This window comes from Lagopus muta, chromosome 3, assembly GCF_023343835.1.
Source record: "Lagopus muta isolate bLagMut1 chromosome 3, bLagMut1 primary, whole genome shotgun sequence".
NCBI classification, from domain to species: domain Eukaryota; kingdom Metazoa; phylum Chordata; class Aves; order Galliformes; family Phasianidae; genus Lagopus; species Lagopus muta.
This window is the reverse complement of record NC_064435.1, coordinates 19515412-19657590: the sequence shown is the minus strand read 5'-3', so window position 1 is coordinate 19657590 and position 142179 is coordinate 19515412. Positions and strand designations below refer to the sequence as shown.

The following is a 142179-nucleotide window of genomic DNA, read 5'->3' as shown; positions in this document are numbered from 1 at the left end:
AAGATCATGTTTATGAGTCTGTAACTCAGTCTGACACTCTCTTTCTTTCTCCATTTTCTTTCTTTCTCCAGTTCCCTTAAGCCCTAATGTATTGCTGTTTTTTTTTTTTGTTTGTTTGATTGATTTTTTATCTATCCTATTATTTATTGACCACATGTTACTATTCATGCAGCTTGAGTTGTTCAAGACGAATTCTTCTCTGCAAAATGCAGTAAAATATATGTATATGCAGTGTTGTTTTGGGTAGAGGCCAAGAAGAAAAAGGCAAATTGGGAGGAAACAGCTCCCAGTTCATGCAGAAAAGAAAATTCAGGGATAAGTGCCTTCCTTGCAAAGCCTCACAATGGGCCATTGTCAAATTAAGCAAAATCCCATACATCATCTCCCCTGGAAATGAACAGAACTGAATGTGTCTTAGGACAAGATATTACCCAAAGCTCTGCAGGGGGAGAAGCAAGCTGGAGGAAGCTTGCAGACATCTCCCACTATGCCTTTGCTGGAACTTTCCTTTATTGGTAGATTTCATCTACAAGAGGCTTACTGGGAATGTGAAAGTCAAGATCTCCACAGATGACAGGCATGGTTCAGTTAGATGGCGATCAGCATGTAGCCAGAGCTGAGTTTGTTATCAGTGTTTTCATGTCTCAGTGAACATTAAAATGAAGACCTCAAAAGTGAATAATGAATTGACAGTGAGGAGGAGCTGGAAGAACTCTTAGGCTCTCAAGTGATATGAAGACACCAGAAGCTGTAGGAAAAGACCTGTCCTCTAATTATTTTCCATCATCACAGCCTATGTTATAGTCAATGCAGCCATTTTGGTGCAGTATCTGAGAAAAGTCCTCTGCCAGATGTTCCACTCCCTCGAAAGAAAGGGACTCCACAGGGGAGAAAATAAGCTACCCATTAGTATCCCACAGATACAGAGGCACATTATACATTGAGATTAGAAGATGAGCACTTCTCCTTCAAAAGACAAGCACTTCTGAGAAGAGTTGGATGGTGGAAGTAAAGTAGTGGTGAATTAACTTTCTAACCTGATTTTATTTTGACGTAAATGTCTGATGTGCTTCCAGTTTGGAAGGAAATATCCTGTGCAATCAATAAACATGGGGACACTTGAAAATGAGGCAAAACTTCAAACCCAGAGAAATGATGAAGAAAAGAATGTCATTGCAGCTAAGATCTTTACTTTTTTAAGTCAGTTCCAGTAATACCTGTAGCATGTCCACGTGTGGAAGGTATGGATACAGGCTAAAAATGGCACATCTGGTGCTAGGGGGATATGGGGTTGTACAGCATACTGTGCTAAAGGAGGTTTGGTTATATAAGAACTGCAGAAATCACTGCTACCCCAACAGGCTGAGACAGTTTGTAACACAAACTCTAGCCTAAAACAGCATGACATCATTTAAGAAAAATGGGAACACATGAGAAAGCTTTCTTGGAGTCCTATGGACACGAAGAGGCCAGCCAAGATCAAAGAAGTCACAACACTACACTACTATGCAGAATAGGTTAGAGAAGGAGCTGTGTCTCCTGAAGTTGCTTCAGAGACATGCAACTGAATAGGCACTGAAAGAAAAAAAGTATGGAACACACTGAAGGTTAAAATTACCTCTGTTTCCAAAACATTTTACATGTTATCCCAACAGGTCCTGGGTTTCCCTTTCAAATTTACAGAGCTGGCCTACTCGGGAACAAAACTTCTGCTTTAGGAAGGTCTCCAGCCCCACAGTCAAGACTTGGCAAGATCAAAGGCAAAAGGCTTTTGACACTTTCTGATGATGAAATTGCACACTTTTTATCTCAAACACTGGCAAATTATCAGTGATGCAACTAACCCACAGACATGGTGCTTTTAATGTCATTGGGAGCCTTTTCAAGTCTGGATGCTGTACAAGAATATATGTTCCAGTGTGAGAGGAGACCTGTGGCTTTGTACAGGAATCTCATATGGGGGTTCTGTGGCCTAGGTACACCCATGCCTTTTCACATTCATTTATTTTCCTTTGTACTCGGAGGAAGAGGAAATGATCATGGCATCCAAGCATGTTTGTGCAGGTATGTTGGTGAGCAACATACTGTTGCCTTGGAGAGTAGATTTGCGCAGGTGTATTTGTACTATTACTTATTCAGCTTAATTTCAGCAGCTTTAGAGACTATACTATTTGATTTCTACGTGTGCTTCTTGTCTGGCCTTCATCTGGCTCTGCTGTTAAACTTCAGTTGAACTATTACTTAACTTGTAACTTATCTTGAACCACAGTTTATAGAAAAGATGTTGCGTAAGGAAGAAACTGGAACTTGCAAGTTAGCCTCCATGGTTTCAGCACAAACACACACACAGAAAACAACAACCCAGGATCTGCACTGTCTATTTGAAAGCAATTTTTTTGTTTCAACCTGAGGAGCCCACCCTGGAGATGACTGTCTTGGGTCTTTATATCATCAAAGTCATCAAAATTCCTGTTGACTGATGCAACTAAAACTTTGCCCTGTGGATTTCTGTTCTTTGACTTTTAAGGACTTGTCACTTATGAATGGAAAAGAAATATGCAGAAGTTTGGAGTGTTTTTTTAATTTAGTGACTGTATATGAACAACAGAAAAAGACAGTTTCTTGAATGCTTTCCCTCTAGAAAAACTCATCTCCATTAAAGCTTATCTTCATGTTTTAACAGAGAAAGGCAAGCAGGGCTCAGCACACAGTCTGGATGAACAGAGGATGCTCCAGACTCAGCAGTGGTGTAACATCCCATTGCTGGCTCCAATCCAGAGTTCAAAGAGCAGCCTTTATTTACTGTTTATTTATTTATGTGCTTTTGGTTAGGGCAAAGCACTGCAAAATACTTCCATAAAAATTTTACTACCTGCTATTAAAGCAGTGTTGACAACAGCTGTTGAGTGTAATATATTATGTATGAGAAAACACTGGATTTCTCTAGAATTTAATGAAGGTAAATAAAATGTTGCATTGAAAGGGGCAGCTGGCTGGAGACGAGGCCACCACAGCAGCAGTCACTGAGGGTGGCAGACATGAAGGATATCTGTGCAACAAGGTGTGAGCTCTAGGTCATCCAGGGACCTCTGGAGCCTGAGAAACAGAAGGGAGATGACAGGTTTGGGTTTGCCACCCTGTGCACCAAAAGGGGGCAAGAAAACAAAAAGTAAAAGGTTATATCTCTTCTAAAGCCCTCCATTGCCTGTGTTAAAAGGTTTGGTTCCTATAATAAATTTACATTTTTATTGCTTACTGAACGTTTTTTGCTTTCCATAGCCCAGGAAAGGGAAAATACAGACTTTTCAGCACAGTTTGTTCCCTGTTAATTAGATCTGAGGGCTCTTCCTTGCCCATGAAGAATTTGTTTAGGTTCTCTTTCTCATCCTTACAGAAACAGGATTAATACCAAAGGATTAATTTTTTCCAATGCAGATCACAACATATTTGGAGGTTTTGTTCAGTGGTTCATCTTGCTAACACAGAAAGCTAAATCCTAAGATGTCTACAAATCACTGATGTTGCTGTCATTTCACAACATTGACCTCTGCTAATTGCAGCAACCAATTTAATTTCTCAATGATGTCTCTGTGAATCTATGAGGCAAGAGTGATTATGTACACATCCAGTGCTGGAGGGGATTTCACCTCTGGTCTTAACTTCCAATAGGTCTAGGGATCAAAAACCTGAGAAATCCAGGGATGGACATTCAGTTCATGACAGTTTAAACATTTTTCAGACTGGTAACAATCTAGGCTACAACATCAGTGGCTGCTTGACCTTAATTGCCTCAAAGCTTTGGTCAGAAGGCAAATGCCAAGTTGTGACTTCCAACACTGAAAATTTCAACAAACAAGTATTTTCTGATTGTGTAGAGTGTTTTGTCCCTTCCTCATCTTGTTTATATGACTAAAATTGATTTCAGAACCTTTTCTTAGCAAGCTCCCTCAGAAAACCGTGAACTGAATTTCCCAGATACAAAATTAGGGCTGGCTCTATTGCCTTGGGCAGTAAAGTCTTCCCTTTATCCACTGAAGCAGTGCTAATGAAAGCATCTCCACACTGCCTCTGGATGCTGCTAGATTGTAAAACCACTTGTGATATTTCCAGAAAACATCTCAGGCAGCTTTGCACTAAAACCTTGGCTCCAGACCTCACAGTGGAAATACAATGGAAATCAGTAGGACTGTTTGTGGGACAAAAAGAAGGAATTTGATGCATTCAAGTATTCATTTAAGGCCAACACGTGAAACATGAGATTTCTGGATGCTGTACAGCAGCCATTTAAAATATTTCCTGCTTGTTTTCTTATTACCATAAATATCTTTTATAATATTAATGAAATTAATAGTAAGTCGGAATGTACAGACATTCAGTGAAGGAACCAAAACACTGTGCCAGGAGGGAGGGATAACAGCTTTCTTTTTCTGTAAATGGGGACCAGCCATGAAAACAAAAAATGCCAGGAGGCGAACTGGAGGAAGATTAGGAAAACAGCTCCTCCAAACCATAGCTCTGAGAAGCCTACAGCCGTGGTTTATCTCCCACATCCACATCTCATGGAACATGAGCCTGGCAGAGGGAAGGCCTGTTAGCAGCCTCCCCAGGGCTGGCTCTGTGATGGTGGCAGATGGCTGCTAGAATCCAGAAGGCTCTGTGAGGTGGCAAGGCCGGGAGCTCTCCATCATGCTGCTGGGGAGGTTTCTGTGTAGCACAGAGCTTGCAATACAGAGTATTATGCATTTACATAACAAAAATAAAGGAATTTAGCAGCTGAATGCATGATATCTTGGTTTTAATAGGAAGGAAAACCACAGTTATGTAGTGTAGCTGAACATGTTCTGCAGGCAGACCAAAAATGTTCAGATTGCCTCTCTGAGCCAGCTATTGTGTTTTAAAGCGAGGAGATCAAGATTTATAATCTCTCCCCAGTCTTTGAAAGCTTCTTGTCCTGCAATGCCAGGGTCAGATGAAATGTAACACTTCCATAACTGGTGTTTCTCCAAAGACCATCTGAAACCAAGTCTCTGTCACTGTAATGTTTCTCATACCCCGTCTTTGACTCACCCTAGACTGATCTGTATCTTCCACCAGAGTAGTCATAGCTATCAGCAGAGACATTTTTTGAGTTCCTCTAATTGTGTTATTTGTCAGACATAACAATTAAGGAATCATTAACAGATAAATGCCACTCAGAGTCGTGCTCTGAACTTACTTCAACTTTTACCGCAGTATTTTTATGTTTACATGAGGAACAATGCTATACAGACCTTACTGAGTTCCCTTTAAGTTAGAGCTAAGTCTGTCTTACAAGTTAAAGAGTGAAAAATAGCTCAGAAGAGGTTTTAATAAGCATCTGAGCTGAGAGTTGAGGAAAGGAATGGCAAAAAGAACTCATATGAACAATTTGCCTATTCCCTTATGTATATTTTGGTATCAGGAAAAGATGAATCTCCATATTCAGACTTCCTCTTCACACACTCATTGTGTGACCCTTTGGAACAATCATTTACATCCACTATACAGTGCTTGACTACAACAGCTCTTACGTGTCTTTTAACAATAGAACCTTGGTGCAGACCCACCCTTAGACTCTGTTAACTGCATCTACAGACATCAAATCCTCCATTTTCTAACCTCTGACTGTTGTCTTGACTGATCACAGGTGGTCAGTCATGTTTCAGTGAGTAAAGTTGCATTGGTATCTGAATATTAGTTAGCTATGCTCACTGCTGCCTAAGCCCTACCTGAATCCACAAAGTAAGTGATGCACTGTACACATTACCAGAAGGGCATGAACCAGGAAGCATTTTCAGAATATACTACCCATTTTGTTGTGTCTCCGTTGTTCTGCATGTAACAATCAGATGCTCATTGGCCGGAGAGAAGCATCAGCTCAGGGCACTGCTACACAGTTGTGGAGATGTGTGCTTGAGGCACTACTTTGACAAATCCTAGAGTTACTGCAGCCTCTCTACTTACTTAATCATTCCCATTCACAGGTTCAGCCTCAAAACATACACAATTGCTTGTTCTGTGTTTTGTAGTAACGTACACACACACATCTGTAGATCCTATGGCTGAGAGCAAAAAGTCTAGAGAGCAAATGGTCCCCACCCACATCACTATGTATTCTGTTTTCATCCATCTCCCTGAACTAAACTGTGCCTGTTCAAGTGGGGTACCTTAGTAGGCAGAGGCTGACAGGGAAACTCTGAGCTGCAGAGTAGGAAAGCAGCACCATCAATGCAGGACATAGCATTTTCTCATCAAGAATCACTGCACCACTGGAAAACAACTCATGTCATCCTGCCTGAGCTTCTGCACAGCTACTGATGTGGTCCCACACGACATTCTTTTCTCTAAATCAAAAAGCTATGGATTTGAAAGGTGGACTATTTGGTGAATAAAGAATTGGTTGGATAGTTGTATCCAGACAGTTGTGGTCAGCAGCTCTATGTCCAGGTGTAAGCTGTTCATGAATAGTATTCCCCAGGGGTCCACCTTGGAACCAGTGCTCTTCAACATCTTTATCAGTGACCTAGGTAGTAGGGTTCAGTGCACTGCTGTGCCTCACACATAAGAAACATGCATCTAAGCACATTAGTGAGCTCTGCTAAAAGTTAGGCCTAACATTAATATCATTGTCTTCTATACTGAGTCCTCATGGGAAATTTGTTGATTACAATAGACTTAGGATTAAGTACTGTGAAAAAGAAATTCACACTGAATTTAGAAATAGTTGTGCAAGATCCACTGATTTTGTTGACATTTGCTCTGAGAGAGAGTGATGTGTTCTGTGCTCGGGGGTCAAAGAAATTAGAAATCCATGACAGTCCTCAGCCAGTATGCATACCATGAATTTTGCCCTCTCTCAGACATGACCTGAAACAGAAACAACACACATCAACTCTGGCTCTGATGTGACATCACAGCAAACGCAAGTTGCTACCCTTGGTGTCTTAGAAGTCACTTTTGGGTCATTTACAACTGGCTGCTGTTATCATCTGCAGTAGTTGCGCATTCCTCAGCCTGTCATTAGTGTTTTGTTTGTGTGTGTGTAAAGAACTGCAGTGGAATGCCACAGCCTTAGCCTGACCATGAGATTTCACAATGCTCAGTGGCTCATACATATTCCAGGCATAAAATCTGCAACTCTCTGCCCTTGGTTTAGTCATTCGTGTATGCACAGCTTCAGCAAAATTAGTGCTGTATCACAGGAACAGTCAGAATTTGAAGGATTTTTTCTCAGTAATAGTACAGAATATGTATATATGGAAGATATGTATATATGTATAGAAAGGCACAGCTTCATTTAGCAAAGCAACGTTTGCAATTTATTTATTAAAAATGCATAGAAAAACTGGAGCTGGTTTGCTTGTTGACATTCCCAGACATCCTAAGTTGGTATTGAAATGAGACAGCAAAGGAAGTGCAAAACATCACAGAAAGTTATAACTTTTCTAAAATAGTGCATTGCAACCTCAGACCTGATATTTGAATTGTAACTTGAAATAAAGTAATTTGAAATATGGAAATAAATGCTTAAGGCATCTGAACATCCTTACGTCTTTCCTGCAGGGATGAAATGCGAGTCATAGGTTGTTATGAAAGAGTGTTGGAGTGAGCACATCGAGCACATCAAGGAAGGGAGGAAAAAGGAGAGATCAAAAAACTGAGGCTATGAAGTAACAGGGTTTTTAAATCTTTCTTTCTTTCCTGGGCACCTGCAGCCCTGTGACTATTCTGTGGGACTGTGTTCCTCCCAGTCATGTCGCTTAGATGGGATTGACTGACTGGCTTACCTCATTTTCTATAAGAAATGAGCAAAAAATAAGCCATTATGAGTTTGTTTTCCTAGTGGCTGAGTAGAAACGTGTTTTGTTTCAGTTCTTGCACTGTCTAAGCAATTTAAAGTACTTCTTCTGCAGAGGATTACTTGGGAAAAGGCTAAGGAGCAGAGGAGAAGCTAGATGCTCTTGTAACCCTGAGGCCTGACCATTACAGCCAAGGCAGAAAGAGACATCCTAACTACAGGATTTGGACACTGTGTTGTTGTTGTGCCAAATAATCACTGTACCCCTAAAATCAGGATGCAAAGGCAGATTTGAAGTGTCCTGCTCCTTTTGCCTCTCATGACCTGAGGTGAGTACTGGAAGGACTTCCAGAACTGCACATATATAATGTCCAACTAATGGCTCCAAGGTGCCATTGCCCTTTTGAATGCTTGCCCTTAATTTTTAGCCCCATAGTAGACGAAAAATATTTCATTCACAAGCGTAGGCTGGGAGCCAACTGGCTGAGGAGCAGCATTGCATAGAATGTCCTGGGAGTATGGACAAGGGTTGAATATGAGCCAGCAATGTGCAGCAAGGAAGCCAATGTATCCTCGGCTGCATTAGGCAGGATATTACCATCAGGTCAAGGTCTTCTCCCTCTCTTCAGCCCTGCTGAGACCCATATGCTTGGATGGTCCAACAGTGGCAGAAATTAAACAGAGGTTGTGGAGTCTCCATCACTGTAAATAATCAAACCCTGACTGAATGTGGCTCTGAGCAACCTGCTGTGGCTGGCTCTACATGAACAAGGGGCTGGACTAGATGTTGTCCAAAGGTATCTGTCAACTTCAAGGTTCGGTGATAAGAAGGAGAGTGCTTCCTTCAGGCTTCACATTGCTGGCTCAGAGTAATACCAACCCTTCCAGGCAGCATTTGTAGAGTTCCTTCAAATCCTAAGCAGGCAGCACAATACATGTTTGAATAGAACCTAAGTCCCTTTGCTCCACTGTAGTATAAGTAGGGAGTAGCCTTCTCAGTGACTTCAAAGACAGCAAGAAATATTGAAAAGTTTTCAAAATGAAGAAACCTCTTCATTAGTGGCAACTAGCAGTGATTTATAAAACATTCTCCATCTGCATTGACAATTATCATAGAATCATAGAATCACAGACTCATAGAATGGCCTGAGTTGAAAAGGACCACAATAATCATTTGGTTTCAACCCCCTGCTATGTGCAGGGTCACCAACCAGCAGACCAGGCTGCCCAGAGCCACATCCAGCCTGGCCTTGAATGCCTCCAGGGATGGGGCATCCACAACCTCCTTGGGCAACCTGTTCTGTGTGTCACCGCCCTCTGTGTGAAAAACTTCCTTGTGATATTTAAACTAAACCTCCCCTGTCTCAGTTTAAAACCATTCCCCCTTGTCCTATCACAATCCACCCTTGTAAACAGCCATTCCCCTCCTGTTCATATGCTCCCTTCAAGTATTGGAAGGCCACAATGAGGTCTCCTTGGAGCCTTCTCCAAGCTAAACAAGCCCAGTTCCCTCAGCCTTTCCTCATATGAGAAGTGCTCCAGCCCTCTGATCAACTCAGTGGCCCTCATCTGGACCCATTCCATGAGCTCCACATCCTTCTTGTACTGGGGGCCCCAGGCCTGGACACAGTAGAATACACTTAAGACAAAACATTCTGTGCAATTGTTTCCTTGGATGGTCATATTTTGTTACCAAGACTTGTAGTCTGTTCTGTTGCTTAACTCTGCTCTGCTTGTGTTAACACAAATGACTACTTTTGTCACCAGTTGGCTAAGCTAAATGCAGAGTAAGGAAAACACATTTCCTGAGCTAATGGCAAGAACAAATAGACACAAAAGTGTATATTTACATGTTTCTCCATTGGGATACAAAGTTCAGAATAATTACCAGAAACACAGAAGATGCTGTTCTGGAGTTTTAATTAAAAACAAAAACAAAATAAAATGCACACAAAAGTTTTGAGTTGTGGAAAGAGAAATAAGTGGCATCCTTTTTGGTCATAAAGGTTAATAACAGCTATTAAACGTGATGCGTTTGTATCACTAAAATAATTTCTCTCAAACATTTTAAAATAATTTCTTAGATTTTAAGGAAAAAAATCCATGGGCCACTTTGTGTAGTCTTCCAAGCTTTGGTTGGCAGTTCAAAAATCTTGAAGTCAGCAGAAGAAGTACTTAACATTTGTATAACTGAAATAATGAGGTTCTGCAAATATTACAACTTTGCAGTATATTGAAAGTCATTATTCAGTGGGGAAGGTAACAACAACTTGACATTGGTTTTGCTCATGGCTTCATCCTCATATACACAGGACAGAGTATTCAGGACAGAAAGTTTGGCTGTTTTAAAAAGGGAGAAAAATCAGCGTGGCCCCATGGCCCCATGACTTGAAGGAAATGCCCTGTGTGTGATAAGGGGTCTCTGAAAAAAGATAAAACCATGAAATGGTTCAGGACTGGAAAAGAGTGAAGGCATGGGGTATATTTTATTGGTTTGTCTGGATATATGATTTGTTTGGAATGCCTCAAGAAAACCATAATTAATTTACTGGAAAGGTTAACATAGCGTGGCTGCGAGACATCATGGGTCTGAGCATATAACTGAAAGCTAGACTTTCTGCTAGGATGAAGGTCTGCAGTTCCAACTGCTATAAAGTTTTCTCAGAATAGGATAGTGTGGCTGAAAACCAAGTTACCTCCCAGGTAAATTCCACTGATGAAAAGATCTTGGCCTTTACTTTCGTTAGGGACATACTATGCTGTGGCACTTAAAGAAACAAAACAAACAGAAAAGTTTCTCAATTAAAAATGTGAAAGGAACTAATTGTCTTAAGAGAATGAACATACAAGCTACAAGAAACAAAGATTTAGTCAACACAGACTTCAGTAGTTACAAGGTTTATTATACTGGAGCCATATTAAGCTCTCCGTGGTGTTGGTATTCTACATAAATGGTAGCAAATCAGTCTGACAAGTTTTTTTCTTTCCTAATCTGATCTTTATCGTCTACCTATTAGTTAAGTAGCTAAGATATAAATCATCATCTTGTGAAAATTAAGTGAAACAAGGAACATATTCACCTACTTTTGCTGAGAAGACTTGGTTGCATTTCCTCTTAGAGACATTTTGTCCAATAATATTCTAATAATATTCTAACAGAATAGATAACAGAAAGGATAAAGAAAGGAGAATGAAAGTTCTCAGTATAATTCCAATGGAGGGGAAAGATCCATCAAGAGCTCGTAGATTAGGGAAAGGAAAAGTAATTATAGTGTATTAAGTACTTTATTATTCCCATCCAATTGACTTGAACATTTACAGCAAGCCAGAAGCAAAGAAAATCTGTAATTGTTTCACAGCATTGATATTTTCTCTGGAATTGTTGAAAAGTACATAATAGTGCATTTGTCAGCTAAGATCAAGTTTTCAAGCAGCAGTTATTCATTTGAATTATAGTAGGACAGAACTTTTAAATTATAATGTAACCCATGAGTGCCCAGCCTCTTGGCTTGCCAGTGCCACATTCAGTGACTAGAAATTGTCTTGGACTGCATATATGTAGGTAAAGCCTCCCACTCCTTTCAATGGAAATGACAGTAGATCCAAAGAGCATAATAACACAATTTGACAGAGCAAATTCTCAGCTACAAAACACAATTTTTCAACATAATCACCACCATAAGTTATGCATTTTTGCCAGTGATGAATAAGAGCCTGTTTGTCGCACTCATAGCAATCTGTTTCACTTCCACCACTGCTGAAACACACCACCCACCATCTGTGCTCTGTGCTCACATTCACTGTTTGGTCTTGATAACAATTAAGAAAGCACAGGTGAGTGTCGATGGAAGAAGTTTTTTCCACATGGAGGAATTCAGGATCACACCTTTGCTTCACAGGCACTTCCAATTCAGATGCCATTTTGTCAGACTCCCCCTTTGTTGCCTTCCGTCACACTGCAACAATATGTAACGGAATATTGGTGGGAAGATTCACCTTCTACTGCCATATCACCAGTATCCACCTCTAGTGTCATGGGCCAACATAATAGAACAGAAGGTATAACTTTCAGAGCAGTCCTTGCAAAATACACAATATTGTTAATGCATAAGTAACAAAACACTTTAATTTTAAATATTTTTCTTAAAACGTTAAAAAAGAAGAGAGAGGAACAAAAATATAAAATGAGTAAGTTAATTGACCTTGTTTTTGTGAATCTGACACAGAAGTCTGGTTTGATGGCAATGGCTGCAATTCTTAGTGAGGTCTCAAGTTATTCATAAGAGAATTTTGATGAAATTTTACTCTTTCTGTACTTTATCCTTGACAATAATTGTTCAAAATATGTGTACTGCCAAAAACCAATGGCGTGATAAGGTCTGATTATGAAGTGAAGGATATTTTTCTCTCCTAAAATAGGGATAATGAAAGTCCAGAAAAGAAACATGATCCAATTCCTGAGTTGAATATCTGATTGCAACTCCATACATTCCATTTGAAAATTTGCAGGTCATTTATTCATATCAACTGCAAATGATCTCATAAATATAAATTGCTGATTTTATTTATCTATTTATTCAATCTTGCAATCCCAAGCTGTGGGGTGCAGCTGACATGCTCAAGGAACAGAATATCATCCAGAGAGATCTAGACAGGTTTGGACAGTGCACCCAGGTAACCATCATGAGTCTCAACAAAGGCAAGTGCAAGGTCTTGCACCTGGCTCAAGGCAACCCCTGCTACCAGTGCAAGCTGGAGGATTAAAAGTCTGAGCACAGCCCTGACAAAAAGGACTTGGGAGTACCAGTGGATGACAAGCTGGATATGAGCCAGCAGTGTGCTCTTGTCAGAAAGCCAACTGTATCCTGGGCTGTACCAAAAAAGCATCACCAGTAGGACAAGGGAGGTGATCCTGCCCCTCTGCTCTGTGCTGGTGAGGCCTCACCTGGAGTACTGCATCCGGATGTGGAGTCCTCAGTACAGGAGAGACATGGACCTGTTGGGCTGAGAGAGCTGTGCCTGTTCAGCGTGGAAAAGAGAAGACTCCAAGGTGACCTGACAGCAGCCTTTCAGTATCTAAAGGAGAGCTACAGGAAAGAAGGGGACAGACTCTTCAGCAGGGTCTGTTGTGATTGGACAAGGTGAAATGGTTTCAAACTTAAAGAAGGGATATTTAGACTTGATACAAGGAAGAAGTTTTTTACAGTGAGGGTGGTGAGGCACTGGAACAAGTTGCCTTGTGATGTAGTTGATGCCCTGTCCCTTGAGACATCCAAGGTCAGGCTGGACCAGGCTCTGAACACCCTGATCTAGCTGTGGAATCCCTATTTGTTGCAGGGGAGTTGAACTAGATGACCTTTAAAGGTCCCTTCCAACTATAAGGATTCTATGATTCTGTCATGCTATTTTCAAATTCCTGTATCAGAATGGAAAGCACAGCTGCGTATTCTTCACTGCTCAGAGCCACATGTTTCGCCAGTGTATCAGCATGCGTACAGTTATGTGCCATCAATGGAGTCAGCACTGCACAGCACTGCCCTCCTCATGCCATGTCTACAGTTGACACAGTGCTGATAGTGCACCAATGGTTTGACTACTGCTGAGCAATGGGTGTGTGCCCTGGGCTGCTCCATGGGGAACTGCCGCTGTCCTCATGGTGTGGGAAGGGGAGGCCGCACTGTGAGCTGTGCTGGACCACATATGGCTTGTGGGCAGCAGGTTGGACATGCCTGATATAACCTATGTTTCAGATTTGGGGCATATCCATGACCAGCTCTCTTTGTGAGGTGCTTCTCTATTGCTGCAGGTCCTCATTGGGCAAAGAACCAGCACTGACCTCTGTGCTGCTTCTAGAAGATGAGGCTGGTGTTTCCAAAAATCCGTATCTGTCACAATTATTACCATGATCTTTCAGCACAGTGTAATTCAACCTATTAGTAATTACTGCTCAAAACAATGCGTCTTCAAGATAACTGACTTATCTATAAATCTGCCTGCTAAGTTCCTTTTTAAACTGCTACTGGTATATGAACTGTACTGCCTGAGCACTTAAAGAAAAACTCAACTTCAGCTGCATAGATTCTTCAAAGACTCATTGTTGGACATTCCTCACACTACTGTTTTATGCCAAATGCTCTATTATATAGAGCATTACATAACTGGGAATGTTTAGTCTGGGGAAGAGGAGGCTGAGGGGAAGACCTTATTGCTCTCTTCCATTACCTGAAAGGTGCTTACAGTGAGAGCGGGGTTGGTCTCTTCTCACTGGTGACAGGTTACAGGATGAGGGGAAATGGCCTCAAGTTGTGCCAGGATAAGTTTAGGTTGGATATCAGGAAAAACTTCTTTACAGGAAGGGTTGTTAAGTACTGGAATAGGCTCCCCAGGGAGGTGGTTGAGTCACCATCCCTGGATGCATTTAAAAACCATGTGGATGTGGTGCTCAGGGATGTGATTTAGCAAAGGATTGCTAGAGTTAAGGTAGTATGGTTAGGTTGTGGTTGGACTCAGTGATCTTTAAGATCTTTTCCAGCCTGAGATTCTATGATTCTATTTCCTGTGAAATCTTTCATGTTGCAACTTGCTGGCTGATAAAAAAATGTATGTTTCCTTCACATTTCCAAAATGCACAGAATGTTTTGTAATTCATCTAATCTTGAATGCTACCTTTGACTGATTGCAGGAAAGTAAACGGTTGATTAGTTGTTTTCTTCCTAATAAAGTACACATGTTGATGAATGCTAGTAGAAGTTGTTGTGATTACTGAAGAAAGGTTAATACACTGGGAATTTGAATGCTTCCTTCAGCAGAAGTGCAGGAGGAAATAAATCTGCTAGAACATAAACTACTTTTATTTGAAATCACATATTTAACATCTAGTGGTGTGATGTGCTTTTGTTTTTTCCTTTATTAGATGTATGTTCAGGATGCCTACCTATAAAATCTTTAAAAATTAATTGCTGCAATTATTCTATTAAACTCGTTCAAAACAGGCAAAGAATGGGTTTATGATACCAAAAATTGCTGTAACTATTGGAAATTTCTTCCATTCTCTCCTCTTTGTATCCAGCTAGCAGCACTGTCCTTTATTTATTGTCATCAATAAGAAAAAAAATTTTCTTCCACACATCAGACATCTGTAAGTGTCACATGGTTATTCCTCTCACTTTAATAATGAATCTGGCATCACAAATTTCTGGGTATGTCAGAAGAGAAGGTGCTGCCATATCTTTGAATGTATGTCACTGGAAGCAGACTTTTTACTGGTATTGTAACGTTATTTATAAATACTCATTTAACTTCTATGTTTTTATCTTCCTCTTTCTGACTAGAAGTGTCATGAGTTGCAACTCATGTATGCAGAATGTGTACCTTCCCTTTTTCTTTGTTTCCTATAATTTAATTGACTCCAGTTAGACAAACCAAATAAACTAAAAAAATCCATTACAGAAACTATAATAGCCCAACACAAATCTATCTCATCTAGCTTTGTCATCATTCTTAGTGCAGTTCCTTCGCAAGATAGCTCTGTTTGCATTCGTATCCTCTCTGTGTCCTTGGATGTCCTGCAAACCAGGGCTCCTGATGAAGCTGAAACAGGAACATCTTTTTAGTGATGTTTCCGTTTGCAAGCCCCCCTTCTTGCAGAAGTTTCTCAGAGCCTACATGCAGAGGAGGATTTTTACGGGAAGGCTGAATTTAGGATGTAATCAATCCCTTTCTTGTTTTCTTACTGAAAATAAAAGGACCGCTACCCTTTTCCACATCTATTAGGCAGCCCTACACTGTAGTTTTTTGCCCTGATTTTCTGGGGGAACTGCTGAGTAATGCTTACTCTCAGTTCCTAAATGCTTTCATCTCATATCTTTGGTTTTGAGAAGCTGAACTATGCTGTATTTTAATGGCTAGAATGTTAATATTTTTGGAGTTGATGGAGGCTTTGAATGCTGGGGAAGATGTCATGTTCTGTACAGATTCAGGATAGAGAAGAACCTGGAACGCTAGATACTAAGATCTAGTGAAATACTACCTATTTCTACAGTTCTGCAAACTTGTGTTTGTTAGGTTTGCTTTGTGGGTTTCATTCTGTACCTTTCCCTTTGATAGCAAAGCAGTTCTTTCTCATCAAAACACTATTTCCATGCTGCTTGTAGTATCATATAATCATCATACACTACAACTAACTTCATTGTATCAACCACTTCACCCCAATACCTTTTTTTTCCCTTAATTTAAAGCCATTCTTTAGCTAAGCTATGTGAGAGTCAGAAAACAACAGACAGAGAATTTGATCTTTAGCCAAAAATAAAGAACACAAGGAAAGACTCTGAGAACAGTGATGAGTATTGTCTTGTAAGCCTTAGGCTGCCTTGGTTTTTCATGTTTAAGAAGGAACTTTCTTATTAGTCACTAACAAAACCCAATCATCCAAGACTGAAAAATAGTACTTTCTTGCAAGTTTGAAGCACGTTAGCAAAGTTATAAAACCCTTCAAAGTAATTGAGGGGTAAGGATGGAAATATCAGACCTATTTTATGACAATGCTGCCAGATGCTTTGATAAATCTACTGTAAATTCTACTTACATTATTCTAAACAAAGATTACTATCCACTTTCTGTTCTTCGGATATTTTATTTCTTTCCTTATCTCACAGGTTCTTTTCATAGCATTCAGTAAGGAATTTATTAGTAATGTATCAGATTTCCTGGTAAGATATGGTCCAACAAATATTTTCATTACATTTTCTTTTTTTTTTTTTTTTTCATATAATCTTTTTCCTTTATCACTTTGGCAGTTTGTTGTGAGGAGGTTTTCACTGGAGCGTTACTAGTTTCATCTATCTGAAATAGTGTATACTAGGTAAAAAATAATATGGAATAGTTTTGTATCTCATTACATGACTGTCTGAGGCAAAACTTTTTTGTGGTGCATCCTATTTGTTCTTCATTTCCTTAGAGTCGTTTAAAAGAGTCAATTATTTTGTTTGGAATACCTTTTGCTTAGGCGAAGAATATAATGAGATATTAAGTGAACAATAAAGGGAAAGCAGAAAACTGAATGAAAAATCAGAAAGATAATGAAGTTATCAATGCACAAATAGGTTGGGGTTGAATTTAAGCTGATGAAAATGATTTGGAATATATACTGGAGAATGTGCTTTGAGTATCCCAGTTGTCTCCCAGCTAAAGCAGGAGTTTGCACTGCACATCTAGCCTGCCACTGAGCTGGGAACTTGCCTAGCTACCCTCAGACCATCCCCAACACTACGGCTCAGTGGAGATTACTTCCCCTCATATTTTCTGGAATAACCTCCTGTGCAATTTTTAGCTAGTAGAAGTGACACAGCTTATTTTAAGGGCTTTTAAATAGCAGGCTTTTTAAAATGTTTTTTTAAATGTTATTTTGAAATGGATTAAAGTGAAAAGTGGTTTTAAGTTGAAGGAAAGATTTAGGTTGGATGTCAGGGGGAATTTCTTTACTATGAGAGTGGTGAGGTGCTGGAACAGGCTGCCCAGAGAGGTTGTGGATGCCCCATCCATCCCTGGAGGTGTTCAAGGCCAGATTGGATGGGGCCCTGGGCAGCCTGGTCTAGTACTACATGTGGAGGTTGGTGGCCCTGCATGTGGCAGGGGGTTGGAGATTCATGCCTTCCAACCCTGGCCATTCTGTGATTCTGTGAAAATACAGTATTTGGGCCAGAGTCTCTGTCCAAAACAAAGTGTGTGAATGCACCAGAGGAATTACCCCAAAAGCCCAAAAGTCAGGCTTTAGTGTAAAGGGCAAAAATCTCACAAGAAGCCACGATCCCTGTAAGAATGTATCTCTCAGTAATATTTTTATCATAGACCATATCATATAATTAACCCAGGATCTCTCACAAACCTTGCATCCTCTTTTTCAGCAGAGCTAGCTAGGCAAGTGCAGATTTTCATTATATCTATGAAATGCTATGTTATTTTAAATATTGATTTTATTATTCATTAAAAATATTTCTTCTGTCTGCAGCTGGAGATACTAGCTATTGCTGTCTGCATAATTTGTTGAGTGGCATCTCTGTCATAGAAGATAATGAAGCATAAAAAATATAAAGTAACTTACAGTAGTAAAAAGAGGTACTTCCAGCTTTCATTAAAAGAAGGATGTGACAAATCTGTGCTGAGGACAGTCACTTCATGATATCTCCTGAACACTCAAGTAGTAACCCATGGGGAGGTATCAGGATTATCCTATGATCAAGCTGGGAGTGTTTCTGTGGAAATCAATAGTGTATATCCAGGTGAAAACTTCCTACTTTGCTACAGACTGTTAAGAACCTTGCCTTTAGCTCTTCCTCAGCTCACTCTACAGGGATGTTTCTTTATAGCAAGCACCAGGTTACTTTTCATAGTAACTCAAAGACATTATATCATACAAAGTCAACTTCAGCTACCAACATCAAATGAAACTTTAATCAAACTCAACAGTATTTGAATCAGTTTTTTCAGTGGGCCCCATCAGAAGTGAGTTTCTGTAATCCCAGTTCACTCTGGGAACCATTTACTCCTGGCCATTACATGGCTGGCTCCAGACATACTGCTCATCCGGCGCAGATCCGCGCAGTGCAAGCAATGATCCACTGTCATTATTTCATTTCCTCTGATGTTTAGAAAAGAAAATGCAATTGCCTTATTTTAATCTAAATTTCTGCCATAGCAGTAAAACAGAAACAATAATTAAAACCAGGAGTAAAAACAAGACCACAAATAGTTACAAATACTGATCTTTGTTTCTTTCCTGGCTCTCTGGAAGCCAGTCACAAGGAAGGACTAGTATTGCTAGCCGGTCTTCCTTAAGGAGAAGCAGGCAGAACAGAATAACAAATGGTTTAAATGTGACACGGTGTTCTCAGTTCCAAACTTGCTTTGTTCTTGCAGCACATGGATATGTCAAGGAAGAAAGTAATGTTCAGAGTCCTAAAGAAAAGCTCAAAGAAATACACATTGTGCTTGCATATTAAAATAGTGAGAAATCCCTGAGTTACCAAAACTGTGTTAATAGCAGCATCATTATCAGCTGACATTCATTCAGGAACTGCTAGAGCAGTAGGATCTTCAGCAATGCCATTTTTAATACTTTTTATGTGGAGGCAAATTTTGTTAGTCTTTGTGCAGAGATTAAGAAAACAAATGAGGAAATTCTTAAACCAACCTCACTTTTTTAAAGCAGGCAGTGAGATTCATACTGCACCAGCAGATCGAGGGGAAGAAAGAAACCACAGCCTTTAGAGTACGGTTATTGAAATTAGCAGAATGTAAGTTCTTCCCATTTCATGGTGCTCAGTACTGGAAAATATTAGCAGGGAAGTCCAGGAATCAGGCAGCCCCAGCAGCTGTTAGCAAGACAAAATGATGCTGCAGCAGAGGCTGCTGCTGTAGTTTGTGACCTTTTGGATGCGGGAATTGTAGGCTGGCAGGTATCCATCTTGGTCCAAGAGGATGTGGTTCACAGCTGTTCCAGTACCACAGTTTTTGAAGGTCAGTGAAATATTCTGCTGCAAAGGAACTCTCTCAAAAGCGGTGACACCAGCACACTCGAGAGGTGTGCTGAGAGTTGCTGCATATTGATTGTGAAAGACCAAGAAAGGCTATGAGCACTTGCATTCTTCATTTCTAGGACTCATTTGAACATGTATTGTGCCCACAGTTCCATGTTCTTGAAACAATAAAGGATGAAGAAATGGACTCGGACAACGATGGGTGTGTGAACATCATGCAGCTCAACAAGGCCACGGTCAAGGTGCTGCAGCTGGATCAGTGTTGCAGAAATTGAACAGACCAGCAAGGCAGAGTTAGAGGCTGAGCAGCAATCAGGGCAATCCCAAACATGGATACAGGTTGGGAGATGAGTAGATTGAGAACAACCCTGTGGAGAAGGACGTTGGGGTAAAACTGGGCAAAATATCTGACTGTGAGCCAGCAATCTACACTTGCAGCCCAGAAAGCCAACCATATCTGGGCTGCATCAAATGAAGTGTGACCAGCAGGTTGAAGGAGGTGGTCCTATCCATTTACTCCGCTTGTGTGAGACCCCCACCATAAGTACTGCTTTTGGCTTTCAGGGCTCTAACATAAGAAGGACAGGGACCTGTCGGAGTGAGTTCAGAGGAGGTCCATGAGGATGGTTGGAGGGCTGGAGCACCTCTCCTAGGAAGACTGGCTGAAAGAGTTGGGGGTTATTTAGTTTGGAGCCTCTGGGAATACCTTATAGCTGTCTTCCTCACTATAGTAAAGGGGGCCTTTATAGGAAAGACAAAGAGGCACTCTTTAACAGTGATGGGATGAGGGAAAACGGTTTTAAACTATCAGAAGATTGAGGTTAGAATCATAAAATAGAATCATATAATGGCTTAAGTTGGAAGGTATCTTAAAGACTATTTAGTTCCAGCCCCATGCCTTGGGCAGGGTTGCCTCCTGGCACAGGCTGCCCAGAGAAATTGTGGATTCCCCAATCCCTGGAATTGCTAAAGGCTAAGCTGGATGAAGCCTTGGGCAGCCTGATCTGGTGGGTGGCTAACCTGACCATGGTAGGGGATTGGAACTAGGTGATCTTTAAGGTCTATTTCAACTCAAACCACTGATTGATTCTATTCTTTGTTGGAAAGATTTTCTGGAGTACATCTGATCCAGTGCTCCCCTCCTCAAGCAGGGTCACCATTCTATGAATCTCTAAACACCTGCTACATGCTGAATTGAAGCTAATAAGTTGGGTTAGATAGAGTCTTTGTCTGCCTTAATATGTCCTTACCTGGATCACTTTACAGAATTTTCTCTTATATGATACTATGAACAATATGCTCTGCTCAAAGGATAATTTAATTAATTCCTTCTATAATGAAACTTTAGAAACTTTCTCAAGTTATGGATGGTCCACTATATCTAATTATATCTCTACATTATGCATAATTTAGATGCTATAAGTATTATTCTATTTTCATCTTGCTGCCTGAGGACTTGATGAACTTGTGCAGTAGCTGCTCTTGAAGTAGCAGGGGTATGGCTGTTCTGTGGAGGGGGAGCTTGGTCATACAGTGAACCAGTGCTCTCAGTGCCTGCTGGAAAGCCAGTTATTTGTAAAATTACACGCAGAGCCATTTCTACCAAGGCCAAATAGATAATGTTCATGCCAACACTTCTGTAGTTGCCAATTGGAATCTACGGTTCACAAATAGACTGAGGACAGGACTAAACCTGAGGTACAACCCTGGATCTCTGAATTCAGAATTTAAATGAAAACTAATATCCAGTTTAGAATTCCTTAGGTCTAGCAAATAACATTTCTGCAATGGACTTAGGAGATTTCTGATAAAACCACCAGGCATATTTTATTCCAAAAATGGTTCTGGAAGTTTAAACAGAAACAATGAAGCTGTAAATGCAAGTAAGTTCTGAAAGTGGCTGTAAAAGACAATCTAAAGAAGATATTATTGGAAAGGTATCATAGGCATTTACTGAGTAGATTGTGGATAAGGATTCTCTTACTACTGTTACTGTTATTATCCATTTCAAAAGGTATAATCAGCCTTTGATTTCCTTTCAATAAGTCTGTAGTCTTCTTTTATCAGGTAGCTCTGATGGAAACTGAAGGAAAGGACTACCCGGTTCAATGGATCCATCTAAGAACTGATAAGACCTGTGTGACTCATTTCAAGAGGAGAGGATGGGTGTCAAAGAATTCCTCCTCCATTACACACAAATATACACACAAAACATAGTGTTCGCAAAAAAACAGTAGTTAGTTTAAAGTAAAGTTTAGGATTGCCAGAGGCTTGATTAAAGCAAAACAAAATTTTTATAGATTTTCCAGAAAGTTTTAAGAAATATAATCTTATTTAGCTACTGAATAAATCCGGAGTTAATAGAAGTCTTTGCTGTGTGTTGTGTTCCCATATCATATCATATCATATCATATCATATCATATCAATCATATCAGATCATAGAATAGCTTAGGTTGTGTCAACGGTTTATGGGCTGGTCCGGCCCAGTTCCGTGACCAGCAGGGCGGAGGGATCTGCGGATCCGCGCCTCTGGGAAAGGGGAAGCAGGGGACCCCAAAATACTTGAAAACAACAGCACTGATCTGAGGTGAAACAAATGATTTTACTAAATATAGTATTAGTAAAATACAATGAGAGAGAGAGAGAGAGAGAGTCTGTTTGAATTGTATAGACCTCACCACAATGCTGGGGTGAGAAGTGCAGTCCAGTTGAGTGACTGAAGTACAGACGGCGAAGCGCAGGCGGCGAAGCGCAGGCGGCGAAGCGCAGATAGCGAAGCGCAGACAGCGAAGAGCAGGCGAAGAAGAAGGATCAGGTGACCTTGCTTGGAGTTATATCCCCTTGCTGACCGCAAAGTCTCCTGGGGAAAAGTAGTTCTTCTCCGACGGACGAACATTCGGCAGATATCAAACCCCACCCCCAATGCATTACATGATGTTATGGTGTGGAATACTGATGACCAAAAATCATAAAACCATGACAGGTTGGGAGGGACCTTAAAGACCATCTGGTTCCAACCCCCTACCATGGGTTGATTGCCACACATTGGATCAAGCTGCCCAGGACCCTGTCCAACCTGGCCTTGAAAGCTTCCAGGGATGGGGCATCCACAGCTTCTCTGGTCAGCCTGTGCTCCCTCTGAGTGCAAAACTCCCCTGTAACATTTAACCTAAATCTCTCCTCTTTTAGTTTAAAACCATTCACTCTTGTCCTGTCAGTTTCAGACCCTGTAAAAAAATCCCTCCTGTTTATTAGCTCTGTTCAAGTACTGGAAAGCCTCAATGAGGTCTCACTGGAGCCTTCTTCAGGGTGAACAACCTCAGCTCCCTCAACTTGTTTTCAGAGGAAAGGTGCTCCAGCCCTATGCTCATCTTCATGGCTGCCTCTGGAGCTGCTGCAACTGCTCCATATCCTTCTTGTGCTGGGGGCACAATATTTATAAAGGTCTCTATAAGAACATTTCTAGAGTAAAAATACTTAGAGCTTCAAAGTTCTCTGGGCACTGAATTGCTGCAAGTTTCAATGGGAAGCACCAAAATAGCCGAGATGTTCCAGACCTAAGGAATTATTTGACATAATTTTAAGACATTGAAATCTGGGACCAGAACTCATTTGCTGCTATCTATTACTCTGCCAGAAAAAAAAGGTGGAAACTGGCACTTGCAAATTATATACTATATTCGTTCTCGTGCATAAGTTACTTCCTTATGAATCTTAGTCAAAAGTAGAGTAGTTTCAAAATTGTGGTATGCTTGACTCATCGAGGGAGGGTATGGAAAAGAAATTACTCATGTTATTTTTTGTTAGAACCCATCCCGGTTCCTCACCAAAAGCAAGAAGCACGGCACTTAGAAGATCCTTCATGCACTTTACAGGAAGGTCTGTAAGTAATACTTTAGGATAGTATCAAGTAATGGTGGATAGTAAAGATGGAGGGGGTTAGTTCTCCTAAGGTAAAAGAACTTGCTTTAAGTTAGTTGTTTCCACCTTACAGATTGGATGGCCTATTCCTAAGGTTTGTAAACAGCATAGAGCTAGGCTCTGCCTATAATATAGAGATGTAAAATACAGGGGAAGGGACTGTGTAGCCCTCCTTGACAGTGGTATTTTCTAGAGTTGTTTTCTTTCAATAGGAAAACTACCGTTTTATTTTCTGAAACTGTGCCCCTATTCCTGCCTTTGCTTTAAGAGAAGCACGTCTGTGGGTCTGCTGCATCAAGTCCTCCAAACTGTCCGCAGCAGCATCCTTGAGAAAGCATGACTTCAAATTTGTTGTTCTTTCTGTAGCTGCCCAGATTCTACAGTTGCTCGCAGTACGTGCTATGTCCTGTTCTGAGCACTCAGCTCAGCCAACAAGTACTCGTGCTTACAAAGGAGAAACATAGAATATTTGATACAGCTGACTTTAAATAGCTGTCTCTGAGCAGTCTGGAGGCCTTTTGTAGTAAACATAGGGAAGAAGCTCTCATAGGATGCAATTCATGTCACAAGCATGGGCTTCTAAATCAGGTCTAAAGTTCAGCTCTGGAAAGCTGTGCTTCTCACTGACATTGACACAGGTAGCTTGGATGTGAATATTGCAGTTTTGACATCTGGTGTTAGATCACATTTAACCAATTTGTAGCATCTTAAAGACCTGATGAACAGGTCTCACAAAGTTCATAATTTTCCTGATCCAGTGTTTAAAAGAAGAAAAAGAGATCTTGATCAGTTATGATTTTTTACTTGTGTTGTTATGCTTTTTGCTGGGGCCCTTTTTTTTGTATGTTATTGTATTTCTGTGGCTGTGTTTTTTACTCTTTCAAATTCCTAAGTGTACACATTTAATATTTAAAATGTATTTAAATCCTCACCTGTGTTTGTTGTGTAAAATATGATTTACTCTCCTTCCTCCTGCAGTTAGAAGCTAAGAATGTGAACACAAGAAATGGCAAGCTACTAAGGAAACCCTGAGGTAGTTCCATCCATCTTGATGGATTTTTGATTGGACTTCTATTTCTTTGCTGAATGCCCTGCATTAACCAAGGGAAGTAATGTGAGACGACCTCTTGTATTTTTGTCTCTTGCTAAGACTAGTTTATCATCGTATTTTTCTGATGGTATCCAAAAAAGGGAAGTAATTCTCTTACATTTCAGTGCAAGAGAATTTCCCAGCCCATCCAGGCTGGGAAAGCAGGCTGCTGACACTGCCAAAAAAGGAAATATTTGTTTTTATGTTCTTATTGTGCGCTTTTTCCTAATTCCTGTGTAAAATCCAAATTGGATTTATGAGGCAAAGAGCGCTGTGTAGCCAACACTTTACCATCAAGGAGGTGTAAGTCTCCCATTCCACCTGATCTCTCCCTTTTGTGGTGACTTGTGCTCTGAGATTGGGGCACGGCACGGCTGTCTGCACAGCCACACTCCTACTGAGCTCTTTCAAATAAAGCTGTCCTGTGGAGAGCAGTGTCTTCACTGCCAACCATAGAATCGTAGAATTGTTTGATTTGGAAGGGACCTTAGAGGTCATCTCATCCAATTCCTGTGCATCAGGGACACCCACAGCTACATCAGTTTGATCAGAGCCCTCTCCAGCCTTACCTTCAGTGTCCTCAGGGATTTGGTCTGCCATAGCCACTTGCTGTGATGACTGCTATAGTTACATGGATGCTCCTTGTATTTGCAAGAGAGTATTTCTGAAACTGTTTCTACCCAGGCTATTGCTTGCTTAGGAATTACAACCAGACCTAAATTTACAATGTATGGGTGAGTCACCCATGCAAACTCTTTTCTTAATACAATGGAAGAAGCTACTGTTTCCTAGAAATTTATAGTGAGAAAAAGAATCACAGAATCACAGAATAGCCTGGGTTGGAAGGGACCTCAAGGATCACGAATCTCCAATCCCCCTGCCACATGCAGGGCCACCAACCTCCCCATTTAATACTAGACCAGGCTGCCCAGGGCCCCATCCAATCTGGCCTTGAACACCTCCAGGGATGGATGGGGCATCCGCAGCCTCTCTGGGCAGCCTGTTCCAGCACCTCACCACTCTCAGTGAATAAATTCCCCCTGACATCCAACCTAAATCTCCCCTCCCTCAACTTAAAACCATTTCCCCTTGTCCTGCTATTATCTACCCTTTCAAAGAGTTGACTCCCCTCCTATTTGTAGGCTCCCTTTAGGTACTGAAAGGCTGCAATGAGGTCACCTCGCAGCCTAATTGTTGCAGTGCAACTTAGCTATTTGTAATGGGACTTAGTAATTTAATAGCTTTCACGAAATATTTTGGGTGGTGGATATAAGTTATAAATGAAGACAGACAGCAGGGACAAACCTTATTTAGCAAAGCTTGACAAACACCATCACATCTTTAAGCCTTCTTCCTGTTTTGGTGCAGATGTAACTCAGACAAACCTGGTGCTAATCCATATAGTGGAAATTGAGCTCTGGTTGCTCATCAGAATAAGGGGCTGGGGCAGGGTCAAATCAGCAGTGAAGACGACCATACTGCTTGGACAGTGACCACAAAATAACCACAGTAGGCAGGGAAACAAATCATACATGGTGTGAATAGGCATATACAACAATGACACAGCTTTAGCTGAAAGCTTGTGGCTGAGCCAGAAAAACATTTTCTAGGGATGCTCGATGCTATGCACTTATTTTTCCACTTATTTCAAATCTGTAGGCAATATCTGAAATACCATAAGCATGAACTTAAATACCTCTTAACTACATTGCCTTAATCTCAGTACATCACAAGCCTTAAGAAGCATGGACCAAATTCCTTGCTGGAAAGAATTTGTTCTCATAATTACTCCTGCCAGCATGCCATATGGTGGATGAACATCATACTTCCAGATTTGAGTAAGAACTTCCCAGAAAGGGAAACTAAGGCATAGAGGGTTTCCCCTTGGGTTCTGCAGGAAACCCAGGTTCAAAGGCAGTTTCCAGCTCCCCTCTGTGGTGCATGCCACAAGAAAACTATGGTGGAAAGACTCTGGCACTTAAAAAGAAGAAACTGCTTTTCCAGACAAATTCTTTCCTTATGCTACATTAATAAAGGTAGCAGTGCCACATCGGTACATGATATGGGACAGAAGAAAAAACTGCTTTGCTTCAGACTGCAATGAAATGACGGTTTTGTTCCTGTCACCCTCCTGGTAGAATTCCTATCTGTGCCCAGCAGCTTTAGGAGAGTTTTTGTGGTTTATGTTTTCAAAAGAAAACAGTTCAGAAAGCTCTCAAGGTTTGTCTTTGAGCACGGGATTAGCCTCTTTCACTGAGGCACTGAGCTCACTGATGTATTTCTAACTCTGAGCCAGGAGGTTATTTTCCCTTCTGAAGCACTCACAGCTGTTTAAGAATTTTTGGTCTCCATAATTTTTTAGGCCTCCACTTTTCATCCTTTGTGTGCTTCTCCTGCACTCAATATTTACTTCTGCTGCTGATGTCCTATGGAGAAAATAGAGCACCCAGCTGAGGTGCTGAGTCACGGCTCAGCCCTGGCACTGCTGAGATCAGGGACAGGCTCTGCAGGAGTCAGGAATGCATGCAAATTTTCCAACCTTCAGCCATCAGGCAGACACCTGAGTGTTTGCCACAGGCTCCAAAAACCGATGGATGGCTCCTATGTCATTTACCTAAAGTCTATTTAACATTGACAAGAATGAACAACAACCATACATACAAACACACAAGACTGATTGAGAACAGCAGTGCTGTAAAAGAAAACTCAGATACTCTCAGTATCTTTGCATAATGTTACATACATGCGAAGAGTTTTTGCAGTTGATTTTTTATGACTTCTAAAATCAAGAACAGAACTCCAGGTCTGTTCACTGCCAAAGGTTACCTCTCTTTGATGTACAAGAATGTGCAGCAGTGCTTACAGATCCTGAAAAGCTGGAGCCTGGTTTCCTGTGTGCTGCCTCCTCTCCCCACTTTGCTTACACCACTTTCCCAAACACATGGGGACTTCTACATACATCTGCTGAACACTTCCTGGACAGTCATTAACTAATTTCTCTCCTGTGAAAGAGCTACTATGTGCTGTTACTCACAGCTGAGACCGTGGAGGGAAGCAGCCTTCCCAAGCCTGTGCCAGGGACTGAGACCACTCTGTTGCTGCCCATCTCCCATCCTTGCTGGGGTTGGGAAGCACCCAGAGTCTTCAGCATTTCTCAGGGTATCCTTCAGCACTGGGGAGGATCTGCCTGCCTTGTTCATCCTCTGCTCCTGTTGCATTCACAGCCAATGGCAACAGAAAAAAAAAACAAAACTGGTAAACAGTAATAAGGAGAGGAAGGGGAAAATGGCACAGTAAATGCTGGCAGAATTCATAAAGTCAAATGCCAGAAAAATACAGCATGTCTATAAAATAATTGTTTGGTTCCTGGCTACCTGCTGTGTTCAAGCTAAACAAAAGACAAAGTAATATCTTCAGGATGTATTTGTGAAGGCAACTGTTCCTTATTACAGGGTAAAATTGAAACAGTTTATTTTATTTAATTAGTATCTTATTTGTTCTAGTATGTTAAAAGGCTAATAAGCATATAAATTAGGAAAGAAAGGCACTAAAAATGTATTACAAGGAAGCAGGAAAGATGTGAATATGGAGCAAATACAGTCTCCCATCAGATTGAATTAATTTACAGTGTGGGCATGCTGTAGGCAGAGAAGAAGGTGAGAAGAATGAGCAATTAGAGTTAACCATATATGTGGGCCAATATGCTGTCCCAGGAGAGACCCAGTGAAGGAATAATGCCTCTGAGACTCGGTCTGTACTGACCTACCTCCAGCGGAAGGAGAAGCCCTCCATCCTCCTTCCTTATCTCTCACTGTTCCCCATCTCACTGCTTCCCATCTCTCTTCTCCCCATCTCACTGCTACCCATAATCATCCCCTACACATTGGTATATGTGGAACATGTTGCCAAGAGAGGAGGTTGGATGTCCATCCCCAGAGACATTCAAGGCCAGGCTGGACAGGGCTCTGAGCATCCTGCTCTAGCTGTAAGTGTCCCTGCTCATTGCAGGGGAGTTGGACTAAATAACCTTTAAGGGTCCCTTCCAACTCTAACTGTTCTATGATTCTATGATTCTACCTATACTGAGATTCAGATTTGGGTCTCATTGGGGCAGTTCAGCTGCCACATGAGTCGGATCTGTATTTCTCATGATGTGAAGCTATCAAATATGCCCTGTTGTCAGTACTGTGACCCCGCATCTAACAGCATTTTTGTTTTCCTTTCTTTTTAGTTTGAGCCTGTTCAGTGTCAGCAACAATCAGAAGAAAATGGGAGCATTTGCCTTGGCAGCCCAGAAAGCCTGGGGAGTGTTTGTGTCAGAAAGGAGGCTTGGCTGGAAGTACCTGATACAGCTTTTTGCCATTTGCTCTGCAGTTGGCTTCCTCTTAAGCGCTCTCCTCTTTCTTAGCATCCATGTCTCCTTGGAACAGCAGTCCACGGGACTCTTGCTGCTTTGTGGCCTTGTCTGGGTCTCACTCTCCATCGCTCTTTGCTTCTCCAAGCACCTGCGCTGCTTCAGTGCCCTATTCCTTCTCTCCTGTGGGCTGCGGGAGGGAAAGAATGCTCTCCTTACTGCTGGTACAGGTGTTGTGGTAGCTGGCAACATCCAAAGCATTTTCCACAACCTAAAGGTTCTGACAGACAGCATAACCTGCCATTTAGAGTATGAGAAATTTGACTTGATAAAATATTACATTGAGGCTGTAAAATGGATTTACGAGATGGCCAATCTTCCTACCAACGCACTTTCTGTGACAATAAAGCATGAGTTTACACCATCTTACTCAATTTCGGATGATACACTGAAACAAGAGCTGAATGACACAAAACAAGAAATCCAGAGAGTTGCTAACCAGATATCTTTTATGCTGAATATATTGCCCTGTATAGGCCAGAAAGTATTGCCCATAGTGGGGATTCTTTTAGTTTGTTTTGGAACTGTGCTTTTTATCAAACATTTTGTGGGCTCTCATAATGCCAAGTTTAAGAATACTTATATCACAAAACGGTTCATCACATTTGATGAGCATCAAAAGCAACAGCAAAGGCCATGTCTTCTGCCACTTAACAAAAAGGAAAGAAAGAATTACGTGACAATCCCATCTTTCAGCTTCACAAGGAAGGAGAGAAAACAGATGCAGCATTTTTTTCTCCCTGTATTTATTCATCTTTGTGTCTGGCTTCTGTTTGCTGCAGTAGATTATTTGTTTTATTGGCTAATCATTTATGTGAATAAACATCTCCAAGAATTACCAGATCTGGAGATTCAACTCAGACTTTCTCAGCAAGTAAGTACTTATCTGTACTTTATATTTCTCATTTTAACTTAGTGTTGAAAACTTTCCCTTCATTTTCAGCAGCTGCAGGAGCAGAAGCAGAGCCAATAAGCTGACAGTTTCTTCATGGCTTTGTAATTCATACGTTTGTTTGAAAGAGGACCATTGCCATTACAGCTACATATATAGGTGGATGCAGAAGCACTGCTCATCAAATACTGAGCCAAGGGGATGGGCATGCTCTGCTCCATGGCGTTACTCACAAAGAATGTCTCCCCAGCAGAGGATCTGAGCAGATTCATGGGGGTGGGAATAAATTAAACCACTGCAGCCAGAGCAGTTAAACATTCTTCTGGCAGAGCTACTAAAAATGTAATTGTAGGACATTGCCCCAGGAGAAATGGGGAAAATGCAGTTTGAAATATTTTTAAAATAGCTAATAAATATATTGTTATTCATAGGCACTGGATGGATTAGACCATTAATGGACCTTAGGAAATGTGAATATCCAATAGGAGAAATATTATAAAGGAGAGAACCAGTACTATCTTCAACTCTCTTTTCCCCTTTTTCTTGTGCAGAAGAATAGTCTTATCATTGTCATGAACGAGCATATTGCAAAGAATGATCTTTTGAAGATCTCTTTGTTTAAGAATAACTGCATCCCTCAGCCAGAATTCCACCTCTCCACGACATGGCTCCAGCTTGGAATAATCATCTTCTTCTTAATCATTTTTGGGTTATCCTCTGGCCTCTTGACCCAGCTTAAAATACTTGTGTCAAATTCATTTTATCCTGACGTGGAGACAAAGCGGATACAATATTTACATGCAAAATTACTCAAGGAAAGAGCAAAGATACAACAGAAAGCTGTCAAGAATGTGTTTGCTAGAACGGTAAGCCATCAGCACAATGGAAACAATCTCCTTCTCTCAGCATCGTAGGCAGACTCCTATCCAGGAAATACCTAAAGGCTTCTTAATTTAAAGTATGTGCTAATAGACTTTAAGCAGCGCTTGCCTACACAAGGGCAGGAGACAACTTGCCTACTGGTAAAATTAGATTACAAAACTGTGTTTTTCTGCCCTTCAATTCTTATGCATCAGCCACAAAATGGATACACCCCAATGGGTATGTGCTGCAAAGACTTTGAGCTCTAACAGAATTGTAGAAGAGACCTCAAGAGATCATAGAGTCCAACTTGAGGAGAAACTTGTTTTCACAAATATCTGATAAGCATCTGCAGTACAAAGCTTATTTCTGGAATGCAGATGGCAAATATCAGGCATTTGTGAGCAGACCCTTCGTGCTGTACAACATGTTGTTATTTGGGAAAACAGAAGGTAATATATTTCTGTTTTAAAAGCACAATGGTATTGGAAATGCAAATACCATTAGGAAATAGAAAATTTCAATTGTAAAAACATTAATTCCATATCTAGACATATATATGTAGAAATGGAAAAATACACATGCAAATATTGAAGGCAAACATTTACATGATGCTGCAGACATGGCCATGCTTTTTCTTTTATTCGTTTTTAGTAGCTTTCAGTTCTGACTATAGTGTCTGAGTGAACTGTAACTCAGAAATACTATGACCTAAAAATCATATTTCTTTATTTTCAGGTCAATTTTTGGCTCCCAATACTTAGGATAAGAGAAACCATAAGGAAGAAAGACAAGGCTGCATTAAAGGACAACATGGTGTGAACAACACCAAGTGAAACTTTGGATAAGACTGGATATATGCTTTTGTTATCTGAATGAATAAATACTTAAAACTTTCCAGTAGCAAATATCAGAAGTTGTTTTCCATCTGAAAAACTGTAAAACATCAAGTATGGGGCAAAAATGACTCTGTCTCTGTGGAAGATGACCACATGAGAGAACACTTCAACAAACTGGATGTGATGGGATGCACCCATGGGTGCTGATGGAGCTGGCTGTGCCATCGTGAAGCCATTCCCAATTGTCTTTGTGAGGTCATGGATGCTGGGAGAGACTCCTGAGCACTGGAAGAGAGCAAATTTCACTTCAGTCTTCAAGGACGGGAAGGAGAACCTGTGAAAAAACTGGTTGTTCAGCTCCACCTCAGACCCTTGGAAGGTGATGGACCCTGGAATCCATTTCTAAGACAAAAATCAGGCAGGTAACTGGGACATAGCCTGAGCATAATAAAAACTTTTTTACTTTGAAAGTGATGGTGAGATTATGGAGCCTTGGAGATGCTCAAAACACAACTGGAACAGTCCTGGGCAGCTCAGAGCAGTGGAATCAGAATGCAACAACCCCAGAGATGGCTGCCAGCCCCAGCCACTCTGTGACTCCCTGCCTGTCACAGAAACCTCTGCAGAAAACCTAAGGCAGAAACTTGTGTTGATTTGCACAAAGCAAATGTGTGCCAACACTAGTGTGCCACTGCACAGATACTGCCACACAGCCATCCTGGTGTCATGCACTCAAGCAGACTAAGGCCCTGCACACACACATACCTGTGTGCTGAAGGGGAGCAGAACCACAGGCAGAGAAACATCTGCTCTTCCCTGCCTCCCTACAGCTAAGAGACTGGGAAAAATGGCACATTCTATGCATTATTTTGAATTCTAAAACAAATTCCTCTTCAGGGCCTCAAATACATTAGGGTTCATCCCAATGGCAGAACAGTACGAGGTCTGCTCCTTCTGGGCCCAGTGGTGGAGAGGTAAACACCCACTAACTGTGGTATGCTGTGCAGCTGTAAGGGTGGGTCTGCCTCTCCTGGCATTGCAGAGACATTCTCTACAGCCTCTACAAGGGCTCCCATTTGTTTCTGTCCTGTGAGCTGGAGAAGTTTGGGGATTTGTTGACCTTCAGCTTTCCCCTCTGCGTGTTGTTCAGTTCCTACCACTGCCTGTTTATCATAGACCTCAAACACGTGGTTACATCTTTTTTCTTCTTCTCCTTAAAAAAAAAAAAAAAAAAAAAGTCTACAAGTTACATTAAAAAGACAGCATTCCATCCACAGTTATTTCTGTTTTTCTTCTTTCCTACCCTCTTATTTCCTGAATTTTATTTTGGCTCTGTTCCCCTGTCCTCATAACTCACAGTCCTCTTTACCCTTTTGCCATGTTCTCTTCTGCTCCAATAGATCATACTTCCCCATGGATAAAAACCATATATTTTTTTTTCTTTCTGCTGAGTAAAAGTGAACTGTGTTTGAAATTAAGGGTTTTATTTATTCATTTATTGGCTCAATGGAAGTTTTAAACCTTTTTCCTCATAGTGGGCATTGTCTCTAGCTGCCTCTCTAGGGGCTGTCAGAAATGCATCACACACTCAGTGCTCAGAAAAGCCTGAGGAGAGCTCTGGATTTGACTTTTGACCCCTTCATCCCTTTCCTTCCCCCAACTCACTGCAGAGCTTAACTTTCTTTTTAAGCACCCTTCACCAGTGTAGGAACTGTCTGATTTACTGTGAAAAATCTCCCAATTGCATCAAATCTGGTTTGCAAAATTAATGAGAGGCTGCCCTGATTGTTTTGTGAATTTAATTCGGAGAGACACATTGGCTCTCCTGACCCTGACACACAGCACGAATAAGGCCATTTCCTACCAACAATTGTGTTTATGGAACTGTCCTCATTAGCACCAGGCCCTGGATTTGGCTTCCTTCATAGCTAAGAGGAAGGGTGTTTTTTGGGTTGCTTTTCCAGTTCTTATTTCATGCGGGCGGCTGGGTGTGCTGAGGCAGAGGGTGCTGGGTTTGGAGCTGCTTACACCCTCCCTGATTCATCCCTGCTCTGTCGGCATAGTGACACAGACTCCTTTGGCTTTTATCACAGTCTAAATGGCTCGGATGTTTTAAAATAAATAACAAAGGAGTAGGCAAAGTCGTTCTTTTAGTTCTGTTTTACATTGCAAATGAAGAAAGTAAGGGTCAAAGGACCACTACTCACTGCTGATGAAATAAGACCTAAGAATAAAGATGTTACTGTCGATTCAGTGAGCACGGGCATCAAAATATGGGACTATGCTGCTCCTGAGCCCGGGAACAGCTTCCAGCCTGTGTGCCATGCCAGCCCTGCCCTCCAGCGGCCCTGCAGAGCTGCACGCCCGGCGATGCAGCTGGACTCAGCTCTGGGTGCTGCAGCAGGAGAGAAGCATTTAATGCCCCTCAGCTCTTCACAGGGAGCTGGGCAATAAATCTGCTGTGGCCACAGATTATAAGGATGAAAGAAACATCAGGTATGCCACATCTCCCAAACTGCTGTTCCTGCTCTCATAATCCTTATTATCAGAGAATGGGATTCTAGAAATCCCAAATTTCTGTCTGGATGGAGAGAGTGACAAAAATATCGTTACTTTTTTTCTTTTCTTATTTAATTGGATCTTAACCTTTCTTTGCAAGAACAGAGGGAACCCAGCAGTGTCCCAGTGAGAAGTGTTAAGCTGTTCCGTGCTTCAGCCCTGGCAAAGCAGATCCTCAACTGCTCCATGCTGAGATCTGCTGCTTCAGAAAAAAATGAAAATAAAAAAGAGTTTAAGGCAGCAATGCCAGCATTCAAAGCAATCAAGATGTAGTCCATTTTGCCCAAGTGGCCAAAGGACAGAAAGAGGAGTCAATGAAATCCAATGTTTTTCTCAGTAGAGGCTGGAGAAAGTGCCTGAATGAGGCAGGAAAGCAATTATTTTACTTCCCTGGGGAAGGCCCAAGGAAACTGTGTGAGCTGCAGAACTCATCTCTAATCCAGCCTTCCGAGGCACTGGGGTGCAACTGTTGACTTAGGAAAGCAGTTATAGCACAGGCCCAGCAACAACTTTGTGCAAATATAAATTGCAGGCTGTAGATAGGATGAGGCTGTAGGACAAACAAGTCTTATAAGGTCTGGAGACCAAGGCAGGGCTGGGAGATCACTCAGTGCTCCTTCCAGTGCTCCAGTTGATGAACTGTGCTAAAGTAAATGTGTTTTAAAATCACTTTTCTTCCTAAATTACATATTAGCAGTTCTACCATATTTGGTTCTGCTATCACTCATTACTTGTGTTCTGGAACAAGGACCTGGGTAGTTCCAAAATTATGTCCCAGGGAAGATCCCACCATTACAGTGCACCCATTATAAGTGGGAAAAGAAAAATAAAAATGTAGGGATTTGGACCATGACAGACTCAACTTCTGGAGCAGTAGTGCCTGGATAATGCAGCTGACAACATTTTGGCATCACACTGATTCTCAGGGTTCATATCCTGGGGCCAGCATGAGCCATGGCAAAATAAATACTCATGAATTTCACAAACCTGATAGGCCTCAAGGATGTAGAGACAAAACAGATGCTTTGATGGAAATTCCAATTCAAAGTATGCAGGTAATTTTTTTCACATCTGCACAATATTTAAATGTCATTGCAATTGGATAGTATGCATTTGTTAAGAACAAAATCTTAAGGCTTCCCCCATAAGGAATATAAGCCATGACAGAGAGCAGAAAACACCATCATAAGGATGAAGAACTATTTGCTAATGGCACCGGGAGAAGCTCCCTCATTTCTAATCTAACAAAAATGTGTAGGAAACAGAAAAAGATACATTTTTCCATGGTTAATATACTTTCATGGCTTAAAAAGCTCAGTTTACATGATGGGTGTTTATATAACTCATAAAACTGCTTGCTGTTATCTTACTGTGAAAGCATCTGGTGTTAGAAAAATGACTAACTTAGTTCCTTCGCGTTGTGTTTTAAACCACTTTGATCTTAGTAAGGGTCCCAAGAGGAAAAAGACATTCGAAAGACCTGGACACCTACCTCCACAGTACCCAAAGGGCTAGTAGCCTTTTTCTCCTGGGTTTCATTTCTGTAATAATTGAGTCACTGTGGCCTTGAGCAGCACATTTAAGCCAACGCTGGATGTTAACGCTGGATCAGTTGGCTACACATACTCAAACACTTCAGAGCTTTGAGAATTCATAGATCTCATGAGTGTACAGTCATTATATTTATTAGTCTCCCAGGTATATCATGTGATTGCAAGGCTCTAATAATTGTTAAACACTCATCTTAAAGGCTCCATGCAAATTCAAGTTATCATTAAAAGTATAAATACATCTCTAGTCCCTGCTTTTTTCCCTTATTCTTCTCAAATTTCTGCTCTTCTTCCAAGGTAGCAAAAGATTAATTTAAAAGAACTGCCACATACTCTTGGTGAAACAAAACATAAGACAGGCATCCATCTTAGCAGAAAGTTGTAGTTATGAAAGGGAAATATGGGCTGGGTGGAAGGTACCTGCAAGGTAGACATCTGCACCCAAATCAGGCATACTGTATGCCTGTAGTAAGTGGGGTGGCACTGCAAGAAAACTATCCATCTCATCCCAAGGGAGAACAGATCTGGACAAGTTTATCTAGCCTGTTTAAGATCCTGCTGTGGAAATGAATAGTGGAGGACCTCATTCTCTTTGTTGTTTACAAAGAGACTAGACATAAACTCACATACAGATCTATACATCTACAGATCTAGAAGTCTACACAGAATGTGAATTCTACTACCTTTTAACAGTGATTGTGATAGTACTGGATACCTGGTTCTGCCATTCTGTCAAAGAGAGCTGGAGAGCTGGGAGCCTGTGCTAGCTCTTCCTAAACACACGCAATTAACCTCCATCACCTTACAAAGAAGAGTCTCCTTTGCTGTTTAGAGACAGAAGAACTACCAATGTATTAGAGTTTGTTTCTGTTACAAGCTCATACATCATCATATGCCTATGAATGTAGCAGGAAATATAAGACTGTCTTCCACTGTCAAATTTAAAAGAACAGTAACTATCACATGCTTTCTGTGTCTGTCTTACAAAGATGAATGTCCCCCATGTGCTTGTTTGGCTTACGGCTTGCACAGAACAGGTTACAGCGCTTCCAAATACAGGACACAAAAATCTCCATACAGGCGGTGTTCTGTTGGCCTCATTTCTCTCTTAAATATTTCTGCTGCTTAAAAATAGAGGGCTAATGCATGTAAAAATTTGAATTTAAACCTAATTCTAGGTTTCTGAAGCAAAATATGCCTATATGGGGAAACAGATTCATGCTTCTTAGAATACAATTACTTCTCAGAGGGGAAATCAAATACATTTAAAAAGTGAGAATATATATTTTTAAATTCAAGAATCCTATCCTAGAAAACAAATGAACAGAAAACTCACAATTTGTATCATTTATATTGAGGGAAACTTCACATTTTCTGTAAAAAGATTTTCAAAAGTTCATGTCCTAATAACCTCGATTCGTAACCCTTTAAGTTAGAAGGTCTATGTCCAGAATCAATACAGTAGATGAGTTCAGCAGCACAATTAGCATAGATTTCCGTAGGTTATAATAGGAAATGCTTGACCATGCCAATAAACACTTGGCTGTGTAACTGGCAGGATTGAAATCCACGTTAAACACAGAACAGGGAGATGTAGCAGCAGCTCTAAAATAGTGACAGTTCCCCCCGAGTCAGTACTTTTCTGTACCTGATCCCTTTCAGAAATAGAGAACAGGAAAATAGAAGAATCAGCTCCAGGATCTGGTATGAGAATTCCTTGTGTCCCTAAATACAGAGATCTTTCTAATACATTAATTAGAGAATTAGGGTTCATAGGCTGTGACTGGATAATGTATGCCATGTGTTTAAAGGCTACTGTTCATTGCTTTTACTGTACAGGTTACCAGACCCCCTTTAAAGATAAATATTAAGAAATTGCCCCCAGATTTACCCACATTTAAGAATCTACAGACCTACTGCCATATTATAATTGCAATTAATATTTAATATTATGTCATTTTCTAAAAAGTGTTTTCAAGCTTTACTAATAAAATTTCTTTTAAAGAGAGATTGCAAGACAACTTTCATGCAGGAAGCGCAGTTTATTGGTTGCAGTTGTTTCACATTGGCACTTGAGAAGCTGGTTTTGAACTAAATGTGCACTTCTTCGGTGGAGACATCAGGGTCATTTTCATCTGCTTTTATCTACAGAGAAGAAAAAGACAATATGATGTAATCTTTCAAAAGAAAATCTCTGCTTTGTAATTTGTCTCTCTGAAAGGCAATAATGGAGAATGAGTGCTAGGAGCTAGAAAAAAAATGATTATTTCTCCCTCACTCTATTGCAGCTTTAGCCTTTACTCATCTCTATCACAAAAGCTTTCTCCCTTATGACAGAGGAAAACAAATAGCATGCATTCTCTTGCCTCTCCTGATCCCCTATACAAACTTCCCTCTGAGGGAAGTTTAAAATAATAATACAATAAAATGTGGAGAAACTAATTTAGCCCTCCCACCACCATGGGTTTGTTCCTGCCCTCACATTAATTAGCACCAAGAACAAACACATTTTATGTGATGTGAGAACTGGGGCTTTACATCCATCTACTGGCAAATCATTTCTCATGGTAGCAACCTCAGTGTTGGTACTTTTATGTACCCAAAAACTCAGCCTGCCTTTTGTCATGCTTACTACCACTCACTATACCCCTGACCCGTATTAAGCAATGCCCTACGGTAGCAGACAAACATTTCAACTGTACTTGGTGTATGGCATCATCATGTTCCAGCTGTGCTGTCTGAAGTTATTTTATTATATTCTGAAGCATTTCTGCAACTTGTAAATGGTTAAAGACTGAGATGCTGTTGCCTAGCCTTTCTTGCTAGCTGCCTTATCCCATCCATATGCTGCATAGCCCTGATCCTTGCTATGTTCTTCTAAGAGACAGTTCAACTCACTAAGCCATCTAAAAACTAGTCCAGAAAAATGAAGCTAATTGTTTTCTATTGGCTTCGCAAGAAAATCAACTCACAAAAAGATATACCAAGCACCAGAGCTTACATAGTTCAAGGAATGTCAATAACCAAGCTGTGCATTGTGGACACTGGTAAAGAAGGAGAGGGCAATGCTGGGCATAACTATATATCCTGTTAGCAGCACTGAGCTTAATAGCAGCTCAGCTGTCCATCAGACCACAGCTGTCTTTGACTTCAGCACTTCTACTGCATGAAGACAGATACTGTCATTTCAATACAGACTTCTCAGCTTCATTCAAACAGCTCAACTGATGGACATTTATTGTGTGTATGAAAGGAACATTAGAAAATCTGATTTTTCACATCAAGCTGCTCCTGTGTTTCCTGTAAAGTTGCAAGCTTAACATTTACACTTTGTACTCCTGGTGCTTGAAAAGGGATGTCCTACCTGAGCTCGACTTTTCTATGAGACTTAAAATTCATATCTCAGTTTAATGATCAAACTCCATTCTCTTCTCTCATAAGAAGTTTTGAAATTATGCTCCAATCAGAAAGGACCTCCATATATGAGTTGCCACTCATTTTCATCAAATTCAAAGATATCACAACAGCTCCCCTTCCAAGAGAGCTAATTTCAGACAAGCCTGTCTCATGCCAGAAGGCCAGCTGCATTTTTCTTGGAATTTCAGGGAAGAATTAAGTAAAACAGTTTTCACTAATGAAGATAGGCAGTTACTTGCAGGAAGCAAACCTGAGGATTGCAGCTATTACCTTGGTGTGACAGGTGTTGCTGAGACCACGCCTGCATATGGTTCTCTCTTAACAGGAATTGGCTGACAGACCTGCAATAAAGCATTTCAAACTTTAAAATATTATTTTTCTTCTCCTTGCAATTGCTAACTCTAAATAATGAGAACAGCAATCCTGAGATAGCCCAGCTTTGTATGTCATGTTACACAATGACTTCATCAAACTTCTCTCTTACAAAGGTTTAAAACTAAACTGTTCAGTTCTCAGCTTTCATCAGGAGGTAGTTCAGTCTGTTCAGGATTCTAACAAAGCAACTCTAAAACCATTTTTCTGACAAGAAGCTGACCATGTTCCTCCTCAATTTATTTATGCTTCTCCCTTCCTTAATCTAAACAGATCTCAGAAAGGAAATATCCCAGAGATTGTGGCATATAAATAATCAAGACACGCTAAAACATGATCATAAATCAGCTATCTGCAGTATTTGGTTGTTTCTGTGTGTACATTTAATATTTTTTTCATCTACTTCAGGATATCTCAGAAGAGAAGATGTACAGCTCTCCAGAAGAGCTGACTCTTTGCCCATTCACAGTGTAAACTTGTTCCTCATTACTGTGTTCACATTTCCCAGTGATGCTCTTAATACAGATACGAGTAAAGCGAACATCAAGGAAACAAAGCCACTCCTGCCCTGTGTGGCTTTCTACCATACACCACCTCAGGTGCTGACTACACAGAATGTTGAGCTGGTAGAAAAATCACTTCTGAAGTAATTTCCTTAACTAAAGCACTGCTATAGTTAAGGAAAAATTCTCCCAAGCTTCGATGGGAAATAGAAACCACAAAAGTCACTGAAGTCTTAGAATTCTGTGATTGCCAAATTTCTCATAAATTTTAATTTAGTTTTGATACTGCCCTTCCTTTCACACAGGATATAAAGCTTTACTAGCAATGCCAGGATCTGGGTTCACTAATAGTTATGCTGGAGGAAGAACTTAATTATCGTTTAGTTCTATTACTGGAAAAGGAATGCCCTAAGTCTTTTTTAGTGTAATGCCAGTACAAATCTGTTTCAGTGGCTAGCTTCTATAACCATTATATGGCATTTATATTGCACTGAAAGCTAAAGGAACTAACACTGCACAACAAAGGAAGTGCAATAATCATAAGCAGCTCTCATTAACAAAATATCAATCTTCAGTGTCTAGTGGATTAAACAGACTCAGAGGCACACAGAAATTTGTGTATCATACATATCCAAAGGGTTTTCAGAAAACCCAAACATGCATCATTTATTTACCATTTCTAGTTTCCATAGAAAAACTGTGTGCTCATGAAAGGGCTGCTCTGCCTATCCCTGGAAGTGTATCACACCTATTAGCTAGCAGACAGACCACCAGCTCCTGGGAGAGTATAATGTTCAAAGGAAAACCTCCATGATTTTCACCCACCTTTCACAGTCCAGCAAGACAACAGTGGGATATAATGTATAGAATCATCTTGGAAGCATTTCTAAGAGTCATATCGTCAGAGACATTGATGTTTTCTAATTTAACTTCTAGATCCTGCAGTGAATTCTAATGATTCAGGTTGTGATTTTCAATTATGCTTAGTCTGGGTGCTTTTGAAAATCCTACCCATGATAAGCAACACTATGGCCTCAGAAAAATTCTTCATGAATGCTTGCATGGCAAATAGACACTGCAAATTCATTCTGCATTTATTTTTAATTTGTTTTTCTTTAAAAAAAGTCAGAAGAAGAGCTTGAACAATAAGTTTGGTCCAGCAGAGTGTTTTGCACATGTTCAGCTTTTAACATATTCTCGCTGGAAGAAAGCTAAGTGTTCAATATTCTACAGGGCTTAACTCTAAATATTCGATCTGTTCCTCCAGTATAGGTTCTATTCCTGTGTAAAATGCCTTTGTGATTTTCAGGGAAAATAGTGGTGAAATCTAGCAAGTAGTCAGACCGCCTATTTGCAAAATATTTTGGCCAATTTTATTGCAGGTGGGATTTATTTTAAAAAGTACCTAGACTTTGTCTACAAGCTCTATAGACTATCCTGAGAGCAGGAACTAATCTATGATATTTCTCTGTAATATGAAGAACAATAAAAATTGATTCCTTAGTTTAATTTCCTCCCACCTCGGTGGATTTTGATTAGTAAGCGAAATTGCCATTGAATCCCCAAACCTCTGTTCCCAAGAGCTTGTTATCCTCATGTTCTAGGAAGCATTACAGAGATTTATTATTTTAATTAACCTCCTCCCGCTGCTTGACTCGTTCATAGACATATGGAGGAAATGGTGGACGAGAGACGTATTTGCCTTGTCCTGCTGTGACATTGAAAACTCCGTCATGATAAACCACTTTGCCTCTTGAAATTGTTGCAACGGGGACTCCATGACAGACCATTCCTTCAAACACATTGAAGTTGTTGGCCTGGTGATGTGTCTTTGCAGATATTGTCCTGGGTTTACAAAACAAAACAACACAAAAATTACTATGACCCTTGCATTATAAAATTGTAAGGAATTGATAGAGGAAGATTTAGTAGCATTATTAAGCTATGACATTGGAGAGTACATCATGGAATAGCTGTAAAAATAGAATAGAGCATTAACATTTCATTGAACAGTAATTGCATTTCAAAAGAATAAAGAGGGAGTCAAAAGGACAGAACTTTGCAGCCCTGAAACACAAAATTTTCCACTGTAAAGAGATTAGCAAAAAAAAAAAAAAAAAAAAAAAAAAAAGACAACCAACAGGTTATAATATTTTATTTGGATAACATGATTGAATTCTGCCTTATCAAGAAAATATCTATGCACAATAAGGTCAGAAAAAGCTCTGACCTCTCAGCTGGAATGACTTGCAATTTAAAGTTTGAAAGGTACGGCTGCAGTGTTTCAAAGATTGAAATGCACAAGTAAGGCAAAGACTGGAAATTCAGTAGATGGTAATGAATTTTGGTAACTCCTAAGGTGAATTGGTTTGATCCAGTGACACACAGCCTAAATATCTCTATGCTGTCAAATAATAATCACACTCCTACATACCTTTTCTCCAAAGGAACTAAGCAAATATAACGTTAGATCTCAACGATATCAATCTGAGCTACAGTATTATTGCTTGGTTAATACATAGACTGTATTCTTTACCTTCAGAATTTTTCTAGCAAATTTCTCTAACCCTAACTGGCTACATGAAAGTCAGACTCAATGCTTGAGATGACATTGTATTTGGAAGTGCAGGCTGTATACACTTCCTTTACTACCTGTTTTATCTACTAAGCTATTTATTATGTACTGTGTCTAAAATGGTCACAAGATTTTGAAATGCAATATCTGCTTCCAATCTTAAAATTCATTTATTCTTTTAATTTAGAAAGCTTATATTTTAGTTGCTATCTGTAATTACTGAAAGGAGGGATGTTTTTTGTTGATCATTCAGAATTTTCCATAATGAGTGTGTATGTAGTAAAAAAGCCCGTTGTGAACATGTAGCACTATTACTATCTCAGACATGAAGTCAGAGGTCCCTTGTATTCACCAATCCTATGAATACCTGTTGAACAAGTTTATCAGTAGGTATCATAACAGCCCTGCAAAGAACTGGTGAACATCTTCCTCTGATTACATTACACATATGGGTCCAACTGATAGAACAGTAAGTAAGAACTACTATAATTATCCTTAGCATTCTCTGGGCATACCTCATATCTATTTGAAGGCAAGTGCTGGGACATAAGAAGAAAAATGGAAAAAGTACTTGAGCAAATGATCAGAAAAATAAGCAAGATCCTTCAGTTCAGCAAACAAGCTGTTTAAACGTTCTAGAGCAGGACCACTGGAGGTAAACATGCCTCAAAGACATGTATGTCCTTCATTAAAATATAGAAAACTAATAGAAGTTAGTGCATTTGAAAGAAACATCCATTCATACACGTAAAACTTGCAACATGAGAAAATAGATTTCCCAGAGCTTCTCTCAATGACAAACTTGCATAGAATTAATTTACAACTCTTCTCTTGAAACAAGACTTTGATCATGCTACCCTTTCTGAAGGTTCAGTGCAGTCTCGCTTATGGAGCTCACCAAAATTCACTTATGTTTCGGTTTTTAATGGAAGTGAAAGTTTCAGGTTGAAAGTCGGCGATGAATTAAAACAAAGACAGTATGCTTGGATCTGGAGCTCACATCTCAAACACCTTATGCAACACACTGTTCAATGCTGTATCAGCCATCTCAGTAACAAGCAGCTTGCTAGAAAGCTTGGTGAAATTCCAGTATTTGCTTGAAACTGAATGCTACTGTTCCTCAGTTAATGGCAAGAGCATCTGAAATAATTAATAATCTGAGAAAGTAGATTGACATCATAGTGAAGTAGAATGTAATGGTTACCTCCAATGTCCCAAGTGATGTCTGAGACAAGATGTCATTCAATGTGAGAAAGCAGATTCTGAGTCTAGGCTTCAAAAATTTGAATGGCAATTTTTTTTTTTATCAATTCCATAAAATTCTCTAGTTCTTGCTATAAATTACAGAGGTTCTTGTTGCAAATAACTTTTCCTCAAATGGAAACAGAGATCAGAATGATTACTTCAGGATTTTAAATAATATTCTTTATGGAGAGGATATTGCAAAGACATCAGGCTCTGTTTTTTCTTCCTACTTATATCAGTGTTTTTATGTAATTCACTTCAGCTGGTTTTGATACATCTGCCTTGCAAACAGATTTCAGGCAATAAATTAAAAAAATGATTTTCCCCAAGAACCAAAGACGAAGACTTACTTCTGAGATTGTCCTTTATTTTCAATCCAGTGCATCTATCCAACCAATTTATAGTCAAAAAGCAATTCTTCTATGGCCAAAGAGCAATTTGCAGACTTTGCAATTCAGCATGTGGTAACCTTGTACTTACTTATGTTCTATGGGAGGAAGGGCTTCTCAGCCATTCTTAGAATATAATATCTAAATCAACCAGAAACAGAAGTTTGAAACTTAGGAAAGAGCATCAGATAAGACTAATGCTCCAGTGTGAAAGGTTGTAAAGCTGTAGTGCAATATTCAAGAAAGTACAGGCAGTCCACCCAAAAGCTATGCACTTCATAAGACCTGAAGCTTTGTAAAAAGTTAGAGTTACTAGATGGCAAGTCGGACACAATCCAGGAGCATCACAAACATGTCTTAGCCCACATCAGCACCTGAAATACTGAACAGTGAGTTACAGCCAAGCAAGGAGACCATCCACATGAAGGGAAGCAAACATGACGTTAGGGTAATCTTCTACACCTCATAATACATAGGAAATGAAGCTACATTGGCTCAGTGAAGGTGGATCCATTAGACTAGAGTGAGCTCTAGGACCTAAACTTTGACTGATGTAAGGATTTTATCTGTGTAGTTTTCAAGAGGGGGGCATAAGAAGCTGAAGAACATAATTAGTTCCAGTGGAAACTGGATGCAGACCTCACATAATTTTCTTTAAATACTCTAGGCACAGGAATACAAAGGGATTCTGTAGCCAACAGCCCTTAGGCAAGAACAGCTGTTGAACACCTCATCAGAGTGGAGGGACACAGATTTTATAATTACTTAAGTGAAAACATAGTCATAAAAGGCAGCTAAAATGATCTGAATCCATTTCTGAAAACTGCTTTGCCAACAACTCCTATAGAAAACCAACTTACGTTAAAGGAAGTACTTGAGATGTAAGCAACTTCTCTGAGTGCTTATAATGAAATGTCTTGAAACTTTTCAGAGCTGAGGCCAGTTTGCTGAGGCTAATATCAACCTCTGCAATTTGCTCCTTCACATTACTTCAGCTGCCTTCACACTGCCATGTCGTTAACTTCCTTTCCTAAAATCTAGTCAAAAATGCATTTCTGGTTCATCTTCCTGTGCTGTCCTGAGGCACTGTTCATTTATAAAGATAAGTAAACTGGACTTTGTCAAAGAGACAGTTTTACTACAAAGAAAAAGAAAGAAGTAAACAGCAGAAAAAGAAGAGATCTATGTGGATTAAAAAGCTGAGAATCTATTTTGTATTACGTAGTTGTTATAACTGCACATACAAATTGCATCCCAAGCTGCTTACAAATATGCCTAAATAAGCAGTCTTTCAGTAGTTGTAGGAAGTGAGAGGATCTGTGGATAAAATAGAGTTGCTAGAAGAAATAGGAAGTAAATGATTAGGAGCTCTTTGTCACAGTGGCATATCTGAGGGACGGGATCTTTATTTTATGCATTCTTTTCTCTTAAGATGCACCACTTTAAGATGGGAAGAGAATGACAACAAAATGATTTTTCTGATTATGGTAAGCAACTAATTTGTCAACAATACCATTAGTCTACTCCTATCAATCACTCCAAGTGAGAACTGTCAAATTGTATGATGGGCACGAGGGAAACAATGATGAGAAATTAAGCTTGCAAGAAAGGATAGAGAGGAGAATAGAAATGAGTCTATACAGTGACTAAAGCAGACCTGGGCATAGTTCCTGGAGAGAAAATGACAAGCTCATATGAGGAAAAAATGAGAAATAATCTTTTGTTTCTTGGTAACATTGCTAAGATTCAGTTCACTAAAGAGAGCAGTTGACATTTGGTGAGACAGCAAGTTACTAGGGAAACATACCTCTTGCTCTCTCATAGAGGTTTATTTTGTTACAGTTCATAGAACCACAGAGTCACTACAGTTGAAAAGATCTCCAGAGATCATCCCACTCCATGCACTGGGCAGGATCAGCTACAGCAGGTTGCTCAGGGCTGTGCCCTGACAGGCTTTGAGTATCACAAAGGATGTGGACTTCAAAATCTCTATTGGCAAACAATCTGATCTGCTTTGTACCTACACATTCTTTCTCCATGCTCCCTAGATTGGAGATCACAGGTTTTGACAGGAAGTCTGGGATTCTAGGGAAGTTGCATACATTCATGTATGTGCAGGCTTGTACTTGTGCAAAAGAATATGGAGCTATTGAAAGTGCTGGAACATGCTTGTCCTATGCGTACGTATTTGTGTGCTACATTAATTCATTTTGCCTAATTCAGTCTAGATGAGATTATCCATTTGCTCAGTATTCAATATTATGATCATTCATCAGAAGAATAAGACACAGCATTATTTATTCTAATCATCAATGAACATTGTTGTTTTTCTTTTCCTCTTGCATTGCATGAACAATTACAGGCAGTAGTTTGGGATAGAGTCCTTAAATGTTGTTTCTTGTCCCCGCTTAACTCTGAGGCTGAAGACTTTGACTACAAATGGGACAGTCATAAGCTGCAGATATTGGTTCTAACAAATGCAAAATATTTATCCATGAACATATCTATATACAAGCAGAGGCAAAGGGGGAAACAAATGCCAGCAGACTGGGCCACTATGATTTCTTGCTGATTTGCAGCCAGTGACTGTTTCCTGCAAAATGCATTAACAAACACTGGAAATGCGGGTTAGAAACCTCTAGTTATGTCATAGCTGGTAGGTTACAAAACTAACAACTTCTTTTCCTCTCTCACTTTCTACTTCAGGACTCCTGCATTCCCTATTACCTGGGCATCCCCTCCAGTGGCTGTGCATCTAGGACTGCAGCTGTCACCGCTGGGCTCGGCATTGAGCCCAGCTTCCTTGGTACATGCTGGGCATGCCAGAGGGCCACTCCAGAGACAAGGAGAAAGAGTTGAGAGACTACTGCCTGCATAACCCTCTATGTCTACATTCAAAAGTGACCCAACTTTTAGGCTGTACTAGCTAAGTGAGAAATCAATGGTGAGGAACGCTTCCTAGACAGCATGCTGTTATAACAAAGTGGCTTGATAATTTAACTGGACTCAATTAAGCCCCATATGATATTTTTTTCTACCTATGCTTTTCAAATTTTGTTCTGATCTTGCCTGCATGGCCTGACCCAGGGTAAGCAATTTGCAAGGCTCTGACAGGCTGCAGTTAGTTTATGGAGCCCTGCTAGCATCCAGGAGCTGAGTATCTCTTCCAAGATTTAGCACCTTCTTTACAGGTGATGCTCAGCTCTTTCCACAGTCTGAATTGGGTACTCAGTATTTAGATTCATTGCGGAGCACTTCTGACACAAGCCCTAGAGATTTTGTATTCTTGCTTCCAAATGGCAAAGGTATCAGCTATAGAAGATACTGGCTTGCTGTCAGGTTTTTCCAGCAGTTCTCACAAAAAAATTCCTGTGTGCACAGGCTGTACTTGGGATGCTGAGGGCGTTGATGCCCACAAGGTGACTGATGTTTGGTAGCACATAGCTGCAGTAAACCAGTTGGTCCCTTCAGAATTTGTTCTAAATATGACATGAGTATAAGAAAGCTAAGAAAGAAGCCTAACCATGCAGAGCTCACAACCCATCTTTTCTAATGCAGTTTCTAATGAATTTGTATATTTCAAGTGTTTCTTTCCAATTCTGCTTGCTTTCATGTTGAACCCCTAAAACCAGTATTTGAAAACCTTGAAATACACCAACAGATTTGGTGATTTTCATACATTTTCTGCAGAAATTACCAGCAAATCCTGCAGAAATAGGCCAGTCACTGTATGATACCTGTAAATAAAGCCTCAGCAAAAGCAGCTGCGTGCTGGAAGTAGAGCCTTGAATTGCAACTGCTTCCAGCTTGCAAAGCTGTCATACTGAATTCACCAGGCTTTTACAGCCTAGAAAAGGAATGTCCTGAATGCCCAGATTGTACCCATCAATTTGCTATTGGGCAATGATGTGGAAGGCAAAAGGCAGCTGATTTTGCAGGAATTTAAGATTTTCTATTTTGAAAAGCTTCACTCATAAAGTGACTTCAGAATTCTCTGCCAGAATACAGTAACACCATACCAGTTCTTCACAGCAATGTTTCAGCAGTTGCCAAACTATCTGAACTACTATCAGCCAGCCAGCATTTTAAGACTACAGCAATACAGCATCGAGCTAGAACTGTAAAATGACATTTTCTTATCTTAAAAGATTTAGATCTACAGATGTGAAAAATAGTTACCATCAAAACAGGAAGGAGTTTGCTAGAAAGAGGAACAAGCCTATTGTGAAATCAAAATCTAATATCCAAATGCAACAAGAGCATATGAGACTGCAGGTTGTGTAATATCTCAGATGGTTTAAGTCCGTTAGCTAGATCCTTTTTTTCTGTCTGGCTGTTTGTGCCCTCTTCAGGATTTATAGAGAAATGAATAGACGAGCTCAAGATTTATTTATACTTACCCATGGAGTTCACACAATGGTACTTGCACAGTGGCTTGTTCTCAGCAAAGCCAAAGGGATAAACAATGGGAAATGTACAGATTGGGAGGATGAATAAAAGCAAACAGGTTGATTCAACTTAAAATCAGCTTGCTCAGTAAAAAAATACAATTTAATTTCTGAAAAGCTATTTGAAGAAAAACTGCACCTTCAAAGCTGCAACGGGCAAAAGTTATAAGAGAACTATCAGGACAGTGAAGGGAGGCAGAAGGAACGGCTGGGAAGCAAAAGATAAGTAATTTTAGGAGCTGACAAAGCACCTTGAGAACAATGTCATAACTCCACTTCTTGTCCCATTTGTCCCCAGGCAGAGCAGAAGTGAACTCTAAAATAAACCTTCAGGTTTTTTTTTTTGTTGTTTTTTGTTTTGTTTTTTTTTTTTAAATCAGAGTTTATAGCACCACTGTCCTGAAAAAGCTCATTACTAGGATCCTAAATATGCTTGCTCAACATGCCAGGAGGCATAATGCACATGAGCTATTTAATACCCAGCAGCAAAATCTCTCTGACCCAGCACAGGGCAGGACTCTGTGTTGACTGACACTCTTGAAACTTCTGCTGGTATTTACAGCTTTTTGTGGGACTTCTGAGTAGTTAGTTCCAAGTCCTCAATCTTTGCAACCTGAAACACAGATTGCTTTTCCGTGTCACTCTGTGTGGTTTTGCTATTCATGAGTATATTGAAATGCCTGAAATTCAGAAACCAGAAGATAAGTCTAAAGAATTGTGTATATGTAAGGTAAATCTAGGCTTAGGGCTTTTTACCTCCATTTGCTTTCTGAGCCTCAGATTTATCTACTTGTGTTTCCGAAGTTTGCTTTACAATCAGAGAAGTCTTCAAGTCTGTTTTTTAAAAACAAAGGCTGAAAATCTATTGCAATTTCTTGGTTAAAACAGCTCAAGTTTTAGGAACACCAAACACTGTGATCTCTTGATGAAAACTGGCAATGCTGTTATCATGTCCAGCACCCCAAGAAGCTCAGCTAGGATTTGTGATTGCTTTCTTATATGGATTTACTCACTGTTTAGACTGACATCAGTGAAGGAATTTCAACTCAGTGAAGGGTCAGTGTGTATGATCATGCTGCTTACTGAAGCTAAGCCTGACACCAGAGCACCTGCCTGATATACATCCGGATCAGCTGCTGGTACGTGCAATGGCTGAATGTGGTCAGACTTTGTACTCAACTGCTTAATGCCTGCAGATTTAAGGTGACCTGCTTGGAGGTCAGACAGCGGAGGTGCACTCACACAGCCCATAGGCATCTCAGCAGATATTAGCAATTTCCAAAGGCAAGCTGCATCTGACAGCTTGCTCCCAAACCGCTTTCATGTAGTTTAGACTGCTCTTATACCCAGGTTGGGCATAAGAGCCAAGTGAAACACTCGAGAGATACCTGAGATACTTACAGTAGCCTGATTATGGATTTGGCTCTTGGTGTGAATAGATCTGAAGACAGGAATCAGCTCTATTGCACAGATTGTACTGTGTGAGTTGAGGCTCTCAGAAAGACAGTGGATGTCTTTTGAAGCATAAATGTACCATGGCATCAGGCCATGCAAGGCAAGAGATTGGCATATCTTTTGTGCTTCTGTTGCTGGTGTAACAAGTTCTACTTAAGCAGACTTACTGGGCACAAAGTCAGAAAACTCCTTAAGTACAAGCACATACAGCTTGAGCTTCAGGACTAGGCTCACTTATGGCTTTACCACTGTATTTGTTCTGCTAGCTAGGAAGGAGATGTTAACAGGTCAGGACCCCATACTATTGATTCTGACCACCTCTGAATATGTTTGAAATAGCTGTAAGCTCAAAACACAAGCTTGTGATGGATCACTCTGCAGGAACACAGGCTTCTCTCCCTGCTTTCTGTGGGGAAAGGGAGCTAAACATAGTCAAGCGCTTAACAGTTACTCTAAGATCCAAAAGTGGTTATTTTTACTCTTAGGATACCATGCCCTGATAGTATAATGTATGGATCTTGTTATTTTCATGCTTGGTCAGCAATTTGGGAGATTTTTTTAAGGCCATCTAGAGATCAAGGATCTCTACTTATAAACACTACCGTAGGAGTCAAATAAATAACTTGTAAATAATTCACACAAAGTACAGTTGAAAAAACACCATAATCTCTCCCCAGAGGTTTATTGCTACACAAATGGATTGAGGTACTTTTTTCCTACAGAGGATCTGGATGGAAGGAAACAACTTCCCCTACATACCTTGTAGCTTCAGGATCCCAAATTACGATATCTGCATCAGAACCCACAGCAATTCTTCCCTTCTTCGGATAAAGGTTAAAGATCTTTGCTGCATTTGTGCTGGTAACAGCTACAAATCTGTTTTCATCCATTTTTCCACTGTACTGAAAGAAAGTACACAAAAGTAAACTCACTGTTTTTTTAAACAAGGAATGTAAAAAATATTTGTGTTGATGAAAAGGTTGATCTCTACCAAAATCACAGCAGCACATCAATTTACTGATGAGTTTAAAAGAAATAAAAATAACTGTTTGTCTCTAGTGCACACATTAAAAGTCACTTTCACCAAATATGGAATATGATGACTTTGTGTCAGTTTACCTCATAATAAAAGGGAAAAAAAGACAAATTTAAAGCTATGGTCATAGTTCATAGTCAACTGGAATCAAATTTCTTAGCTGGCTTCTGAATCTGTAGTTCTGCTGAGCAGTTTCCTCAGGAGACACAACATTTCGCAGGTATCTTGTTTTATGAAAACTGTGTTATCAGATATCCTGTGATAAATACATTTGATAAATCTGAGAAGCTAATTATACTGAGACAGTGTATTTTGTTGGAGACACCAATTACTTCCATGTTCAGACACCTCGATTTACTTACAACGCCTTTTTCCCACACTACTGACATCCTGTCTTCCACTCCATTCAGTCCATTAGGGATTTTGGTGAAATCATCCTTTCCCAGAGCTTTCTGGCATGTGTCGAAAGTGCAGTTGTCAGTCCCTACCACAGACAGGTCATCACTGTGGAGAAACAAAGTTAATTACGAATTGGAGCATGTGTCAGACAGTGTTGCATAGGAAAATCTTTTGCAAGGCTGGGTAGACACATCCAACCATCCTTCCTGCAAAGAGAAACTGAAAACATCCTGTCAGCCTGTCTTTAACCCATCCTCCAAGAGTATCTTCACAGTGACTGCCAGTTTCTCTTCCAAAAGTCCTCAGATAATACCAAGGATAGAAAAAACACTCTTAGTTATGGATATATGGATATTTGAATATGCCACAGGTGTTCCACAAATGGAACGCTATCTTTTTTTGCCCAGAGCAAAATTTCCATCCCCACTTAGAACAATTTTGGACTGTTATTCCACATATCCCATGAATCATAGAGTATCCTGAGTTGGAAAAGACTCAAAAGGATCATCAAGCCCAAATTCTGGTTCCACACATGGCCATTCAAAATTCAATCCCTATATCTAACAGCATTGTCTAAGTGCTTCTTGAACTCTGTCAGGTTTGGTGCCACGACTACTGTTGTGGAGGGCCTGTTCCAGTGTCTGACAACCCTCTTGGTGAAGAACCTTATCCTAATCCTCAGCCTAAACCTCCCCTGACACAGATCCATGTTGTTCCCTCTAAGTTACCCCAGATTTGCACAACCATCAGCCACATTTTGTGGCTCTGAAGGACCACAGAAGCATTTGAGTTGGAAGGCACCTTCAAAGCTCATCTAGTCCAACTCCTCTGCAATAACCAGGGACATCTACAGCTAGATCAGGTTGCTCAGAGCCCCATCCAGCCTGACCTTGAATGTGTTTCGGGATAGAGCATCCACCACCTCTCTAGGCAATACTTCTGTTCCTAATTCCTTCTGAAGCAAATGTTATGAAGTGAAATATATTTATCTGCTTTCAGAAAACAGTGCACTTAATTTTCATGTAGTATCCAAATTTCAAGTGAAACACTGAGTTGATAGCAATGCCCAGAACCTCTAATTGTGACATCTTTTCACAAAATTTCCACCAACGTACAGCCTTGCTGTTCTCCTGTTTTACTTTTTGCTTCAGTACTAGGAAGACAAGGCTTATTGACTAAAATCAAGTGAGGACAGAAGGTCACAACAGTTCCGAGAAACAAAATCTGAGCAGTTTCTAATTTCTGTAACAAATTTTTTTTTTAATCTTTTTTTTTTTTTTTAATCTACGGTTTCACCTTCCATTTCACCTTCCTGATAATTCTGCACCTAAAATATCTCCAGGGAAACAGACAGAATTTGCTGAGTATTTGTGCAACAGCTGTCAGTGTTTGTCCATCTGCTTACTTGGCCAGTAAGTTCATGAGGAAATCCGGAGTAGAAGGATCTGGACTGAGTGGAGGTGACATCACGTGTGCTGCAGCATGAGCCCAGTCTTCATTCCAGTAGTTGGTACCATCGATGCCAAGACCAGCAGCAATAGGCTCCCCGTAAACCACCTTTCCTAAAAGCACGTAAAGCAATTGTATCATCACCAAGTTACACAAAAATGAATTTCTTGTATTTCCTCTGTTTCAGAAATTTTTGGTGGTAATATATTTGAATTTGAATGAATATTTCAAATTAAACATCAATACATGGAAGAGCATAGTAAACTAAGATTAACTAAGCTATAACACAGCATCTCTCTTCTGAATATTCTGCTGGTGATTTCCCAATATATTTTCTCATAAGACCATTGCTTTGGAAAGCTTTTTAATTAAGTTGTTGACAGATATATTATAATGGGTTTTACAGTGTTTTCTAGGCACTTGATTGAGATTTCAAAAGGAACGCAGTCCTGGGTTGCATTAATTATGTTCAAGATCCATATATTTCTTTCTGTTTGATGTTCTGAAATTATTGACTATGTAACAATGTAATTTAACACATACAGCAAACAGACCTTGCAAGATGTTATTTTTAACTTTCAGACTATAAATGCAGGCATGCTGACCAGGAAGAACAACAGAGCATCAGGTATAAATTTTAAAAATATAAAAACATTTCCAAATTAAAAACTATAAATACTTTAATTTTGTAAGTTATTTTCCAAACTTTATTTGTGTGTGACATAGTATTCTAGGTTTCTCATATGAGGACTGCAATCTAAACAAGCTGTTAGCCTTTGGATAGAGCTAATATAATTCAAGTATTTTTTCCTCCTAGGAAACATGGGCTTGAAACCCATTAGAAGAAGGGAGCTGAAACAAGATGTTTTCCTCCTTTAGGAGTTGATTCAGCCATGTTACTGTTCTGTGGGCATAGCAGATAATGCCACTAACCATTATAGTTTCCAAAACATCAGAGCAATCTGGAGCCTTATGCACCCACTCCTAGGCTGCTTGGTGCTTGTTAAAGGCAGCCTTTGCCAGATCCTGGCAAGAGTTTTCTGCTGCCCCTGCTCTTCACAGACAACAGTTACCTTTCTGTGGGCCTTATATTTCACTCTAGTGACTAGGGGCAATTTTTGTTAAAACTATCTCTATACTATCTCAGCAAGAGTTCAGATGGCCACTGTTCTGTTACTAGATAGTATTCTTTTTCTGGTGTTCTGCGTGTAACTGAGGCATTTATCTTTACTACTGGAAAACAACAAAGCAAACCACTGCAATTTTTTCTCCATGCATTAAGTTCGGGTATTTCTGTAAGCTGCTACGCTTGCACAAGTAGCTTCTGAGGAGCTTAGTTCTTGTCAAAATGCTTCCTACTGCAGTAGTGCCATTTCTTGACCTTTCTATGCTAGACTTGTAAAAAACGTCACATACCATTTCTGAAGTATTAAAACCTACAGTTCTACAGTTACTTCTACAAGGTTTCAAGACCTGCACTGGCATTACCATACTGTACATTTATTCCAAGACTACAATAGTATGCCATGACCTACATACTTTCTCTGAGCATAATTAATTTGCTGTATCTAACTCATCATGCTCTGACATGCTGAACTGACGTTCTGATGCCTTGGCTTGGAGCATTCTAAGCTTCCAGTCCCATTTATTTGCACCACCATAAGTTTTTTGGACTAAAAATCATGATTTAAACAGTTGTTTTTGCAAACCTTATTTTCAAAACCAAAAGCACTGAATGTGAGGCTATCCACTTAAGCAATATAGACACCCAGTGAATGAGGAGGTTTGAGCTGGATTTGTGTTTTTCTAATTCAGAGCTGCAGCAGGAGTGAGGGAGATCTTGGGCTTTCTTTGGGCAATTCTGAACACAGTATTTGAGGACAGGGTGTCACAGTACAGATATATACTCAAAAAGTCCAGCATATATACACAATGCAGGATGATGCAACAACGATGTTCACACTTGGATATCAGACAGGCAAAAAAAAGAGTAAAATTAGAATCTTAATTTTAGGAAAGCCAACTTCCAGCTCTTCAAAGAGTTATTTAACAAAACCCTCTGGAAATCTGTCCTGAAGGAAAAGGGAACAGAGCAGAGCTGGTAGATCTTTAAGGAAGCTTTCTTTAGCTCTCCATCCTGAGGCATAGGAAGTCAGGAGAGGAAAGCAAGAGACCTGCTGATCAAACTGGAGACCAAAAAGAAAATGCACAGGCAGTGGGAGCAGGGACAGGTAACCTGGGAGGAGTATAGGAACAGGGTAGGGACAGGTCAGGAAGGCCAAGGCCCAACTGGAACTGGACTTGGCAAGGGGCACAAAGAAGGATAAGAAAGGCTTCTATAGGTACATCACTCAGAAGAAAGGTATTCCTCACCCAGTGAGCAATACAGGCGGGCTAATAACAATTGACAAGGAGAAGGCTGAGATAATAACCTTTTTGCCTCAGTCTTCACTAACGACTGCTCTACATGCAATCCTCTAACAGATGGTTCAAATGGTGGGAACTGAGGCAGCCAGTTCTGCTGTAAGTAAAGAACAGGCTCCTGCTGTAAGCAAAGATCAGGTTTGCAACCACTTGAGTTTGCAACCAACTGAATGTCTATGGGTCTTGATGAGATGCACTCCACAATCCAGAGGGAATTGGCTGATGTAGCTCTCAAGCCACTCACAATGATATTTGAAAAGTCACGGTGGTCAGGTGAAGTCCCTGGTAACTGGAAACAAGGTAACGCCACATACATTTTTAATGGGTACAAGATGAGTAGAAAGGATGACTCAGGGAACTACCGACCTGTCAGTCTTATCTCAGTGCCAGGGAAGATAACGGAGCAGATCCTCCTGGAAGCTGTGATAAGGCATGCAGAAGAGAGGGATGTGATATGAGATAACCAGCATGGCTTCACCAAGTACAGGTTCTGCCTGACCAACCTTGTTACATTTTCTGATGGTGTAACTTTATCAGTGGACAAGGGAAAAACCACAGATGTAATCTATTTGGACTTCAGCAAGGTCTTTTATATGGTCCCCCATAGTTTCTTTCTCTTCAAATTGGAAAGATATGGATTTTATGGGTGGACTGTTCGATGAATGAGAAACTGGTTACAAGATCATAACCAGAGAGTGGTTGTCAATGGCTCTCTGGATGGAGATCTGTGAAGAGTGGTGTCTCCCAGGGGCAGTACTGGGACCAGTGCTCTTTAACATCTTCGTCAATGATAAGAACAGTGGGACTGAGTGCACCCTCAGCAAGTTTGTGGCTGACAGCAAGCTGTGTGGTGCAGTCACGGGATGCCATTCACAGAGACCTAGACAGGCTCAAGCAGCAGGCCCTCTTCTTCCCCTGCTCCAACATCTCCATGTCCTTCTTATGTTGGGGGCTCTGGAGCTGGACACAGTACTCCAGATGGGGTCTCACAAGAGCAGAGTAAAGAGGCAGAATCACCTCCCTCGACCTCCTGGTCACACTTCTCTTGATGCAACCCACGATACAATTGGCCCTCTGGGCTGCAAGAGCACATTGCCAGCACATGCTGAGTCTTTCATCAACTCACACCCCCAAATCCTTGTCCTCAGGGATGCTCTCAAGCCATTCTCTGCCCAACCTGTATCTGTGTGTGGAACTGCCCTGAATCAGGTGCAGGACCTTGCACTTGGCCTTGTGAGGTTGGCATAGGCCCACCACTCAAGCCTGTCCAGGTCCCTCTGGATAGCATCCCTTCCCTCTAGCGTGTCAGTTGCACTACTCAGCTTGGTGTTGTCTGCAAGCTTGCAGAGGGTGCACTGAATCCCACTGTCCACATTGTCTACAAAGATGTTAAATAACATTGGTCCCAACACCAATCCCTTCTCTTTGCAGGAAAGTTGAACTAGATGACCTCTAAGGACCCCTTCCAACCCAAAGGCTACTATGATTCTATAACAATATATTCTATATTAACCTAGTAGACTTTTGACAGAAAAATCAATGGAAAGCAGAATGTGCCTGTGTCTGTGATCTCTCCTAACTGCAACAAGATGAAGAAACTTTCATACAAAGCAAACCTGAACTAAACAACATTAGGTCATAGCTAAAAATGACAAACATAAGAACAGTAGAAAGGGAATATATGCTCACTTCCATAAATAATTTCTTACATTATTTCCATGATATCCAAATGAAATTACATCCTCAAATTCACAGCCATTTATACTGAGTTGATTCAAACTCATGTACCAGAGCTGATAACAATATTTCTGCAGCCAGAATTTGAACATCTCCCCTTGTTGCCATGAGACACAAGGAGTAGAAGCAATTTCTGCAAGTGACTTTTGAGTATGAACACTGCAGCTTCAACAGACTGTATCTGAACATTGACTGACAATTTCTTGCATTTCATTTGGACTATGACTAGTCAGACTGATGGGTGCAATAATGCAAAGATTTTGCTAAAGCAAAACCCAAATAGCAAGGGAATTCCACATTAAGGCTCTTTTAACCCAACTGGCTTCTGCCTATAGACATAAAATTGGAGTAATGCAGTAATACATTGGATCCTTCCTCTTGTTATGTCTTCCTGCATTCAATAAAAATAGCAAGCAGTGTTCTGTTGTTTGGTCTTTCTGATACTCTGAAATAGCTGGGAAATAGCTGTAGTGACTTCTTTGTTAGACATAAAACTGACTGGAAAGAGCTACATTCACATAAATTAGTTTCAAACAAAGAAGAACACACAATTGTAATTTCTTCTAACACCTTTCAGAATTCAAAAAGAGCTATAATCTTCAGAAACAACTACTAACATTTAAAGGCTTGTAAAACTGGTCCTTGTGTGTTTGCTTCAGTAAAATTTTCAGAAGCACTGAAGATAAGGTCACATGGGGCAAAGGTACTCACTTGATCAGCAAGATCTGATAGAGGTGGGAATGCAAAGCAGGGCTTAATGGCGTAGGCACATCATTGCATTAGTTAATCTATCTACAGCCTGGACCTGAGCTGTCCTGCATGAGCTATCTAAAAAGTCTGGATTTTCAACTGCATTCCTGTGCTCTGCATCAGCTTGAGAGTCTGTACACTCACAAACATGTCCTTCCTCTCAGTAAGATCTGACCTAGTCTGTAGCTGATGGTGTGAGGTATGGGATTTTTGTAAGTCTAAGCATGCTTCTTGTAATTTGAATAAGTATATATTCTTGAACAGCCCACTGAGATGACTATGTACAGTTCTCAAAAAGAGATGTGGCTTTTGACCCCCTCAAATTGAGAACCAGTGAATGACTGCTTCTGTAAATAGGTTGGTAGGAACCAAAAAAGAGTAAGATGGTAGTTTGAGCTCTTCCTCTCCAACACAGTCAAAATATGTAGAAATCTTGGATTTTCTGTTGAATTCAGCAGCACTATGGCTATTGCTGGTGTACATGAAAAACATGCTACTATAGTCTGGAGACTTCCCTTGGTAACAGATATGGCTGGAGATGAGAGCGTACAGTGGACTTCAGCATGGAGGGAAGGAGAGAGAAAAACTGCCACTCATAACATTTCCCTGAAGTTTGTTATTCTCATGTATTCGAGTATTCTTAGCATTCCTTTACAACCTGGATGGCTGGTTTTAGCCTTTAAGATTTAAGCCTTAAATCAATGGAATTATGCTTTCTTTCTTCAGAAAATTGGATCAGGCCTTCAGTTTCTAACTCTAAAAACAATGTTCATCTAAAAGATAGACAAAGATGAACTGGGCTCTTCTTATACTTTTGACCAGAAAAATCACCATCCCTTAGAATCTGAAAAGCATCCCAAAGAATCTGAAAACCACACTGATATCATGCCATCACCCAAAATATACATTTTCTCTCTGAATACGTATCTCACTGAAGATAAGTCTACCCCTTTTTCGGTTGTGTGATGGAACAGCAAAGAATGTCAGTATTCCTCCAGTGTAGGCTGAGAGGAATATGCACTCACACACAGTACTTCATGCTAAGTACTTAGTAAGAAACATGAAAAATTTCACAACTGTAAGGAGCAGAAAGCTAGTATCAAAGGATGGAGAAATCATCTTGAAAAGGTGAATAAACTGTGTTAAAGTATCTTCAATGCCTTGGAGTTTCCCTCCCTATGTATAAGAGTTTTCTCAGCTTTCATATTAGAGTGGTTTTAACTTCTCCAGGTTGAATATACTTCAAATATTTGGCTTTTTACAGAATCACAGAGTGGCTGAGGCTGGAATGAACGCTGAGAGTCATCAAGTCCCACCCCTGTTCAACCAGGGACACCCAGAGCAGGAGGCCCAGGTCCATGTCTAGGAGAAGACTCCATAGCCTCCAGGCAACCTGTGCCAGTGCTCCAGCACCCACACATCACAGCAGAGCTGCCTGGTGCACAGAAGGAGCCTCCTGTCTTCCAGTTTGTGCCCACTGCATCTTGTTTTGGTACTGCACGCCACTGAAAGGATCCTAGTTCCACCTTCACACTGCATCCTCTCTTCAGGTATTTCAGGTATTTATAGATATTGAGATCCCCATATGTATAGGTATCGATGAGATCTCAGGGAGGATCAGTTGCTCCAAGTTCAGCAGGCCCAGCTCTCTCAACTCTCTCCCCACAGAGGCGCTCCAGACCCTTCAGCACCTTGGTGGCCCTCTGGTGGACTCTCTCTCCAGTATGTCCAAATGCCTCTTATACTAAGGGGTCCAGAATTGGATTCAGTTCTCCAGATATGGTCTCGTAAGTGCCTAGCAGAGGGGAAGAATCATCACCCTCTACCTTCTGGCAATTCTTTACCAGTTTTATTTACATCATTTATACAGTGCTTCACGAATTTAAGTATTTTTGTCTGGAACTCCTCATTTTGCAAAATCACTTTTAGTTGAGGAATGAAAAATAATACTTACTGAAATTAACAACAACAGTAGATATCTAATTGCCAGAATTTACACAGACCAGTCTCTCTAAAACCTGCAGCTGTTATACCAATCTTTGTAGTACATTAGTGCTCTTCAGTAATTTCTTAATCAATGCTAGATTTCTTTCTCCTAAGATACATACTTCAATGAAAGCAGAAATTAATTATGAAAAAATGTGTTATATTGTGATGCATAAAGACAAGCATTTTGACAATTATGAACACAGGAAGCTACAAAATGCAATTTGCACAACAATAAGCATAAGTAATACCAATTTATTCTTTTTACACTCTGAAGCAGCGTACTGTGATAAAGCCATTTATCATACTGGCACTGCAGTCTATTCCTACAACATATGTCAGACAGTATTTTACAGAATTTACTGACGACATTGATTTGTACTTGATTAGTGTGTTACAAACAACACCTCTTCTCTTAGGTCTTTTACATTCACAGCCAGTGTTTTCTCTTTAATCTGAGTATTTTAACTGTTGTTACAGCTTCTTGTAGTTAACTTTGACATAAATGTCAGTGTTATGCCTATGCCTATGAATGTACAAATAACAGTACACTGATGGATAGAATTCACATCACCAGCAGCACTGTCATCTAGTGGAGAAATTTAATATAGCACAGTACAAAAAACATGCTACTAAAAATATGTTGGTAAGATTTTTTATAAACCTGAATTATAGAAAAGTCTTACTTGAAGTCATAATCAATACATATTCCACATAAACTTTCAAATTTACTTTTGCACACTGATGTCAGGCTGATTTTGGTTGTATTTTTGTCCAAGATCTCAAACTGTGCATTTTGATATTTAATAATACATGCCACTAGTGTAAAGTCTAATTCAAGAAATGAGGAAACAAATCTGTATGCATTTCACATTAGGTGAGATGAAAAGATAACAAGGACAGATAACCCATAATAATTCAGGCCCTTCAAATCATGGGCTTCAGTCTTATCCCTTCCACTGATATAATGTTCCCACAGTGCTGTGCTTCCACAGGCACTTACAGAAGAATACGTGCAATAACCTAATTCCTACGACCTGCAGGCAGCTTTTAGTCTGCCCAACAGATAGCCAAGAGCATCAGTCAGTTCTGGCAGGCCAGAACTGATTATGAACCTTGTAGTGCATGAACTAAGAAACCCTTCTCTGGAGTGAATTTAAACTTTTGGACACTGTCAACATCACCCTGACTTCTAAGTGCCCAGTAAATACATGTCCTCATCATGTAACACCACTGTCTGTACAAATATGGCATTGTCACTGTTGCACAATTTCTCACCTAAATAGCTGATATAGGCTTGAAAATTGTAGAATCCTAGAATCATTAAGTTGGAAAAACCTGCTAAGATCACCTAGCCCAATCCTCAGTCCATCACCACCATGCCCACTAAACCATGTCCCTAAGTGCTGCATCTACCCTTTTCTTGAAAATGCTCCATGGACAGTGACTCAGTGACTCCACCATTGCTCTGGGCAGCCTATTCCAATTTCTTATCACTCTTCTGAGAATAATTTTTTCCTAATGTCCAACCTGAACCTTCCCTGACACAACTTAAGCCCACTATACCTCATCCTATCACTAGTCACCTGTGAGAAGAGGTTGACCCCTGCCTTTCTACAAACTCCTTCAGGTACTCGCAGTGCAATAAAGTCTCCCCTGAGCCTCCTCTTCTCCAGACAAAACAATCCCAGTTTCCTCAGCTGTTCCTCGTAAGATCTGTGCTCCAGATCCTTCATCAGCTTCAGTGACATTCTTTGGACATACCCCATAGTCTCAATGTTTTTCCTGTAGTGATAGGCCCAAAACTGAACACAGTAAGTATTCAAGATGTGGCCTCACTAGGGCTGAGTACAGGCATGATCACCTCTCTGCTACTGCTGACTGAACTATTTCTGATACAAGCCAGGATGCCATTAGCCTTCTTGGTCACCTGGGCACATGGGTGGCTCATGTTCAGCCAGCTGCTGATTGTAACTCAATGAAGGAGAATAGCAACATATCCATTACCTCAGGCTGGTCACAGTACGCTCCCCCAATCCCTGAACCTGACCTCTATTCCCAAAAACTCTGCTCAAGTGATAACTACCAGTGGCAATTGCGATAGTTGTATCCAACTTAAGTAGATGACCAGAAATTGCAGCCATGATGGATGCAACGGTTCCATCATCTAGCTCAAAGTGGTGTCGGAAACATAACACAATATAGCAAAGGGTTGATTTGCACAGTGTACCCCCCCCACCACAGGGCTGGTCAGTGTATTGACTCAAGCCAAATTTGGAAGACACTAATATTGTTGGTATACAAACATGACTGTGAGTTAATCATCTTATCCCATAGATAGTGAGCAGCCTGTTGAGCCCTCTTGCACAGTAGCTGGCTGCAAAACAGTATCTCCCTTTGAGCAGTGACACCTCTTGAGGTTATGCTTGCAGCAGATTCCTTATGCCTGGATACCAAGAGATTCCTTGCCTCAACAGATCTTCAGTGACGTATAGCCTGTAAGCTATGTAAGCTTCACTGAGATGACTGTATCTTAAATTGACTGTGCACATAACATTCTTTAGACATAAATTAGTGACCATGTCTAGGACAATGAGGAGATTCAGTTGCATCTAAGCTCCTTACTTCTTTTTGTAACATCACATTGTTTTTAATGCAGTGCTGTTCTGGCTACCTCTTCAACTGTGAAGATGTAGCATGAAGGAGAAAAAGGCTATTCTGGGGAGAAGGGAAAGTCTCAACCTCAGTAACTGTCCTGTCACAGTTCTTAGCTCCACACACACAGTTTAAAGATCCCATTGCAAGGAGTTTACCTATGCTTTTAGGGTTAAGGCAGCCCTGCAGACTGAGACACTGATGACACTCCCTTTGATGCTATGGCCAAGCATAAAGTAATTAGGACTCTTACCTTCATTTCGTGCATTGGTTATCATCCTTGCTGAAGACTTACTCATCACATGGACTACATAAAGGGGGCAGTTTATGGTATTTGCTATGGTAATTGCTCTATGCGTAGCTTCAGCTTCCACATCTTCACTATGTGACAAAGCATGACCCTCAGGACCAGTTATCCCCATTGCCAGCAACTTCTTCGTGTTCTGGACATAAAAACATTTAAGAGTCAGTTTAAGTGAAACCATGGTATTGTGAACATACAGTCTGCCAAATGGATCCTAAACCAGACAACTGCAGTAAGTTTGCGAAGGAACAAGTTAGTTACAATACCTTCTTTCTCAGGTAATTTATTATTGTGCTACATAGGGTCAGGCATCATACACCTGACATGCAAATATTTGACCAAGAACTTCCCCTTCAACGAAGCTCAGGCTTTGCCTGATGCTTTCTTTATCAGCCAAGTATACATTGCAAGTACATGTGTTATATGGAAAGTATGACTCTAATTGTGACAGAACCATTTGCTTCCTATCTGTATTAAACCCAGTATTCCAGGTTAAAATATTTACGCCCATCACAAACATCCTTTGGGATGCAGTTCTTCAGTTCCTTGGAGTTTAAATAGGGGAAAAAAGCTTTTCTCTAGAGTGTTTAGATAACAGGACAAGTTACATTTCTGACTTCGATGGACAAAATATCAAATGCCCACCTGTGCTATTAGCTCCCCATTCTCCGCATGAACCTGAGCAATTGTTCCAAGTTCCTTACAGCAAGAGAAAGCTCCGTACAATTCATCATCACTAAGCATGTATAAATCTTTATAGGCCATAAACATCTTGAAGGAATTGACACCTTTGTCTTGAACAAGACTTTTCATTTCCTCCTTCACCTGAAAGACAGTTAGCAATTCTCACAAAACAACAATACAAAATTTTACCTGTTAACTTTACAAGGAAATTGGTATGAACCAACACGCAGGCTTTATTCACCCATCAAAAATATGTTCAGTTCAAACAGCCCAAGTTACATATGTGTTGACTCCGTTTAACTCCAGTGCAGATACTGGAAGGGATCTATTTTTTTTTTTAAGACAGTGAAGTAAAATTTTATTCTGCTGAAAACCTTATGTTGAAAATATTCTAATAACAAAATCTATGTATTCAACTTGTAACACCCATTAACTAACTTAGAATCATAGAATGGCCTGGGTTGAAAAGGACCATGAAGATCATCTAGTTTCAACCCCCTGCCATTGGGAGGGTCACCAACCACTGGAACTTGAGCTCTCCCCAGTAAAATGATGGTGACAGTACTTCTTGCATATTTGTGGTGCTATTACAGTTTCCATGGGCTTCTTTAGAAAAATTAAAGAATTATAGTTCATCTTCTCTCTAGTAATCTGCTTGGATCTGCCCAAGAAAAGTGAAAGATTAATAAAAAATCAAAGACTTCTGTGTTGAAGCATTATCTTTACTGGAATTATCAAACAAATAAATGTCTGACACAAGACCCTAATCTGGCACAAATATGGAAGAAAAAAGCTAACCACTATGGGAAGGAACTCTGCAGAATGTATAACTTTAATGAAGACTTTAAATCTTGAGGAGTGGATAGCAAATGAGAAGGGCATGGTTTATGTGTTCTGAAGGATAAAAATTAGAAGAAATACTTCATACTTCATATTTTAAAATGAAATTTGATTAATATATCCAGCTACTGATGAAAATTTTCTAAGGATCCAAAGTGGTCTTATATAATATAGGTCATGTTCAGATAGATGTCAAGCATCTGAAACATTCATTTCCTTGGTAAAGCTTTTAGGCAGTTAGTAAATTTTTATACAACAATGATGATCCTTCCATACTTAGACTCCAAAATGTTTTTCTAGGTAATCTCATGTTTCAGAAATTCTTGGCTCCAACTCTGCTTTTCTTTAAGGTGATATAAGTGCAGTTACTCAGGATCAAAATTCTTCCTTTGCAAATAAAGCTAACTGCCATATTTTTCATTCATGCCCTTATTAATACACCACCACAAATGCTACCCCAAGATTTAACAGGAACACAGATTACTGAGTGTTCAGACAGAAAAGGCAAAATTTATGCAAACACCTCCTGTCCTTCTGGCTGGTCTTGACATTGCACAGCCTGCTTCCCTTTCCCTTTCCATCAAATTCATGCTATATTACCCAAACATGTAGGTTATCTGCAGACTTTTTTTCTTTTCCCAAATACATATAAAGATGTGGACTATTCCAGTTTGTACATACAAAAACATATTAACATTCATTGTCCTCCTGAGGACTAATTCCAGGCAGGTGTGGTACAAATTCATGGAACTGAAAAATGCCTGTTCAGTGTACCTTGTCGCTCCACCAGGTAACAGCCACATGCAGTGCATAATCACAGCAAACCTTAGGGTCTGCCCAGCTTTTCCATTTATTAAAAGCTTCAATAAGAGAGCAGCCTCTCTGAGGAATGGCAAAGTCAATGATCATAGTGGTGCCTCCTGCTACAGCAGCCTGAAAACAAAAAATTAATATTTAGTAATCAGTAAGAAAAACAATACAGTGTCTCCTATGTTCTCCGATTCCTTGTGCAGTGGATGAATTCACAGAGAAAGATGAGCAGCCTCAAACCCCAGCTAACTTGAGATATGCATTCTCAGAATCTATTTGGTTGAAAAAACAAACCTGTATGACACAACACACTAAGGGATAGAGACACAGTGGAATAAATACCACAACATTTCGTTTAAAAGTTCGCTGTAAAAATCACCAAACTCTTGTCTAACTCCAAAAGGATTTTAAAAGTATTTTAAAATTTTTTGTTGTTGTTGTTACTGGAGGGGTATAATTGAGAAAAACTGCATAGCAGATTCCCAAAATTGTTTATAAGCTATCTGCTATTAAATATTTTATATATGCTAAGAAGTGTCAAAGTGCTTTTTAACTGATTCACTGGTAGTCACTGCCAGAAACCAAATCCTAGACTACTGGAAATTGCCAGTAAGGTAATTTATTTGCTGCAATTTCTGGTCTATTCCAAGCTAGCCAGAGAAATTCTCTCTATTGCTCTGAACAACATCCCTCTGCATAACAGCTACAAGCTATTCAGATCAAAGTAAACACAGTTCATGCTGTATTACTCAGTTTCTAAATAAACCCATTTCTTCTTTCTCTAAATGACGCTTGTTTGACTTTGCCTTACTGAAGCTCACAGATCCTTCTAAACAAAGTTCTAATATTTCTTTCAATCAAGAAAAAATATTTGGCTTGACCCCATGCAGGTTAAGAATTTATTATTTTTTTTAATGGGTTGTTGTGTTCTGTTCAAAGGACTGCCTTCATTTAGCAATCAGAACTGAAACTGCAAATAAGTCAGTATATTTTGCAAACAAAAAGAAGTTTGGAGAGTGACACCTTTTTGAATCAGTGATGAACACTAACTAAGGAAAAGTTGTTCAAACTATCAGTTTTTTGGTTTTTTTTTTCCCAACGAAATATCTTAGCTTCTTAATTGTTAATTGAGATTTAAAATTAAAGAATATTTGTAAGTTTGAAGGTAAAGAAATCCCACAGGTTCTACTCCAACCAAAGACTTTTTTTCCCAAAATATTTGTAAATGCCTTCTTTTATTCAACTGAATGGATAAGTCTTAGCTTATTATTACAGCAGTTGGAATGCAATTCTGCCTCTATGATTCTCCTGCCAAGATGCATGTTAGATGATGATCTTGGGTAAAGAGCTCCAAACACTTCCCACACTTTAACCTGGGTCAAGATGGTCCACAATACCTAACTTTGTGACCTCTGATCATTGGACTGCAGCTAAAGCCTCCTGCTGGCCACCAAAGTCACTGACTGGATGTCCTGTTCTGGATATGCAATCTGTGCTATTTGGACATCCTGTTCTCTAGATGCAGTTTGTGTTTTGGAGCTCCTGTGTCCGCTGCCTCCAGTACAAATAATTATTGATAAACTTAAATGCTAATTCAAATAATTCCTTTTTTTTTTTTTTTTTTTTTAACCTTTTCTAATTTGGGATTTCATAGCCTAGGCATCTACATTTGAATTAATCTGAATCTTTGGATCTCCTTAGTGTAACTGGAAACACCTTCAAAAATAAGGTCTTCAGAGAGAAATAAGGGATTGTTGCAAAAGTAGTTTAAAACCCCAAGACATTGAAGTATATATTCAAGTACTGTAAATTATACAAACTAAGTATTCCAGACATCTAATCCTGTAATGCATTCGGAAGAAACCTGCTTTGTGAGATCTGTGTTTCTATCAGTTTATCACAAAAAGTAGCACAATGACCAAAAACTGCTTGTGGAAGCCATTTCGATAACTAAAAAGTGTTTTGAGGCCCATATAATAACAGATTCCCCCATTTCTACCAGAACTTATCTGCTGTGATGGGCAAAATAATTTTCGTCAAGCTTGTGCATAATAATTACAACCTATTAAATAAGGCACCGTAATTTCCAAACACACAGAGAAGAACAGTTATTGTGCTTAAAGCTGCATGTAAAATATTTCCATTCCAAATAACAGCAGCACTGGAAACAAATGTGTCCGGAGTTGGGAGTAGTGACAGTGTTATTGAAAGAAACACAGTAGTAATTTAAAGATAACAGCTCATTTGTAGTTCTCCTGTCAATGGCATCATGGAGCAAGCAAGAAAAGAAATTTTCTGCTAAAGAAGAGGATCAAACTAAACAGGACTGCAAAGCTGAAAGGCTCTTAATAGTTGTGTGCTTACTGCATCCTACCACTTGTTAAAATGAGTTAATTTAACTTATTTCAGCTATCTTAAAGAGGCAAACTAGTATTTTTCACGTTAGAAAACATCAGTGAAATCCACTTCTTTAGAAAGGTTTCACTGTTGCTTTCCCCTTTTTGGCAAACCACAGTTAAGCCATCTCATGGACAGGATGTAGCAGGCTCTTTGAGGATGCTGCCTCACAGCCCAGCCACTTCACAGGGCAATGTCATCTCTTCTGTGGGCAAATAATTTCAACTTGTACAGCAAAGCACTAAGTAGCTTACGAATTTCAGGGAGCTCTGTATGAGTATTTTTCTCTATAAAGATGATGCATTGCTACTACTACTAACTGATAACTGCTAATGCAAGTAATACAACGAGATCAGATGAAAATCTGAAAGAACTCCAAGTACATAAATGGGAGAAAAGAGATAATTTTAAGAAAGTGCATTTGAGCTGGTATTTGAACTCTCACTGAGACAGTCTGGACAGAAGTGAATTACATGAAAAACTTGCATTCATGCTAACAGAGGAGGAAAGATCAGGTTACCACAGAAGTGCTCCCAGCACACTGGGGGAGTTGCACTGTTGCTTTAGTTAACCTTTGTTCTGAAAAGCATGAAGCCCATACTCCAAGGTGAGTTGCACTCGGCATGGCAACAGCCAGGATAGATGACCATTCTTAACACTTGCCACTGGCAGCCAGCGAAGTCTTTGAAGGAACCCAAAGAACATGCTGGCGGAATGCACCTTTGGGTATCCTGACTGCTTATTACAGTGGCTGAACCAAGAAACAGCACAAATTGCCTTTACTTAAGGAATGCTATTTTCTCTCCGTTAGCATTAATATTGCATAATCAGCAGACATGTTTCTTTCTGAGAAAGCTCAGATGCACAGAAAGAAAAGCGTATGTGCACAGTGCTCACATGCACCCACCTTTGTTCCTGTATAGAAGTCATCTTTTGATGTGGTGCCCATGAAAGGGAATTGCAAGTGCGTGTGTGTATCGATGCCCCCAGGGATCACCAGCTTGTTGGTCGCATCCAGCACGGTGAGGCCATTGGGAGGCTTGGGATTTAGGTTTGGTCCCACATCCTGCACCACTCCTTCTTCCACATACACATCAGCCTCCACAGATTGGTCATCATTCACAACTCTTCCGCCCTTGATCAGAAGCCTCTGCTTTGGCATGGGAGGCTGGAAGACAGGGAATGAAGACTTGGCTCAGAAAATTGCTTTTTGCTCAGCCTACCCTTCCTGTATTATCTGCAAATGGCCCTAAACACACACAAAGTGGGGATCTTTAAACAGGAATTGAGCCCGTGGCCTTCGGCAGCTCCACCCACAGTCTTTGGGGAAGCACCAATGACCAAGGGAGTGCAGTGATCCGAAGCACAAAGCCTGCCTCTGGCCAAGAGGCCTGCTTCTGGGCATTTCTGCTGTTTCTTCTTTACCCAGAGATAGGAACCAGGCTTTCAGGGCAGTCCAGCTGTGTTCTCATGGTGCTCACTCCAGCCCTGCCCTTTGCACTGTGCAGTTTATAATATGCTGGGCAGCTTTAGAAATCTGGCTGTTCACAGGTCTGGATGCCCAAAGCTGAGCTGCACTGCTCTGCAGTGGCACTGAGGAAGCCAAGGGTGCCACGAGCTCTCCATGACAGCAGTCGGGGAGCCTGTGGGTGCCTCGAGGGACCAAGCTTTGCACTCGCAGGTCTGCGTGCAGGGGCTGCCCAAATCCCCTCCAGGGGGCACAGGCTATGAGCGGTCTCTCTCAGCCTGCGTCCTGGAAGACACTTTGGGGAAAAGTGTGCTACCTGGGGTCCAGGTCCCTTCCCCCAGATACCACTACTCAGCGGAACAGAGCGGCCGTTGGCTAGGGCAGGGTACCCTGCGGGCTTTTCTGGGCGCTGCCGAGGCCTCCTCTCACCTCAGGCGGCGGAGGCGTCTGGCCATAGTCAAAGGACCACATGAAAACGATCTTCCGGCAGCTGTTGCCCTGCGCCATCATCGTGCCCGCTGCCCCGCCTCCTGCGCTGCGCTGCCCCCGCCCGCTGCCCCGCGCCCCCAACGCGCTCTGTTCCCGCACAACGGCCGGGGCGCCCCACCCTGCCCGGCGCGGCCCCGCGGGCGGCAGCGGCCGAGGGCGGCACCCATCGGCCTGGCCCGGCTGCGGAGAGAGCCGCGGGGACGGGAGGCGGGGGAGCTGGGGGAGGGTTTGGGAGAAGAGCCGTCGGGAGCCCTCTGGGAAGGGCGGACTCGGCTTGGAGAGAGAGATGGGAAGGTAATAGCAAGGGGGCTAGAAAACGATCTGAAAACTTGGACTTAAATAAAAGGGGAGAATCACGGTGTAGTTATTTATAAATACTATTACTACTTTATAATCTGCTTTGCTTTCCAGCTCCTGCTTTGTGCAGACAGGCGCTGCCTACACCACTGGAGCATTCTGTGCCCTTTGGTTCAGCTGGCACCCCTCCTGTCCTCAGCACAGGGTTCTGCTGTATGATTAGCCAGAGGAGGAAGGGGGAAGACAGACCTTGGAGGAGGTTGAATTGTGGTACTTCAAGGCAGGAGCTGTTAATATTAGAATGACAATAGAAAAAAGGCCCAGACAGGCACTGGAATGGGATAGCAGGGATGCACTTTGGATCTCTGCTGCTGCTGAAACAGCAAACCCATTTTTCCTACGCACAGATGGGCAACTAAATACTGACTGCAAGGGGCCTGAGGTGGATGCCTCTCAGTTACAAAAGTCTTGCTTTGTGTAAACAAAGTGACGTTTGTCATGCAAGGAGAGAGGGCTGCAAAGGTTCATTGCTTGCATGCTAGTAGGTTGCAGCGGTCAAACTCCCAGGTACGCCCCAATGAATATTGAATGACTATGTCAACAAGTTAAGTATTTATTGGCATAACTTCATCCTGAGTGTCCCAACTCAGTGCCCAAATCACCAACTGAAAATAGTCACTTTATATTTCTCCTTTGCCAATGAATATTTAGTGATTTCTAGAAAATGAGTTTCCGCATGACAGACCTGGATAGTCATCTTCATTGCTCTGGGGCTAGTGATAGTGGTGCTATCTCTGCTTTGCTCAAATCCTTATTCCAAATGGAGCCAAGGGAGATTTGAAGTCAGGTCCACCACATCACATCACTCTATGGTAAGTTTCAGGACATTCGGTTTCCTTTTTTTGTGTGCCTCGTGCAGGAATTAGCTGACATAAGTTAAGACACCTAAAGGCACGGAGTAGCATGGATCCAAAGCCTACTTTTCCCTTTTTCTGAAAGGCATCAGTTTTGAGCTCCACTTCCCCTCCTGAGATTTCTTCCTGGCTTGTTTAGGCTTTGTGGATCACGCTCTTCAGTACCTAAATCTGTAACTTCGAGCCCAGCTCAGAGCTGCAGATCATCCCACAAACTGGCAAGGTAATTGAGAGTGAAGGCCTTAATGCTGCTGTGCATAAGAAAACTGGATCTATCCCCCAGGTCATTTTAAGCACATTAAATAGATAATGACATTCTGTCTAAGCAGTTCTTTTATTTAGTCCATTTGGACAAACAAGATAATCTCACATCAACGGCATTTATGGAAATTTGGTAAATATTTAATATTTGAGAGCTCATCTGTCCCTGGACAGAATGGTCTCAAATATCACTTGTGAGATAGAAATAATTCCTATAATACTGCAGGAAGACAACTGGCCCCATATTCTTAGTTGATGCTGAGAACTTGATGCTGCAAGGAGGAGGTCCTGATTGACACTGTAACCTTCACTGACCCACAGAACATGTTACTCTTTCTGCCCTTCTCTTTGCATAGTTTAAAACAAATATTTATTCTGTAATCAGTGGATGTCTCTGCACTATACAGAGAGATTTTCCGTTAAGTAATGTTTACTCACCCTGAAATACTACATGGTAGGTTTCTCATATAAGAGACATGGCAGAAAGCCATTAATTGAAACCTTGAACTTGCTTCATATGCTTATGCTTTTGTGATCTGGAGCAAAGTAAATAATGTATATACATGGAAATGTCTCATTTCAGGTGACTACCGTAGAAGTTCTATCAAAGAGCCTTCTAAGTAACTTAGGAATTAAGATAAAGAACTCTGGAGAAAATCCAGTCCATGTCTATTACCTACCAAAAGAAAATAATTCAGCAAATTAAGGAATAGGTTTGCAAGAAACAGATAATTGAGGTTTGGAACTTTCAGAAGACCTTGAAGACATCTTCTACAAGTCATTATGATGACATAATGAATTCAAAGTCTTCTGAGACACACACACTCTTCAGCACTTTCCTAACCCAAAGATTCTTGCTAGCATTGAGCTTTAAAAAAAAAAAAAAAAGAAAAAGAAAAAAAAAGATGGTGATGGAAAGATGTATGTCAAAATGCAGCAGATAGAGTCCCAGGCATCTATGCAAACTGGAAGGCGCGGTCCTTGAGAGCAGCCCTGCAGAGAAGGACCTGGGGGTCCTAATGGATGAAAAGCTTAACATGAGCCAGCAGTGCGCTCTTGCAGCTCAGAAAGCAAATGGTATCCTGGGCTCCATCAGAAGGGTGGCCAGCAGGGACAGGGAGGTGTCCTTCTCTACTTGGCTCTTGTGAGGCCCCAGCTGGAGTACTGTGTCCAGGTCTGGAGCTCTCAGCACAAGAAAGACAGGGAGCTGTTGGAGAGGAGAGCTGTCTAGAGGAGAGCCACAAAGATGATCAGGGGACTGCAGCACCTCCCCTACAAAGACAGGCTGGGCTTGTTCAGCCTGGAGAAAAGAAGGCTGCGGGGTGACCTCATTGCAGCCTTTCAGTATCTAATGGGAGCTTACAAACAGGAGGGGAGTCAACTCTTTGAAAGGGTAGATAACAGCAGGACAAGGGGAAATGGTTTTTAGTTGAGGGAGGGAAGATTTAGGTTGGATGTCAGGGGGAAATTCTTTACAGGAAGAGTGGTGAGGTGCTGGAACAGGCTGCCCAGAGAGGTTGTGGATGCCCCATCCATCCCTGGAGGTGTTCAAGGCCAGATTGGATGGGGCCCTGGGCAGCCTGGTCATGAAATAGGGAGTTTGGTGGCCCTGCCTGTGGCAGGGGGGTTGGAGCATCATGATCCTTGAGGTCCCTTCCAACCCTGGCCATTCTGTGATTTTGTGCTTTGAGAAGGAAACTAGAGACTGACATTGAGCAGTGGAGAAGAAGTACAGCTCGGGTATTATTAACTGATTAACTGTATTTTCCATTTTTAATAGTTTTCCTCCATTGAAGGAAGACTGGATCCTGAACCAGGTTTTCAATGCAAGAAAATTAACAAAAAGGATACCACTGATTTTCAGTGAATTTTACCAACTGTTCTCAATGAATTTTCTATACCTTGAGAAACACCAAAAGATTATTTCTCTATTTGACATATTTTAAGAAACAAAGATAATTGGTTACAAAGGTACAAATGAAATTGTACCACTCGGTGACACTTCAACTGTGATTTGCTGTGACATCTGTGACAAAGTCTGATAATTCTGCTTTGAACTGAGATACCCAACCTTGCTAGGCAACATCTACAACATACCCTTATTTTGTGGATCTTTTCCTCACTTTTTAAAACAAGCTTATTAACTTGTCCTTTGCATTTTGTATAACATCACTTGCTAAGAACCAGAACATTTATTTAGATGTGTTTTGGGCTAGGATTGTCTCCTACCATTGCTAATCTCCAAATACAGATACTTTGCATTATTCCTTTAGATCCTCCAGTCATTCAAAATCAAAATACACTGACTTACCTTCTCATATCTTCTTGCCTCCCCTTCTACCCCTTCCTGTCCATCAGCAGTGCACATGATTGTCACGTAGAATTCAAACATTGCAAGCAACATTCTTTCAGATTGTACCTTTTCTATTGACTTTGACAGTGCAATGCGTCTTGGTCACAGGGAGGAACTAATGCTGAGAGCTAAGTTCTTCTGCTAGATTTCATGGTGGAAAACAGAAACAATGATCTGTGCCAAGGTATTTACAAAGTTCAGCTATGTTTTGTTTGTCTATCCATAAATGCCCTTTCTCAAAGTGTGAACAGCAATCACTAAATTGCTCATAGAGCTTCTTCTCTTGTTAACCCCCATCAGTTGTGGACGATGTTTGTGCATACCTAACTTGTTAGATACTATTTTATCTTAATGAATACATTCTCTTCCCCCACCACTGTGTGACTGGCAGCAATGGAAAGCCTCAACTGGGCAAATATACCAACAAGAAAGGAATGTTGTGCTATAAACTTACGAAGGGAGAAAATGAGTTAGAGCTCAATTTACTTACATATAGAAAAGTTATCAACAGCAGTTAGCCAATCACTAAACAAGAAAAGAAAAAGGAGACGAGTTTTAAGTATCAATCTGCTTACGTATTCCAACTTCCAGTGACTTGGCAAAGTGACAAAATTTCTCCCCCTTTCGTTCAGAACACACCCCCACTTTCAGCAATTAAACTGTAGGTGACACCCTGGAAGTCCTCAGTTACCAACTACTTGGTTTCAGAAACTCACAGGAGAGGAAGAAAAAAAAGAGAGACAGCCAGGTCAAACAAACAGTTTCCAAACCTCACTCATCACAGCTACATGAGATTAATGCTGTTGACTTAAAACAGGTTTATGGAAAATGTACAGCACTTCCAGAAGATGACTGCAGCAGTTTCACAGCACCAGTGGAATTTAAGGCCAGAAAACATCCACATTTTGCAAATGAAGCGAAAACTGATCTTAACAGGAAAACTTGGTATTAACTTTCATCTGCAGCATGTAACATAAAGGCTCATTGAAAAGTACGTGCTCCAAATGTGAACTGTGATTCACCTAGACTGAACACAAGTTCCTGCTTTGGCTTTTGGATGGGTAATAGAACATAGCATAACGACTCATCCCAGTATTTTCTCCTGGGAATTATTTTGAAAGAAGATCTATCAGCAATACTTGTCGCACCGTACTGAAAATGGATTTGGCTTTGGTAACACTGGAGGCTCAGTCAGTCCTCTTAATATTTTAGTGCAAATCACATCACTAAAAAAAAGTGTGATATGTGAAAAGAAACAGTGACAGACTCCTTCCTCACCTAGAAGGCTTCACATGAGGAGAAAAATCACAGTAATTTACATTTTTCAAAGCTTTCAGCTAAAAGTGATTTACTACAGAACATAACTTCGCAGTTAATCATGCTGAATTTTCTTCAACGTCCTAGCATTGCAGATCTAAATCAGAAATCACTTAAACAAAATGATAATTCAAAGCAGCTCCTAAATAAAATTAACACGACTTCAAAAATTCTCAGTTAAAAAGTAAACCCAATCAGAATTATCCCTCCCTTTAAAATCACTAAGAAAAAAAATCACTGCAACAAATGAGCCTCATACAAATATTATTTTTATTTACAAATTTCCAAATTCTCAATCAAATCCAACTTTTCAGTTTAATGTGTAGCATTTATTCTTTAAAACAAATTAAACATTGTATTCTACTTTACATCTGCATTATGGAAACCATAGGTACATGCTAGTTGGGGCATTTCATGGAACCACTGTAGATCACTTTGTGTGTGTATATAACTAAGGTATTCTATGAAGACTTTTTCTTCAAAATGTATCTGCCTCAGTGACAAACATTTCCATAACCACTTTCTAATGATAATTAGGAAGCTTTAAAAACCCAGTATTTTATACCAGGACACACTGTTCACATGTATTTCAGAGTGTGTTATCGCATTCATATGCAAAATTGCCTGCTCTATAAGCAACGCCACTGAAATCATACTAAAGATTACCCACAGATTTAGATATTATTCAATGTGAATAAAAATGGCCATCGATGACTTTTACTCAGGTATGTGTAACTATGGGCCAATCTGTACCTGAACTGGTACCAGTGTGATGTGATCTGTTCTGAAACTTGAAACCGCGTGGGTTCTTATAATAAAATCTTTTACAACTGTATTGCACATAAGTTCCTCAAAAGCACAAATCTACATAACCGTGTCCTGAACTCAGAATTTACTACTACTCTTGTGAATTAAATCCACCAGATGGTAAAACTGTTTATTTTTCTCATCCCTGTATCTGTAAATGAAGAGAAGAGGGAGACGACAGAAATATACACTTTTGAATCCGTTCAATTGGCTTTTTTTTTCTGCATGTGATTTGTACTTCAGAGATGAGACTTTCAGAAAGTAAAACAAAAAGCCAGACATGGATTTATCTTTAAAAGTACCTCAAAAACATAACAAAAATTCAATTTAATTTTGATACATATTAAAACATTTTAGTCAGTTCTGCCCGACAGCATAACACGACAGAAATGCACAAGACTTTAAACATGCTTTAAAATGACATTCAACAAAGTATTTAAAATTTAATAAATAGCATACAATCACACACAAATACATTTCATACTGGATCTTTAAGCCTACTAAAAACAGACTGGCAAAGAATAAATAAAACAGTAGTTGACATTTTTGTTTTTAAAAGGTGTAGATTCTTGTTGTCAAGCCAGTAACCACATATTAACCTGCTTATCACAAAATTGGAAGTTGTGAGCTTTTTTCCACTAATCTGTTTAGCTCCAACATGAAGTATCATTAAAAAAAATACACAGAAAGGGATTTTTTTTGTTTTTTTTTTGTTTTAAACAACCAGTCTGCAACCAAGTAAACCAGTTTTTAAATACAATGAATAAATAGGGAATTAGTAAAGCAAATTCAATTGCAATAAAAATGCAACACCCCAAGAAAAGAGCCATGGAAATATATAGCCATTGCAATATTAGACAATAATAGTACTTAAAGTGATAGTGCCTGTGCACTAAGCTCATTTAGAGACCTTAATATGATTTTAGTGCAAATCCCTTGAGTCCAAACAAGCTTTATACCCTTGTATTAGGGAAAGATCTACTACCAGTTGGAACTTACTCTGTAGTGTATTTGTACATATTGGATATTTTAAAAAACTAACACACAGTAATATCTTCGGCCCTTTTTTACTTCAAATTGGAAAGACTAATGACTGGGGGCTTCACGCACTATTTGGCTGTATCATATTAGATTGCCACTTGGGAAAGTCAGTGCTATAAAAGCTTTTGCTAGTTTATCTATTGTATCTATCTAAAATTCATGAATCACTGCATTTTGTTCTTCTGAAATAAAAAGAATGCTCCTGGAGAAATCTTCTCCTCCCTTTAAATAAGTTCACATTAAAATGAAATCCAAGAATATTTAGACAAAATGTTGTATAAACTCAAAGTACATATTTTGCATTAACAATCCTTACCAGCATTTAGTATATTAAGTTACAAGTATGTTGGCAATAATACAACAGAGTCAATTCCTAAAGGAAAACAATTCTGTACAAATTCACCTGTTAATACGGGGTTAAACAGGCAGCCAAATAAGTCTTGAGCAGCCATGTTTCTGTTCTGAACTACAGTACCAGGAATAGACTAAATTTGAAACTAACCGGGATAACTTCAGTTTAAAGAGTAATCTCAGGTTATACTGGATACACACATTGTGTATTCAGAGCCATTAAAACGTTCTCTCTAATAGTTCCATAAAGTCATCCAGTATAAGAAATGTTTAATCAACCACACAGTCTAAAATAGTTTTAACATAATGTTGTCCTGGACTTTTTAAAACTAAAAACTAGTTTTAACTGTGAAGTACAAAACAATGACAGATATTGCTCCAACTTGTACACAATCTTTCCTAAACAACCCGTACCTAGCAGAGTAATAATGCCTCATCGTCACTAGTTTCATTTTTCACTGTTGCTTCTAAGCAAGTGTCAGGTATCTGGGCAGTGTGTACGATGCCACAGCTCTCACAGGGGCCATCTCGATTGCACGACCTTACACCATGATGTGTTGCACTGTAAGGCTGTCTAAGCCCTGGTTCTTGATCTGAGCTGAGATCAAGCAGAGGTCTTGAACAGTCATTCACGTCAAAGTCTGATGCTACATCAGAGACTGGAATTAACATTTCAACATCATCATCCTCTTCTCTTCCACTTACCCCATTATCAAGCTGTCTCAAAGGACTTTGGTTCTGATTCACTGAGCTCGATCTGCCTAACGTAAAGCGTACCCAGCGTAAGCCTTGAGTCATACGACTTAGCGCACTCGTGAGCTGGTGGCGTGCAGGACTCGTGCCTGGGGGCTCCACGCTCGTCACTTCTCTCCCACTCTCTGTGCTGCCACCACTGCCGCTCTGAGCAGAGGAACTCCCACACGCTCCCACTGTGGCTTCTATTGCTGTTGCAGGTGGGACTTTCTGAGGCAAGGTAGCAGCAATGCCGCCAACTGCTCCTGCTGTGTCTCTTCTCTCATTTTCTGTATCTGTATCATCAGATTCAACTGAAAATAGGCTTCTGTGAGTATTACTCCTTTCAGCTTCTCTACTAGTACTTTGGCTGGCAACATCATCTCCATCTGCTGAGACCAATGCCAGTGATCCTGAATGCCGTGACCTTGCAAAATTAAAAATTCGATTCCAAATGTTACTTGATCTGCCAGCAATAGGAAGTCTGATGGAAGTAAATCCAAGTTGAGATCGCACTGCCAGTCTCAGGTTTTCCAGAACTGAAGCCTAAATGAAAAGACAAACAACAATGAAGTGCTGGCAGTATTCTGGCACTGATCTAACAAAAGAATGAAGACAGCTATTGTGCCAAGCTACATAGTATCAGCAAGGTCAAAGGTAAAGTCTTCAATATTAGAAATTATTGAGTCTTTACTATTAAAGATCTGGTGTGTGTAGCAAAAGGCTATTTGAAACAAAGCAGGTTTGAAAGATGCCTGGACTCTCTTTAGGAAAAAACAGTAGGACCAGGGAAATGAAAAGGAGATACGTTCAGAAGAAAAAAGGGAATAAAAAAAGCAATGAAGTAGATAAGGTTCATTTTCGCCCAAATCGAGGACCTCTAGAATAAAAGAGAAGTGAAAGAAGATACACTGTAACTTTCATATGGAACGCTGATGACAGAAAAGTAGAACCTCAGATTCAGTGCAGAACTTCTATCTGTTACACACAATCTCACAAGAAGGTAAGGTAACCACTGTAGCTTTCAGACCAGAGTTCATTGTAACGTGCCTCAAAAAGTTTGGGATTTAAAGAAGAAATTTCCCCAAAACTCCCTAGGATTTAACAGAGGTGACTATTTGTTACTGTCTAACATAGGACTGCTTAACATAGAGATTAAGTTAAGTGTCACCTCCAACAGAGATCCTTGACATCTATGGCAAAATGTAATGAAATCAGTTCCATTCAAAATAGAAAAAAATCCTCCACTTATGGTGTAGTAATGATTCTTACATGCTCACCAACGTGAGCCAACAGTAAACTTTACTGTATTAAATGCAACACATAACACAAAACCAACTCAAGTAGAGCATTATAGGAGCATTTACAACAGTCTATTTTAACCAAAAGCCAGTTTTTAAAAATATATATATTAAAGGAGTTGTTTCAACAGAAATTTAGAAATGCCTGCAAAGTAAACCATGTGGTGCTGCCATATGATTTTGTCCAATAGCTAATCTTTAATAGAACATATCAGTGTGAAAGGAAAAAAAGGAAATACGAAACAAAACAAAGCACATGGAAGCTAAAATAGCATGATTTTTGTGTTGTTAAATTTTAACCAGTCTGCCTGTTTTTTGAAATCTTACCTGGTTTGGTGAACAGACTGGAAAGTCTTCAACTGGTGGAATTAAACCCTGGGCAATTAACTGTCCATAAGATGGAGGAGCTTCTCTTCTTAACAGTTCAGCTTCAACCCTTGACAAATGAGTTTCAAATGATCTTTCAAAGAGAAAAGAAATTTCTTAATACATAAGATTATGATGAATATTTAATAGTAAAACTACATCTGCCTGTTATAATCCAAAATAATAACCTTCAGCAGATGAAATTTTATTTTTTTATTAGTTTAATTGAGCCTTAATTGACAAAATGTCTATTTAATTTGTTCAAAATACAGCAATTTCTTGTAGTCATTCCTATAGGTCTGTCCAGCTCATAGAAGAACAACAAAAAAAACCCTGCAACAATAAATTCCTCAAAAGCTTTGGTTAAATATAAAAGGCACCATTAGAGATGCTTACATTGCTTTATAAAAAAAAAAAATTGAGGAGTGCATAATTCTGGCATGACAGAATCTACAAAAGAAGAAACATGCTCTTAAACACAAACTGAAACATTAACTTGATTCCAGAAATGCAGCTTCTCCATACTTCCTTTTGGGTATCACCTGAAAGCTTAACTCCAAAATGTTAAGTAATCATAAGAATATTTCTGTCTTCTTTCAAAAAATAAAATATTAAAATATTTCAAGTATAACAATAAAAAGATGGAAAATAATTTAAAAATCTAAGTACTTGAGTCCAGCTGTTCTACTCACCTTCTCTCAAACATCCTGAGTGAATACAATTTACAGGTACACCCCAGTGCAATGACAAGCAGCAGTCCGCAAATAAGGCTCCCGATTACAGCTGCAGTTATTACTCTAGTAGGCACAATGACCGGGCAATTTTCTTCATCACTGCCATCACCACAGTCGTCTTGAGAATCACAAACCCAGCTCTCAAAAACACAGCGATTATTTTTACAATGAAAATTTCCTGGCTGACAGAAAAAACAATTTTTTTCATCTGAACCGTTAGGGCAATGATTCTGGTAGTTGCAGCGATCTGAACGAGGGTAGCAAACACCATTTCGAGAACATGGGAACTCGTCTCTTTGGCACATGGTGCAGTTGGTTTCATCCCTTCCATTTGGACAGTGCCAGTAGCCATCGCAGCGTTGTTGCTCTGTGTAGCAACCCCAATTTCCACCACAAGGAATTTCCCAGGGCAAACAAAAGCCATCTACTTGATAGGTGGCATTGAAACCTCTTGCAGCATTCACTTTGTCAGCACAAAAATGCACTCTTATTTGTCCTGAAGATGAAACAACGGTGAGGGGAGCATGAGAGTCAAATGCTGTTAGCACACGCAACAGCCTCCGTGGATTCTCCTCTAACCCATCATATATTTTGACATAGTCTCCAAAACCCGTACCGTCGAGTTTAAAATCAGTGAATCGCAAAATTACTTTGCGATGATCACCAGTGTCTATCAGCCAGGTGCAGTTGCTTCCAGGTGGATAGAAGTCAGGATAATTGGGAGAACTGAAAGTACCATAAAAATATTTCAACCACTGCCCACACGTTGGCACTTCACAGTCTATTTCATCTCCAAGGTCAAGACAATCGATGTTACCATCACATTTTAAAGATTCTGGAAGGCAAGTGTAAAGCTTGGTGAAGCGAGAAAGACACTGGAAATGATTGCTAGCACAAGGTTGAAAGGAAGAAACTGTTGGAGGATTAGCTTTGGCACAGATTTCTTCATCAGAATTGTCTCCGCATTCATCCATATTATTACACTTCCAAGATTCTGGAATACACTTCCCATTAGCGCAATGAAACTGGTCACAATCACAATTTGGTTCATCAGATTTTCCTGGGGCAAAGAAAGAATAAGTTACAAAAGTATTCTCTCTAGTACTTCCTATTACTCTATGGTTACATCAGGTATTTTGGAATAGCAAAACAACTGCTTTAAACCTCTGTAAATCATTACAACTTTTAATATGCTTTAGGATGAAACATCTTTTAAGTCTGAGTTCAATCAGCATGAGCCTCATTCTTAGCTACTTTCACATTCAAATAGCTTTAACCTGTACAGGAAAACAATGCTCTTTTATACTGACTGAGAAACTTGGCTTCTACAACAGGAGAAAAAAAAAAGTTAAAAGATTGTTTCTCTCCTCCTTCACTCCGAATACACAAACATTTTGTCCTGCAGTATCAATTACCTTCTTGTAACCTTCCCTGTAAAAGCAGATAGTCCTCTCTCCTGTTTTCATAGGCTCCTACTTTGTACCTTGCACAAAAACATCTCGTGCCATAGATCGTAACAGTTGAAGGATCACCTATTATCACCACCCTATCTCTCCAGTTACTCTTCCCTTTCTTGCCTCTCCTCCAGCAATGTGCCTAAGCACAAAACTATGCTTTAAAAGTTAAGGATGCAAGTAATGGTACAACAAACATGCTTCAAAAAAAAAAAATTCAAAAAAAAAAAAAGTCAAGAGACACCTTGATTTATGAAAATATGGTATGCTGGCTACTACCAGACTTAGAAACAAGATTTTTTTCTTCAGGATTCATTTATGAAGGCTCCATCCATATTTGAACACTGAAGCATGCCTCAATTTATTTTAGCTTTGTAGCAACTTACCTGAGTGAAATATCCCTAAATCACTTAAAATCACTTAAAATCACTTCAGTTTCTAAAAATTACTGTACAGTCTGTAAAACTGGCTGTAACACAAACTGTCATTGTCAATCTACCACAAAAACATTGAAAAAACATCTGGCTCTACAAAGCAGTAAGTCTAGAAGTGATTTGGACAAATACATTCTAAATCTAAACAACAGTATACTTAGGGTTTTTTTAACAAAGAATCAGGAAAGGGAGCATTACAAACTTAATGAAAAGCAGACTTCCCCAGGAGAAGCAAGTTCCACATTGCTTTACCACAAAACGGTTCATATTGGAAGGGATTTCTGGATATCACCTGTCTGTAACAAGGTTCACTGAAGTTTGATTGGGTGGTTCAGGGTGCAATCAAGCATTTTCAAAGTTTTAATGCTGAACCATACAAAATGATAAGAATCCTCATGTATCTAGTTCTGATTTTCCTTGCTGCAACTAATATGCTCTGATAACTGAAGTCATGTCACATCTCTGTTCTCTATTTCAGTATCTTGGAAAACATTAAAAACAAATCTGCTACCCTGAAATAGTCAATTGAAAAAAAAACAACAACATGAAACATCAGCATCCAAAAGATCTCACAAGTGCTAAGGGTTTTTTAAATAAAGAATATGGGAAAAAAATGGAATCAATACGATGACAAGTGTCATGACCACTACTCAGTAATGTTCAAGTGAACAAATTCACTGATAATATGAGAGAAGAGCAAAAACAAAAGTATGCGCTGCCAGTGATGAAGTTTTTTAAAATGCTTAACTCATTAAAACACAATAACAGATCTACCATAAACGATGAGGAGTTGGACTCATTGTGATCTCTCGAGGTTTTTTCCAACCCCTGCAATTCTGTGATATGACCATCTTGCCCTGACTCAAGCACACACAACATACACAGTATTAACATGAGAAATACTTAGGATGAACTTGGGTTGTGCATTTGAAACTTGCACATGTCAATTCCTAGATTCATCCTGACAGTCCTGTGACCATGGGGCATGGGTGGAGGGAGATACAGTATCATATGCTTAAGAACTGGTGAACTTAGCACTGATCAGCACTAACTCACTGCTTCTGTCTTGAAGAACCTGGAAAAACATTGAGTAGAAAGATAAAATATGGAAATGTAAATATTCATGGGAATACTGTAGTAATGAAACAGGAGACAAATTCAACCAAAGCTCTTCTTTTTATAGGCTTTCGAACTGCCCAGAAAAGAACTACCTACTTGACTCTGATTTAGCATTTTTAATCAATGATCCTAAAGTCATTCCATCAGAAAAGCATTCATATTAATTAAATACCAAGTATTAATACTTAATACAAAAATAGTATTAATACTTCGTACAAAACCCAAGGCAGTCTGTATCCCATCAGGTTAAGGAACAAAATTGCAAGGCTAGAAGCAAGAATGCAAAGGAAAAGAGTGGATGGAGGCAAATCTGTGGTCAAAACTGTACAGGAAAATCCTCTTTGCCTGCTCCACTGCCCCCAGGTGCCTCTCTACAAGAAGGCCTTAGAGGTGGAAGGCTCATCTGTGGGTGATAACAGCCCACACAAACAACATAAATTAACAAAACCAAACCAGGAAAAGCATTCCCCCAACATCAAGACTACATTGTTAAAGAAGAAATGGGTATTAGTTGTAGGTGATTCCTCCTTACAGGGAACTAAAAGTCCAACATGTCGAGCAGACCCTCTTAGAGAAGGTTGCTGTCTTTCTGGGGCTCAGGTGAAGGATCTCACCAGGAAATTATGTAGCCTGGTATGGCTGACAGACCACAGCCCCTTAGTGCTTTTCCATACAGGGAGAGATGAAGCAGCTTCACACGTGGATCAAGGGCAATCAAGAAGGATTTGGGACAACAGCTGAATGAACTGAATGCACAGACCATCTTTTCTTCTCTGCCTCATGTATTGGGTAAGGATACAGAAACAAATCAAAGAATCTTATCTTTAAATATCTGGTTTCATGGCTGGTGCTGTTGCCAGAATTTTGATGGTTTTTTTACAACCAAATGGGCTACAAGGCACTGAGTTTGTGGGCATGGGATGGGGCTTGCCTTTCTCAAAGTGGAGAAGAATCCTTGGGGAAAAGCTAGAAGGGCTTAAAACTAGGTCTGAAGGGGGCAAGGGAGACAGCAAGCCTTCCCATGGTGAGGTCTGGGATGGCATAGCTGTATTAGAGGGACAGGGTACTAGAAGGGGCCTGGAAGGACCCACTGCCTTGAGAGGTGCTACCAACACTGCAGCATAAAATCCTATGACAATGAGGCAGTAATTACTGGGGCAACGGGAGAAGGCAATGGGGAAAATCAACAGAAATGCTTAAAAGGAATTAAGGAATTATATCTTTCAAGGAAGTGGCAAGACCAGCTGCCCAGCTGAAATGCCTCTACACAAATGCAAACAGCTTGGGAAGCAAAACAGGAGGAGCTAGAAGCTACTGTGCTACTAGAAAACATGATACAGTTGCCATATCTAAAACCTTGTGAGATGATTCCTATGACCAGAGTGTGGTTATCGATGGCTACAAGCAGTTCAGAAAGGATAAGTGAGGAAGGAAGGGTGGAGGTGTTGCTATCTACCTCAGGAATGGAATAGAACATGAATAGTGGGCCTTGCAAAATTGTTATGAGCAAGTTGAAAGTCTATTGGTGGACAGTTAGAGTCTGAGGCAACAAATGGAGCCTTGTGATCAGTGTCTACAACACACCACCAGATCAGTCAAAGCCTGTCTATGAGGCCTTCTACCTGCAGCTACAGGAGGTATCACCATCAGAATCGCTTGTCCTGCTGGGGGACTTCAACCACCCAGATATCTACTGGAGAAGTAGCATGGTGAGCTGTAGGCAATGCAGGAGGATTAACGGACAATGAAAGAGCCCTGATGTCATCTAACTGGACTTCAGGAAGGCTTTTGATATAGTACTCCACAACATCATTCTCTCCAAAATGGAAAGGTATGATTTGATGGGTGACTGTTTAATAGATGAAGAACTGGATGCAGGATCAAGTCCAGAGAATGCTAGTCAATGACTCGATGTCTGGATGGATATCAGTGACAAGGGGTGTCCTCCAGGGGTCACTGCTGGGACCAATACTCTTTAATATCTTTATCAGTGACACAGACATGGAGTCAAGTGCACCCTTAGCAAGTTTTCTGACAACACCAAATTGTGGGGTGCAGTTGACACATCTGAGGGATGAGATATGCTGTGCAGAAAGACCTAGACAGGCTTGAGCAGTGGGCCCAGGTGAATCTCATGAGGTTAAACAAATCCAAATGCAAGGTCTTGCACCTGGGTCATGGCAATCCCACTACCAATTCAAACAGGGGGATGAAAGGATTGAGGGCAGTCCTCTTGAAAAGGATCTGAGGGTACTGGTGGATGGCAGGCTGGACATGAGCCAGGAAAGTGCCCTTGCAGCCTAGAAAATCAACTGTATCCTGGGTTGCATCAAAAGAAGTGCAGCTAGCAGCGTGAGGAAGGTGATCCTGCCCCCTTTACTCTGCGCAGATGAGATGTCACCTGAAGTACTGTGTCCAGATGTGGCGTCCTCCGTACAGGAAAGATATGGACCCACTGGAGCTTGTCCAGAGGAGGGCCACAAAAATGACACAGAATATGGAATGCCTCCCCTATGAAGACATGTTGAGAGAGCTGGGGCAGTTCAGCCTGGGGAACGGAAAGCTCAGAGGAGATCTGATAGCAGCCTTTCAGTATCTAAAGAGAGATTATAAAAAGAAGGAGACGGAATCTTTAGCAGTGTCTCATGACAGAACAAGGGGAAGTTGTGTAAAACTAAAGGAGGGGACATTTAGATTGGTTATAAGAAAAAAAGTTTCCTATGATAAGGATAGCAAAGCACTGGAACACATTGCCCAGAGAGTAGTGGATGCCCTCATGAAATGCTATTCACTGCATGAACACTAGTGAGGAAAAATCAAAAAACCTAAGTGCACAGCAAAACCTTGGTTAGCACTGCCAGAGTCTTCACACTGGAAATGAGAAACAATCAGAAGATTATTCATCTGTGAAACATAATACTACCACCTCAAATATGAAGTATTTCTCAAGTATCTTATCAACCATATAGACCAAGATCAAATTACAGTTTCATATGGATCATTTTTAAAAACACACACACTTTCAAAAAGACCTTCAGAAACATTGGAGATTAAACATCTCTATTGAGGTGTTGAGTAATACTGAATGATGCTAACAAGAAAAAAAATCAAGTAACCTAACAAAAGAAAAAGCGTAGTGTAGAAAAAGATAAGAAAGGATTTTCAAATACTCTTATTAAGCTTGTGGCCTGCCTCCCCACCCAATCCCCACCCATATCCAAAATATTCCTCTTTTCAAAGCCCCTCCATGGCAGGCATATTGCCTTTTCTCTGAGCCAATGAGTACTGCACATAAGCCAAGCAGAAGCCAATGTCTCCCATGGAATCACAGCATGCCTGTGAGCAGTGAGCAGTTACTGAAGGATTACTCATTAGGCAGTAATTTTTTCTGTCATGTTTTTTTGTCAGATTGTAAGCAAAACTCAGATGGAATGTTGCTCTGAGAGCCAAGTCAGCAAAGACATGCCTGCACTACTCCCAAAACTACAAAAACCTGAAGCATAGAGGATACTTTATCACAGGTTCTGGGTGACAGAGAAGGATAGGGCCTCCTGGAAACTTAAAAATTTGTGAAGGAGCTCTGACAGGGCAAAGAAAGCCATTAGAAAGGCTGCAGAATACAAAACTGGAACAAACCTGGGTTACGCTAAGACACGAGCGCCTTTGTTGAAGCTTGGTGGAATACTCTTGAACTTGAACAGCAATGGATAGATATAAGAGTATGAATTGTTCTACATAGGAGAGGAATTGAATGTACGTATGCAGAGATTTGAAGCAGGTCAGAAAATGGAGTATAAACATGCATGAGCAAGAGAACATAAAAACATTAAAAAACAAAGACGAATCTAATCTAATTTCTTTGATCAGGAGGACATGGAACACCATGATCATGCTATTAAGTAAAATCCTACTTCCACCTAAGGCCACAAGAAAGGTTTGAACTAGTCTTCACCAATGACTGGCTTCTCACTCTCTCCATGGGCAACAGTTATCACAGCAAAAATCCCTCTCAGAACACTCTCAAACTACTTCCATGGGTAAGTAGACTATCTGAGCTTGAATTATCTAAGAAAAAGTCATGCATGCAAAACCACAGCTGTACTTGGTTAAAGTAATTATCATTTGAATAGGATTTTATTATTTTCTAAAGAGAATATACTTTCAAAAGATGGGGAAAATATGATATACTTCCATCAGAAATTATTTAAAAATCCAAATAACAACAAAATTTCTTCTCTCTCTTGACATGCTACTTAGAATTCTAGTCAAAGATTTAACAAACTACTTTTATTCTAATGAAAAAATTCAAAGTGTAAGCTATGTTAAAAGCAACAACCAAGACCTCTTCCAGTTGTCTAGTATTAATTGATTTGATCAACTGGGTCTGTTCAGCCTTGAGAAAAGAAGACTGAGAGGGGACTTGATCCAGGTCTATAAGTATCTAAGGTGTGGGGGGCAGAATGGCGAGGCCGGACTCTTTTCAGTGGTGAGTGGAGACAGGACAAGGGGAAACGGCCGGAAACTGCAGCATAGGAAGCTCCACACAAACGTGCGCAAGAACATCTTTACAGTGAGGTGACGGAGCACTGGAACAGGCTGCCCAGGGAGGTGGTGGAGTCTCCTTCTCTGGAGATGTTCAAGACCTGCCTGGATGCCTACCTGTGCGACCTGCTGTAGGGAACCTGCTTTGGCAGGGGGGTTGGACTCGATGATCTCTGGAGGTCCCTTCCAACCTCTACAATTCTGTGATTCTGTGATTTATTTCTCCAAAATCATTAATTCTGCTTACTATTGTGAATGTTGTAATTCTTGCTTTGAATATTCAATATTCATTATTTCAATAAGCTCTGAATTCACTATACAAAATGCATATACTATTTCCTACTATAAGGAAACAGTCCTTAAATCAGAAAAGAAAAAATTATACTGTGAAATTCTATAAGGTATCATTTGAAACATACCAGCAAAATAGGCTAATCTGAAGCCTTTTCTGGAGATGCTGTCATCTGAATGAAATCTGATCCAAACATGATCCTGTGAAGAGATGTATGGTGAAGGAATGGAGGAGCCACATGCTCTATAGCCTTCAATATTCTTGTAGCTTCCAATTGTTAACCAATCTGAGCTGCATCGGCGCGATCCCTGAACATCAAAATCTTGAAAGCTGAAGGAAAAGAGAGGTCAAAATCATTTCTGAACTGGATATTACACAACCAAAATAATGAATTACTAGATATAAAAATGGAAATAACATGAAAGCACTTTTCTGATCTGAAATAAAAAGAATGGCTTTTGACTCCGGTAAGAATACAATTCAACCTTGAAGGCTATGGAGGACTGCAAGAATCCATTCTGTCAATTACTGCATTCCATCCACTATTGATAAAGCTGTTTCGCTAACATAATGAATAAATAAATCTTTCATTTTAACACAAAATTTTAAATAATTATCTTCCTGAAATCATATTTTTGAGTCTCATTTGATGACATTCATGTATTACTAAATGATTTTATATAAACCCAATTTCAGCAGAACTTTAGCTAGTGCTACACTTTTCCAATGACATGACTTGACACTGCAAGTCCAGCTAAATTGTTCAAAGGTACTTTAAGATAAGAGTTGCCCTTAGTCGCACTACTTAGTTACCCAGTGGGTATGTCATGGAAGATATTACCCGAGCTTTGACTACTGCTATATAAAGACATGCTGCCATGGTAATGAAGTGCGAAGGGCAGATAGTCCAGGCAAAGCAGGTCAGCACAGACAACAGAGCAGTAAGCCACAAATGTAATGTGAAATGTATGCTAGGAAGATGAGCGGAAGAAAACAGTGTGGGAGAAAAAAGTTTTATTAAAAATAAATTATATGAAAAATATCATATACGAACAGTTCTATGTACTTTGCATTGTGTTTACACGAGTTTAGTTGTTAGTAGAAAGGCTCTGAATTAAAAAGGAGTACTATAAAAGGAGTAACTGGAGGAATAACTAATGTTAAAGTAGATACTTCATAATGAAGAGCTGTTTCCTAGGTCAGCTGGTCTGTACTAGAAACTGAAGTAAGTCTGCAGTTAATGCAGTTTCATAATTGGGAGTATGGATTGCCTATGAAGCAGTACTGGTTTGTATCTTATTGACAAAAGAAGCTCCCATTTCCCTCACGGCAGTAATGGGAATGAACAACTTTCTTCTTCTTTCCAAACGTTACAATGTACCTAAAACTATGAGGGAAGTCAGCATTTCCAAAAAACTGCAACTACCTTCATTGCTTTACTATTTATTCCCTGTCACTTTCAGGCACAGCATCAGACTTCACAGTAATGAAGCATTACAGAATTTCCCATATACTTTTTGAATGCAAGACTCTCATATTTCAGAGAAATTAAAAAGAGATCAAATAAATGAGCACATAGAAAGTTATTCTAGTCTCCACCACTCTGAAAGTATACTTGGGATGGATGGAATGAGCATGAAAATGATCCACTTCAGCTTTACAACATACCATTTAATACTGACACCATTACAATATGTCACATAATATATATTAGCATTTTGTTTATAACCTCCTAATCTTATTAAAATCTCTTATTAAAAAGTTATGACAAAAACAAAAAAAGTCTAAAAAGCCAGAGTGACACCCTCATTAACTTACGTAAATTCAGAAAAGTATTTTTTGAAATGCATGTATTTGTTTCAGCTTTACTATTCTTCAGAAGGTTAGTTCTTGCTTCTGCACTGCTAAATGGAAATGGATGCTGTTTCCATTAGCTAATAGTTCTTATTACTTTCAGCAGAACTTGTGTATTGTCGTAGTTTGAAAGGAAAACATATTTTTTTCATGTACATAGAAACACAGAAAGTTCAGACAACAGATGCTACATGGCTGTGTAAGTGTAAATCAGGTAAAATGAAAGGTAAAAAAAAGACAAATCACAAGTCCCACATTTACAAGAAGGATAAAGGAAATTACTGCATACAATTGGCAGTTAAAATGTCTACTCAGTACATCAGTCCATGTGGTTAGTAACAGGACCACTGTTACCTTATGGTAATGATCTCCCCTGGGTTTGCATGGATGTACCAACTACAGTTGATTCGAGCAGGATACTCAGAGGGCCACCCCGGACTTGTGATTGTCCCACTTGGAGATCGAATTTGTTCTGGAATATCTCCACAAGCTAAAAAATACATATATTGAAAACATACAGAAAATAATTAGATTGATTTTTTTTCAAATGGTTTTTAATAATATAATTGATCATCAGTACATATCACCAAAAAAAAAATCACACAATCAGATGAGATACTAATAACCAAACGTCTACAGTAGCTTATAGTGGACACTGGGCATAATATACCAGCTGGAAGATGATTTCCACTGTTTTAATTGCAGAATTTTATTCTAACATCAGTTTGCATACCATATTTTACCACAAACTAATATAAACTGAATTTGACATCTTTATTCAGTAAAATACTGTTTCCCAAATTTATCTTGTACCTGCCACAGAGATTCCATTCAATTTAACTATACATTTACGCCTCATACTGGCACATTAGAAGACTAAAAGTAATTAAAGCACAATAATTAAGTAATTGAAAATTCCTGTCCTGTGCAGAAAGGCAGTGTCTGCCCATTGTTTTAATAGCCCCTTCCAACCCTAGCATGGAAATGATCTTCACGCAAATAGTTCCCAGAGCTTGGAAGGCAAAGAACACTTATTGCAGCATACTTCATCTATAAATACTGAAAGTTAGTTTTACAAAAGATTATTTTTAAGAAGGACTTCCAAACCTACCTTTCTCATAACGGACTAGGAAGCTTATAAGACAAATTATATGCAATCAGAATAACCAAACCATTTGTATTCTTACTTATTTAATAACTATAGGAGCAGTTTTCTACAGTGGCTTTAATTCAGCTGCCTGCCATCCAAGTATGCTGAAAAGAAAAAAAAATCTCAAAATGCGGACAAATAGAACTGTATTTGAACAGCTCACTCTCCAGTGGAAGCTTTTTCATTTTAATTTCCAGGAGACCCTATAGGTGGTGCTCGTACACCACGATATTTTGGAACATTAGTCTTGCATGAGCAGTCCGGATATGCACCTTGCATATCTTTAGACAAGAAATGAAAGGACAAGCAAGAAAAATACCACAATTACAGGTTGAAATAAATAATCATTTTTGATAGGTATGAGAGTAAAACACACACAAAAAAGTTAAGTGTGTATAAAACATTTTGTATTAAGCTTACAGATGCTGGTATGCAATTCCAAATGCTACTTGGCTGCTACTGAAATCAGCTTAAAATAATTACCTTCAGGTGATGTATGCTATTTGAACATTGATTTTGGATATTTACAAACTGACATACTTGATTTTGTCTGAGAACCTCTGAGGAAGCTTTTAAATTTGCCTGACAACAAACTGCAAGAGGCAACCTCATCCTAACATATCAAAATAGTCAATTTAGGAAATGTTCACTCTGCTCTCACCTCCAAAGCAGACTTTAAATATATATATATATATATATATATATATATGCACATATATAGCCTGTATCTGTTGAACAGAAAGCTCCAAATGCAGCTAGCAACTGTAAATTAACACGCAATTAACTTAGCAAACTTCCAGTGTTGGCTCTTTGACAGCTGTAATTTCTCAAACCAGTCCCTGCAGTAGTACCAGCAGGCAACTTTTACTTGTTGAGCAACTTCAGAAGAAATTCCATAAGGAAAACACCTGTATAATCAGCATGGTATTTTCAGAACACTCTGAAAATTTGCATTGCACTAGTAGTCAAGATTCTCTTGTCCATGACTCCTCCCTTTTTGTTTTTCATTTGGGAAAGCTGGGGGGGGAAGGAGGAGGAAGAAAGGAAGGGCTGCAGTACCAGCTGTCTCACTTTCTCCCAATGTTTTCTATACCTTCACTTACAATTTCAGTCTCTGTTTCCATCAAAGCTGACAGTAAAGAGCTGGGGACAAAATATGACTGAAGGTTAGCTACATGATCCCTGCATGTGTGTACCTGCATACTTGATACACATTTATGTACTGAGATCTCTTTCTTACAACTAATGAAACAAAAGAAACCTCTCATTTGCTTAAAAAATTTATAAAAGTTAAGCCTGTGTGGAAGCTACAATTCAGGAGTGCTGTCATTTTGGGAGAGTAATTTCTCAGAACGACTTTAAAAATCAAGTGCAACCTTCTGAAATAAAACAGTTGTAAAAGGCACTTACTTTATTAACGTAATATCAAGCCTTTATAATAATTTCTGTTCCTTTGCTTAACTAGGATATTTCTTCTGAAGTTTTTGACAAATACATGATTTATCATATTTTATTCATCTATTTGTAAACCTGAAGAATACGAGGAACACCCAGGTATCCATGGAACCAAAACATAATTCAGCTGACAGCACATGAAGTTAAACATTTTCCCACTAAACTGCAGAGATTTTGCACTTGTAATTTCAATTGCCAGTGACCTTAGGTACTTGAAAGCTACAGGAAAACAGAGTAGCTTTGGATTCATATACATAAGAAGCACTTAAAATATTTACAAAAACAACAGAATGTTAATCAGAATCAGGAAAAAAGAAATGAAGATGTAACAAAGACAGAAACCCAAAGTAAACTGTGAAGGTTGGCTTGTAGTGAAGATGAAAAGCAGCACAAGTCCAAGATGCCTTCAGCTTTCCTCATGCAGGTGGCTACCAGACTTCAGAGGTGAGACAAACTCTCTCCTGCACACAGACTTTTGTGTGGGTGCCGTCTCTGCCTGCATTCCTCTTCATTCCCCCTACACCACTGTATTTGTGCTGCAGTTCTGCTCACACACATCCCGTTTTACATTCTTTCCTTTGTGAGCCTTTATTTTATTGACAATCTGTGATTCTGTTCGTTACTTTGCAGATTGCAGTAATTTTATTAGGACTGAATGTTTCACATGCTAAAGTGCAAACAATGCTGCTGAGAAGATAAGCCGTGCATGTGGTTTTCTGCTCCATGTAGATTTTCTTGTAGATTTTAAAAACAATCCACATCACGAAAGGTTTCCTCACTCCCTCTTCCTGAAATTTGTTCACTGCCCCACATTACGGAACGTGACTGTAAGTTATGTATGGGTTGGTGGCTGGTAAGTGAGAGAGAGTTGATGAAAATTTCAGGATGCAAAATTCCAATATCAAGTTCTAACAAGAAAATAATTAAGAAAGTTATTCAAAAATTCTGTAGTAAGATCTAGAGAGGTAAAGTACCTGTAGGAACAGTGAACAACATGTCAAAGAAAAAAAGTCACTTCAGAAAAGCAGGGAGAGGGAGATTAGGGATTTATCTTCACAGTAATGCCAGGAGATTAGTTGAAAAGATAAAAGAATTAGCTTTCAATGTGAACCACAAGATGATAAGGCATGCATTATATTGGACATGGTAAGGACATGAATGCAGCCGGATAAATGATCTGAAGGTGTTTAAAACAGCTTAGAGTAAAAAGGGAATAATGTTATGATAAAGTCTAAACCATGAATAGGGAGGATAATTATTGAATTTGTAACTCTCAGGAGCCATTGAAAGTCTTATTTGGAGAACTACAGGGGAAGAAGGCATAGGAATCCTTGCCTCGAGGTAAGGCTGAAAAACCTTTAATTTAGAATGCCCTTTGCTCTGCAATCCAGAGACCAAACAGAGAAGTAGTAATCACTATATATATTTTTTATTTATTGTTGCAAAGAAGTTTTTTCTCCAATACAGAAAATCTTTCAAATGGAGGTAAAAGGAATAAGATTTTGTAGTTATGACAATTATGGTGCTACACACTCAGAAGACAGACCTGAAAATATTTCTCAACTTTTCAGATTTTGAAGGCATTAACACTTGTTCAGTAGTAATAGTTTATACACGAGAGACAACATTCAGTTATTGCTGTTGGTAGAAGAAACATGTCCATATATTAGAGGTGTACCTGCAACTTGGCAGATATAATATACAGCAGAAGCATAAATTCTGAAGATCACAGTTGGTCCTGCTATTAAAACATAATTTAGTGAGGTAGGTCATGTAGTTTTAGAACAGCAGCACGACAGGAAATCTACCATCAAGACAATAATTTCATTTTAAATTCCTTCCCAGGAGCAACTGTCCACAAAAATCTCCTGCTTGGTTTCAAAATCAAGTTAAAGTTGGATTTAAAAAAGATTAAAGGCCAGCTGTCTTTGGTTCTATTTTACAGAAACCCTTTGCTTAAAATTGATTTGATACATGTAAAGCTGACCAGGTATGCCTGATGAAATATATACTCTCCAAGTTCAAACACCTTTGGGAAACCCAAAGTGTTTCAAAGGAACCCAAAAAATCATGCAAGTCCATCCTCTCTCGTTCCTGGCCTAGGCACTGAAGTTGTAAGATGTACATCACACGTGTATGTACACGACCATCAGGGAAATGCCACTATGTCTATTAATGTGCTTTCTTCATGTTTTCATTAACAGAACCCTCTATGTTATCTTACATTTTTTCAAGTTACTCTTAATGTATCTATCTTAATGTATCTGTCTTAACATATAATATAGTTTTCTAGCTGGAGGAAAAAATATATTTTTTAGAATACAGCACCGTCAGAACTATTTCTTAAAAAATATGTTTTACTTCAAATGAAAACCCTCACTGGATCTTTTTTCTGAGGAGGTAAAGGCCCCTCTACCAGCTGTTATCTCACACTGAGATTGTGTTGTCCCTTTCTTGGCACAGCCAGTTTGTGCCTGCTGGCCAAAGGACTGAAAGCAGTCAAAAATCCATTCATTTCTTGCCCAGCAGATGCTTTTCTGCTTGTACTGTGACTTGTGACATGCCTGCTGCAGTAAATAAAAGGGTGAAGCATTGTTAAAACCTATGCAGCTTTCAGGATATCTCATACAGTACAGCAGCAATTGCTCCAACAGCAGCAACTGCCTGTGCTGTTATTTAAGTGTGCCATAAACTACATACAATACTTGGTGCATTATTATTGTTGAAAAAACAACATTCCAGATGACGCAGCACCAGAAAGGATAGCAAAGATCTTCTGTAATTAGCCTTTTGACAGTCTTTGTGTGGCAAACAATGGAAGGTGAAAAGAAGGTTATATGGTGTAACAGAGACCATTTGCTGACAGCACATTTATCTAAAAATTGAACTGTGTACACAAACCCCAATGTAAGGCTTGAAACCACACTGCAGGAATACCTGCAGCACGGTGTGCAGGCTGTGGTCAAGAAGGAATTAGCATTTTGACTTTAAGAGAAAAGTGTCAAAATCATTCTGATTTCCATGGTTTAACAGCAGCTTCCCTATGAACATAATCAGGCTTCTATTCTTCTACCCATATTTTGAGTGTCTGTATCACAAAAGTATAAAGTGTGACCAGCAGCTCTGCTGACACTGAAGAACAAAGCACATACACTGTATCGCCAACTGCCTTGCTGAACATGCGGTCACACCACCAATACCAAACAGGGGCAGCTGTAGCTGCTGCCCAGAGGAGGCCCAGGACTGAGCAACTGGAAGAGAATGAAGCAATCTTTGAGCAACATTTGCTGCTGTTTTGCCCCATATTCTCCCAACATCTCATCAGCTTCTCAGTTTCATGAGTCCTAAAATTCTTTCTTTTCTTGTATTAAATAAACTGTGCAGTCAAGTGTACAGTAGTTTCAGTTACAGCTTCAATCTAATCAGGTGAAACACATAACTCCTGGATTTATATTATTTGATAGTAGCAGTGTTCAAAATTACATTTCAATAAATTTCATTTCACAAAAAAACTTTACTGTGGAAAGAAAATATCAATTCAACTTAAACCAACTTCTCTCTTAGTTCAATGTTTGTATGGAAAAATAATTAAGCAGTCCACTAAGAAAGGCATAATCTGTTCATGAGCATGCAGGTATCAATTTTATCTTATGAGAATTTTTCCATGTTCCAGTTGCTTCATTCCTTATTACATGCTGCAAAAGGCAGTAATAATTTTTATAGCCAAATATCTCTTCATAAGATACCAGGTGGCTTTCAATATTTACTATTTAAGTCATGCATGAAATTTAAACATTACAAAAAATGACTTACCCGTTGACACTCCTGAAATATGCACATTTTCAGAATGTTCTGCAAGAGCACCATTTCCTAAAATTAAACATAATGAATAAGCTAATTTCCAAGATAAAATTTGTAAAAATTCTTCAGATACCTTTTTACAGAAGAGAAAGAACAAAACCAAAGTATTTCAATTAATATTAAGAGTTACAGGGCCCAGGTTCGTTTTATGATAGAAGTTAGAGAAAAACTAGAGGAAAAAGTTATTATATAACAAAAATAAAAACAACCACCATTAATGCATTAAGAACAATCACATACAATAGAAAGTTAAGAAAGTGAGGATAGTAGCAAAACTCTGAGAAACTTCAGATATTTTAGATGGAAGATTTGGAATTATTTTTCCATCAACTGTTATGTTGTTTTCAAGAAAGGTTTATTTCAATGCACCTTCCCCATCTCCTCCTAGATAGAAGTAAATGTTATGGAAATATAGACAGCCCTAGCAAAACAAGCATCCATTTCACACTGAATGTGGCCTACACTCTTTCCCAGAAAGATGTTCCAGATAAATCCAAGAACCAGCTACCCCAATGTTCACTGCATCTTTTCTCTAACCTCTATGTTTTTAAAGCCAAACCTCCCAGGCATTTCAGGAGGAGGGAGCTACTTTCATAAATAAGCTGCTCTGAACACAGGTGGTCAATCTAAAATTTGAAATGTATCAATGAGACAAATTTTAAACCCCTCAGTCACACTTCCTCCAAGTCTTGTTCTGTTGTAGTGTGCTACATCCCACCTGTTTTTAAACAGGCAAAATCATTGGTCTACACCAGTGCCACGTACCTGCAAGACCTTGGGGTAACAAGATCCCAAAGCACATACAACAAACAAATTCCTCTTATATCAAGCTTACAAGACTGCTGACTCATTTGACCTGAACACAGATCGACGCAAGCTTCTCAACACCCCTCAGCTGCAGTGCTTACAAATAAAATGCTTCACAAGTTCCTCCCGAGGTTGACACTAAATACAAAAAGGCAATTTTTCACTTCCCAAAGAATGAAAACAATTAGAAGACTTATTATCAGAATTCATAGGATAATATTACATCTACTTTTTTTCTTTTATTTCCCAATCTAAATTTGGGCTCTTAAAGGGAAGTTTTTCTTTTCCCTATGTTTTACATGCTAATTTCATTACAGATATTTACATACCAAGTTGTTCAAAAAAAAAATTCCCACTGTGATTCCCCTGTAAATTCAAAAGGCAGAAAACCACAAAAATGACTTCAAGTACTGCTGTATCAAGAGAGCAACTACTATCCATTAAACTGCTTGCAAAAATCAAGTGTATCTGTAATTTTAAAAAAAGCTATTAGAATCATAGAATTACTCAGGTTGGAAAAGACCTTAAAGATCACTAAGTCCAACCACAAATTGTATTCCACAAATACTTCCTCTATTTTGCACATAACTTGATGTGCCAAGGAATGCTCCTCACTGATTTCGCATCTTCAGTAACACTAAGCTCTACATTTACAAAATAACACCATATTTGATACAAAGGAGTTTTATTTATAACAGATTCCACGTGAGCACATTTCCAATTGCTTTGTTTTCTATTATTGCTATCAACATAAGAAAAATGTTACTACTTCAAGATCTTTAGTTTTATGTCTTGCAAATTATGGTAGCAATTATTCACCAATTGCATACTTTCAAAGAGGGCTCATTCAGAGATAGATGCAAGGCATATACAAAAGATTCTGAAAAAATAAACCATAAATAATAACCAAAAGCATACTAAAATGGGAACTCAAACCCAAATCCTGTACACATTCACTCAGAATTGTTAGAATAAGAACATCAGTTTGCAAAATGGAACACTTTAATATTTTCCTTCTAAATACGTTTTGCGATCAAACTGTTTAATTCAGCACGGTGATGTTATATTTATTTTCAGGCTATCTTCTGCGTTTAGTCAGAAGCACTAACGTGTGATGACAAAGACAGTGCAGATCCAAATACTATAACGCCAAAGGAAGCTTTTTTATTTCATTCCCCATAACCCTTCATTAAAAAAATAGATGAAGCTTAAAAAGTTCTCAAATTATAATTTCCTCCTTTTTCATTCGAAACTCTCCCTGAAATACCGTGTTCAGATGCTATTTAAACATTATTAACTGCTGGCACCTTTATAAAATTCCTAGACAATGATCCTTACAAGAGCTCAAGAATTCTGTACTCAGCACTGCTGGGGCCACACCTTGAGTACAGTGTTCAGTATTGTGCCCCTCCCCACGAGACAGACATTGAGGCCCTGGAGTATGTCCAGAGCAGGGCAATGAACAGTTGGACTGGATGATCTCGCAGGTCTTTTCCAAGCTTCTATGCTTGGAAATTCTATGATTCTATGATATTCAGATTCTATGATTCCATGATAATCATGTTACACAGTTCCATATAAACCGAGTGCTAGAACACCAATATACTAGATAACAGAACAGTAATTTTCATTAAAATACGGCAGCGTTATTATCTTTGAAATTCCTTTTTGTCTACTTAATACAGCAGAATATGAGTATATTAAAAAATTTCTTATGTCACCAACGAGCTTCCATGTTCCTTGACGTTTTCAGCAGTTTGCTCCTTTTGAAAGTGAACTTTGAAACTTCAACAGGCACCTCCAGCACAAGTAATGCAGAGGCTGGCTGTGCCTGGCTGCAGACAATAGCGTGCACTTGGGGCCAGAAGGAAGCGCAGCACAGCTCACATACTGAGCTACTCTGCCTGGGAGAAATCAACTCTCATTTTCAAAACCTGACTTTTTTTTTTTCCCCTGGTGATTCTTTTAAAAAATCGTTAGTATAAACAGGATGGTATCATCTCCTTATTACATATATAAGACAAATGGACAAGAGCCATTTAATGTCACTGAAGCTTAAGACAATAAAGGCAAGACAAATTTACTCCTGTAGCTTAAGATAAGGGTAGCAACCATGTTTAAGTAAGAAAATTCAAATGAATGGGGCTCAAGATAAAAAACAAGCATTCCCTACAGGGTTTTTTGTTTGTTTGCTCATTTTTAAACCAAAATATAATCTTTGTAAAATAGGATATGAGACTTCTTAAACCACCGTTAACAAGTTTAATGAAAGCACAGAAAATATATCTGAGAGTTTTCTAATGTGGTGCACGTTTGTTGTTACCGCTGCTGACAGCAGACCTAAAAGATCACTTGACTGTAATGAAAAGCTAGCCAACTCATTATTACAGCAGTTTGACTGTTATATCTGCAATCTGGAAACATCTTCATTTGAGACACTTTTCTGTCTCAAATAACTTTAAAAGTTCCTTACATGTTCCAAGTTTGGCTACAGTCTAAGTATGGACCAACTACTAATTGGGATGGACTCCTCCAGAAAATCCTAGTTTCCACAGGTCACTGCAGAAGTAGTGCCCCATATTTATTTCCATGGAAACTAAACAGATACAAAGAGCACAATAATACTATTTGAGAGAGAAAGTTCTCAGCTACAAATCACTTTTTTTTTTTAACCACAGTCACCACCATTAACTGTGCATTTTCACCAGCAATGAACAAGAATCTGCTCGCTGTGCTCACAAAAACACTGCACTAACAGAGGTGACCCACAGTCACTGCTGCCACTGCAGAAATGCATCACTCACTGCTTCACTGTGCTCATATCCAGTGTTTGGTTTCCATTACTGTTCAGCAAGCATCAAAAGAAAAAAAAACAAACATGACCCTTTTCTTCTGCATGGAATCTGGAGAGGAAATCAAACTGCACAGAAGATAAGAACCAGTCCTGGAAGATATCTGACTCATTAATATCATTTGAATTTCAGCATAAACAGGAAAATAAATAGATGCTGGAAGATGGGGCAGGAAACAAGAAAAACATCATAGCAGTATGCCTACATCCAACACCAACAAATTGCAAAAAATTTAAAGAAAAACAACAAACCAAAGATTTAATGCCTGAAAAGCGTGCTATGATTGAAAAACATAGCTATAGGGTCCTACACACTTAACAGCCACACTGCCATGCAATGCTTGGACTAACACAGAGCCCAGCCATAGAGCTGTGGCTTTCCTTTCAGGTCTACCCCCTGCGAGCCTCCTGCTTGATGGCATGATCACTTGGGATATCAAACAAGCACTCTAATTAAAACCTTGTTTCAATTTCAGTTTGACTAAAAGTACTAAAATGAATGCATGGTTAACTGATGAGTACTGTAAAAGTGCACCCTAAAAATCTGCTACGTGTGGACTTGTCCACTATGATAGTGAAATTTAATTTTGTTTATTTAATTCCTCGTTTGTAAGAGGAATATTTATCTTGGGACTGAATTAAAGTCAAACAGTGTTTTACAAAAAAATTAATTTCACTGTTGAAATGAAAAATGGGGGGAAAAACATTCACAGTAGGAAACAACACACCAAACTTCTTTCTGTGGACAAATAACTCATTGATTTAGCAACAGAAGAATCACACCATCATATCTGCACTGACGCTAAATTCTCCTGTGTCAAGATTAAGCCTCTGACATTAGCTTTGACAGCTCAATTACAGCCACCTATAACTGGAATTGTGTAAGCTGAGGAGCTGCAGTAACCAAATGACTGAGGGGAGAGATCTCTTCCTAAACTACCTTGTATTAAGGCATCATGCAGTGCTTAACAGATTCCTGATATTTCTCCTGAACTTCATTTATCAAGGAGACTTTATCAAATCCACTTCTTCACATCATGTACTTCCAAATGTGTTCCTTATGGTACGTACTCAGCTTGCTTTAAATCAGACAACACACTTTGCGGTCAAACTTCTTTTCTTCATCCTACTTCCAAGATTCCCATCCTATTCTGTATCAGAAAGAACAAGCTCGACTTATTTACAGACTTGTCAGCTGTACTAATCTGCACCAACTTGTAGTTCTAACTAACCAAATATGAACAATAACAACAGAACACAAACCTCACAACACGCTTCCATAAATAAACTGTTGGTACCATACATATCTCACCACTAAAAAGTCCTTTAACAAAGGCCCAATAGTACAGTAGTCCAAAGATAGCAATATCCTTCTAGAGTTACGGGAACTGGAAACATGCATGTCTCCACAGAATTACAGCAAACTTCTTGTAAGTGACCTTATGTGCCAGCACATTTTGTGCTAATGACAGGCAGCAGCCATCCCACCCCCACCTCCTGCAGATACCCAAGGACTGTTCTGCATAGTGAGCTGCACCAGACAGCAGTGAGGCTGAACTGCAGCTTTGCAAAATCTCTGGGAGAAGGGCAAAGCCTGCCTGCCTGCCTGTCACACAGCTGAGGGCATACCTGTGCTGAATTTAAAGGGAAGGTATAATTTCTCACAGCACAGCATGGGGGAGACCAACTGAGAAGCGAGTACTACTTCCCTCCTCCAGATAAAACATGTGTTCAGCATGCAACCAAAAATACTACATTGAATTACTTGACATCCACCTCACATGCAATGTATGTGAGAAGGAAATTGTACAAGATTCGCCTGAGTCTTTCCACTCACCTACAACTTCTCATCTTTTGAACACTTTGCACTTGTATTTGTTAAACTGCTCTACATTTAGAATTAACGCTTCTGATGCAGGGATTTACCTGCATCAGGGAAATCCCAGACTGGGAGAATTCACTAAAAGCAGCCCTGCAGAGAATCACAGAATTGTAGGGGTTGGAAGGGACCTCTAAAGATCATCGAGTCCAACCCCCCTGCCAAAGCGGGTTCCCTACAGCAGGTCACACAGGTAGGCATCCAGGTGAGACTTGAACATCTCCAGAGAAGGAGACTCCACCACCTCCCTGGGCAGCCTGTTCCAGTGCTCCGTCACCTCACCGTAAAGAAGTTCTTGCGCACATTTGTGTGGAACTTCCTGTGCTGCAGCTTGTGTCCATTTCCCCTTGTCCTGTCTCCACTCACCACTGAAAAGAGACTGGCCTCACCACTATGGCCCCCACACTTTAGATATTTAGAAACCTGGATCAGGTCCCCTCTCAGTCTCCTTTTCTCAAGGCTGAACAGACCCAGTTCACTCAGCCTTTCCTCATAGGAGAGATGCTCCAGGCCCTTCACCATCTTTGTGGCCCTCCGCTGGACTCTTTCCAAGAGATCCCTGTCTTTTTGGTACTGGGGAGCCCAGAACTGGACGCAGTACTCCAGATGAGGCCTCACCAGGGCAGAGTAGAGAGGGAGGATCACCTCCCTCGACCTGCTGGCCACGCTCTTTTTAATGCATCCCAGGATGCCATTGGCCCTCTTGGCCACAAGGGCACACTGCTGGCTCATGGCCAACCTGTCATCTACCAGGACACCCAGGTCCCTCTCTGCAGAGCTCCTCTCCAGCAGCTCATCCCCCAGCCTGTATTGGTGCATGCAATTATTCCTCCCTAGGTCTAAGACTCTACACTTGCTTCTGTTGCACTCATATGGTTTCTTACTGTCCAGGTGTCGCTGAACGGCAGCACGGCCTTCAGGCGTGTCAGCCAATCCTCCCAACTTTGTATCATCAGCAAACTTGCTGAGGGTGGCCATTATCCCCTCATCAAGGTCGTTGATGAAAATGTTGAACAAGACCGGACCCAGCACAGACCCCTGGGGGACACCACTGGTTGCAGGTCTCCAGCCAAACTCTGCACCACCAACGATGACCCTCCACGCTCTGCTAGTCAGCCAGTTCTCAACCCACCTCACTGTCCACTCATCTATCCCACACTTCCTCAGCTTTGTTATAAGGATGTCATGGCAGACAGTATCAAACACCTTTCTAAAATCAAATCTACCAAATCTACCGCTCTTCCCCCATCCACCCAGCATGTGACAACATCATAGAAGGCCACCGGGTTGGTCAAGCACGACCTCCCAAAGAAGGACTTGGGGTTCCAGTCCCCAAGTGTGCACTTGAAGCCCAGAAGGCCAAGAGTATCCTGGGCTGCATCAACAGGGTGGCAGCAGGCAGAAGGAAGGGTTTGTCCCCCTCTGCTCTACTCTTATGAGGACCCACCTGAAGCACTGTGTCCAGATCTGGGGTCCCCAGCTCAAGAAGGACATGGAACTGCTGGAGTGGGTCCACAGGAGGCCACGAAGATGATCAGAGGGCTGGAGCACCTCTCGTTTGAAGAAAGGCTGAGGGAATTGGGATTGTTCAGCCTGGTAAAAAGAAGGCTCCAGGGAGATTTCACTGTGGCTTTCCAGTACTTAGAAGTTCATAAACAGAAGGGAGAGTGACTATTTACATGGTCTGATAGTGATAGGACAAGGAGCAACAGTTTTAAACTATACAAGGGGAGATTAGACCAGATATTAGGCAGAAATTCTTTACTCAGAGGGTGGTAATGCACTGCCAGAGGCTGCCCAGAAAGCTGTGGGTGCCCCATCTCTGTAGCTGTTCGAGGCCATAGTAGATGGGGCCCTGGGCAGCCTGAGCTGGGGGACAGCAGCCCTGCTCATGGCACAGTGATGGAACTGGATGAGCTTTAAAGTCCCTTCCAATCCAAATCATTCTGTGATCAATATTCACAACACAATACGGCTGCACAGCACACAGCAAATTCTGATCATGTGATACAGACAGTATTTTCCATAATCTCAAATGGATGTGAGGGCACAAGAAAGTTCCAAGTTGCTATTTCACCATTTATAATCTATAAAAGTTTCTGAGAATATTTCTGGCATCTTCTCTTCTTTTTTCCCCCCTACGCAAAGCATCTCCTCCTACCACTGCGGAACTCTATTATAAAAATTCAGAATTTGCCTTCCTCAGAAGACAGGATCAGAGCTGTGTGTGAAACTTCAACATCACAAAGAAATTAAAGTTGAGCAAATAGCCAAAGTATTTGAAACTTACCCTCCCAGAACAGTTCATGAAATGAACAGTGTTATTGCTACAGGGAATGCTTCAAATTGAGGTGTGGCTGAGCTGAGAGCACACAGTCCACTGGAGCCAGGCAACATTTGCTGTGTCTCTGCACCCAGCAGCACAGCAAAGCAACAGCATTCCCAGATTCCTACAGAAACCAGTCACCATCCTTACAGGTGACACCACTTCCTGCCTTCTAAAGCCACATCATCCACTAGACATGGAATCAATATGTTGGGGCACCAGTAAGCTATTTCAATTAACTAATCAAGGCAAGAATAGCGATCCACAGTCACCTCCTGCCAACAGCCCCTATTACAGCTCTTTGTGTAGTACTTTGCATCTCTGACCAAAAACTGTCGTCAGATATCCAACCACAGCTTCTCTAAAAAAGGGCAGTTTAGCGTAAGCTTATACATTTTATGACAAAAGGCAACTAAAAAAGCATCATGAGAAATACCAACCCACTTCTAGGTGTTAAATGATTAATAACCCCCGTTTAGTTGAAGAACTTTCGGAAGAGTTATTGATCAACAGTTTGCTATTAATTAGTTACCTGCAGTGTTGCTGTATCTCCTACTGGACGACAGAAATTTCAGCTGGTCATTTTGTAAAATATCATTAAGCTGTGCAGTAAGGTGTTAATTACCCTTCCAGGTAGGAGAAGAATTAAATAACCATTTGTTATAATATGAAATTACGCAAGCAGCATGACAGAAGCACTGAGACAAAGCCTTATTGCTGTGCAGACATCAGCTGAAATCTACTAAAAGCAAATTGAGCAGAGTGACACGATTTATTTCAAATCCCTATAACAGAACATCTGCTACAAAGAAGATACAGTGAATATATATTTTAAATTTCAAACGGTGAATGTAAATTGTCTTGTGAAATGAGAAAGTTGTGTATAATCCACAATGGCATAATTAATTTCTTAATTAAGGAAATAATAAAAATGACTAACAGATTAAACTATACTGAAACAGTGGCATATTTAAATGTGGTTATGACAAAAGCACAAAATAAGCACATAAAATGTCACTGTAAGGACAGTAATGCAAGGCATTTGTTTATAATAAGGCTGTTACTTTATGATGTACCATTTTTATTTTAGGCCAACTGATGTAGTTTATTTAGGAAAATAACACAAAAACTAGAGAATCTATTCTGCAGTGGAATTACAGGCAACTTATGTATACCTACATATATATATATATATATATATATACATTTAACTTTTTACAGCAACCACTATCTGACTTTCTTCTAGAAGACACTAATTCACAAGACATTCCTACTACTTACGTGTATGCAGTCCCACGGGCCACATTTGAGCCAGTCCAAAGAAAGCCCTTCAGAAACGTATATGACATAAGCATTAAATCTTCAGTGTAACTTATTTTGCTTTACAAAGCTGCTCCTGCAAGGCTGCAGGACCTGTCATCACACTCCCTTATCCTACTATTTACTGCAAGAAGTGTGATCAGCTCTGGCAGCTTCAGATCTATCAGTGAGGCTCCATCTCAATGCCAGGCATGCCCTTCTGATTCCCCACAGTCATTCAGTATGAGGAACACAAGCTCTTTTTTTTTTTTTTTTTGGACTCTTAGACACAGCATACACAATCCCAACTGTGAATATTGTCATGAGACACAAAATAAAGCACTTAGAAAAATCCATATAAACCATAATGAGTGTAGAGGCCCAGAGCCCTTTACCACTATTGCTCTTCACGCCAGTCTTTGCCAGCCAGATGATGCTGGAGCACCTCAGTACTGCCATGAGCTCCACTAGGCTGCAGTGAGTGAACATCTGGAAGATGCTGCAGGCTACAGAGCGAGCTCACTGTAATTCCTGCTGTATAAGCATAGCTTGGCTTCTCTGCCACCTTCCATCCTTTCTCTGTCCTTCTGGAAGCAGCAGCTTCCCGTTGCTGTCAATCAACTATGCAAACAACCAGCAGTTCAGCAGAATGCTGTTTCGGTGCAGCACAGCCCTATGCTCTGGCTGTGCCAGCAGGGGGGACTTGTACAAGAGGCAGAGCAGGAAACACTTTGTAAAGAGCTTTGCACAATTATCAAGATAACTCAAGGCTCCTTTGGAATAGGTCCTAAGAAGAACCCAAGCAGTAGCTATAGCAACTCTGATTTAATGCTACAGGTGGAAAAAATACCATTTTGTGCCTTTTATGTAACACTGTGTACAAAAATACTTGTAAATTCCACTATAAAATATTTGAGTAGGCTGTCATTAAAACATTTTTAACTCAGGGTGTTTTAGTTATTAATTTGTGAGGACATTTGTGTGAAGGTTTCAGCAAAAAACAGTTTAAGCTTCTCAGCTGTAGTTAGAAGAAGGGGAGGGGGGGGACAGAAGAGAACCTGGGTGGTTTTTTTCTTCCCTCACTCAAAAATTCCACAAACTATTTATAGACAGCTCCAATATACTTGGCAGCCAGCAGTGGAAATTGGAAATCTAACTGAGACGCTGGCTCAGCTTCAACAAGATTCCTGATTTTAAGCACATAAGTAGTTCTATTCACGTCAAACCCCATACTTCTGCTCAGCCAGGTATGAAGTAAGTCCCTTGACTGACATCGCTGCCTGTGAGCCCTACGTGCCGCCCTCCCTCGGGGTGGTTATCTGGCACAGCACTTTGGATTAGCCACGATGAGAGCTGGAGAAAAAAAAACAATCATAAAAACAATGAAATTGTTCAAAGCGTAACATTAGAGCTAAGTTTCAAATAGCATAAAGGAGAGGAAAAGGCAGAAGGTGACAAACTAGGCATAAAAAAAAAGACAGGCAGGCAGTATGGTCTCTTAACTAAATTATCTCGTTGGTAGGGCTTTAACATGGACTTCAGCACCTACTGTTAACTGATTACACCCTATCATAAATGAACATCTAACAACGTGCCCTTTTACTTGAAAACATACCACTACTGTATTACTTACAAGCCTTGAAAAGCCAGAGCCTCTGTATTTTAAACAGCTATGTTTAAAAATAATAAAGCTCGATTATTTTACCAAAGGGCCGTTCAGAGCGTTCACACACGTTCAACTGCAGTAACTGTTCTTCCCCTATGAAATCCTACTTCAGAAACTAAAAGTATTTCTCATTTAAGAAGTGCTAGACTAGAGAAAATTTTGAAGTGTGGGCTGCACAGTGTGTATACAGTAGGGGGAAAAAGCATTTCAGATTTGATTCATGCTCTCCACATGCTTCACACTTTTATCTACTATAGTTTCTTTATATTGTTGCAGCAGTAAAATACCTGGCTTAGCTTTTGCTCCATGCAGGTTTAGATTGATTTCCCTTCCAAATTCCTTGTAACAGTAGGAACAAATGGTAGCAGGCAACTGTCTGCCTACACGTACAACCAGTATATTACAAATGTAAAAAGAATAAATCCAAAAAGCATCAACAGTCAAGCAGAAGATTTCAGACATAAGATGGTAAAAGCAGAGCTTCGAGTCATATATTCTTAAGATATAGTACTGCCAGGTATCTCGTCGTCTTTTGAAGACTTGGCTTCATTCTGTCTTGAAGAAGTACCAACAGAAGAAATGAAATCATTATTCAAAAACTAATACAGCAGCCATCATAAATCTAACATGCACCTGCAAGAATGAAAGCATTATTTGCCATTACCCCAAGAATCCCTACCAGGAACCCTCAGAACATCTAAACTTCTAGTTCCAGATGACAGCATGACTCAGATTTACGACTGATTTTTTTCCAAAAGAGCCTTAAGTAGTGTAGGAGTACTTTCTGCTGGGGGAGGGAAGGGGACAAGGAGAATCACGAGGATTTTAAAGAGATGGAAAACACAGCTCCACTGCCATTTCTTTATTATAAGGCCTACATCTCATGTGACCAGCAGCTCAAAACAGAAGACAAAAATATGAGTCATGGTTCTAAAAAATGAAGTAATAATAATAATAGTAATAGTAGCAGCCTAGGATACATCCTGACAATAATGGTCTCCAAATCCAGAAAGCAATAAGCCTGTAGGCTTCATACAATAGAACCAATTGCAAAAATTGTTTTTAAGCCCTTACACAGCAGATGGACTAAGATATTACAACTCAGGCACAAATCAAGGAAGAAATTCCATACATCTGGCATATACAAAACCAGAGAACTGACAGACCTAACTGTAATTTCTGGATTAACCGTGTTCCTAATGGAATATGAGCCTGAGCCGACCAGGGAATACCAGAATTAAAGAGTACATACCCACTTACCTTCAACTCTGCCTTCACAAAGGTAAGAACAATAAATAAGAATTAGCTGCAAAACATTCCAGCTGCACCCACTGTAATTATGTAACTGAACTGAGTGCAAGCTGTTCACTAGAAAAGATCGTGAAGCACCATCGTATCCACAGGCACATACACTAAAACATACAATACAGCATGTACAAAAATCATAAGATACAGTATGTTTACTGCATCTAGGAAAACACTCTCACGTGAAAAATGAAACAGTTTTCTTCCCTTCCTGCTGCTCATTGCTAGAAATAAACCTTTGACAACCTTTAAGACTTCATGCGTTTAGGTTTTTTTGATACAAACAAAAAGCACTGCAGAGTTCCCAAGAATGATTGTTTTCTTTAATTTGCAAAAAAAAAAAAAAAAAGTTCACAGAAACCACAGACCTTGCAAATACTTGTGCTGACTTGTCTATGCAAAGTCTGCCAACTGGAGCTTTTAGCTCTCTAGCACCTATTCAGACTGAAACTGAGCTTACAAAAAAAATGGCACACAGTCTGCCCAGCTACCTTACTATTCACAGGACAGAGCCTCTGTCCCTTATTAAGGCTTCACCAAAGCAGTTAGAGAGCAGAAGTAACCCTGCATAGCACAGCTCAGCACATCACTGTTCACACAGTTTTTAACAACACGGAAAAAAACACAAGCAAGGAGGGAAGAACTCCTAACGGAACACAATCCTCGCCTGTTCCTTCAACTTCTGCAAAACAAGGCCTTTGGTTAATTTTGCGCAAACACCCACATGCAAAATTCACTCCATTATATGCTATGAATAATTTGATCTGCTCTAGTAACAGCAGACAGAAATGGAGATGTCACTGAGTTCTGAGTGAACAACAACACGTAAATGAAACCATTCTCACTATTAAGAAGACATTCTGTCCACGTAGTTGTTTCTTTACAGTTGTCAGCTTCAAAATCTTAATCACTATGACAGAAAAAGATATTAATTGACTACCACCATTTTCTAGACTTGTCTGAACTATGCTGTCTATTAAATATCCTCAGGACTTAGGAAGGATAAGGGCTGAACTTGCAGAGCTTGTCAGTTGTAACACGTTGCATTCCTCAAAATGCACTGCAAATGGCTTCTATTCAAGAAGGCAGTCATTACACTGCTTAGGTAGATAGATAGATGGCCAGTAAGAGATAAAATTGATTTTCTTAGTATTTTAAATAGCCAAGGCAAACTCCTGGTACAAACACATGAACACATGTGCACCCTTCACAAGCAGGCACACCTGTGAGAGTTCTGCATGTAGCAGCCTTTCTACTTCTGTTGAAAACATGTTAGTTTGATTAAAGCAAACAACTGATAAGGGAAACATCCAGTAAAGACTATAAACTGTAAAACTTATCTTCACATGCAAGACCAATGTGCACGTCCACTACAAAACTGTTACAGCTATGTCACAAATCTAATTCTACAGCAATAAATCTGAGAAGTTCCACGAATATCTCGTAAGTTTGCAGTCTACATCTACTTAAAAACAACAACAACAACAAAAAACAGAATCAAATACAAATCTCCAAGATTCAAACCAGCACTTATTTCCCTCTCTCTGGAAAACAGATCTTTTTTCTCTTTTCATGTTATCTGCTGTTAATCTTGTGATTCTTGTCCTTCAAGACACTGGTGCTGTACCTCACACATTACACAACAGTTTAACATCTATGACTTCAGACAGCATGCAGTGTCTAACAGAACATCTACAAAAAATGCATTTGAAAAAAGTTTATATTCTCTTTCACTTAGCTCATAGTATCTGTAAAACACAGTGACATACTACTGATCTTTTGCCTAACAGCACAAATAACCATTTATCACGGTTATAGCTTTATTGTGTCAGGAATAGTAAAAACAAGAAAAGCAAGTATTGCTCCTCAGAGTTCACTACCTTGTGGAAACTGTGTACATTACATTTTTACCAAGGAACAGACAATTAAAAAGCACAATACAGAAAACAATTGGAAATCTCAGCCCATGAGGTGCCAAACCTGGTTCCTGATCTCTAGGAACCACAGCAAAGGCAGTAACATTTGAGGAAAACTACAACAGCTTTGTGCATCCCATAGTAAGAGCTACCCAGGCAGTGTTCATTCAAAAGAATGAACAGACAAACTACAGCACGTTAATAAGTGAGAAAGCTATCAGTAAAGACCTGCTGCAGATCAATAGGATAGCAAAACCAGGTGAAACAAACACCCGCTCAGAGCTAACATCTTTCGTGCTTGCTTCCCTCTTGGCCCCAGATTACCCAAAGTTCAAACTCCTGCACGCCAAAGGTAAAGGTCTGGTCCCTTGGTAATCCTGGGAGGCATTCAGGATAGCCTGAATTATGTTGTTTTGGAGGTAGCTATAGAAACAGGCGGATAGCTCATGTGAAAACAATTGTAAGAAAGTAGTTCAATATAAAGAGAGACAGTTAACACTGTCACCCCTATATGCAATGAAAAAGGTGCACGTGACAACCAAAATGCTTTTGAGATTGCATTGAGATTGCAGGGTGCTGGATCCTCTTGCCACGAGATTCACAGTAATTAAAAAAGATAAACAATCTTCTGCTATCACTACCTACAAACAAAAAACTGTTGGGACAGTATTAGGGCTCCACAACAGCAAAATGAAGCAAAGAAATCCCTTCTGTAGAGTTAAATAAGCATTTGACTTGACAGAGAGTGTAAGCAGCTGCAAGTCAGCAGAGCACAGCAAGCTTTCAAGGCAGTCATGATGCATAGAACTCTGTACAAGAGGACACAGTTTGTTTCAAAATGCTCCAGTATATCATTTCCCTGCTATGAGAAAACATCCCCAAGATACAGAAATCAGCACTGGAAAACTTTTTTCTTTTTTTTTTTTTTTTCTTTTTTTTTTTTTTTTAAATACTGTTATTTCTTATAGAAATTAAATGATCACAATGAGTTGTAGGTGCTTCAGTGTACAATGAAGATTGTAAGACACTAAATGCACTTTCTGTACTTACTCTCGATAGAGCCATTAAGAAGAGAGTATGGTATAGGTCACAATATCCCAAGTTTTATTACATTAACCTTAAGCCTGGAAGAAGACTCTTACATCTTTCAGTTTTATATTACTGTTCTTAATTCAGAATTTGAACTAAATCCTTCTCAAGCCATTGAAATATGTACAGATGCTCTTGTTGAGCAACATGCATGTAGTCCAGTACAGCACAATTACAATTTCAATCAGAGCACTTCACAAGAAACTGGAAATATTTGCACAGTTGATGAGATTGGCATTATTTACCTCAGAGTCAAATAAATCCAAATTTGGTGTGGCAGCTCTCTGAACCTTCATGTCTTAAATGTAAGTTCACAGCAATTTGAACAAGCAAACAGATCTCAAGTTACAGAGATGACCTCAATACAGGCCCATTTATAGAGGAGCGAGCTGGGTCTTTCACATCCATCTAACATTACTTTTTTTAATGAAAAAGCCCTGCAGAGTAGGACCTGGGGGCTTGATGGCTGAAAAGCTTAACATGAGCCAGCAGTGTGCCCTTGCAGCTCAGAAAGCAAATGGCATCCTGGGCTCCATCAGAAGAAGGGTGGCCACCAGGGTCAGGGAGGTGATTGTCCCCCTCTACTCGGCTCTTGTGAGGCCCCAACTGGAGTACTGCGTCCAGGTCTGGAGCCCCCAGTACAAGAAAGACAGGGAGCTGTTGGAGAGGGTCCAGAGGAGAGCCACAAAGATGATCAGGGGACTGGAGCACCTCCCCTACAAAGACGAGCTGGGCTTGTTCAGCCTGGAGAAAAGAAGGCTGTGGGGTGACCTCACTGCAGCCTTTCAGTACCTAAAGGGAGCCTACAAACGGGAGGGGAGTCAACTCTTTGAAAGGGTAAATAACAGCAGGACAAGGGGAAATGGTTTTAAGTTGAAGGAGGGAAGATTTAGGTTGGATGTCAGGGGGAAGTTCTTTACTATGAGAGCGGTGAGGTGCTGGAACAGGCTGCCCAGAGAGGTTGTGGATGCCCCATCCCTGGAGGTGTTCAAGGCCAGATTGGATGGGGCCCTGGGCAGCCTGGTCTAGTATTAAATGTGGAAGTCAGTGGCCTTGCCTGTGGCAGGGGGGCTGGAGATTCATGATCCTTGAGGTCCCTTCCAACCCTGGCCATTCTGTGATTCTGTGAAGAAGCCCTGTGGAGATGAATGGCCAAAACATAAGCCACCTCTGTTAAGGGAAACAGATTTCATGAATGCAGCCATACCCAATGCTCTGCAATCCCCTCAGCTTCACCACTGTGCAGGTTGGCAAACTGTGATGTTCTCAGACTGATGCACATCCAGCTCCTTCGGCAGATACTGGAAGAGGAGTTCATTCACACATGGTGCTCCCCAATCCCTGAGGACTCTGCGATACTCAGAAAGAAATCAGAGTGAGCCTCAGATTACAGGAGCTTACCAAAGGTCTCTCCCCCATTGGGATGGAAAGGCAGAGACAGGACTGAAAATACAGCCACAAACGCTCTAGGATGGAGCTCTTATGATAAACGCAACAACAGGAAGAGAGGCTTCAACATAATGAGAGTAATGAATGCCTTGGAGAGCACAATGTGCTCTAACAAGTATTTCCAAAATCCTTATCACTATTTAGTCTGACATTCCTATTCATAATTGTCTTCCAGCATGCTATTCCTTACACCTACTCACCCTATCTCCATTTTTACCTCAACACAGCCTCTCTCCAGTTCTTCTCATTTCCCCCACATTTGACTTACAAAAGACAAACTTCCTTTCTGCTAAAAGTTTTACCAATTTGAGGCTTTTTTTCTTGCAGTCCAAATACAATATCTTAAAAAACAAAACAAAACAAAAAATTAAAGGTGTGGGAAATCTAAATGTGTTCCTGCTCGCCCTCCAGAAATCATCTGCAAGCACTACCAGGGAGGGACTCAGCACGGCTGAAGGTCAGCCCTGCATGTTGGGTAATTGCTGCTCAACCCTGCTGCCTGCCCAGCTCACAACTCAGTACTCCAAAAGCCACCTGAGTTGATCACTTCACTCGCTCCCTGTGTAACCCAGCTGAGCATCACCCTGAGACCTGAGAATCACAGCCTAAGAGCAAATGTATGCATCTGTACACTTCCATTAATTCCTCAGTACTTCGGACTTATTTCTAATGCACTTGGGAAAAGAGTAACAGTCCCCAAAATCCAGTTTTAATATCATAATAATTTATACATTTTTACTTGCATTCCAACACAAATGCTTCCTGGAAAAATTACCTACTATTAAATGAGATTCCACATAGAATATAATAATTATTGAGAAAAAATGTTATATGTTTCTGCTTCCAATGAGATGTTTCCTTCAACTGGTCTGAAGGTCTCTAAGCAGCAGCAGATCCCCCACTAAGCTTTTTAAAGTAATCTGCATGCATTCACTTAAGAAGGAATAGCTTAAATACACAATGGGCTGTATTTAATATGAGCAGAAGGGGACTGGATCTTTGGGAATGAGAGAAATCAAACGGTAGTTACATCTGTAAAACCAGACAGGGATAGGAGCTGAGGTTTTAAATAAGGTAATAACAGGAACAGCTGTTCTCAAGTAGCCTCCCTTCAGCTCCACAACAAAAATTCAGCAACTGCATCCTTCCCCAAGGATGCCGTTCATACTTAAACACTTTAGGACCACTCTTCATCCTTCATCTTCCCTCCTCTGGAGTGGTAATTTTTCTGATACAAAGCCTGCCTTCAGGATATGCGTGCTGGGCACACTGGAAGACATGCACACAATGGAGCTGCAGGCATTTCAGCAAACAAACTAGTCTGACTACACTGAAGGCAGGTTCAGATCAGTAAGCCACATTCCAGTTGCCTCGCATTCCTTTAATAAGCTTGCCTTTTCCCCACACTGACTCTGCCTTATCCACTGTTCTCTCCACTACACACAAAATCAGAAGCAATGAGAAAAATGGAAAGTAGCAAACATTATTCATGAACAATTACAGTGCAGCTATTAATTTTCTGTGCTTCAACTTCTACCCTGTAAACAAGAACACTTCATGGGAATATTATTAGAGCGAGGGGTTATTAGTCTATCTTAATACTTAATCCTCAGATAATAAAGAGCTTTTAGGCAATTACACACAGTATTTTGAAAGAAAAAGTATTCTTTGAAGGTTTGTTTCCAAGCATGTCCTATCAGAAGAGCACCATAAATTTAAGTGTGAGTCAGGTTAACAGGATCCTTCAAGTCTGAGCCTACTTTTAAGAAAGTTTAGCACCAGCAAGTCACTGCTTGATGTACAAGTGCCCTCTTAGAAAGAGGTGCCACGTGTCACATAACAGTCAACCAGACCTCAAATAGCAGCTATTTGTTGGGACATTCAAATCCATCCAATGTACAAGTAAAACTGACATGTGAAGAATGGGATGAAAAATGCTTTGGAAAATAGCTATGTGCAAAGATACTACTATTTTATGTTAATACCATTTACCACATTTGACAGGCAGTTGTATTCTTTCAGATGTAGCTCCTTTTCAATTTGCATGAAAAGCATTGTTACACTTGTGCATTGATGAAAGCAGATTACACCGCTTACAATTCCTTACTGGCAACTCTGCCCAATGAATAATAATAAGTCACAATTTAAGAACACTGGTTTTGCTGCGTACTCGCTACTGACAAAATGGAATAGGATATCACTGCAAGAGGTACAGTTCTGAGAAGTAAGTATAAAGGAAGCCTGGAATATTTCATCATAGGAGTTTTCTATTCATCTTGTATTGATAGCACGTACAAATACTGCTTTCTAAAATTAGGAAGTACTCTGAAGTTTATAAGGATTGAAAAACTGAAGAGTGCAGTTTATTTGCAATGAAGTGCATGCTGTGAAGACAGAATACTTGAAAATTCTTGCACTGTTTATACTTCACTGCTGATTGTTACCCACTTGACTATTCACTTGATTTTTTCTTTCTGGAACATCTACATACACCCACAGATGCTAAGTACTGACGTACATGGATTCTGCCATCGTCGGTGTTGGGACACCAAGACAATGTGCTTTCTCATGAGATCTGTACCCACTCCTGTAGTATTTTACCTAGTTCAGTCCCTAGAAAGACAACTGTTAAGCTTGCTGCAGCTGAAAGCGATGGTACAAGACATTCCTGTTGGCATTCCTCCTCTCAAAGAGAAAAATAACAAGAAACCAAACCAACCTGTACAGCTTTTCCAACTGGACCACCTAAAACAAAGATGAATAGCCTACGGTAATCCTGAGCAAAGTTTTCAAATGCAGCCTTTTGTAAACACAATTTTGAATTAATAAGCATGCCAATAAAAATTCCCAAGGTCTATATTTAATTTCCCTGCTTGTAATCATGAAACTGCAGGTAAAATTTTCACTTAATTTTTTGAAAGTAGTTCACTTTGATTTGACCTTAATCCTACTGATGCCACCAGTAACATTTACATTGATTGTAACACAGCATAGCTAAGTCAAGGCTGAGCTTGGATTAAAATTCCACACTATTTATATAAATATACACACTCACACGCGTCTGTTTGTCTGTGTTCAAAACAATCACAAGACTTATTAGTATTTACACAGTCACACGCACGTCAGAAAAACAAAGGCTTACCTTGATTTTGTCAACTTGCCACCAGCAGAATGACAGGCGAGCCAGTGACTAACTTTGCTAAGGCAGGGCTAAGGAAACAACCAACCAAAGGAACAGGAGCCGTACTGCTGCCTTACACATAAAGAAGGTAGGGTTGGGTTAGGAAACCAAGTCGGTGCATTAATGACAGAAGTTCTTAGCCTGCTTGGCACAAGGACTGCCCGTCCCTTGAGAACTTTAACTCTGAAGAATACAGTACTACTACAAAAATAGACCTCAGCCATGCTACAACAGGAAACACTTCACTCTATTTCTGCAGAATCGTTCACCAGCTTAAATAACTATGGATTTCCTTTCTAAAGAATATAGCTTGAAAAGGAAAAAGTGTAAAAATTAGGTTTCAAAGCACTAATTCTGCTGTGAAATAAACAGTTAAAAATTACACATACGGGTAGACATTTCACTCTATTAAAAGGCAACCTGATCAAAAAATTCAACACTTGCTCCTACACCCTTTTAAAGAAAAGCACAGAGTGTTAAAATAGCAAGAAATAAAACATAGCATGGTGACAAGTAGAAGATCAACGTCAGACATAATGCCTACATGTTCAAATTTCTATTTACCTGCTTTTATGTAGTAATAAAGCATATAGCTCATTTAAGCACACATCCTTTCTCTTAATAGCAGATTTCCAGATATAGGGAGAAAAGTAGGCCCAGAACAGTGCAAATCCATGAACTGCAAACAAATCCCATTATATGTCTAAATAAATTAACAAGTCTACAGACACTTCATAAATATATCAAAGTATACAGCATTCAGTACAGGCATGAAAGAGTTGCTCAGTAAGGATCTGATGCCATGATCCTTACATATATAGCAGTAATTTACAAATTGTGTGCAACAATTCTCAACTTTAAAGCTATTCCAGCTCTCCTTCCCATTTCAATATATCATCTCCCTTGGAAAAAAATAAGCATTTGATGCAGTCATTTTACTTAAATAACACATCCTCATTTTCTCACACATGGTGTTTATTTCAAATTAAGTGCTTTAAGCAATTTATTGACTCCCAAGTGTGTAGTATGGTCAGCAAGTAGCATCTCAGATTAAAAATTAAATTCAGATTTACTTCAGCCATTAATCATATCTAAAAGCTATTGCATTTTACGGTGAATTCTTTCATACCTAAGCCTTAAAATAGCTATCCAGAATTCAGGTCCATCTCCTTTGCAAAACCACAAGCTAGGGAGAGTTCCAGAAACTCAGTGAGAGGGATTCAAATGCATGCTTATTCACTTGGTTCCAGGTATGTATTCCTGGTCTCCACTCTTTTAATTGATGTTTCAAGACAGACATACAGCTGAATCACACGATATTGATTCTAAAAAGTCAGCGTCCAGCACTAAGAGGACTTTTTGTTAGCTGGGAGTGCAGACAGGGGTATGTCAGCTCCCCATGCATGAGCATAACCTAACACTCCAGCAGTTCTGGCTTCAGATGGACTCATCCACAGGGATGTCACCACACAGAGCAGCTTGCAGAACTGCTGCTCCTTCAAGTCCACATATCCCAAATACAGGACCTCCTGGTCCTGGAGAACTCCTCACAGTCCCAATGACACTGCAAACAGCTCACGCCTCCAGGAGTCTGTGGGAAAGGCTGACCATGCTCCTCCTCTACAGCAAGAGGAGAACGGACTGCTTTTTCCAAGCCGCATCCATACACAGCATAAAGGCTCTGCTAGCAGCAGTAATACCCCAACAGAAGAAGAAAAGCAGAAAGTTAGAAGTGTGGACTTAGCAAGAGCATCAGAGCTGGGTTTTGGCATGGTGGATTTCCATTTACATTACAATTACAACACCAACGATGCTTTCCTACAGCACACACAGATGACAGGCACACCGGATAACCACACATCTGGGATAGGAAGGAAACAGCTGAGCAGCACCTGGGCCACAGGCACCACAAAGCACTGGATGGGCACCACCAGGGAGGCTGGCAGCAGCTGGACTGGTGGAGCAGGCAGCGCTGGGGCACATCAGCACTACAGAAGATGAAGAGCACAAAATGCCTTGATGTTGGCATCAGAGAGAAAGAGGGATATGTGCCAGGGTCACAAAAAGAGATGATTCAAAATGCTGATAACAGCCATATGTTGAGTTACTGCAACCCTCTAAGATCTCTATTCATTTACTTGTATCTTCTAAAGCACTGGTAAGAATCGAGATGTTAAAGTTTCTGTGACATCCCCTTGCCTGAGTGAACTCACAGAACCCGAGAGCTGGACCTTGGGATACTCCAGGCTCTTCTGAATTCCAACCCCTTTTCTCAACTGCTGTTAATTCCTAGAAATAGTGTCTTACACTGATCGGATGTTCACTCACTCCTATAGCACACCTTACAATAAAAAACACAGTACCAAAAACAGTTCCCTTAAACCCATTTTCACAGCCTCTTAAGTAACAGCTGCCCTCCCCAACACCTTGCATCTCTCTATTAAAGAATGGCTCTGTCTCTGTTTGACTTGAGTTGAAAGGGACGTTAAAGGGTCCTCTAGTCCAACCTCCCTGCAATGAAGAGGGGCACCTACAGCCAGGTCAGGGTGCTCAGAGCCCCATCCAGCCATGAACACGCCTTGAAGACTTTACCTCATTGCAGCCTTTCAGTATCTAACAGAGCCTGTAAACAGGAGGAGTCAACTCTCTACAAGGGTAGATAATGGCAGGACAAGGGAAAATGGTTTTAGGTTGAGGGAGGGGAGATTTAGGTTGCATGACAGGGGGAAGTTCTTTACTAAGAGGGTGGTGAGGTGCTGGAACAGGCTGCCCAGAGAGGTTGTGAGTGCCCCGTCCCTGGAGGTGTTCAAGGCCAGATTGGATGGGGCCCTGGGCAGAAGAGCAGAGTGCAGTAAACACAAGAATGCAACAAATAAAAAAGCATGTTAATTAGAATTCTAGAATCATTCTCTTTGCAAAGGGGTTCCTTTAGCTACATGTGCAGGAAAACTGGGATAGCAGCTAAGGCCTTCACCTAATGCTGTGCAACAAGAGGAACATTTTTACATACAGGATTTATTTAGCACATGATGTGACCCTATTCATCAGCATTCTCAGTCTCAGGTATGACAGTACTCCTACTTGAGGCTTTCATTTTTTTTTACACCTGAAATACTCAGAATGTAATCTTATGGAACTAAAACACCTTGTAAGGATAAACAAACTCATTCTTAAATTCCAATATGCTTCACAAGGTGTAGAAAAAGATGCTCAAAAAACTCTAATGAAACTTCATCCACAGCTGAAACCTAGGAGCCAACAGACGAACACGTGTTTTCCTCTCTCCAAAACCTATCAATAAAATTTCAATTTTCTGTTCTCAATTTCTTACTCCAGTTACTAAGAAGTTCTTCTGAAAGGAACAATTCCTCAATGAGCAGGATCGTTAGAAAGATGCACAGAGTAGAAAAAACTTATTACAAGTAAGACAGTACAGAGTAGATGGAAGAAAATATTTCTCACGAGAAAACTATTCTCACAAATTGTGCTTTCAGAGGGACCCGTGACATAGAGCTGGAGTACTAAAACTAAGTTACAGGAACTTCTAACAGAGGGTTGTTTGTTTTTTTTTTCCTAAATTTTAAACAACAACTTTATTAGCTCACACTTTATATGCTCACACTGCTTGTTAGAGAATCCTTTTTTTATCTGCTGGCTGCAACTGAATTAAAAATTCTGCTCTGACCCACTACACAAAGTCCTGGGGACTTCCCCTTCAAGGAGGAAATATTACAGACACGCATCAGGAGGGTGAAAATACGCAACTCAGAGCCTAAAAGCAAAGTTCACATTTACTGTGGCCACATGCAGAAATGCAGCTGGTTCACTTTCATTGCTTTGCTGAAAGTTTGTTGCACACAGTAAGAGTGAGAAAGTTCAGCTCTCTCACATCAAATTTCCACCCCCAATTAGAGGTATCTGGGGAAGTACCTGGTAAGTCACAAGACACTTAAGTGGAAAGTCAGATCATCCTATGACAGCTCAAGCTATGAAACCAAATGTTTCTGTGTGACATTTTCCCCCTCCCCCCCCCTCCAAAAAAGGCTAACCTTTAGATTGTTTAATTTATTTTTGGCTTTAATCATTGCTTTCTAACTCATTTTTGATCCAGAATTAAATAAGGACAAATTAAATAACCCTGTTTTTTTTTTCCCCTCTGACTGCTTCCAGGAAGTTGATCCTCACAACACCAATGAGAAAGTTATCAGCAATTCTCTTATAACCTAAAATTCAGGCTGTTGAAACAGGGAAAAAAAAAATAATCTCATGGATCAGTTCTAAACATATTTGCCTTGCTAAAAAGTCTTTCATCAACAGATTAACATGCAACAAAAGTTACAGTATATCCAAATGTAAAGCAGAGAAACAAGTCAGGACCAAAATCCGGAGTAAGGCCTGTGGAAGTATTTGTCTCCACCCACACACTACACTAATTTAGTATTTAAGCACAGGTATTCACAAGAACCAGTACTGTGTATTTCAATGCAACCATCAACTTCAGTGTAATAAAACACTGGTAATGGAACAACAATGGTAACAACTCAAGTGCAGAAAACACTCAAGAGCCAGAACTACACAGCTTTTCAGAGTGCCCTATCACACAGCCTGCAGTATAAACCACTGGGAGCTTCACTTCTGATGGCAGGATGAACACATGAACTCGGACCTACACCATCTCTATGATATTAAATACACTGGTACCCAAGTTTGTTTGTTTTTACAACCACGTCAACTAAGTAGGATGAATCTTACCAACAGGCAGACGCCTCAGTAATAACTGGTGCTGTAAAATGTTATAGCTAGTAATTCTCAGCTGAATACGAGCACTGCTGTATGAACTGTGAAACAGCAAAAAAATATATTCAAGCTTGTTAACAAATCACACTCTCACTAATGCCTCACTGACCATCTCAGCTGTACCAGCAATCAGCATCACTATTAGCTGTCTGGGACAATATAAATGCAACAGCAATGCTGGAAAATGCAGACACATCTAGAAAAGTAAAAACATACTATACATGCAGTACAGATTATAGTCATGAAAAAAAAATACCTATGGGAATGAGTTCCATGTTAAATATGAAACAATCCTTTCTGCAGCTTGAGAAACTACGATAAAAGGCAAATGTGTGCAGTACCTAACATATCAACAATATGAATTTTAAGAACTTGAGACTGAACTAGATGATCTTTTGAGGTCCCCTGCAGTCCCTGATATTCTGTGGCTCTGTGTGAGATCTGTTATGAAACAGAAGACTGATCATAATTGCAAGTCTGAGCCAGGTCAAACAAAAAAATATATTTACTGCTTAGTTGAAAATAATGCAGGTAGTGCATACAGTACAGCTACTCGATAGTGAAAGGCAACTGGGTGAAACAAAGGAGTCCAACAGAATCACCTACAGGGCCCATCCAGCTCTAATCCAGCAGAGCACTTCCTATCCCAGCAATGACAGAAAGAAGCTGGAGAAGCCAAGCTAATAATGTGTTTTGCTCTGGTGACAGTAATGGAGTCAGGTGGCTTCTGTCCTGATCCCAGTTACAAGTGCCTCTTCCTCCAGCTGAAGGTGTTCTCATTCCGGTCATGCTTACAATCACACCAATTAGATTAAATTTGGAATTATTTTTGGTAAGAGTTTGTCTAGGTTGTTTTCTTCTTCTCCTTTCAAACTAATGTTACTTTAAATACTGCCCATAAGATCTCTTTTGCCCGGACAGGTTGTGGATGCCCCGTCCCTGGAGGTGTTCAAGGCCAGGTTGGATGGGCCTAGGGCAGCCTGGTCTACTATTAAATGTGGAGGTTGGTGGCCCTGCCTGTGGTGTGGGGGATTGGAGCTTCGTGATCCTTGAGGTTCATTCCAACCTGGGCCATTCTGTGATTCTCAGATACAGACTACAGACTTAACTGGCGCTGAGCAGCCAGATGAATGACTTGCACAACTTGACTGATAATAAACTTATCAGACAATAGAAATTTCTGTGCCATTAAAGTTAGGACATTTTCCTTTCAAAGACTATGACACCATTCTAATATGCTAAACGCAGCAGTTTCGCCAATAATATGATTTACAGCTTAGCAAAATGCATTTGTCCAGCATATCACAGACATATCACTAAAAAGTGACATTCAAGAATTTAAAGTACAGTAATTTATGAAGCCAAGTCATTCCTTTAGGACAGCATGTACCGGCTTCACAGTGCAACTTCTTCAGAAAATTAAATAAACGGGCTGGCAGGCTTACATGATTCAAACTATTCTTTCAAACAAGGTGAATGAACCTGAGAAATGTCTTATTCTTCCTCATGCCGTATGAGCAAACTGACATGTAACTTAAATTTGGATCCGGACCAGTGAACTTTTATAATTTAACCTGCCTGGTCTTAAAACCAAGTAAACAATGCATTATATACACGATCTCATGATAATCTCAAGCAATGTCTGCACTACAGAAACCTGGAATAGAACTAATACAGAACAAAGCATTTTAAAGCTTATATAATAATAGCACGCTCTCTTTTTTTTCTCCATAGGTCAAAATAACATCAACAGCATTGCAACCTCAGTAACATACAACACTGTTTCAATTACAACTTTGTGAGTAGTCATTTTCTGACTTCTAATGATACTCAGTCAGCAGTGCTCCAAGTAAAGCCTAACCCATCCTGTAGATATGGAGAATTAAGATTGATCTGTCATGCCACCAGTTCCTACCTTGGAGTTGTTTCAGGCATACGTTCCTGTTGCTGCACTTCTATTTTATTCTCATCACATCTGCTAAAGCCAGAAGCAGTGGGAAATTTACTGACTGTACAACAGTGTTGATCACTACTAACTCGACAAAATGCAGCAAAAAGCTTGCTGTGGTTTTCTGTCAAGTGGGACAGAAATTGATGTAAACACAGTGGGATAACAGCTACAGTTAAGACAATGAAAAACCTGACTTGTAGCAAAGCGGAGGTGAACATCCACACCTCCAACCCACAGTCCAAACAAAGACATCCCAGCTTTTGCACTGTGTCACTTGAAAGACTTTTCATAACACAGCCTCTGCTCTCGAACCAATCTTTCCCTGACTGGTCCTCAAAATGCTCCTGAAAACACTGTGTTAACGGTACCCATAAAATATAAACTGCTGTTCTGCCAAGGGTTAAATAAAAATCAAACAACACAGGAATTCAGTTCTCTAATCCAAACTGCTGTTTTAACAAGGAAACAAAATTCATTTGATTTCAGCTAATCAATCATCAGACTCTGTTCTGAAAAACACTGCCCTCAAGAGAACAATTTCTCAAACAACATTTTTCCCCTGAAGAAACCACTTCATGCCATATACAGTCTTGTTTTGAATGCAAGCAATTGCCATGGCCTTTGAGATACACAGAAATGTCTTCATATTTGTCCCAGCAAAAGCCATGCTGGAGTTACAAAGAGAAATGCACAGTATCATATTTATTGGATATAAAATTCCCGAGTCAACAAGAAATAAATACTATGGCCCAATTAGCCTATCAAGCTACAATTCTTGTTAGCCAGTTCTATTCCAATATTTTACACATCAGTATTCCTCCTTCTCAAATTTTTATCATTACAGTCATCATCAGAAGGAAGGTTTGAAAAAATTTCACTAGCTACAGGGAAACAGAGAAACATTCTCCAGAGAGCTCAAGGCCCACATATCAACCTCCATGAATTTCATATATTAATTGGTGGAAAATTCTAGGCATTATAGCTGCACAATTGCACAATGAAAGTCACCAAAATGATACACTACTGTTCTTCCAAGCACATGTTTACCCTGAATGCTGCCTCCTGCATTCAATGCCTTAACATGCAGTAACATTATGATATCTGCAAGGCTCTGCTCAGGATGAACATCTCTGTCCAGAGCTCTACTGCCAGTAGCTTCCTGATCAAATTCATGTCAGTGTTTAGTTTGGGAGAGCTAAAAGCAGTTCTACAAGAAGGCGATACACTTTAACAGGGAATACTTCCCTCTCCCCAAAGAAATGAACAGGACAAACTGAAGAGACAACTAGAGATTGGCCTTGCTATGCAGCCAACTCTTGCATTCCTCTTGGATGCTCAGCTTGGGGACACGAAAGTTCCTTTCCTTCAAGCGGTGAAATGGGTCAGAACATTTGTAACAAGAAGTTGTGGGGATAAACTAAACTTCAGGAACAGAGGCAGCACACTGGCTGAAGGCAGGCTCTGCCTTCCTTTTCCAGCAAAGGTTATTATGAATGGCAAGGCAAAAGAAATTATGCAGCCCTTGTTCTTGGTTAAACTTTGGAAAGCTTGAATTGAAGGTTCAGTGAAGATGTTACTCAGCACAATTTGTACTTGATTGAGCTTTTTAGTAAAACAAGCAAAACCCCACAACTATCACCTTTAACAAAAGGCTGTGCTTATTGTTTAAGTGTTATATTGGAAATGCTGACAAGAGCCCAAAGAATCACAAGCTGAATCTAACTACTAAAGTCAAGCTGGTGAGGTTTATCACAGTAACTCTGACTTTTTCTTTTGGTTGTAGCGAAAACAACAAAAGAATTTGCACTTTATTAAAAGGCTCTACACAGAAGTTACGTTCCTCAAGCACACAAACCTAAGGTCAGCTGAACATGCCCAGAGCTGAGACTTTCCCTACTGTTTCCTGCTCCACCATAGCCAAACCTTTTCCAGCTGCACTTTCACTTTAGCCTTGGATGTGTGACTTTTTAACAGCCCACGTAGATATTAATGCTCCCCTTCTTGCCCACACGTGTATTCACAGGATCGGTCAGCACCTTGCCTGGCTCATCTATGTGTACTCACTCAAACCATACTGGTGTCACCACTCAGGAACAGGCACCACCCAGGAACAGGCACTGTAAGCGCAGTTCTACATCAAGAACCCATCTGACTTCTGCTCACCTAGACACCCATGCATCAGTGAAACAGTAACGTTCTTACAAATCTATGTTGTGCATCCATACTCAGGAGCTCACAATCCTACTCACAGCACAGACACGTGCTGGACAAGGCCTTACACAAAGACAAAACCAAGCGTCTCAGCCCGTAGGTCCACATTCCTAAGCAGCAAAATGACTCCAACTGAACCCGCTCAGCCCACGCTGGAAGCAGAGGCACTACTGAGGGACGGGCCGCCGCCCGATCTGTGCACACAGGGCAGTGCCCGCTCCGTTCTGCTGCTCACCCGGGGCCCAGCGGCACCGCCTGAGCTCAACTTCATAACACAGCGAGCTCCAGGAGGGCCCACGGGCAGCTCCTCCGTGCAGCATCTGGCGTTTGACCTATTATGTCACCGCGCTACTTACGTACTGCAAACACAACATAAGCACATTCACTGGCACGTTTATTAAGTGCTTTTCACTAGCAGCTTTGTTTAAAGAGGGGTTTGCGATCGTGCCAAAACGGCACTACGTGCACCAAGCGAGAAGACTGAACAAAAGCTCCCGGGAGATCCATCCCCGGCCGTGCGGCGCGGCCTGGCGCAGGGTGCCACGCTTCCCGGAGCCCACCGCCCCTCAGCGCTGCGAGGGTGCGCGCGTTCGTGCGGTCGCGCACCAACTCCGGAGTTCCCAGCCACTTACATCTGCGGAAGATTAAAAGGGGGGCGGCCTGGACACGTCCCAGCGTCCGCTCGCAGGACCTCCCTGAGGAGATTACCACCCCCACCGGAACGAAGAAATAAAATTAAAGCCGCGAACGGCGCAACGGTGGGGGAATGAAGGGGGGGGTTGGAGGAGGGGGCGGGGAAGCGCTCCGGGCCGAGCGCCGGGACCGGGCCGCGGGCAGAAAGGCCGCTTTGTTCGCCCTGCCCGCGGCGGGCGGCCCGGAGCCGGGGGCGGAGGGGTGGCGTCACGCCGGTACGTACCGCAGCAGGAGACGACGAGGAACACGAGCTGCGCGGACCTCCAAGCCGGGAAGCGTTCTGCGCTCCCCCGCGGGGCCATGCCACCAGCCCGCGGCACAGAGACGAGAGCACGACCCGCCGCCGCCCCCCAAACGCAGCCGGAAGCCGCCGCCGCCGCCGCGAGAGGGGCCGGGCAGAGCCCCGTCCCGCGCCCGCCGGAGCTGCCGCCTGGGGAGCGCTAGCAGCCCGCGCTCGCGCGCCTCTGCCTCCCGCCCGCCCGCGGAGCCATGAGCCGCCGCCGGCCTCGGCCTCCTTCCCCCACTCCGCGCCGCTTCCTCCTCCCCGGCTGCGCTCCGCCGCGGCTGCGCACTGGCGGCCCGAGCGCATGCACTCGCTCCCGGCAGCCGCGGGCCGGGCGGGCGGAGCGGCGGCCCCAGACGGCGGAGGGGGGGGGGGCCGGGCGTCCTGTCCCCGCCCCGCCTCTCTCTCCTCCTCCTACAGCCGCCGCCGGGTTTCGGTTGGCTTTCGACTGCCTCGGAGTCGCCGCCGCCGCCGCCGCCGCCACCCAGCCGGAGCCGCGTCCTCGGGGCGGGCTTGTGACAGAGCCGAGCTGAGGCTCGGGGACGCCGGGCAGCTGCTACTGCTCAGCTGCAAAGTGCGTTTATGAGCGAGACCTGGAACTGGTGTGCGAGCTGAAACGTAACTGCTGTAAATGCACAGCATCCGACGCTGCCGACCCCCAAACCGAGCCTCACGACACTGTAAATGTCTGTGTGTGGTTACCAGCCCTGCACCCACTGATGACATTACTTTCTCGTTCCGCAGTTACCTGGCGCTCTCAGATACTTGAGTATCGAAAACAAAGTGAGATTCACAGTGCGATTTCTATATTTATCTTGAACCCTGTAGTGTGTGTTGCAGACTTGGAGAAGTGTTTATTGCCTGAAGTCTTCTCAGTTCTACGGTGTGAACTGATTCATTTGAAAAGTAATAAATTACCATTCCTGGCAAGAACAAAAACCTCTGGCACAAGTAGGGCTCCATCCGTACGTCTTGAGAACAGATGTGTGGTGTCAGAGCAGAGCTCTTGTTCCACAGAAGGTGATGGCTGTGGAAAGTGCTTTATACTATTTTTCCTTATTCCATTATTCATTCACTCTTCTCTGATTTCTCCCATGTTTACTTCTCAACCCCTACCTTATTTTGGAAGGAAGTACACTGGGAGGAGTGTCTTTCTGGGGGACAGGAAATAGGCAGCTTTAAGGATGAGCATCTTGAAGATGATGTGTCAGTGATAGTCACCAAAGAAGGAAGGCAAACCAGACAAGCCTGACACTGGGAAGCTGTGGCTCAGGAACTCCCCGAATTAGAGATGATATCATCAAGTTTAATGGCCCTCAGTGGAATAGGCTTTGGTAAATTCATCAAGTGAGCAATGTGCTTGTTCACCTCTCAGAAGCCATAAAAAAAAAAAAAAAGCACTTTAAAGGAAACATAACCTTTATTTACAGGTTTACAGGTTTATACAAACGAGAAAAGTAGTCACAATGTCTTTGCCATCAAACTCCTTTCCTTTTTCTACTTGCAAGTTTGAACAACTTCTTCAGTGAAATCTCAGATGTCCTGTTTTCCACCCAGTGTATCCCATGCCTCTTTTTGTTGATTGTCAACCACAAGGCAGTGGAAGGATGCTCAGGAAGTCTGATCTGTAGACTCTGAGAAAGATACTGCTGCCCCCACGAACAGACATGACCCAGACCCCACGCACACATGCAGACCTTGGACCCTCCCACAGTAATTGCAGCTCTGGGTGCAAGTCCTTACTGGAGCTCGTTAAACTCTCTGCTGCAGGGATAGGTCAACTTTGAACAAACAAATCAGCATCACATGACCCATAACCTTTCTCTGCTCCTCCCAAAGTTATTTTTGTCTGCCTAGTTAAACCCAATTTCAGCCACCCAATTGTGTGTTACTGAGAGATGTGATACGATATGATTCCATAGACTTCTGTTGCACAACAAAGAAGACATTAATTATCTTTTCAGATTAAATGCTGTTCCAAAGATCCCTGTTGGCAAAACTGTTTTCAGTCACTCACACAAATAAGTGGTTACCCTTTATCATATACCCACGTTGATCATTCATGGCAGCAGAGAGCAAAACACAAACTTCTGGAATAATTTGCTTAATTTTAACATTGTCCTCAAAGATGCACAGCAATTTTTTTTCAAAAGACTCCTGCTGCAGTACTAAACAAGCCTGGCAAGCAAAAGGTGAGGTACTGATGTAATGAGCTAAGGAGAAACTTCTGCAGCAGCAGTTTGCCTGCTTACAAGGTGACCTGGATTTTTCAACTCCATGGAGGAGAATGTGTTAGTAGGTCCAGACAAGAGGCTTATGATGTCAAACAACACCTTTCCATGTAGCCCCCTTTGCAAGCTCACCAAATCTATGAACTTTAACACTGAAAGATTTCCTTCCTGGCACAGTTATCTGTGAAAAAAATCTTACTGCTACTTTGCTGCTCCTTCTGTTGGCCTCTGCCAAGAGCTGTCTGTCTTAATCTCTTTGATGTTTAGGGGGAATGGTATCATTTTCCCTGCATCAGAAAAGTGCTTAGTAAATTGTATCTATATACAGAGAATTCTAATTACGACTGCATGGATTTTTTTTTTACTCTAATCTGAAGATTACTAATAAAATTTTATCAATAGAATTAATTTCTAAGCTAGCACAAAAGTTGTCAGTGTCTTTTCCTTTGGCATTTTGAGGCAGGTGAAGATAAATTATCCTGAAATTGCACACGTGATTCACCTTGAACTAAACCCAGACTGTCGTAACAGTCAATTGTTCTTCTGCTTGAAGCTCAAGGTTGGCATGTGAAGCAACCAAAGCAGCTTGACTAAGAATTACCAGCAATTCACTGATTCTATCTGTGCTGCTTTTTCCCATGTAGCTCTACTTTCAACATTGTTTTCTTTTCAGTGATGAGCTTTTCACAGCCACTTCACCTTTACTTATTGCCTATCTTCTTTCCATCCTTGCTCTTTTTTTTCTCTTCATATCCCTTCCTCACCAGTTCTGCCTTTTGTTTGTCCATTTAGACTATGCTGTTAGCAAATGCCACCCACAGATCTAACATCAGTTTTATGAGCATTGTAAAAGTTCTCCCCAGTTCATTCCTTTCTCCCTACTCGTCCTCTGACTGTGAAATGGCAGGAGACAATCTCACAGCATGTCTATAACACCAAGTCCTGTTTGGGCTCATTTGAAACCATTTTAATACACAACAAAATGGGGGACAATCCAAGATGTTGAGTAGATCTTGGCCAAATGAAGTAAGAGTAGCTTTCCTTTTACCCATCTCATTACTTTTTGCCCATATTCTCTCTTCAGGTGAGCTTATAAGAAATAGTGATATTTTCAGTACAAGATTTTAATTTTGGTTAAGACCTCTACTGTGTCTGAAGTTTCTTCATCTGATATTTGAAGAACAACTCAAATATACTATCATAAAAGGCACATCACTGGAATTCTAAATATTATTACTTTATGATATTATTTTTTTCTAAATCATTTATTTACAATATTAAAGTAGAAAAGAGTGGGCAGCAGAAGAAGTGGGTCTCTCTCTCTCAGATCTACATTTATTTTGCAGCACACTGTATGAAGACAGGCACAAAAATGACTTACTCCATCTATTCAGTGATTGTTTCTTTACATAAATATTTGTTTGCCTAACAGTTATTTAATCTGTACTAACTAACTTGATTTTTATTCAACATTAATTTCAGCACTAGACCGTAACCACCTCAAGTCTGGAGTGCCCTACATGAATGACTTCACTGCAAAGTGATGAAAGACAATAGAAGAAGGTGCCAGAAATGTCTGGATCAAGTCCATTGTGTTAAAAATATATTGCATACATCAGAATCTGATTGCATTGTGCTCTTGTACATACTGGTATTGCTGTTGCATGCTGGAAAAAATACATCAAATGCCTTCTGTGATCATTTACTTCCCTGGTATTTATAATTAGAATCACTGTGCTGTTTTGAGGCCAATCAAGAATATTAGCCTATTTTGCTAAGGACTGTATAAACATTGGGCATTTTGTACAGTGGGCAGTGGAAAACAGTCCACTAACTGTCTCAGCTCACTGCAAAGGAAGTATGTCTGGAACCCCTGACAGTATAGCTGCATCATCATGGCCTTGCACCCAAATTAATTCTGTAGGGCATATTAGTATCGGCACTGTGCCCCCTTGTCCCTACGATTCACATCAGTTTTTTTCAAAGTGTTGCAGAGCACTTGGAATAAGTGAGGGCTCTTTTCCCTGCTTTATCACCTGAGGACTATGGGTCTGTAGGCAGCTTGTGAGCTCTTTCGCCTAAAGTCTGAACATTGCTGCTGGATTTCCAACAGCAGAAAGGGATCTGTATACCAACAAGTTTTAAGAACTACCTTAGCTAACTTAAAAGGAATTAATGTCTCTAATGTAACAGTCGTTGTTTTATCTTGTGTGTCATATGAATTTAGACTCTCATACACATATCAGATAATATGCTTTAAATATTATTACAAGTGTGTTATGTTCAGCTAACTGTCTAGATTGAGTGGTGAGTTGTAGTCACAGGCTCCGTACTCTCCCTGACAATAATAGCACTTCTGTCATATGCTGCATGAATGGCTGTTGAGTAATTAGTTTTAGATATTTCTGGCAAAGCTGCCCAAGCTTGTTCATTTACGTTGCTGCTGCAAGGACAATCCAATGGAAGTGACTTCTGTTTGGAATAAGCCTTGTGAGAAAGCGTGACCTAATGCAGCCTGCAATTACAGCACACAACATTGCGCTTAAATGAGCACCTATAACCTGCAGTAAAACTTCTTTCCTTATTGTCACTTAGGGCAGCTGAACTCTTGTGGCACTTTGGAGCTCAGTGGCAGGCAAAGACCAAGAAGCATAGGGATACCCTCGTTCCTCTGTTGGTATCCTTAATACCAGACCCATGAGTGGCATAAGAATGACTGTGTTAACATTATTTTGCTACAGGATGTAGTACTATGTACTAAATAAGCAGCTGTGATTACCTAAACTGGTGGAACAACATAAAAAAATAACAGAGCCTGTAGTCATACCACATCTGAGAAGAAAATCTTGTCTTTCATTGGATTTAGCTTCTCAGGAATAAGGAAGAATCTGCTTGCTAATACCTGAAAAAAGCTTCTGTCAGTATTCTGTCACTAAAATCTCTTATAAAAACATGTTTTGTTGTTGTTATTGTTTTAACATCTATACATATTACTCTAGAAAATATCATCAAAAAGCTGTGTGCACACTTGTGTGCGTGAAAGGATAGCACCTGAGCTTGAGGTCTGGACACTAGGTAAAACAGTTTATAGGCAAAACTGTTTATATAACAATCAAGTAATTCGGAGTAATTAACCAGTCACAGAAAGTGTGCAACTTTGCATCAGATTCACAGAATTCATAGAATCACAGAATGAAGATCCAAACTATTAGTGCTATTTCAGTTTTAGAGCAGACAAACCTGAGGACCAAGGGAAGAGGGAAGAAAGAAGAACTGAATATTCCAAAGGAGAGAAAAAGCCAAGACAGAAGACTTAATGATTTAAAAGAACATAAAAAAATCTCCTCAATACAGACAGAACATTTCATAAACAGCTTTCAAAACCTAAGAGGCTAATTAGCTACTGTAAAAGGAGCTATTAGAAAGAGTACATCTTTTTGTGTTGCATTTTTCATTTTCTAAATTCAATTTATTTTTTCTTACACACAATTTTTGAAGCAATTATTTTTTCAAGCCGCATACTGACGCTGGTAATATTCTTATTTTTAATTAGGTTAAATTAGAACCTGCACATGCATCATGTCCCCACTGCTCATTAAGACAGAGAGATGAAGTCTGAAATTGTGATCTACTTTTAATACAATCCAAGAAGAAAAAAAAAGCGGAGTAAACTCCAGTTTTGTATTGGTAACTATGCTCTACAGGCAGACAGTTCTGGAAGAAAATGCAGCCAATCTGATGTGTTAATATTTTGCTCAAAGAGATTTTTTTCCTTCTTTTGTTGAGTCCAGTTAATCTTTAGCCACAGTTCCAGATCATCCCTTTGTTGCACACACCCTTGACACCCAGGTGAAGGACTTCAAGTTGGAGGGCAGAACTTCAAGCAGAGGAGCTCTGCGTTGCTTTATTGCACTTCATAGTGTAGTCGTACTCTGATTCCAATATGTGGTAAAAGTGATTTCTACAGTTCTCCAGAACCCAAACTGAAGTATGTTGTTTTTCTTTCACAGTAGCTGGATTGCTCTTTTAATATTCTTAACAGATTTTGCTTGGCTTAGCTGTACCTAATGCCTTCTCACAGATATGAGTTACAATTTGGGGAATAGCAGACAGTGCATGGTTTTAGAGAGCACTGGTTGTGACTGCTCTGCAAAATAGCTGGTAGTTTCAGAGGGAGGAAGTTCCCCAACAAGGACCCAACAAGGCATTCAGAGAGGGATTACATTACTTTGTTGTTACTCCTCTTTTCCACTTTTCCATTCAGTAAGAACCAATGTTGAGAATCATAACTTGGGTCGTAACACAAGTGAAATTGATTTGGCAGGACTAAGCCTATTCTTAATTCCTAAAGAGATGATACTTCTTAGGTGAGGGTTAGTGAGAGCTGTCAGTCACATCACCTAACTGTAGCCCCTGAAATAAACCACAGGTTAGCCAAAGATAAGGAGAGGGCTTCCAAGATGCTCTCAGTTGCTTACTACAGACACAGTAATTGACTGGTTTGAGCAAAAGCCTTTGAATGAGTATTACGTGTTTCCACTTAAACTTCTGAGCATGAATTGTTATGTCAAAGGTCCAAAATGATAGTAGGCACACATAAACATGTATATAAATATGTGCCATATTCTAATTCAGAAATTTATAATTTACATTATAATACACATCATTTCATATCTGGGCACCTTAATATAATAGTGCCAATTCCAAACAGTCTAGGAGTCATTCTGGGTCTTGGGCCTCCTCTCCAAATCACATGGTTATTTAAAAATCATGAGACTCTCAGTAAGACTTTGTGTATGACTTGACTCATAACAGTTGGCAATGCCATCACACGCTCACCCATTTTAGCTAAGTCGAACACCTTGTGGTAATATGTTAAAAGTGCCAGGGATCTGTAAAGATCTACAAGACCCCAGGATGAATGTGAACGTTTTAGCTATGAAGTGTGTGCAAAACAAACATGTAAAGTAGAACTAAAGGCAGGTGTTTTTTATGTTTGGTTGGTTGCTTTTTAGTTTGTTTCCATTTGCAAAGGCATTTTTTAGATCCTACTAGTCTACTCTGACCAAACTAACTTTAATTTAAATCCATGATATAAACATACCTTTATTTGTATATTTAGACCAGTATGAAACTGCAGAGAAGATACAGAAATTACACTTCAGGGCTATTTAAAACACAAGAAAACATGAAGAGAAGCCTAAGATTATGACATCTAGATTTTGTAACCCGCTCTTCAGAGAACATACAGTACATTTTACATCTGGTCAGTGGAGCTACAGGAGTAAAATAAGGCCTAAGTGTTTGCATTCCATTTACATCTTTCTGTATGCCTGCTTTAAGTGAGAGCAGGAGTTGATTTATACTGTAGTTTTCCACTGTGTCAGACAGTTTTGTGCTTCATTTTTCCCTTTCAAGCTTTAGTCCTACTATGTAACATTGCTTATTTATTGTAAATGATGTTTTCAATATATTATTGTCTGGCTTGTAGAAATCTTTGACACACCCCAAGTGAGTACTGTAATGTTGTTTGTGGCAATATTCAGAGATTTTAGAGCTAGAGGCTGTATCACAAACTGCAGGAATTAGCATTGTTCCCTGAATGAAACGAAGCTCTACTAATATCAGAGTTTCCTGAAACCATGCTTGGATTTAGCTCCAAATTTTCCATTTGTGAAAAGTTCAACCATTTGCTGAAGTTTTGCTTCTCTGGAAACAGACAGCTGGCTTTTACTCCCTGGAAAAAAATGATTACAACTAATAGACAAAAGGTTCTGTTTGTTTGTTTCGAAACAGCTGCTTCTAATCTACCTTGGATTTCCTCTAGTATTACAGTATCAAGGAGGACGTGAGCAAACAAACAAGAGGACAATGAGATCCTGAAGGGCAGATTTCCAACACCAGAAAATCCACTTGTAGTGGATTCAAATGTAATCTGATGCAATAGCAATGTAGCTCACTGCAGTCATTTATTATATTGTCCTTTAGCTCCAAATGTACAGAATATTTTTCTACTGAGCCTGCATAATTGCATTGCAGGAGATACCTAGGACTCATGGAAATTCTGGCAGCTGGGATCATTGCCTTCTGAACTAGCATGTGAGGCTCTTAAAATTCAGGAAAGCATCGTTATTTTTCACAGTGTTCACATTTTACTTGTTTATTCACTACTGTCCAGGGCAAAAGGATAAAGACAAAGGCTCTGTCAATAATAAAGCCTTCATCATTATCTGCAATCCTGTCCCTGATGGCTGCTCCACGTCACAGAAACCCAGCTAGCTGACAGTGAACACCCGTCCCTCATTTCATTCCCCAGTGCCACCCTCTCCATTCATTGTGGATCTAGAGCTGGAAGGATAAAACTGAGAGGAAGCCAGTATTTCCTCACACTTAATCTGTGTGTCCTGAGACAGTATACACTCTGGCTATGCTGTTAATCTCTAAATCCCCTAAACAGATAATGCTTTCTAGAGAAGCTGCTGTAGACACTGAGAAGAAGATAAAACTCACTTGGTTGCTACCTTGGAAGACTTCAGCTTCCCAGGCTGAACATGAACATATAGCAGGAACAAATCCCTGTCTTGGTCTAGCAATTTCCTCCTGTGTGAAGAGATAAAACCTGCTGAAAATAGGAGCCGAACCATGAAACTTCATTCCAGCAATCTGGGATGTCGAGAGACCTACCAAGACAGCTTTCAGCTTTGCTGCTGCTTGCAGGGACTTTGCTGGTTTCCCCTGGGCTTGGCACCAGCCCAGCACCTCTTGCTCGGAGGAGTAAGGTGTCCCTGACAAAGGAAAGGCCATTAAAATCTCCACATATTGTGGCAACTTTCCAGTGAGCTCTAGAGTTCTGCTCATCAGTTGCTTATTTTCTGCTCTTTCAACCAGCACCACGGAGAAGTGAAACGTATCACATAGCTTCTGGTTTGCCGCCAACTACAGTGACCCATTAAAAAAACCCAGGTGAAATTCTCACTCTGAGTACAGACAGCTCTGCACAGGATGGTCCATTCTGCCTGTAAGACCTTTGACAATCTGTAGCATTTAGATTTTGACAGAAGGAAATAGGAAAGGGAGGTCAAGAATAATTCAAGATTGGAGTGCTGTTGACAGGACTTCTCCAGGAGCTGGCACAAAGATCTTGTTTGACAGGGGGCTATATTGAGAGATAACATTATGAATGTGCCACAGTTAGTCTCCGTGTTCTGAAAAAAAAACAAAACAAAACAAAAAAAACCAACCAAAATCTTATTGAGTCTAGTTTCCAAGTTAAAGAATGAGATAGCACTCATCTTTTCCATGTAAGCTGAGAAGATGTGGATGGTGGATGTCTCACAGCAGGAATGCATGGTGCCAAGGATTCTGATTTCAAGAATACCTTAAAATGTATGGTAAACTTAATTAAAGAACCATGTCCATAAAAGACAAGTACAGTCATGAAATGGATGTCAAGAAATTCATTGCAACTTATTGCAACTCATTAAAAGAAAGTCTATTCATCTGCATTCTTAAAAACAAACAAACAAACAAACAAACTGAGGGTAGCACAAAAGCAAAAGACATATCCGTGAAGTAAGGATTCATGAAGAGGAGATATGCAAATACCCTGCATTGAGATAAGGCCTCTGATTCATTTTAATGCAGCCATCAAGCTTCATCTCCTGGGAAATGCTCCATGTATAGACTTGCACCAAGCACCTGCAAATCTCTGGAGTAAAATTTATAGCTGCTAGTGCAAATTGTTTGCAAATTAGGTTTCACTGGAACTTCAAGCTTTCCCCCTCCCCTCTGGCCTTCATTTTTTCCTCTCCAAGAAAACCCCCCAGCCCACAGAAGGAACATACAAACATTTTTTATTTTTTATATACATATAAATGATGCATGCATATACCTATGAAGGAAAAAAAAAGTACTCTGAATTGCAGTGCATTCAAAAGTGAATATAATTCAGCAACAGATTCACCTACAGCCTTTATTCTGTCGTTCATTACACAGCATTCTCCAGATAACAAATGACTATTTATTCTCTTACCGCTCTTAGATGGCCAGCACAAAATATTCCTAGTGTCAAATGGTTTATTTTTTAAACCTGTTGCTTATCTGTTCAAGACATGTTGTTTGGAAGCTGTATGTGTAGAGTAGAAACCCCTTGACTAATAATTATAATTAAGTAATGAAGATTATGTCACTATATCTGGCGATCTGGCAGGTAAGGGAATACATTAAGAAACAGAATATATAAAGATGAACAAGTCTAGAAGATATGGATCCCATAGTCTTCTGAGAATTAACTAATAAAATTACTGAATGACTTGTAATTATATTTTGTACTCTAAGGGAGTGCCAGAAACATGTCTGAGGAATTGGGAATGAAAAGATGGATTGATGAAAACTATTGTTATATATAAAGAAATACTAGTAATTACAATTTGCTAAACATATCTTGAGCTATAATAAACTTAATTAAGGTAATAAATAAGAAAATCCACATGTACCTACACTGGTGAGGACTAAAAATAAGGAGTCAGTGGACACAGATGCAGAGACATATGACACTTGAATGTTTTAGTGCGGATTTTGATCAGGTGAGTTTTGATACAGCTATAAAATCTCATAGGACTTAAAAGCTTTGGAGAGGTGACCAGTTCTGTATTCAGCAGCAACAGGAGTTTCCTTCTTCAGTTTGATACTACACTGGTAACAAGTACAATTATGTAGTTAAATACAGCAAAAGCCTTCATTTAAAAGAAAAAGAAGAAAAAGACTTTAGTCCAATTTTGATATACACATTGAAGAAAACTTTCCAATTACCTTGAAATAGCATGGGCAGAATTCTAGATTTGTTATTTGAAGTCAATAACAAAATACCCATGAACTCCTGGGGGAGCAGACAGTATTTGAAGCAATTTTATTCAACACATATTTTTATATTTTTATATTGCATCTACTGCCATGGTCTCTAGGTATGTTGTAAGGGATTAGGGACACAGCTCCCACCACATGTGGTCGCTCAGCTGCTCTCCTGGGGCAGGTGTTCATGTGTGCCAAGTGGCATGCTTTGTTCTGGAAGTGAAATGGGAATACCCTGCCAGATAACTTGATTGGTTCTTTACCGACACACTGCAATGCATGTGAATGCAGGAGATGAAGTGTAGCTGGAATCAGGCACACATGCCATGTGGCAACCATCCGGAATTGGCCACTGCAGGGAGCTATACAATTATGCCAGTGTGGCTGGCAAGGAAAATGTCTGAGCCCATACCCGTACACCTCCTCAGCACAGTGACTGTGCATGCACTTAAATCCTGGTGTGGGCTGTACTGGCAACCAGAGGCTGCAAGAAAAGAGAATTTACAATCACATTTCACTTTCATAGCATTACACTGTCAGTCTTACGCTGCCAGGTTATCTGACCTATATTTCATCCTCTCCAAAGTAGCTTAACTTGTGAGAATATCCCTCTGAACATTTTTAATTCAGCTCCTTAGCTGGTACTGATTGTACTGCAGGAGCTCTGAGTTTTGCCACAGGTGGAATGACTTCTTACATTTCTTTAGCTAGCTCAGTAAACAGTCATTTAAGAGTAATTACCAACAAATTAAAAAGTTGAGTTACACGTTACAGAAATACAGAGGGGTTGTATACAGTGTCTTAGTCAGGAAAATAGCCTTCAAAACAAGACATCATCAAAGACTGGTAAATTGAAAGTGTAAAACAGCTGTTAGATAACCAATTTACCTATTCATCTGCTGTCATAATAAAAAAATGAACAACAAAACAACAACAAAACCCAAAGTACTGCTGTAGCTGCTCAATGATGTAATGCAGAAGATAGAATTTCAGCAATTAGATGTTATAAAATGAAATACAGTAAATACACATAGAGAAAATAATAATACATATGTATAAATATAAATAAAATAAATAAAATGCCAGTTTCTGAATTTCAACAGATACCAGTTTCTTAATTTCAATAGACTCTAAAGGCATGCAAATGAAAATCTCTCAATGCTTTTATTGTACTTATTGTTTAAACGTTGAACTTAGAGATTACCTTGCTGGTTCTATACAGCACTAAAATAACAGATCCATCATCTTATATTTTGCAAATTTGTAGAGTGCTGATAATAGCTCTGATGTAGACTGTCCTTGAATTCTGTTTTTCATTGATCTTAATACAAAGAAAGAAGGTACATTTTGTTCCACTGCAGCAGACAACATTTTAGAAAAGAGTTAACAGACTGAATAGTCAACAAAGCTTCATTATGAATGTAAGAATATTAAACACCATCATATTTAGTTGTTACAATTATTAAAACGCTTGGCTTGTGTGTCATGAACTCCCTGCAGGGTAACCCAAGTTCAGCATTATGTAAACAACAGCAGTTTTCTTAGCAGGGGAATATCTAACGTCAAACCATGAAAATATTCAGTGTAAAAGAACAAGCAGGATTGTTCCCTCCAATCTGTTAACATACTGTGTTGTAAAAGTCAAGATTTTCCATACTAGCAGCTACAGTGAAATCCTACTTAGCATATTAAAGTAATAGATAACTGCAGTATCACAGGCATAACTCAGTCTGTTGACTACTATGGATAGCTCTTCCACTTGCAAAAATTTCTGTGTTATAAATGTACGATGGCAACAGTCCCAGAATTAAAATATTATCAGAATGACACCGCAGCGAGGATTTTAATTTAAATTCTGTCACAGAATATGAAAACTTCCTTCTATAAACAGTAATAGGTTATATGCTTCCAGCCTACAAATAATAATTAAAAAATGTTTTTAAATGTAGTTCATCAGTATTATTACCAAGTCACACATTTGCTTCAATTCTTCTTTCAATGTTTTCCTGTGTTCTGTTCAACTGAGGTCTCTTTCCTTCTGTAAGGAACCTTCACACTCACACCTACTGTAAACTTTGTGGCAGTAAGTGATCCGATTGTGCTTTTAGAAATTGGAATCTAAAGGACTTTCGCATCAAATCAGATAGCTCACGCTCCTGCTTTTTGTGCCATGGATAGTTCTGATACGTGAGCAGCAGTGCTCCATGCCACAGCTCTGCCTCTGAGCTGGGACAGCCACATTTCTTCCCAGACTTGCTGTTCATATTTTTCTTAATCCACCTGTGAAAAGGAGTACTCTGTTCATTTTGAGGGGATACACTGTATAATATGAATATAAATAAATGTTCACAAATTCAGCAAACACATCAGTTGGAACAGTTAGGATCATACTTATGCTTTCTGCTGGAAATAAAAGTATGACAGCATACACACACAAAAAAACAAAGAAATATTCTCTGTTGAAGCTATGGAGTTTTAGGAAAAAGATATTTGTGCTAGTGTGTTGGAAGAAGCCCGTGTCTGTCATTTGCAGAACACCTAGAGAGCGCCCAGAAATAGGCCAGCATCCTTTGTCAAGGGGCAAGGGAAGGAGCAATTAAATTAATTAAATCTGCAGCTGAAGGCTGCAAGGCTGAATCCCCAGGAATGAGAAGCTGGCAGAGATGTGCTGCAGCTGCTGCTAGGGGCACACGGGCAGGGCAGTGGGTGATGAGGATGTGGCTGTGGGCAAGGAGCAGGCTGAGCTCCCAAGGGGAAGCTGACTGGGAACGATGGCTTAGGAAATGTGAGGAAGTAGACTGTAGGCTGCCATGTGGTCACAGGCTGTCTGCACAAGCAGGATGCTGTGTGGATTTCTCTGTAAATAAACTGAATTTTCCTAAAGAGAGGCCTTATTGTAAAATTCCATTTCCCCTCCCAGCAGAGTAATTGGGCGCAGCTCTGAATACCGGCTGAGCGCTCAAGTCAGAAAGCAACAAGATAAAGCTTTGAGCCTGGTACAAATGTTACTAAAAGAATCTTTTCAAGCCTATTCTGGAACATTACAAAACTGACTTCTCCTCCAGCATTAGTCCCAACATTCGCTGCCACTGTTCTCAGAGGTTCCTTTCTTATTGCAAGTATGTGAAAGGCATAAACACGAGATAGCTGCTTCCACACAGGAGCTGCCTTTCATGCCTGTCAGTTTCAGAACAAAGTCCAACTGCAGATGATGTGGGAAAACCAACCCTAAAAAACAGGAAATTGATTGCAAAGAAGTGGGAGGAGGCACCCAAGGAACAGTTATCTCTTAATAGGGTTTATTTATATTTCAGTATGGAAGTCATATACTGGCATTGGTTGTTTTTAAAGGGCTTGCATTTGGGAAGGTAGAAGAATGAAGAATAAGGGCAGATCCCAACTAAGCAATTGCTGGGCTCCTTATCAGCTTGCTTCATTCAGCTCTCAACCCACCCAAATTGTCCCTCCAAAACTACTGACAGCATGCAAAAGTATAACACTTCTGTAATACCTCAGCACACAATTAGCCTGGGGAACTTACAGGATGGCATGTTTTTGCCTTATGATAAAACCCAGTACATTGCTAAAGGAATATTATTGTTATTCAATAAACCTGTGTGTCTTTGTGCTTTATTCCAAGATTAAGCAACCTATCATGCCACACTCAAAAGAGTACATTATCACCTGAACGCATGGGGATTTAACAGGAGAAGAGATCTCACTCTACACATGTGAGCACTGTGTAACTTTACCAATCATAGGGAGATTAGTCCCCATTACTTAGGGCAGTTTCTGTTCTCAAATGTTTCAATCAATGGATGTGTCTTCAGTATTGGTAGAATTGGTCAATAATACAAAACTTTATTTGCACTGTATGTTCAATTGTTACGTGAAAGTATATTTAATTACTGAAAGGGTTCTTTAAAAACAACTATGTTTTAAGTCTGGGAGACTAGGATATGACAGATAGCATATACTCAAACTAAATAAAAGTAACATTTGCACTGTGAATTATTTTCTTTTCCCTCTTGCTGGGAACATTCCCTCCATCCCTGCAAGTAACCATAAATCTTTTTCTGTAATGCTCTGCTAGCTTTAATAAGTACAGCACAGTAGCCAGTGCTGGTTTTCACTTACTGTAGCTGAATGTTAAGCAGCACTGCAAAATGTTAAGTTGCAAGATAACTGACTAGTTTTATTAAGACTCTTTAGGGAGATTGAGAATTAACAATGCTTCTCACCTCCTTCTTCACACTCCAATAGAAAAAATGCTAATTTACTATTAACGTAGTCACAGCTGTCTCCCATTCCATTTTCTCCGTTTCACAATTTGGGCAGGAACATATGTGCTGGCAGTGTGTATCTTTGATAGAAAAACAGAATTCCTTTCAGCAAAGATTCTGCTCACAATACTTCATGCAAGAGAGAGAGAAAACTTGCAATATTTGGGATATAAAGAAACATGCATTGGAACTACAGTACCTTTGCATGTGATCTTGTTGATAACATCCTGGTGCTTTATGGCCAAGTCCTAATTAGAGCTGCCTACCACCTTACCCCTGAAAAACAAAAGATGAATTTAATTCTCTTAACACTGACAGTGGCATTACGCACTGAGTGGGTGTGCTTGTGCTGCTGGATTGAATTCCTTGCAGGAGTCCTAGTCTCTGCTCACCCATACTGCCCAGATGTTGTGGCTGCAAGGAGGCACCAGGCAGTTTCATAGCACCTTGCTGGATTCCAGTTTGCAGACCAGCCCTCTGAGATACCTGGTGCCCCCTCCCTGTGCCTGTGCCCAGTGCTGTGTGTCATGGAGCAGCTGTCCTCTCTTCACATCCCTAGTAACTTCAGAGGAGGCATTGAGGGTGAGCTCTGTGTTCCTCCTAGTGCTGTGGTTCAGATGCAGCAAAGCTGTCCTATGTTCACATGCACAGATCAGGAAACCATCTCATCAGAACATGAAACTTCCATGTGAAATTTGTTCATTCCATTGAAAAGGATTATCAGTCTGGAGCAGTTTTGCAGGTTTACCTTCCTATCACAAGCCGGACAAGATCCTTTTCAAAGAGACTGTCACTAAGCCAAATGACTCACCATCAAAACCAGTTCAGAAGACCCAAGGTGAGACCTTCCTTTCCAGCCCTGTCTGTGGCAACTGCAGGGACAGCTTCCCTCTACATCTTAGCAAATCAAGGCTAAGATGCCCTTCAGCTGAAGGCTGAGTGGTGGCAATGCCATGTGGAGTTCATATGGCAAGAAAAAGCCATGAAATATGAGACATCTCAAATGTGAACATCTATGCCAAGTTTCTGTGGCTGATTTTTGCCTACTCCTGCTAACCTGCCTGTAATCAGAAAAGACAAATTTCTGCATGTTTGTGGCTTCTGCAGCCCCTAGCAACCATGCCTCCTGGCAGCCTCCATAAGGGAGAGTTCACATACGAAGGATGGG

At 40.3% G+C, this 142179-nt stretch overlaps 3 protein-coding genes across 5 annotated transcripts; 1 reads left to right on the top strand and 2 right to left on the bottom strand.

Moving 5' to 3' along the window:
- Nucleotides 1–23178: 23178 nt before the first annotated feature.
- Nucleotides 23179–31460, top strand: LOC125690566 (dendrocyte expressed seven transmembrane protein). The gene is made up of 5 exons (XM_048939034.1): nt 23179–23230; nt 24251–24305; nt 28594–29650; nt 30220–30534; nt 31268–31460. Exons 3-5 carry the CDS (start codon nt 28631–28633, stop codon nt 31349–31351), a joined length of 1419 nt encoding a protein of 472 aa, XP_048794991.1. The 5' UTR covers nt 23179–23230; nt 24251–24305; nt 28594–28630; the 3' UTR covers nt 31352–31460.
- Nucleotides 31461–36051: 4591 nt separating this feature from the next.
- DPYS (dihydropyrimidinase) lies at nt 36052–68629 on the bottom strand. 2 transcript variants are annotated; one of them, XM_048939032.1, is made up of 11 exons: nt 68260–68629; nt 64920–65078; nt 63267–63446; nt 62571–62760; nt 55556–55609; nt 52722–52878; nt 51280–51421; nt 50641–50783; nt 41407–41614; nt 39165–39235; nt 36052–37622 (listed from the first exon to the last, which is right to left on the bottom strand). In XM_048939032.1, exons 1-11 carry the CDS (start codon nt 68512–68514, stop codon nt 37619–37621), a joined length of 1563 nt encoding a protein of 520 aa, XP_048794989.1. In that variant the 5' UTR covers nt 68515–68629; the 3' UTR covers nt 36052–37618. The 2 variants fall into 2 exon arrangements, with proteins under 2 accessions (XP_048794989.1, XP_048794990.1); XM_048939033.1 differs by lacking the exon at nt 55556–55609 and having other exon boundaries at nt 36286–37622; nt 68260–68626.
- Nucleotides 68630–74702: 6073 nt separating this feature from the next.
- On the bottom strand, nt 74703–125932 carry LRP12 (LDL receptor related protein 12). 2 transcript variants are annotated; one of them, XM_048938822.1, is made up of 7 exons: nt 125588–125932; nt 95897–95953; nt 89833–89968; nt 87752–87954; nt 79742–80843; nt 79011–79143; nt 74703–77928 (listed from the first exon to the last, which is right to left on the bottom strand). In XM_048938822.1, exons 1-7 carry the CDS (start codon nt 125664–125666, stop codon nt 77065–77067), a joined length of 2574 nt encoding a protein of 857 aa, XP_048794779.1. In that variant the 5' UTR covers nt 125667–125932; the 3' UTR covers nt 74703–77064. The 2 variants fall into 2 exon arrangements, with proteins under 2 accessions (XP_048794779.1, XP_048794780.1); XM_048938823.1 differs by lacking the exon at nt 125588–125932 and adding an exon at nt 105089–110900.
- Between the last annotated feature and the right edge of the window lie 16247 nt (nt 125933–142179).

Excerpts from the sequence above, each read along its gene's own strand:
- LOC125690566 (XM_048939034.1), top strand. The coding sequence starts at position 28,631 with ATGGGAGCATTTGCCTTGGCAGCCCAGAAAGCCTGGGGAGTGTTTGTG. Across the intron at positions 29,651-30,219 it reads AACTCAGACTTTCTCAGCAA|AAGAATAGTCTTATCATTGT; the intron begins GTAAGTACTTAT and ends TTTCTTGTGCAG. Across the intron at positions 30,535-31,267 it reads AGAATGTGTTTGCTAGAACG|GTCAATTTTTGGCTCCCAAT; the intron begins GTAAGCCATCAG and ends CTTTATTTTCAG.
- DPYS (XM_048939032.1), bottom strand. The coding sequence starts at position 68,514 with ATGCCAAAGCAGAGGCTTCTGATCAAGGGCGGAAGAGTTGTGAATGAT. Across the intron at positions 65,079-68,259 it reads ACTTCTATACAGGAACAAAG|GCTGCTGTAGCAGGAGGCAC; the intron begins GTGGGTGCATGT and ends TTTTGTTTTCAG. Across the intron at positions 39,236-41,406 it reads GAGTCAAGCAGCGGGAGGAG|GTCTGTCAGCCAATTCCTGT; the intron begins GTTAATTAAAAT and ends GCTTTATTGCAG.
- LRP12 (XM_048938822.1), bottom strand. The coding sequence starts at position 125,666 with ATGGCCCCGCGGGGGAGCGCAGAACGCTTCCCGGCTTGGAGGTCCGCG. Across the intron at positions 79,144-79,741 it reads CTCAGGATGTTTGAGAGAAG|ATCATTTGAAACTCATTTGT; the intron begins GTGAGTAGAACA and ends TCTCTTTGAAAG. Across the intron at positions 77,929-79,010 it reads CAGTCTGTTCACCAAACCAG|GCTTCAGTTCTGGAAAACCT; the intron begins GTAAGATTTCAA and ends CTTTTCATTTAG.